A 110,000-nucleotide genomic window follows, 5' to 3' on the forward strand; every position below is an offset into this window, starting at 1 on the left:
TCTGCTTCGTTCAGTTGCATGTTGCTCCGTGCACTCAGGCAATCCCAGGTACTCCTGTGACACTCCCAAGTACACCTCCAGCTTGCTCCCAGGTACACCTCTGGCACTCCCAGGTACCTCCGATATTCCAGGTACCTCCAATATCCCCAGGTACACTACTGATACTCCCAGGTACGCCTTTGAGACTCCAGTTACTCACTGCACTCTCCTGGTACACCTCTGACATTCCAGTTACACCTCCGGAACTCCCAGTTACACCTGATGCCCAAGTCACCTCTGCACTCCCAGGTACACCTCTGATGCTCCCAGGTACACCTCTGACACTCCCAGGTACACCTCCGTGCTCCCAGGTGCACCTCCGATACTCCCAGGAACACCTCCTGACACTCCAAGGTGCTCCTCTGACACTCCTGGTTCACCTCTGAGACTCCCAGGTACACCTCTGACACTCCTGGTACACCTCCGATATTCCCAGGTACACCTCCATACTCTCCAGGTACACCTCAGATACTCCCAGGTACACCTTTGAGACTCCCAGGTACTTCACTGACACTCCTGGTGTCTCTCTGAAACTCCCAGGTACATCTCTGACACTCCCAGGTACCTCTGATACTCTCAGGTACCCTCTGCACTCCCAGTGCCTCAACACTCCCAGGTACAACTCCGACACTCCCCAGGTAAACCTCCGATACTCCTAGGTAAACCTCTGACACTCTCAGGTACACCTCTACCTCCCAGGTGCACCTCTGACCTGCCAGGTACACCTCTGACACTCCTAGGTACACCTCCGATATTCCCAGGTAAACCTCCGATATTCAAGGTACACCTCAGATGCTCCCAGGTACACCCCTTCAGAGACCTCCCAGGTACTCCACTGATACTCCCTGGTACCTCGACCTCCCAGGTACACCTCTGATACTCCCAGGTACACCTCCTGACACTCCCAGGTGTTCACCTGACACTCCTGGTTCACCTCCTGAGACTCCCAGGTACCTCTGACACTCCTGGTGCACCTCCATCTTCCCAGGTACACCTCCGATGCTCAGGTACACCTCTAATACTCCCAGGTACACCTCTGACACTCAGTTCCGCCTCCGACACTCCAGGTACAACTCCGATATTCCCGGTGCACCTCTGACACTCCCAGGTACCTCTGAGCCTCCCAGGTACCTCCGACACTGGGTACACCTCTGGCCTCCCAGGTACACCTTTGGCCTCCCAGGCACCTCTGACACTCCCGTGCACCTCTGACACTCCCAGGTACGCCACTGCCATTCCTGGTGCCTCTGGCCTCCCAGGTACCCGTCCGACACTCCCAGATACACCTCCCGACCTCCATGTGCACATCTCTGACACTCCCAGGTACCTCAGCCTCCCAGGTACACCTCTGACACTCCCAAGTACACCTCTGGCCTCCCAGGTACCTCTGGCCTCCTAGGTACTCCTCTGACCTCCCAGGTACCTCTGACACTACCAGACACCTCTGGCCTCCAGGTACACCTTTGACACTCCTGATACCTCTAACACACAGGTGCTACTTCGACACTCCCAGGTACACCGCTGACACTGCCAAGTACACCTCAGACACTGCCAGGTACACCTCCAGACACTGCCAGGTACACCTCATTCACTCCAGGTACACCTCAGACACTCAAGTTGCACCTCTGACACTCCAAGTGCACCTCTGACACTCCTAGGCACACCTCTGACCCTCCCGTGCACCTCAGACACTCCCAGGTACACCGCCTGACCTCCCAGGTACACCTCAACCTCCCAGGTACACTTCTTACCTCCCAATTACACCTCCGACACTCCCACGTACACCTCCTGACGCCTCCCAGGTACGCCCTGCCATTCCTGGTACACCTCTGACTCCCAGGTACGTCCGACACTCCCAGATACCCTCTGACCTCCCATTTACATCTCCTGACACTCCCAGGTACACCTCTGACCTCCCAGGTACCTCTGACACTCCCAGGTACACCTCTGACCTCCCAGGTACACCTCTGACACTCTAGGTACTCCTCTGTCTCCCTGTACACCTCTAACACAGGTGCACCGTGACACTCCCAGGTACACCCCGGCCTGCCAATTACACCTCAGACACTGCCAGGTACACCTCTCAGACACTGCCAGGTACACCTCAGTCACTCCCAGGTACCTCAGACACTCAAGTTGCCTCCTGACACTCCCAAGTGCACCTCTGACACTCCTAGGACACCTCGGCTCCAGTGCCTCAGACACTCCCAGGTACCCGTGACCTCCCAGGTACCTCCGACCTCCCAGGTGCACTTCCCTCCCAGTGCACCTCCGACACTCACAGACCACCTCTGACCTCCCAGGTACACCCCCAACACTCCCAGAACACCTCTGACCTCCCAGGTACCCCAGACCTCCCAGGCTGCTTTTCACTCCCAGGCCTCCCAGTACACCTCAGCCTCCCAAGTACCTCTGACACTCCGTGGTACACCTGAGCACTCCCAGATTGCCTTCCTCCCAGGTACACCCGCTGACACTGCCAGGTGCACCTCAGACACTGCAGGTACACCTCAGACACTGCTTCAATTACCTCAGACCTCCCAAGTGCACCTCTGACACTCCCAGGCACACCTCTGACACTCCCCAGGTACACCGCTGACACTCCCAGGTGCACCACTGACACTCCCAGGTGCCTCTGACACTCCCAGGTACACTCTCACTCCCAGGTACACCTCCGACACTCCCAGGCATCTCTGACCTCAAGTGCCTCTGACCTCCAGGCACACCTCTGACACTAGGTACACCGCTGACAGTCCCAGGTACACCACTGACACTCCCAGGTACACCTTTGACACTCCAGGTACTACACTGACATTCCTGGTACACATCTGACCTCCCAAGTTACCGTGACACTGCCAGGTACACCTGACGACCTCTAGGTACACCTCCGACCTCCCAAAATTTCCTTACACTCCCAGGTACCTCCGACACTCCCAGGTACATCTCTGACCTCCCAGGTTCTCCTCTGACACTCCAAGGTACCTCCACAACCTCCCAGGTACCTCAGCCTCCCAAATCCACCCAGCAATCCCTAACTTTGACCTCCCAGGTACTCCACAAGCCTCCCTGGTGCACCCAACCCTCCCAGGTACCTCCTGACACTCCCAGGTACACCCCAGACACTCCCAGGTACACTGACACTGCCAGTTACATCTCCAGACACTCCAGGTACACCTCGAACACTGCCAGGTACACCTCAGACACTCAGGTGCCTCTGACACTCCCAAGTGCACCTCTCTGACACTCCCTAGGCACACCTCTGGCACTCCCAGGTACCTCAGACACTCCCAGGTACACCACTGACACTCCCAGGTACACCTCTCGGCCACTCCCAAGTACACCTCTGACACTCCCGGTTACCTCCGACACTCCAGTGCCTCCGACCTCCCAGGTACCTCAGACACTCCAGATATGCCTCTGACACTCCCAGGTACACCTCCTGACACTCCCAGGTACACCTCTGACACTCCCAGGTACACCTGTGACATTCCCAGGTACACCACTGACCTCCTAGGTACTCCTCTGTCACTCCCGATTACCTCTACACACCCAGGTGCACTGACACTCCCAGGTACACCGCCCTTGCCTGCCAGTTACACCTCAGACACTGCCAGGTACACCTAGACACTGCCAGGTACACCTCAGTCCTCCCAGGTACCTCAAACACTCCAAGGTGCCTCTGACACTCCCAAGTGCACCTCTGACACTCCCTGGGCACCTCTGACACTCCCAGGTACCTCAGACACTCCAAGTGCACCTCCGGCACTCCCAGGTACACGTCTCCTCCCAGGTGCCCCCCAGCCTCCAGGTACACCGCTGCCACTCCAGGTACATCTCTGACCTCCCAGGTACGCCTCCCAGGCACTCCCAGGTGCTCCTCTTCAATCAGGTACTGCTGACACTCCAGGTACCTCTGACACTCCCGATGTCCTCTGACCTCCCAGGTACATGACACTCCCAGGTGCTCACTGACCCTGGTACACCTACTGACTACTCCCAGGTACACGCTGACACTGCCAGGTACACCTGAGCCTCCCAAGTGCACCTCTGACACTCCCAGGTGCACCTCCGACACTCCAGGTACACCTCTGACCTCCCAGGTACACTTCTTACACTCCCAGGTACACCTCCGACACTCTGGGTATGCCTCTGACCTCCCAGGTACACCTCCGACACTCCCAGATACACCTCTGACACTCCCAGGTACACCCAGACACTCCAGGTACACTTCTCCTCCCAGGTACACCTCAGCCTCCCAGGTGCCTCTGACTCTCCCAGGTACACCTCCTAACACTCCCAGGTACACCTCTGACCTCCCAGGTACACCTTTGACACTCCAGGTACTACTGACATTACCTGGTACATCTGCACTCCCAGGTACACCGCTGACACTGCCGGTGCCACCTACGACACTCCCAGGTACACCTCCGACCTCCCAGGTGCACTTCTCATACTCCCAGGTACTCCTCTGACCACTCCAAGGTACCTCCTGACACTCCCAGGTACACCTCAGACACTCCCAAATACTCCGCTGACATTCCTGTTACACCTCTGACACTCAGGTGCTCACTGACCTCTGGTACCTCTGGCCTCCCAGGAACACCTCTGACACTCCCAGGTACACCCCAGACACTCCAGGTACCTTCACCTCAGGGTACAGCTCTGACACTCTAGGTGCCTTCTCACCACTGCATGTACCTCAACCTCCCAAGTACACCTCGACACTCCATGTACACCTCTGGCACTCCCAGGTACCTCTGACACTCCAGGTACTACCTCCTGACCTCCCAGGTACACCTCTGACCTTCTAGGTAATCCTCTGTCACTCCTGATACCTCCTAACACTCCCAGGTGCACCACTTGACACTCCCAGGTACCACCGCTGACACTGAGTTACACCTCAGACACTGTCAGGTACACCTCAGACACTGCCAGGTACACCTCAGACACTCATAGGTGCCTCTGGCCTCCCAAGTGCACCTCTGACACTCCTAGGCACACCTCCCAACCTCCCAGGTACACCTCAGACACTCCAGGTACACCCTGACACTCCAAGGTACACCTCTGACACTCCCAAGTACACCTCTGACCTCTGGGTACACCTCCGACACTCCCAGGTACCTCGACCTCCCAGGTACCTTCTCCCACTGCCAGGTACACCTCCGCTACTTCCAGGTACACCCCTGACACTCCCAGGTACACCTCTGACCTCCCAGGTACACCCCAGACACTCCCAGGTACACTTCTCACACTCCGGTACAGCTCTGACACTCCTAGTGCCTTCTCCACTCCCAGGTACACCTCCTGACACTCCCAGGTACCTCTGATACTCCCAGGTACACCTCTGACCTCCCAGGTATTCCTCTGACACTCCTGGTTCACCTCTGAGACTCAGGTACCTCTGACACTCCCAAGTACCTCCTGACACTCTAGGTTACACCTCCAACACTCCCAGGTACACCTCCGACACTCCCAGGTACCTCCTCACTCCTGGGTACCTCCGACACTTCCAGGTACACCCTGACACTCCCAGGTACCTCTGGCCTCCCAGGTACACCCCAGACCTCCCAGGTACCTTCTCACCTCCAGGTACAGCTCTGACCTCCTAGGTACCTTCTCACACTCCCAGGCTGCACCTCTGGCCTCCCAGGTACACCTCTGATACTCCCAGGTACCTCTGACACTCCCAGGTATTCCTCTGACACTCTCTGGTTCACCTCTGGGGACTCCCAGGTACACCTCTGACACTCCCTGGTACACCTCCGATGTTCCCAGGTACACCTTTGATACTCCCAGGTACACATCGCCTCCCAGTTCACTACTCCGACACTCCCAGGTACCATCCCGTACTCCCAGGTACACCTCCGACCTCCCAGGTACACCTCTGACCTCCCGTACACCTCTGACACTACCAGGTACACCTCTGACCTCCCAGGTACACCTTTGACACTCCCAGGTACACCTCTGACACTCCCGTACACCTCTGTTGCTCCCAGGTACATGGTGACATTCCCTGTACACCTCTGACACTCCCAGGTACACCCCAGACACTCCCAGGTTACCTTCTCACCTCCGGTACACGCTCCCAACACTCCTGGGTGCACTTCTCACTCTAGGTACACCTCCGACACTCCCAAGTACATCTCTGACACTCCCATGTGCCTCTGACACTCCCAGGTACACCTCTGACACTCCCAGGTCCCTCAAGCCTCCCAGGTACACCTCTGACCTCTAGGTAATCCTCTGTCACTCCTGATACCTCCTCCCAGGTGCCTTACCTCCCAGGTACACCGCTGACACTGCCAGTTACACCCCAGACACTGCCAGGTACACCTCAGACACTGCCAGGTACACCTCAGACACTCATAGGTGCACCTCTGACACTCAGGTACACTTCAGACACTCCCAGGTACACCTCTGACACTCCCAGGTACACCTTAGACACTCCCACGTACACCTCTGACACTCCCAGGCCTCCTGACACTCCCAGGTACACCTTTGACACTCCCAGGTACTCCATTGACATTCTCCGGTACACCTCTGACCTCCCAGGTACACCTCTGACACTGCCAGGTACACCTCCGACACTCCCAGGTACACCTCGACACTAGAATACCTTCTCACACTCCCAGGTACACCTCCGACACTCCCAGGACACCTCTGACACTCCCAGGTACACCTCTGACACTCCAAGGTACACCTCTGGCCTCCCAGGTACACCTCTGACCTCCCAAGTACTCCACACTGACATTCCTGTTACACCTCTGACACTGCCAGGTACACCTCTGACAATCCCAGGTACTCCTGTGACACTCCCAGGTACCTCCAAGCACTCCCAGGTACACCTCTGGCACTCCCAGGTACACCTCCGATATTCCCAGGTACACCTCCAGTATCTGAGTACACTACTGATACTCCCAGGTACCTTTGAGACTCCCAGGTACTCCACTGACACTCCCTGGTACACCTCTGACATTTCAGTTACCTCCGAGACTCCCAGTTACACCCTGATACTCCCAAGTACACCTCTGACCTCCAGGTACACCTCTGATGCTCCCAGGTCACCTCTGACACTCCCAGGTACACCTCCGTACTCCCAGTACACCTCCGGTACTCCCAGGAACACCTCCTGACACTCAAGGTGCTCCTCCTGACACTCCTGGTTCACCTCTGAGACTCCCAGGTACACCTCTGACACTCCTGGTACACCTCCGATATTCCCAGGTACACCTCCGATATTCCCAGGTACACCTCAGATACTCCCAGGTACACCTTTGAGACTCCCAGGTGCTTCACTGACACTCCTGGTATATCCTCTGAAACTCCAGGTACATCTCTGACACTCAGGTACACCTCTGATACTCTCCAGGTACACCTCCTGACCTCCCAGGTCCGCCTCCAACACTCCCAGGTACAACTCCGACACTCCCAGGTAGCCTCCCGATGCTCCTAGGGTAAACCTCTGTGCCTCTCATTACACCTCTAACACCTCCCAGGTGCACCTCTGCTGCCAGGTACACCTCTGACACTCCTGGGGTACCCCTCCGATATTCCAGTAAACCTCCGATATTCCAAGGTACCTCAGATGCCAGGTACACCTTTGAGACTCCAGGTACTCCACTGATACTCCCACACCTCTGACATTCCCAGTTACCTCCTACACTCCCAGTTACACCCCTGACACTCCCAGGTACACCTCTGACCTCCCAGGTACACCTCTGATGCTCCAGGTACACCTCTGACACTCCCAGGTATTCCTCTGACACTCCCTGGTTCACCTCTGAGACTCCAGGTACACCTCTGACACTCCTGGTACACCTCCGATATTCCAGGTACACCTCCGATGTCCCAGGTACACCTCTAATGCTCCCAGGTACACCTCTGACACTCCCAGTTCACGCCTCCGACACTCCCAGGTACAACTCCGATGCTCCCAGGTGCACCTCTGACACTCCCAGGTACACCTCTGACACTCCCAGGTACACCTCTGACACTCCAGGTGCCACCTCTGACACTCCCAGGTACCTTTGACCTCAGGTACCTCCAGCACTCCAGGTACACCGCTGACACTCCCAGGTACACCTCCGACACTCCCAGGTACACTTCTTACACTCCCAAGTACATCGACACTCACAGATACACCTCTGACCTCCCAGGTGCACCTCCAACGCTCCCAGATACACCTCCTGACACTCCCAGGTACCCCAGGCCTCCCAGGTGCACACCACACTCCAGGTACCTTCCGACACTCCAGGTACCTCTGACCTCCCAAGTACACCTCTGACACTCCGTGGTACACCAACCTCCCAGGTACCGCCCCAGACTCCCAGGTACACCATGACCTGCAGGTACACCTCCAAGCACCCCAGGTACACCTCAGACACTGCCAGGTACACCTCCAGACCTCCCAGGTACACCTCAGACACTCAAGGTACACCTCTGACACTCCCGGGTGCACCTCCGACACCAGGGCACCTCCTGACCTCCCAGGTACACCATCAACCTCCCAGGTACACCTCTGACACTCCCAGGCTGTCTCCACACTCCCAGGTACCTCCGACACTCCCAGGTACATCTCTGACACTCCCAAGTGCCTCGACACTCCCAGGCACCTCTGACACTCCCCAGGTACACAGCAACAGGTCCCAGGTACACCTTAACTCCCAGGTACACCTTTGCACTCCCAGGTACTACACTGACATTCTCAGGTACACATCTGACCTCCCAGGTACCGCCTGACACTGCCAGGGCACACCTACGACACTCCCAGGTACACCTCCAGACACTCCCAGGTACCTTCTTACACTGAGTACGCCTCAAACACTCTCCCAGGTACATCTCTGACACTCCCAGGTGTCCTCTGTACTCAAGGTACACTCCTGATGTCAGCCATAATTGAAACCAAGGGAGGTCAGACCGAGCAAAATTGATAAAAGTGAGGGAGAGGATAAGCCGGGGAGGGGTGAGGCAGGCGAGGTGAGGAGCAAGGCGAGGCGAGAGGTGAGAGGCAAGGCGAGGGAAGAGGTGTTGCAAAGCTCCTAACTACCGGTTATATTTATACAACTACAGCAAGTATAAGATAACCCATTAGTAGGATAAATAGCGGTGAAGTGAAAATGTTTTGAGTCTAGTTCATGAGAAAGAGAGAGAGAACCAAGGGGTCAGACTTGCGTGGTTAAAGACTGAAAAAATAAGAAATAGTTTGGAGGTGTGAGGTCAGGGTGGTGGTGGTGTGGTGGTGGTGGTGGTTTCGGGTGAGGTCTTGATAAAGAAGGTTAACAGGATGTGAGTCAGAGGAAGGGCCAATGTGAATGTGATAACCTACACACACACACACAGACACACACAGACTTACACACACACACACGTAAAGTTCAATGCTTGTCCAGGTAATCGATATTATTAAAGTAAATATTCTAAAATTCTAGAGAGAGGATATTTAATAATCTGACACCACGAGTAAGGAGGAAGTATACACAGGTGAATATTTTAACCAAGACACAAGGAGAGGCGAGAATTCTAAGACATACTTTATACTCAAGGAAGACGGGGACATGTTCGAGGTACCTGAAGGAGGGGCTGAAGGAGATACTGTAATTCTTATAAGGAGTCTGTCTCTTTAACTCTTTACTGTATACCTGTCTGTCTGTCACTGGTGGAGGAATTTGTAGTTGTTGATAATTAATTAGTGGATTGTGTGGCAGGTGTAAGGTGATGATTCATGTGAGGTGATGAGGTGATGAGACGATTTATGTGATGTGTGAGGTGATTTATGTGGTGTGTGAGGTGATTTATGTGGTGTGTGAGGTGATTTATGTGGTGTGTGAGGTGATTTATGTGGTATGGGGTGATGATTTATGTGGTATGGGGTGGTGATTTATGTGGTATGGGGTGATGATTTATGTGGTATGGGGTGGTGATTTATGTGGTATGGGGTGGTGATTTATGTGGTATGGGGTGATGATTCGTGAATTGGTTTCCATGAATAACAAAGTAACCCAAGTGTGTCACAGGCTGGATGATCAAGAACTCACCATGGAGACTCGGAGACAGTCGGAGAAGCAGCTGCAGAAGGCCAGGGAGAAGGAGCGGGCGCAGGCAACTCGTATTAGTGACGAAGAGAAGCGTAACTCTGCCATCACCAACGCCATGAAGCACTGGCAGGTGGTGAAGAAAGACCACCGGAAGTTGATTAGGAAACCCAGTGAGAGCTCCGTCAGTAAGTGTGTGTATCTCCTGAAGGTGTTGTGTTGATGGAAGGATTGAACCACAGCACACAGCCAGGAACTTTTATAATTCTTACTGTTCTTTGTATCATTATTTAGCTGTTTCTTGTTATTCTCTCTTTTTAAATCTTTCTTCATTAATCCTATTATGTTCAGCCGAGGATAATATACCAGTTATATAATGGAGTGTTAAATAGTTGCATGTATATATATATATATATATACATATATATATATATATATATATATATATATATATATATATATATATATATATATATATATACATATAATTTTAATCAAACTTGAGTGTTTGTCTTTTATTTATATCTTGTAGTTAAGTGTTTTGCTGTACGTCAGTTTATGGAAGGTATCGCATGACGGGTGTCCCTAAATCTGACCTCGGTAAGGACATCTGTCTATGGTTGGAGCCTTATATCTAAAAAAACATAAAATCTAATCGCAGACTCTCCCACAGGCACCAGCGACCACCCCCCTTCCAAGGGCAGTGACGCCACGGAGATGTCGAGCGGATTCTGTGGTGACACCGTGTCCGATGTTGGAGAGGAGGAGGAGGAGGAGGAGGTGGTGGACAAGGAAGAGTTAGGAGTGACAGTGACTAGTGAAGATGGTAAGGAGGGGAAGGTTGAAGGAGAGGAGACAGAAGGGCATCAGGAGGACGACCGAGCCTCGCTGGTGTCCTCTGTCACGTCCAGTGGTATTTCCGACGTCAGTTTAATTCACAAAGCCACTGAGCGGAGACTGAGTTCTTCTGATATACAGTCAATGAGGGAAAATGTTACAGTGAGTGCAGTGACTAATACCATACAGGCAATAAAACAGTTCAAAATGAATAGTCCGAGGAATGCAGATAATAAAAATAATTTACCAAGAAGTAAATCATACACAGATATGAGAGTATTGAGAAGAAAAAATTCATGTGAGGGTGATCGCCCTTTAAGACCTAAGTCAGTTCGTAACCCAAACGGTGAGGTGTGGGGAGGGGCAGGGAAGGTGAGCGAGAAGATCAGTCTGGACATGGCGTCGAGGGCCACACTACCCGTCAAGAGCGTTCCTGTAGTCCGTCGAGGAGGAGTCAGACTCGGGAGTGCTCACGGCAGCGCTACTGACAAGGCGAGGCCACGAATTATAGCTAACGAAAATGCTAAACGCTCAACTCCAAAGAACTCCGAATTGTTGAAGAAAACGGAGCAGTTAAAGGGCACGGGTCATCTCCCTGACAAAGTGGTGACCGCCGCCATCACGCGGGTTAGGTCCAACCTTAGTCTTCCTATTCAGGGTCCAGAGCCGCCTGTTTCGCCTAGGAACGCCGTCTCCGAACCTTCTGAAATTGACTCCAGCTCGGACGCGGAGTCTGCTACCACTGCCACCACGACCAACACGGCCGCCACCCCTACCAGTTCCGTCGAGGTCAACTATCAGCCCACACATACTCGCCCCCATCACAACCTGGCTGACCTGAGGGTACCACTAGCTAGACCCAAAGACCCGGAACGACCTGCCTGTGAGAGGGGAGAGAAGCCAGTGTCGACAGTTAACCAGAATACCTCAGGAATCCTTCGCGAACAGGGACCAAACTTCCTAGCCGAGCTGGAGGGAGACCGGCTGAGTCTGTACGGGCAGGGCGCTCTACGCTGTACCGAGATCTCTTGGGACAAATCTATGGCCACAGGGGCCACCACGGCGCGCTTCCAATACATGAATTTCGAGGATATTGTCGACATCTTCCCCAAACTACGGGTAAAGTTCCCACGGCTGGAGAACTTTGTCTTTGTGGAAACTCACCTGGCCAAGTGTAGCCAACTTAATGCTCTGGCGGAGCTCCACCAAGTAAGCAAATATTTATCGTCCGTATAAGAGAGATTTAGTTTGCAAAGTGTGTACTGTTACCAATAAACTGGAACTTGCATAACACTGTACATGTTACCCAAATTTTACAATGCCTATTTAAATGTTCATAGTTTTTCCCGCCATCACTCAACATCTCTAAAGGTGACCACTTTATGTGACGTTAACAGGTAACGTCCCTGGAGGTGGGGCGGGAGGGAAACCCTCTCACACAGACCACCTACTGGAGGTTGTACGCCATCTTCAGGTTATCTCACTGGGGACTCCGGGTTATCAACGGCACCGAGGTCAGTCTTACTTTGAGTTACGTAGAACTATAACTGTACCAGACTGATACCTTTTCACAATCAGGTAGCGAAGTGTCATGACAAAGTTGTTCTGATATACATTTTCCATCTATGTATCTGTGGTAAGCCAGTATGGTGTCGGGTCATGGCGTGCAGTGTCAAAATATTGTTTGTTTCTTCCCAAGCTGTGTACAGTATTGTGCTTTTTCTGACCCTAGTCTTGTTTAATTCTTCTACCTATTGGAGTCAAGAGCATTAGCCACCCTAGTGAGTTATGGTGGCCGTGTGTGTGGCCGCATGGACCGTACACATGGGCCACACAATATACATAGACCACGGGCCACACAGTACACATGCACCAAGAGCCACAGTATACATGGACCACGAGCCACACAGTATACATGGACCACGGGCCACACAGTATACATGGACCACGGGCCACATAGTATACACATAGACCACGGGCCACACAGTATACATGGACCACAGGTCACACAGTTTACATGGACCACACACAGTATACATGGACCACGGGCCACACAGTATACATGGACCACGGGCCACATAGTATACATAGACCACGGGCCACACAGTATACATGGACCACGAGTCACAGAGTACACATGGACCACACAGTATACATAGACCACGGGCCACACAGTATACATGGACCACGGCCCACACAGTATACATGGACCACGGCCCACACGGACCACGGCCCACACAGTACACACGGACCACGGCCCACATATTACACCCGTGACACAGCCTGCGACTGGGGGAGCCTTCTAGAGCGTGTCAATTTTCCACCCAAGAGTTAATTGTCGCGTGACGTGGCAGTAACCCGGAGGCCAATTGTCTTAAATGGTTTTAAATCTGTACATTCATCAAAAGGAGGAGTGAGCCTGTCGCCCACACTTCCTATCTGCGGCAGTCTGTCCTTGTGTATAACCGTAGCTCCGTGTCTTAAGCAGTGAACGTGTTTCTGTGGCACTGGGGAATCCTTACGTGGCAGGAAGCTACAAAATTACTGTTGACGCCTCTGTGAATTGTGCAAGTGTGTATCAGTTAGAGGACAGCTCTCCCTGTGTCTTATCTTCATCATGGTACCGGACACGTCGCTTCTTCTCCGTCCCTCACACACACTGCGTACATTTGTCCTACAGACTTGAACTACGCCGTACGCTAAGACAGGCAGGTTGCTGGGGAGTAAGCAGACGGGTTAAGATCTAAGCTACATATTGATAATTGTGTAGACCAAATATTGTTGATATAAGTTACTCTCGACACAACACTCGACTCACTCCTTCTAAACTACTCTCCACCTCATCCACACAAAAGACTCACCAAAGCACAACACTTCTGCCACACACTTAACACTGGCCTGGTGGCACGTTCTCCTCCCTTCATAATCATCCACAAACTCATTCACAACAACTAAGGAATTTTCTCCGTTCATATACTCCAGCCAAACATGAAACTGAACACACCTCCAGACTGCCAAGAATGATGTTATACTAACCTTTCTTAAACGATAATGGGTTTTGGTTTAAGACGAGCGTAGTTGTACAGGTGAGAGTTGAGATACCTGTATAACTGTCTCGGGTGTTTACTGACAGGTGAGTGAAGAGGAGCGAACGGAGGCAGCAGTCATGTTCTCTCCCTTGAGCCAATTGGCCTTCACTTGCCTGCCACGGGACCAGCTTGCCGCTTTCCTATCCTCTCACCACCATCACGCCAACGACCACGATACTTCCTCTCCACCACCTGGTAAGTCAGGATATTCACTAACATATTATATACACTACCTGGCGTCTTCCTAAGTTCCTGCATTAAATAGTTAAATGATATAATTACAGGTAGCGAAGGTGTAGGCCAGATCAAAGAGTCTTATTTACCTGATATAACCAACCATATAAATACTCTCTCTCTCTCTCTCTCTCTCTCTCTCTCTCTCTCTCTCTCTCTCTCTCTCTCCACCATGTCCAGGAGGATATACTGTACATATTACTTTATCTCGGTGTTTCCTGACAAAATGTTTCCGGTCAGTTAGTTTCGAAAAGCTGAGAGGATAAGTTTGAAGTTTGTTATTTACTGCCAGTTGTTGCCGCTGTTAGCCCCCATCCGTCCATACATGTAAAGATGCGCCGTAAAACTAACATACAACTTTTATTTGCCCAACTAATGTTTTCGTTTCCCTGTACCAAAACACAACTAATACGTCACTCAAGATATTTGTTTTCTTGGTTCTCGTTAATTATTTTATTATTGATGTCGTTTATCTATTTGTTTTGATGTATTTGCAAGTTGTATCATACGTAGTTAACATGGAGAGCATATCTAGATGAAGGCAAACGGAAAAGACGAGTGTTTCAGTAGTGTTTGGCGCGGCCGACAGGTGGCAGTGGGCAGTTGGACTCAGGAAGTGGTACAGCCAGGGAGGAGAGTGACGCCCCTCGCCTCAACGTGCCGCACCTTCAGGATCTTATCGGCAAGGAGGCCCTCCAGTACCGCCCCACCGTCAGGCTCTCACAGGTATTATAAACTCGTGTTATGTACTGCGGCAGACGCGGGGAGGCCTAACACAAGACGCAAGTAGTGGAGTACAGTGGAGTGACACACACAAGTAGTGGAGTACAGCAGAGTGACACACAGAGGTAGTGGAGTACAGCAGAGTGACACACAGAGGTAGTGGAGTACAGCGGAGTAGCACACACACAGGTAGTGGAGTACAGTGGAGTAACACACACAGGTAGTGGAGTACAGTGGAGTAACACACACAGGTAGTGGAGTACAGCGGAGTAACACACACAGGTAGTGGAGTACAGTGGAGTAACACACACAGGTAGTGGAGTACAGTGGAGTAACACACACAGGTAGTGGAGTACAGTGGAGTAACACACACAGGTAGTGGAGTGCAGTGGAGTAACACACACAGTAGTGGAGTACAGTGGAGTAACACACACAGGTAGTGGAGTACAGTGGAGTAACACACACACAGTGGAGTAGTGGAGTACAGTGAGTGGCACACACACAGGTAGTGGAGTACAGTGGAGTAACACACACAGGTAGTGGAGTACAGTGGAGTAACACACACAGGTAGTGGAGTACAGTGGAGTAACACACACAGGTAGTGGAGTACAGTGGAGTAACACACACAGGTAGTGGAGTACAACAGAGTGACACAGGTGGAGGCTACAGTAGCTTGGAGACGGTACAGTAAGTAAAGAAAGCACAAGTTTCCTTCACGATTCATCACTGTCTTCAGAATGCAAATTTTTGACTTGTAAATATTATTGATCAAACGGATTTTATAGATTACAAAATATTTTTGTTCTATGTTCGTGGTATCATGACAACAACAATCTCAGCTTGTTGATATTAATCCTGTTATTTTTATTTTATGTAGTGTCGTAGTCCCCTGATGTTTTACTCTTTGACTGTAAAATATTATGCAGCATGATATGAGAACAATTAATACAACTGGAATACTTCTCTGACCTCATTTCAGAAGCGTCGAAAGGTAAATATTGGGGGTAGTATCTCTGGCCTGCCCCATGCCCAGTTGGTACGAAACTTCCATTCCCTCCTCAGTGTTTTAAATGCTTTCTTAAATATTCCTCTCAAGCATCTTATAAACACAGGAACTCTTAAAAAAATTTCATTCATCTATAAATTGAATAATTTTGTGGCATTTATGAATAGGTTTTAATATTTTCACTAGTCAGCAGAAGGTTGAGGTGGGCATGGCGACCATCAGCCTTTGGACTGGCGGTGATCGAATATGAAGTATTCTGGGAATTTGGGCGCACTGGAACATCCTTCTCCACCTTATTGATGGAGGCCTGTTTATAATTTAATATCGTATCTATTGAGCATCAACCAGTTAAGCATAAGACTAGCATATACAATTATGCGTAAGTTCTTGTATTTATGTCATTCTAGTGAGGGTTATTTTCGTACTAGGTGAAAATAACTCACAGTTGGCCATTCATTATACTTTTCTATGATCTATTATATTTCATTACTTTGCTTAGTGTCAGTTGTGATGGACTAGGTCTTATTCCACAGTTGTCTTAAGAAAATGAAAATAAAAATAATATATATATATATATATATATATATATATATATATATATATATATATATATATATATATATATATATATATATATATATATATATACTGTATATATATATATATATATATATATATATATATATACTTTCACTCCCTCAAAGACTTTATATAATTATAGAGATACTGATTGTTAGGATGGGCCAAGTATTTGTGTGAAAGTATGTCATTGGCGCCTGATATCTTAAGGCTTACGTCTCATAATTTTTAAAAAGTATTGAAACCTATTTTAAAATAATTGATTTAATTATACATTTGGGATTTTGTATTATCTCGGTATTTTATATAGGAAATAATTATGTCCAATGATGTGCCAGTAGGTGTTACGTCAGTGGTGGAGAGTTGAGGTGCTATTTCTTCCCTTTGTTGTCAGATTATTAATGGGAACTACTGCAGTGTATTCCGGTGGCTTTTGCCATCATGACACCTCAGTTAATTTTTCAAGCTTATGGCTCGCTTTGGTTCACTCTTAGCCAATCAAGCTCAACCCATCATCTTGTTGACTCTTCTGATATGGTTGGTGCTGCCACTAACTCCCAGAATGCTTCACGACATTTCCTACACGTAAAGTTTTCTATAAATTTATCGCCTTTTTTACGTCCTCTAGTGAAGATTCGAAATTTTGCATTTTCTAATACACTCTTCTTTACCGATGGGAGTAAATGACCGTTCGACATTACATTCTTTATTTAATTTCTGATCTTTTGCTGCGAGAATTATCAGTCGTTCAATATTCTCGTGATTTCTCGCTTAAACTTGCCATCTGTCCAAGGAAAACAGGAGTATTGGACGGCCAGCTTCACACCTATAGCCTAACCCTTTTACCTCCGACCATCACAGAGGCAGTCAGCAAACCTTTCCTCAGGATTTATTTTATTCTCCTTCATCCTTGGGAATAAGACTTTATATTTTTGTATCCCTTCTCTCCATCTTCTTCTATACTGTATATTCCTATATAATGAGGTACCAGACAATATTTACCTCATTTTCCAAAGGTTGTTGTGACGAACTTGTTTCTCTTTTATCATCATGGTATGGTTGACTTACAGTAGGACTTGCTGAAACATATTACTTCCTTATAGCCAATATAGATCCATTATAACGACATAGTGACGATCTTGGATTGTAGTCTTTGGTACATAATGTTAAAATCGTTAGTTTAAACCATGTTGACAATCTTAACGTTATACATTGGTTAGTGAATAGGGAGTAATAGTAGCGTAGTTGGAAGTATTGTCGCGTAACTGTTTATTTTCCCCCGCCATCAATGTATAAATATTCACTGGAATGTCACATTTTCAGAGTCGGAGGAACGAATATACAGTTACCTTTCTGAGATCCAGCTTCCTCTATCCTACCTCCCTTTATCTACACGTTCCCGCCCTCTTATCAGTGATCTTGATACTTTATTTGGATAACTTATACTGATGTGGTGGAAACAGAATACGACCTTGTGTGTGTAAACCAAGTGCAGTAGAATGGTAGTGTTCCTTGACTTAGTGTTACAATGACCAAGTGTATAGTAGTGCTGGGTGGTCCGTGGTAGTGCTGGGTGGTCCGTGGTAGTGCTGGGTGGTCCGTGGTAGTGCTGGGTGGTCACCTGGTAGTGCTGGGTGGTCCATGGTAGTGCTGAATGGTCCGTGGTAGTGCTGGGTGGTCCGTGGTAGTGCTGAATGGTCCATGATAGTTCTGAGTTGTACGTGGTAGTGCTGAGAGGCCAACGGGTGTACAATAGGTGTTGGATAGGGCCACCAGTGCTGGACCTCAGCAGCCGCTAATTTCTTAAAAAAAAAAAATCCGAGTAGGTTCTTAACAACACAACCACTAACGACCCACGAAGGATGGGTGCCACTCTGGTAAGGCAGTGTGGCACGGAAATATACTCGTGCACACTTGTTATCACTGGTGATGTCAGCACACCGTTGAGGAAAGTGCACCATACGTGCACCTGTAAACAAGACCTAGATGTGCACTAAAAGATTGCCAGTAATTTACGTGTTATGTCACTCATTCTAAAAGACACACCAGCACCTCATTTCTTTGATCTGCCTTCACTTCCCTCTCGCTCCTGCCTGTTATATTACAATGATGTAATTTGTCCTCACATTAAAGTTATCATGATCTTTATTGTTAACTGCACCTAAGTTTGTGATACAGTATCTCACTTGCATGACGTTTCGTGTAATCTGTGGTCGTGGCATTTTCGTGTGAATGTTTCTAAAACAAACACTAAACCACAAAGACACTGTATAATAATCCTGATAATTAATACTTAATAAAATGTGATCTTCTCGAGTTATACAATATTCAAATTCACTTGTATGGTTAACACATATTTTCTACAGTAAAAAATAATTCAAGATTTTTTCCTTAGATATATTTCCATTAGGTAGTATTTTTATCTAAGATCAATTAAGAGAGCGCAAAATTTACTCTATAATTAAATAACTGTTTTGATTGGTTGAATATCCCAAACATTTAATCAATTGTGAGTCTGCTGATGTGTGCGAGAGGTTAATGTCTTGAGTGATAGGTCATGAGTCAATAAATGTCTTATTAACTCTAGGAATAATGAACTGGTTAACTGTATTTTGTAATCTTTGTTATTGGTTAACCGTATGTCTAAATATGCTCGAATCTCAAATTGTGTAATTGGTTATTTGTGTTAGTTTAACTGCCTTTTGTTCTATAAGTGTGTATGTGATGATATACATTATATAATTAATTGTGTGTTTGGTTAACTGTGTTTGTTATGGGATCAAGTTTTCTGAAATATATGTATAAATTAGGTGGTTATTTGACTGTCTTCTCGTTGTACTTCACAGTTTAATAAATTCAGCAGGTGAAGTGTTTTCTGTGTGTGTTGGCAGGACGAGAGCTCGGCCCTGATCTGTGCTGGACGTCAGGCACGGCAGCTAGCGGTGTGGACCTTCGACTCCATCCACCGCCTCCATATCCACCACTCCACCTGGCCCTCTGTCCTCCATGACCTAGTACGCGACGCTGTCACCGACCTGGCCAAACCAACCTACGGCAAGCAGTGCCTCGAGGACGTCAAGCGAAGTCTCGGCTGGAAAAAGTGAACAGGAGAGAAGATCGTGAGCTGAATGCTGGACCAACACATTAACTTCACCTCCTCCAGTAACGATTTCCGGTTAAATGACATGAAATGGAAATGTACTGTGTGGGAAAAGATCTGCAGATAGAACTATTGGTAAAGCGAACTAACGGCGGTATCTGACATAGTTTATAATAGTTACTCTGGATTTGACAGGTATAAATATCAGCGATAAAGGAAGGCCTTATTTGGGTAAGAGGGAACGTGTCCTGGGATATAAATAATCAGTACAGCAGAGGCTTCAAAGTCCTGTATTAAGAAATGAACTGTCGATCAGGTCCTTGCTAGAATGAAGTTCGTAACAAAACATCTGAGTACAAGTGCTAGGAGTCGTGGTCGTAGTAGGAAGACTAAAAACAGAACTCAAGGTGTTTTAAGATTAATCGAATTTCGGAATAACAAATGTCGATTAAATTAATGTTTACCGTCAAAACCAATAGCAAAGGCTGGTCTGTTATATTACAATACAAAATACAGTATTAATAACAACAATTTCTAGACAATTTTTCACTATACATGCATAGTATTTCGAGTTAACCCATCCAGTATAAATGACAACACGAAAAATCAGCAGATCAGCAGTGGTAAGCAGGTAATGAATGTGGTGCATTAAATATGAAATTTTACAAAATGTATGAATGAAAACCACCTAAGAACAAGATGAGAGCCTCCTCTTGGGAAGGCAGCTCAGATGATCTTGACGTTAACGAGCTTTCTTTTCCGATGAGATAAATCACTTGCAACATTAATATTTCTTGCACTGTTTTGCTTTTCCATTTTCATTTATGGAATTACTATTCAATTATGGTCGCGAACTATTTTTGCTATGTTTGTCATATGTAATAGATTATTGTCTCAAAATAACTAGAATTTGTCTGTTACTAACAAATAACCAATGAGGAGAAAAATTTATGTGTATACCGAGATGCTACTGGTAGGCTATTGATGCCGGCCTAGTGATTTGAGGTGATACGTCAGCAATCACTGAAAGAGTTTCTTTTAATGCGTAGAATCCACTGATATTGAAATGTCCATTTGTGCTTTCCATTCAAGAAGTTATTGATAGAACACGGAAATTTACTGTGTACAATTTTGCACATCCATAAAAAGAAACGATGGAAATTAATCAAATAAAAATGTGATTTAAGAATATGCAAAATGTATATTTACATGAGGTTTGCTGTGGTGATCTCTTGTATATAGTAGTTAAAAGGTATTTGTATATTTATGGTACGACAATCAAGTATATCCGATTGCTGGTACAATCTGATTTTATAAATAGTCTTAAACGTAGGCCGTCAGTTAATAACAAAATGGTTATATGATAAATCTATAACTTAGGGAAGAAATTTGTACCATAGTATTTTGTTTAGGCAGGAGAGTCGTGTACTGTAGTGACCCTTTCCAAGTTATTCTCGGGTGTTGCTCTATTACAAAACTCACTAAAAAGTACAGCTGGATTATATTTAGCTAGGCTATGGAGGACTGGTGAAATGTATAGTTATATTTTCCCCCTCAACGCGATTTGATTAATTATCCAAATTGTTCTGCATTTGACTTTGGCATTGTGTAACAACGGGAAATGTGCGTGTTGGTTAGTGTAAGGTAAGTAAGTCAAGTTACATAGAGGTTAAGCCCGTTTCTGAGATGTCGACAGTCAGGAATTAACTCAGCGCCCCAATCCCTTCTTTTGCTCGTAAGTATACATGAACTCTTTTTAACCAAACTTACACAAACCAAGAACATTTAACGGTCCACCCAGTTAGCTCATGAAAACAAGAGTAAATAAAATACCGACAATCAGTTAATTTTTTAATATATCAATTACTAAAGTATGTAGTGTAATATCTCGGAAACAGGGGAAAATGTAATATTCACTGGTGACAGTTTAAGCTAGATGAGAAGATCAGATCTCAGGAAAGTATTTAAACATTTAAATCTTGTCAAAATTTTCGGATGTATTCAGTGCAGTGGGCGCTCACTGCTTTGGCCGATGGCCATCAAGAAACTCGCTCTATCCTAGTCCACTCAATAAATAATTATAAACTAAACACGAAGAAAAAGGTTGTAACAAGTGACCTTCTGTAGAAGAAAATATGGAGAATGCGTAGTATAATCCACTTATTTAGTTGCGCTGAGAAATTATGAAAGGCAAAACAAACACGACACCTGTAAAAACATGTTTCTACGATATAACATACAAGATTTTTACATGATCAAGGTGGGCATTAATGTAGCCGCATAAAATTGTATAAGATCCGAGTATCGGAATGAAATATTAATGAGAAGCTTAAAGGTATCTGGTCGCAGGAAAACCTAGTCACTTGCTAATAATGGTAGATAAACCACCGGTCCATAAGACAACTACTGTACATAACCGCTTGAACCAATCATAGAATTTAAATAGGGTTTACACAGAAGGAAACGCAACTCATCATCTCAACACAAGAATTTGTATGGTGAGAAAGGATAAAACAAAAACGGTATTGGATAGGTCGAGGGCAGCTTGAAACTATTGAGGTTGTAACTTAATTCTCAAAAAAAAAAACATAACGAAGAATTGATAACCCAGGTGGCGAGATAATTGATGTCTCGATAAGAGAATCCAAGGTGGGAAGCTTTCACCGCCCATTAAGTAAGTTTAGCGTGGGATGTGGCGGCCTAGTTGAATACAGACAGCTCAGTGCTCTCCACTTGTCCTAAGGGTCGCTGGTTCGCACCCGGGACATCAGTCCGCACAACTGAGAATGGGTATTATACTTTTATAACTGGAAAAGTGAAAATGGTTATGTCTACCGGAGATTTAGTCTTCAATGTGCTGCCCTGTTATTAACAGGTCATCAGGCCGATGAGGTACACTTTCAAGCATAATATATTAACAAATAAGTTTACTCAACAACGCATTTATATTTTACCGAAGAACTTGAGTACGTAATGTTCTTGCTGTACAAACATCACAGTGAAGAGTTGACCTCCATAGTATACTCTATGACCTTGATGACGACCTAATTACTATGTCCTTGTTTGTAACCATTTGTAATATTGTAATGTATATATATTATGTAATATTTTGTTTTACTTAGCGTTATCTTTATTGTATACACGCATATCTTTTATAAATCAAAGAAATTAGTGTGAAACTAGGCTTTTAGGGAAAATAAAGCCTTAAAGCCATTTTTGTATAGCGCCGAGATGAAAAAAAAATACTGTACTGTACTATACTATCAGTGAGATTTTTACTGCCCTTCTAGTCAGGTGATTCTTTAGAGAAATATAACAGTGATTATGATCAAGAAAAAGAGATAGATATGAATGAGGGCAGCAGTAGTGGCAGTACCCTTGCTCAGCTATTGGCCGCAGTGGTATGCCACCAACCTCCCTGGCCCTTCCACCTCCACTCCTCGTTTCTCGCTTCATATCAGATCCATTTGCAGATGGATGAAAGACCAGATTTAAATTTTATTTTTGCAAGGACTCGACGACATCACTCATCAGGTAAGGCAACATCTGAGAACAGCACATCACCAGTTGTTTGATTTCGTTCATTTTTTCTACAGATGTTCTTATTATTATAATAAGTATTTTAAGAGGCAACATTTACTAGAATCTAATAAAACCTGACCTAACCAACAAAAAAGAAAACTACCTAACGTGACCTAACTTCCTAGCTGGGAGCTTGCCCCCCCACCCCCCCCCCACCCGGACCATATTAATCAGAAAGCACTTATTTTAATGTCTGGTACAAATGAAAGCAACTTTCTTGTGTAATTTTACGTTTTTTTGTGGACGTGAGAGTACTGTAAACGCGGACAGCGCGGGTCGACTGTAAGCAAATAAGTTCTGAACACGCCCGACTTGACAGATTTTTCGATCTTTCATGTTCAGCTCACTACAGGTGATTGAGTAACTTTTACTTTACTTTTATCTTCTTCGCCACTTATTGGCTCGTTAGCCGCTTGGGCGATCGGTCACGTCGCTGTCACGCACTATTGGCAAGTACTGGGCATGCACTGGCTCCTGAATGTATCCGAACCTGTTCTAGTTGCTGTCAAATCTGGTCTTGAAAGAGCTCACACTCGGTGTCGTCACAACACTCTCTGGCAGATATGGTCCAAAGTTCACAACTCTCACTCCGAAAAAGTTTGCCCTCACAGTTTCTGGGCTTGCGGCTTTTTCAACCTTGAACTGTGACCCCTTGTGGGGAGACCGTCCGCCAGTTACAGGTAAGGGCACGCGACTGAGTAGTGCCATTTGAGATGCTTATACACCTCAATTAGGTCTCCCCTTGCCCAGCTGTAGTATAAGCTAGGCTATTTCAGGCGCTCTAATCTCTCAGGGTAGCTGAGGTGCCGACGCTTGGAAAATTTGATGAACATTTTCAGTGGTAATTTATCGCCAATTGTGGGTTTCTTAAGTGCTATTTTGGTGTTAATGTGTTATTCTGTAAGTACTTAATTAGTTCAACCCCCTTAATTTTAATTCTGAGAGAAAAGTATAATTGGGGCGAAAAATTACTAAGGTGTAAGACTTTAGGTAGTAGGCAGCTACCAAACAGGGAGGTACTACCGCCTGGGAAGATATTGGAAGCATAATGTGTTGTCTAATGGTAGACCCTGCTGCCATATGGCATCACAAAAATTGTGGCCAAGTCCCAGGTTGCTGATCTAACTTTCTGCCTCATTTACACACAATTGCAGGGCCTCAATTGTTTCTCTTACTATTGAGAACACAACATGCATATATTGTTTCTCACTTTTGATCTGTTTTCATTTGTGTATTTCTTTATGGTTCTTTATTATTATTACTATTACATTTTCGCCCCCAGGCCCTGATGTGGGTCAGTGACCTGTGCCCATGTGGGCTAATCCCCGTAAAAAAAACAAAAATTATTCGACAGTTTGGGCCCAAAATTAGATTCTGTTGAAAATAACATTATAGGTACTCCTGAGCATGGTGATTTTCAATATATGGTCCACGATTCGATTGGGGGGTATATTAGGGGCGGCAGCAGTATTAGGGGCCCTCCCGCGGCTCTACCAAAGGCGTCGCGCCTCATTACCTTGAGCAATTGTGTTAAGCAGGAGCGCCCCGACATAAAACCGTGTTGGCAATCCTTTACAAGGATGTTTCGTAGTAGATGTTCCATCGTGGCATCTCTGATAATACTCTCAAGTACTTTATATATTATGTTGGTCAGGCTCACCGGTTTTCAGTTGCTCTTGAAGATAGGACTCACATAAGCCACTTTCCATTCACTGGGGACCTTTTGTTCATCCAGGCGTTTACAAAACAGGATCTTCAGGGGCTCGGCAAGCTCGTTGCACAACTCTCTTGGTACTCTAGGATGCACCATGTCAGGGCCGGGACTATTATGGACCTTTAGCTTTGACAATTTATTTCTAATACCCTCTTCTGTGAGTGCAGATTAAGAATCTGTGGTCAACAAGTAGAAATTCTGAATATTAAGTGTCCTCATATTCATTAGCATAATTAATTATCAAAACTTCATATTCTAGGATACTATGAAGACAATTAATTCTAAAAATTTCAACATTTCGATCACAGATCCTTAACCAGTGCTTCGAGGACGACCTATTCTGAGATTCTGAGCAAAATTAATTTTCGACACCAAGAATATTCAATGGGTATGTATATATTGTGATTTTTTGGGGGGTCCCAAAAAACTAATTTTGTTAAAACAAATCCATATAGGTAGTTTTCAAAGTGCAGATTAAGGACATGTGGTTATCATATACAAAGTCTGATTATTAATTGTTTGGTACAGCGGTAAAGGGCGTCTCTCATTAGCCACCTCCATATATGCTGTACTGTAGTATCTTTAGTCACGTGTTTGATATAGTAATAAATCGGTTAATTGCATCATTTCTTGAGGTTAATGAGAAATCCAGTTTAGTAGATTAGCGTCGGTTTTTTGCGTAAATTCTGAGTTGTATTAATCTAATTCCTTAGTAGAAATAGGTTAACCTTTTGGTATCTAGCAGAAAATTTACAATCGTTTATTTGAAATATGTTGCAGTAGAGCAGTGCAGTATTGCAGACTAGGAGACTAAGCGAGGTGTAAACATGGCGCTGTGTAGTATCGTCTGAAGCTCCTCTCAAGGAATTATTACATTCAAAGGAAATAAGTGGTTATTGATACGGTTGTGTAGGTGTAAACGTTTGGTAAGTGTCAAAATAAGTGGCTATTATAATTTTTGTGTAATTCATGTACAGAAAATGTTGGAAATGACGAAGTAAATCAATATATCCAAAAATCATGTTGAGGTTTGTTGTTATTGTTTGTTTTTTTTACTATTGCATTACACTTAATTTGGAAGTAGATATACCCAGCACTGTTGTCCTATGTGTACAGTTGTGTGCATAACGTGTAGTATCTAATTTACAATGAAGTTAGGATACGTTGAATCCCTGAATATGTTAAATTTTATGGTGATTAGTCAAGGAAATTTGCCTTAATTTAGCAGAAATATTTTTCACAATTTGATTTTTTACTTTGGAATTATTAGCCATTTAGTATGGCTGATAAATGTGTCAGTGTCAAAAAAATTAAGATAGTGTTTTATTTTATGCAGTCTTTGTCTGACATTTATTCTGATTGACCGAGATTGATGACATCATGACTGGACAAATAGCCACTGTATATGGCTGATCCAAGAATATTATTTTATTTGGTGTGGATATTTGTCTGGTTGTCTGGTGGTAGATTTTTTAGACTATAGCAGGAGGTGATAGATTGTATGAAATTTTGTGGAAACATTAATTACGATCTATTAAATAGATAAATTGAAACGAGACTCCATTTTGTGTCGTGAGTTATGTTTTAAAAGGTTTTCTGTTAAGCTTGGTAGGGTTAGGTAGATTTTTTAGGTTTGGTTGGTTAGGTAAAGTTCTAATAGGTTTTGTGCTTTATCGCTTCCATTTATCTATTAAATGGATTGTAATTAATATTTCCACGAAGTTTTGTCTAATTCTATCATCTCCTTCTGGTGTTAGTCTAAAAATACCTAACTGACAACCAAACATATCTATATCGTGTTTTATTTTATTTATTTATTATCATTTCACTACTTATCTACTTACTATCCATTAAAGCAGTCTGTTCTTCATTACAAACTTTATTATCTAGTGTTACTAACTTGCAAACCTAACTTAACCATGTTTGTAAGTGACTGAATTTGGTAATCTAGATAATCTCTTAATTTTATCCCCTTCACCACTGATTGGCTTGTTAGTCACTTGGGCAGTTGGTTACATCTCTGTTACGCACTGTTGGAAAATACTGGGCATTCACCGGCTCCTGAATGTATCGAAACCTGCTCCAGTGTTGATCAAGTCTTGTCTTGAAATACTCTCTGGCAGGTTGTTCCAAGAGTTCACAACTCTCACTCCCAAAAAAGTTTGCCCTCACAGTTTTCTGGGCTTGTGGTTTCAGCTTTGTTAAATTTTACACATATATCATGGAGTAATAGTTTAGTCAAACAACAGTCAAACAACTCTATATATATATGTATATATATATATATATATATATATATATATATATATATATATATATATATATATATATAAGACCTATTGTAATTTTTCAACATTTGTTTTCCTCTAGTGTTTGTAAAGAGTAAATACAGTTGGTCCACATGCAAATGCCATGTTTATGGTTAATCTTTTGTCAAGTTCCTAGTGAAAGACCCAACGCTAAGCAACTGAATGCTTCCCTGTGAATTTGCCATGTAGGTAGGTAGGTATAGTTAGGTTATGTTAAGTAGATTAAAGATGGTGTATTGTAATGGGCAATTTTTTGGAACTTCCGAGAACATTTTTCCATTCCCGGAAAATTTTGGGGATGAGGGATTTTTTCCGGCTTTGAGAGAGTCGTCTCATTACCCAGAAATATCTCATTCCTGGAAGTGCTCTGCACCAATTGTTACGGCTAACGGAGATATATCACTGCATATATATTGGCAGTTTCAACTCAAAATTATATTTCGTTTAAAATTGCAGTGTAGGTACTCCTGAGTATACCGATTCCGATCTATGGTCCACGATTCGATTGTGGGATAATTAGTGGTATTCGTAACCCTGTTTATTCGCAATCATTTTATTGTTACCCATTTCTACTAATCTCAATGGTTGACCCGTTTATTTGCAAATTCTTACGAGCAAGAATTTTGAACAGCGCGTCTCAACTGTAGCGTAGGACAGCATGTGTACGTATTCCTCCACCATTCGCTCCTGCTCACCTCAGTCTCACGCGTGCTGGCGTGTGCTTTGTGTGATCTTGCAATGCCTAAGCGACCAGCTACTAAAACACCCAGCAATGTTGCTAAGGGATCACGTGTGGCAGTTACGTTGGATGTGAAATTGGATATCATAAAAAGACATGAACACAAAGAAGGAACGTCGGTGATTGGGAGCGTGCATGGCTTGGCTCTCTCTACGGTGCATTCTATAGGAAAAAGCGCCGACAAGATCTAGGAGATGGCCGGGTCTGCAACACCACTGAAGGCTACGAAGGTGACGAGGTTCCGAGATGTCTACGTTTAAAACTTACCTCACACACCTACGCACATAAGCATTCAAACACTCATACACTCAAACATGTAAAGTACGCCAGAATACTGTACTGTACTTGTAAACATATACGCCTAATAAACTCAAATTGTTTGTCATTGATGTTTATTTGATATGCCCTTGTTTCTTTTTTTATTTTATGTTCTATATGTATTGAGTAAAACAAGTGTTAAAATCTGACGGCCGTGACCACCATGATGCCCGTATCCCCCATATTTACATTATTTCTTATGGGAGAAATGGCTCCGCTATTCGCAACGAGTTTCATGCAACTTTTGCGATAAGTGAGGCAGCCCTGTACTCGCCAACTATGGGTTTCAGAGGTGTGATTTTGGTGTTTTTGTGTTTTTCTGGAAGTACTTAATCAGTTAGACTCATTAAATTCCAATTCCAAGAGAAAAGTTTGTTTTGTTCAAAAAATTACTAAGCCATATGCTAATTCCGAAATTGGGGTCCACGATTTAATTGCAGGGTAATTAGTGGCTGTAATGATGCTTGGAATATTTTATTTGCGTATTTTCAATCCTAATCACTCGCCAACTATGGGTTTGTGAGTGCTATTTAGGGTTTTTGTGTTATTCTGAAAGTATTTAATTAGTTAAACCCTGTGTGACCACTGCCCGTGACCACACTTAGACTTACCCAACCTTTGTTAATTCCCAAGTGACCCACTGCCATATAGCAGCTAGTCCATCAAACAAACCACGCAGAACTTGCCCCGTAAACTCACACAAGTTGAAATGTTTATATTGTCGATTATCTATAATTATTTCACTGTTACATTTTGGTAGTTACTTACTCTTAGGTGATGAAACAGTAACGAATTGTGTGTGAAGATTATTCTTTAAATAAATATTGCTTTACTCACCTTAAACTGGCTGCATCTAAGTGAACTGCTGGCTACATTAAATAGAACTTCTCAGTCACTCCACAGGCCGCACAAACACAAGGTCCGGGCTGCTGGTTGCCCATGCCTGGTTTACCATATAGTGAATGTCATGAAAATAATTTTTGAAGAAATATATTTTTTCTGCTCTTACATGATGTTATTCTGATTTTCAGATGAAAGAGGCAAGATGTCGTCACGTTGTCAACATTGTGGCTGTGGTGATATTGACATTGATCCTGCTCGTGGAGATGCCGTCTGTACCTCTTGTGGTACAGTTCTGTCAGAACATAATATAGTCAGTGAAGTTCAGTTTCTTGAAAATTCTCATGGAGGGAGTTCAGCTGTTGGTCAGTTTGTTGCCTCAGATTCTGTTAGCAAACGGCCAATGTTCAAAGGTTTTCATGGAACCTTTGCCAGAGAAAGTAAAGAAATTACACTTAATAATGCAAAAAAGAAGATTAATGCTCTTGCACAGCAGTTACGTCTCAATCAACATAGTATTGAGACTTCGTTTAATTTTTTTAAGTTGGGATTAAACAAGGGTCTTACACGTGGCAGAAAAACGAATCATGTTATTGGTGCTTGTGTATATATTACTTGCAGAACAGAACGAACAGCTCATATGCTAATTGATGTTAGTGATGCCCTGCAAATTGATGTTTACGAGCTTGGTCGGACATACCTTAGATTGTCAACAGCCTTGTGTATCAATATTCCTGCAATGGATCCATGTCTTTATATTTGTAGATTTGCATATAAACTCTCGTTTGGTGATAAAACACATGATGTATCAGAAACGGCATTACGGCTTGTAAAACGGATGAAGCGTGACTGGATGCATACTGGTAGAAGACCATCTGGGGTTTGTGGTGCAGCACTTGTGATTGCTGCACGGCTCCATAACTTCAATCGCACCATAACTGATGTCATAAAAGTTGTGAAGGTTCATGAGTCAACATTAAGAAAACGTTTGACAGAATTTGGTGAGACCCCATCAAGTGCCCTGACCTTAGAAGAGTTTATGACTGTGGACTTATCAGAGGAACAAGATCCTCCAGCTTTTAGGGCAGCTAGAAAACGGGAAAGAGAAAGAGTTCAAATGCTCTTGGAAGAGCAAGTAGATTTGGATGATGAATTAAGTGAACTTCAACAAGAAATCGAGAAACATTTGGAGGAAAGAAAAAGAAAACTGCGTGGTTTATGGGCTAAATATGACAAAGAAGAGGAACATGTTGAAGAAGAATATGTAGAACAGGAAAATGCTGACACTCAAAAATTTATCACTGAAGCAACTTTAGAGTCAATTAACAATTGCCTTGATGAAATATGTGAAGAAGAAGTAAAAAAGGAAATTAAACCACAGGGAATTGGGCCTTCTGCAGCAAGTCTTGGCTTAAAAGAGACTATAGAGGAGTGCATGGAGATACGTCCTGCTGATCCTGAACCTGAAGATAATGGAGTCTTAGATTTGGCTGGAATTGATGATAATGAAATAGATTCATATATTATGTCTCATAGAGAGATAAAGCTAAAAACCGAATTGTGGATGAAAAAAAACAAAGAGTATATAGAAGAGATGAAGATTAAGCAGGAGAAGGAACAAAAAGAAGCTGAAGAGAGAGAAAAGGAAGGAAAACCACCAAAAAAGAAGAAAAACTACACCAAAAAGCCCAAAAGTAACACTCCTGCTAATACAGCTGGAGAGGCAATTGAGAAAATGCTGATGGATAAAAAGATATCAAATAAGATTAATTACGATGTTCTCCGCAGTTTGAATGGTGATGGTGAAGAAGAAGAAGTTGATATTAAAGAAGAGAAACCAAACTCCAAAATTTTAAAAGCATCTCCTGTAGAAACTCCAAAAGGTATTTCATCCGTACTTGAATCATTAACAGGAAAGCGTCCTAGAAATCCTAGCAGAGAGGAACAAGATAAAACTCCAAAGAAGACAATGCGTGATGGGAATAGTGATTCTATAAAGGTTAAACAAGATGAAGATGATGAAGAAGAGGAGGAGGAGGAGGAGCATGAGGAAGATGACCCAGAAGAAGAGGATGAGAGCAGCTTGTCCACATTACAACTCCTACAGAGAAGGAGAGGAGAATTCAATGAAAATGATGAATACTATGATGATTATTATGATTAATTGTAAATAGCTGTTTGATACAATTTGTATGAGGAGCTTTATGGTAAATCCAGATACCACGTGGAATTTTAAGTACAAATACTTTTAGGAAAATAGTGTTTCTTTTCTTTGAAATAGTTTGTTATTTATAGTATTTCAGATCTTAATATACTGTACATTAATATTTCTTACAATAATTCCATTAATGGTTTTTATTATTAGGGCAGGAATTAAGTTCCTTTTACACCATCACAGTATTGTACAAACTGCCACTGAATTTTAGACACGGTATACTGTATCTGTATATAAAAAAGTTAAATATGTTCTAAGTTATTTTCATGTATTTTAGGTAGACAATTATCATTGTAAATAAATGTACCTTTTTTATGTATCTTAATGTATTTACTGTATTTTGATTATTAAAAGTTCCGGTAAACAGATTTATCTTAAGATTTAGATATAAGAGGTGGTTCTCAGTGGATTAAAAGAATCAAATTAATTCAGTGCTTTAGAAGTCCTAATTGTTTGGGTTAATATACATTGTCACCTTCTGTAATTTCATTTTGTTGTATAAAAGTAATAGCTAGACCCCAAGCATTTATTTGTGGAGTACAGTACTGTACAGTATGGAGATACTTAAAATATTCTGTTGTTAGAGAAAACCTCATGGTAAAGTTGTGGCACAACTTTTTAAATATTCTGTTAGGAGATTACCATGTAGTGGTTTATAGTTTAATAGATTTTTTATCAGTGAACACCATGTTGTTGCCTAATAAACAGAATTAAAAGCGATCCAGGTCTGTTTCAAATTTCTAACAAATTCCTAGTGTCCCACTCTGCTTTCCAAGTGAGTGCCTCTGCATTGAATATCTATTGGTATGTAACATTATGTGCGTGTGTGTGTCTGTATTACGTGTATTTTCTACTACAGGATGGCCCTCTCTTATCTGGCAGCCTTTGGGACATAGGCCGTGCAAGACAATAAGAATTCCTGTTAAATAGAAGGTCAATAATTAGTAGTACATTACTATTAGCAACACATAGCCTGATGCTCTATGAAGTTATAGATTTCTTTGCATACAAATTTGACATACATCATGATGGGTAAATGTAATTAATAAACAGGTAATAATGTGACAATTATTCAGTTTAAAGAAATGTTAAATTTCTGAATTAATAAAATGATAAATTGAAATGCAATACCATACAGTACTTTATATAAAACTCACACATCTCAGGCCATGCTCAGCCATAGTTGGGTGCTTGTCATCCTAACACTAATGATCAGATGTCCTGTCACAACTTCATGTTATTCTTGCAGCATGCATTCTAAAAGATTTTTTCTGTAAAGAAACACTTAATGAGAAAAATTACCCAGTAAATGTAATGCAAAGGAACGGTGTGTGCATAAACTCCATCTTGCAGTTAGTCAACCGAACAGTGACCATCAACCACTACGACTACTCCACATGAGCTAGCCAGTACTGTGCATCCATCTACACTCATATTTATCACTTGTATGTTATTAAAACAATAACCTTTTAATAACTATAAGAAGGCATAAAATAATTTTATAAGTTGTGGTAATTAATTATTTTTGAGAATCTTGTGCTTCGTATTCTCTCTCTCCTGGCTGATCGTCACCTCTTATTCCTTCACCATGCTCATGTATCTAATTTCACCTCTTTCACTGCTTGGTGAAGCACTGGGAGTTCTTTAATTTTGTATTCATTATACAAATTTAGGGAGATTTCTAAAAAAAATAATAATTATGCATGTATGTAAAGAACATCATTGATTTCACATACTGTAGTTTGTGATAGAAACACCCAGATTAAATTTTTTCAGCAGCCCCTTTTTCTTTTAGAAGAACTAGAACCAGGAATATATGCTATAAAAGTCACTTATAAGACATTATGTACTGCAATTTAGGGGTAAAATGATTATTGAATATCTATAAACAACACCAGCAGCAAGACCACACTTGCTTCATTGTATCATGGTTCAATTTTCAGGTCAGTTGTGAGAATGGTGTGACTATCAAACATCACAGGCAGGTTTTCTACGGTTACTCCGGTTTCCTCCTGTACTAACACTGGTAAATGAGTCATAACAAAATTAGAGACTAACTGTCCAAATGGCTAGTTAGCTGACAAGTGGTGGAAATGATTAATTGAAAAATAAATTTCTAACTGTTATTTGCTGCATGATACCGTTGCAGTGTCTGGCAACAGTGTGCTGCAGCTGCATGGTGTCACCTACAGATATAAGGGTGTCTTTATGTAAAGTTTGAAGTTCATTTTCATATTGTTTTATAATTTGTATAATAAACAAATTCTACAGTACAGGTATATCTATGAGTTGCTACAAGATCATACAGCTTCAGAATCATAAACGTCACAATATATGCCAGTACTGTACTGTACTGTATGAGCTTCATCCACAGCCATGATAACTGAACTTGAGTTTTTTATTTTTTATTATTTTATGAGTATTATTCTGTCTTAAGGGGTGATTATTGTTTGAATGTCATGAAATAATGGTAAAATTTGGTCTGGAACTAACTGGACCTACATAGTCATTGAATGTACTGCCAATTGGGAGGTTTGCTAGATACTGGTAATGCTTTTTCCATAACTGCCATTAATTGAGAGTTGTCAGTCATTAGATACTGTACAATGTTGGTTTATTTCACCTTACCTCCCAGTGCAGCTACAGTAGGGTCTGGTCTTACAATCATTCATCCTCCCTCAGCCTCAGAAGAATGAGATTAAGTTGACAGATTGTCCTATAAAAGTAGGTCTAATAGAGCTTGTGCCCACCTTAACAGTACCGTACACACCTATTGACAGCTACAGGCTACCATCTTGTCAAATCCCAGGACCATTCTATTATCTACCATCTGCTTCCAGTCACTAACTGATTACTAGAGAGACGAGATCTCTCAAAACTCTTCCTTATTACTGTTGAGCTAAGCGTCTTCCCCGAACTGACACTTTTAGGACAGTTAGCAGTGATTAGGACTCTACTGAAAACAGGCCTCTCATGGCCTTGTCAGCTGTCTTTGGTCAAATTGAATGAATATAAATTAACTACAGTCATCCCTTGGTTATCACACCTAATTGGGACCTCGCCGAGTGCGTGATAACGAAAAAAGCGATAAAGAAAGTACAGAACCTATGGAATTTATTCTAATTGGTTCCAGGCACCCAAGACCCAACCCCAATTTTCCCATTTTACGACCATTTAGACCAGGGGTGTCAAACTCATGGCCCGCGGGCCAAATGTGGCCCTTAGGATGGTCAGGTGTGGCCCACGGGATGATGGTAAAATTTATCATCCCGTGAAATTATGAAAGAAATAGATATAATCATGTTTATTTAGTAAAATGAATTTAACATATATTTAAAATCAGAACAAACCCAAATGAGGTATTCCTGGTAAGCCAGGTAAGGCAATGTATGAAGCTGTAAACTTCAATCCTGCAAATATGTGATATAGCACTTGTGTTGGCCCTGAAGAGGGTAACTAAAATAAGAATTGGCCCTCGAAAGGTTTTGAATTTGACACCACTGGTGTAAGACTTACATTTTTGGTGGTTTTGGGCCAAAAGTTAGATTTTGCTGAAAATCACAATATGGGTACTCCTGAGCTTGCTGATTATTCTTATGTGGTCCACGATTCCATTGCAGAGCAATTAGTGGCCAAAATGACCCTTGAAAGATTTTACTGACATTTTTCAATTCTAATTACTCATCAACTATGGGTTTCCAGGGTGTGATTTATGGTTTGTGTGTTATTCTGAAAGTGCTTAATTAGCTAAACCCATTAAATTTCAATTCTGAGAAAAGAGTATATTTTGGTCAAAAATTTTGTAAGGTGTAAGATTTACATTTTTGGTGATTTTTGGCCAAAAATTAGATTTTGCTGAAAATCACAGTATGGGTACTCCTGAGCTTGCTGATTATGAGTATATCGTCCACGGTTCGATTGCAGAGTAATTTGTGGCAAAAATGAACCTTGAAAGATTTGCTGACATTTTTCAATGCTTAATATTCATCAACTATGGGTTTCCAAGGTGTGATTTATGGTTTGTGTGTTATTCTGAAAATACTTAATTAGTTAAACCCCTTAAACTTCAATTCTGAGAAAAAAGTATATTTTGGTCAAAAATTTTGTAAGGTGTAAGACTTACATTTTTGGTGATTTTTGGCCAAAAATTTAATTTTGCTGAAAATCACAGGATGGGTACTCCTGAGCTTGCTGATTATTCATATGTGGTTCACGATTCAATTGCGAAGTAATTTGCGGCCAAAGTGACCCTTGAAAGATTTTACTGACATTTTTCAATGCTAATTACTTGTAGTGGAATTCTCCCCTACAAACGCTGTTTGTCGCTGCCTAGCCGACCCCACCAATTCCCCAGTGTATGCCTCGTGGTCTAGGTCAACCAGCGCCGCCATACACCACGGAACGGGGGTCAACTGCTAAGCCACGCCTACCCCCGCTATTTAAGACCTGACCTCGTGGTGATCTGCCGCTCTTTCTACCTACACCAACCAGCCAGCAACACCTCCTCCGCCGCTGCCTGGCGGCCTTCCCTCGCTCCTCCGCCTGCCTGGCGGTCCTCTCTCCCGCTGGCGAGCATGGCGACCCACAAGCTGTCCTTCTCTGAGCGTCCTCACCAACCAGTTCTCTCTACATCACGCTTATAACCATGCTGCCTTCCCAGCACCAAGCTGCATTGTACATCCAATACAACATGTATATAGAGAGCACATTGTGAGTTTCCTTTCTCCAACCCATCCTGAGTGTGAACCAAACATCTGGAACCCATACCCCACAAATGGTGACCCCTGGAGATTCGCACTCACACAGGATGGAGGAGAAACTGATCACGCTCCCAGTCTTCAAGCAACATGGAAGACTGGCTTATCCACCCAGAAGCAGCTCTCATCGGCTCTACAGCTACTGTCTCTACACCGCAGGTCAGACACCCTAGAGCAACTCTGCTACTCTAAGCAGACAGTCGCTCCTCTTCCAACCCCAGCACACCCGTCCTGCCTCAGACGCCGACCCCGGCCCAGCAGTAACCCCTGCCGCCCCTGATGCGGCCTCTGTTCCTGAGTGCGGACCCACACACCCCTCTTTTCTCCCTCAGGTACTCCCTGCTAATGTCCTGCACCCTGCTGCTGTTGTGGACCCAGCTGCTGTCACGAGCCCTCATCCGCTGCTGCTGACACAGCCCCTGCTCCTGACCCAGGCCCACACACCCCAGCAGGCGCATCTGACGACTCTGTACCTGCCGTGAGGGAAGCACAAAATTCATCGCCTCCACACACCCTTATTCTCCCTCTCTACTCCCACAGATATTGTGTATCTAGACAGTTGTCCCCAGCGACCGGCTCATCCACGCCATCGCCGTTGTCTCACATGAGGCACGCACCGCCCGTTCTGCCTCACATGTGCTATGCAACCCTGCAGACAACAAGTCTCCTACACAGCCTGGAGGGAAGGGGGAGTATTGTAGTGGAATTCTCCCCTACAAACGCTGTTTGTCGCTGCCTAGCCGACCCCACCAATTCCCCAGTGTATGCCTCGTGGTCTAGGTCAACCAGCGCCGCCATACACCACGGAGCGGGGGTCAACTGCTAAGCCACGCCTACCCCCGCTATTTAAGACCTGACCTCGTGGTGATCTGCCGCTCTTTCTACCTACACCAACCAGCCAGCAACACCTCCTCCGCCGCTGCCTGGCGGCCTTCCCTCGGTCCTCTCTCCCGCTGGCGAGCATGGCGACCCACAAGCTGTCCTTCTCTGAGCGTCCTCACCAACCAGCTCTCTCTACATCACGCTTATAACCATGCTGCCTTCCCAGCACCAAGCTGCATTGTACATCCAATACAACATGTATATAGAGAGCACATTGTGAGTTTCCTTTCTCCAACCCATCCTGAGTGTGAACCAAACATCTGGAACCCATACCCCACATACTCATCGACTATGGGTTTCCAGGGTGTGATTTAGGGTTTGTGTGTTATTCTGAAAGTACTTAAATAGTTAAACCCGTTAAATTTCAATTCTGAGAGAAAAGTATATTTTGGTCAAAAATTTTTTAAGGTGTAAGACTTACATTTTTGGTGATTTTTGGCCAAAACTTTGATTTTGTTGAAAATCACAGGATGGATACTCCTGAGCTTGCTGATTATGAATATTTGGTCCACGATTCGATTGCAGAGTAATTAGTTTACTGAGTGCAGTTTCTTCATCCCGTTCGGACATATGATACGCCTCCTTACCGTTGGTACGCCCCAGGTGCAACCTCTTTCATTTCGTGACATTGAATCTCAGCAGCCATTTCTTCGACCATTCTTGGAGCCCACAGAGGTCCTTCTGCAGCTCTTCACAGTCCGCTTGGTTCTTGATTTCTCAAAATAACTTGGCGTCATCGGCTTATGAGGTCACATGAAAGTATGCCTGTGAGGATAAGATAAAAATAAATATATTTATTATTATAACCCTTTTGCTTCTAAGTAAGCCAGAGACAAGGGATTCCTTTACTCAACCTCAGACAATCTGCGCCCTGGGGGTGCCACTTATGCTGAGATCGGCTCGAAAATATTGTCTTCGTCATAGCATCGCTTACAGGGTATAATGCTCTCTAGTGCTTTCCACACTATGCTGGTCAGGCCCACTTGTCTATACAGTAATTATTTGTAGAGTGGCGATCACATTGCTTGAATATAGGACTTGCATAAGCCATTTTCCATTCACTGGGGACCTTTTGCTCATCTAGGCATGGATCTTAAGAGTTGCCAGGCATCCGTATACAATATAATATATTGTAGTGTCTTTTAACAGCACTTGCTTTGACTGAGAAAATCCGACTTAGACCAAGAAACATTCTAAGAATTCTCTCAACAGCAGGCATTAGTGCTAACCATCTTGTTTAACTGCACCCCAGTAGCTGTTTATATTCAATTTCCACGACAAAAGTCTTATTGCGGTTTTGTCCGAAGATTAAATATAACTCGTGAGCGCACCTAACGTTTAGTCCTTCTGGCCTTCGGCATAATTATGTTTTCACCAAATTTTATGACACGACTTTTGTCTATCATTGTAATACAAAACCCACTGTGACATTGCAATGCAATTTTTATATTGGCAAAGGCCTTTGTAAACGGCAATAAACAGAATTTTACACTCGTGTGAATAAAAAAAAAAAAAAAAAATATATATATATATATATATATATATATATATATATATATATATATATATATATATATATATATATATATATATATATATATATATATATATATATATATATATATATATATATGCAAGTAAATCACTGTAGGTGCGCGTGATCTAGGTATATGCTGATAACCACAAGGAAAGAAGAAAACACAAAGTTCCTAAGCGCTTTCGTGTACTTCACATCTTGAGGGGTGAGTACTGTATCAATAACACTTTCATAATAGCCCACAGTGACCCTCGAGTCCGCCAGTGTAGGCGCCAGATTCGTATTGAAATTATCCGATGTACGATAATTATCAAGTTGTTTGCGAAAGAATTATTATCGCTAGTGCTTTCTTTGCTGCATAACATGGCTCACTTTCCCTTGTAAAAATTAATAAAAAGTAGTTTATATGCCAATCTAATAGTATTTATGATTTAATTTTTTTCCTTTTCCATTTCTTTTAATTTTATGCTTATTATTAATATTCTGAATGAAAGCGTCAGGCTTGTGCAATAGTTTTTATGCACTCACTGACCAAAAGTCGGTACGATATAACACTACAGTACTTTGACTTTGCTAAGCATCTGTTCTGGTACATTCTATAACCCGTGCATGCCTAGTAATTGTCACTGATATTGAAACAGTAACTGTCACCAGGGCGTAATAGAGAAATAACGAATGCCCAAATAGCCAACCAGCCAAAAGCCCATCATTGGCGGACAAGATAAAGTAGCTACTTATTCAGTAATATCATAATACAAATTTACATTGGTTCAATGCAGTAATAAAAGATAAGTAAATTCAACAAAAGAAAGTCAATAAGACATTATTTTGAGTGGAGTACTTGTGTGGAAATGAGGTAACTAATTAAATAACAATACTGTAGATCTAAAGAAATATGTGCATTTCTTATATAATTTTCGCCATTTTTCAGCTTACTAGCCGTTCGGGTGGTGACGGTGTCTACCCAGTGTTAGTACAGGAGGAATTTAGGGACCGGGAAACCTGTGGTGTATGGTAGTGAGGGTCACACTGGATAAACACCCTTATTGCGTGTGTTCGGGCCGAGGCTCCAACTACCTTGTTCTGAGGCCATTTGAGAGTTAATGGGCATTTTCTCTAGTAAAATACCCATAGCTCGGGAATACAAAATTATAATTATCGAAATGACTGGTGTAGATACTTGTGAAATACTGTATAATTTGTTCTTGTGGGAAACGATAGCTTTTTATTATAGGGTTAGATAGTTTGGTGGCGCCTCACAGGACCTTTGTGGAGGAGCGACACTTAAAACTGGAAAGAAAAATCGTCATCAACCTTGAGTAAGTATTCTGCAAACACTCACTTACAATGTAGACATGAAAAACAATTATAATGCAGATTTTTCATGCCAAATAAAGTAGAAATATCGAGAGCTTTGGGAGATACATAGTTATTGTCTATTATTGAATTATGACTATTCCTATCACTTGAATTAAAAATATAACGAAAAGAGTCTAACCTAACCTAACCTAATTTGGTCTTTGTATATCCCTGGCATATAACTTATTCTTTTAAGCTGGTGTTTGTGGAATAGTAGTACAGCGCCGTAGTAGCGTTCAGAGGAAAATTCAAACTTTATGTGAGCAAACTAGCTTGTACAGTACAGTTCATGAGCACAAACTGAGTTACTGTTGCAAATACAGTAACTCATTAAGGTTTTCACTTCATTTCTAGTACAGTACTATTAGAGGACGATATTGTACCTGAACCAGCACTTGGAGTCATTTTGTTAGAGGTAAATGCTTTCTTAACACAAAAGGTTTGGGAAGAACTAGTTTAGTTATTTGTTATATTATTTTTCACTGCTTTTTCTATCGTAAACATAAAGCACAGCCGGGCTCCACTGTTTATATCTCTTAGAAATTTTGTTTTACCGGTAACCTACCCTACCCAATAACATAACCTAACCATTAACAACAGCCCATCAAAACGGTTGCCGGACCTATATCCAAACGTGATTTTTGGTGCACCGCTGCCATACCTGTATCCATTCCGTAAAATTAAATGAAAAGATGTAAGCAATGGAGTAATGGAAATGTGGCATTGGAGAGTGCAGGTGAAGATTACTTGGTGCTTAGGGTGGAAAAAATCATGGTAATAGTTCAGAACAAGGGTCTGGGTGAACCAACTATGTACCTGATGGAAATCCTCTAGAGAAAAACTTGTTTCATGCCTCAAGGATAAGGTAGTTCTGTTTGGAAGTGCACTCTTATGTGTTATTTTTCTTCAATGTCTGCACAATCTCCAAGTGCTTCCAATCCTAACTGACCCCAAATGTTAGGCGACGGAACATTTCCCAGTCAGTGATCAACCGTCCTTCCTTTCTATACAAACCAAACCTAATACTGTACTGTATAATCTTACCTAAAATAATAGTAATATACTTCTATCATAGGATATTAGGTTAGGTAGTTTTTGTTGGTTGATCTTATTTATGGTAAATTTTTATTACTGTACAAAGGAACATAACATTCTCTGGAATTATTTGTGTACAGGTATCTGGAAAGGAGGACAACACTTCTGCTAGGAAGCTGCAAATCTGTATATTATTTGTCCTTTTTTGGGATACAAGCATTAATATATTTTTAACACAAATGACTTATGATGTTTATACAAAAGTTTTCTGAAGTTGTTCCTGCCGTTTTTTCTCAGCGAGTGTGAAAATGGATTATGAAATGTTCATATTCCTTATTACATAAACAACTAACTGAAGTGTAACAAACAAGATGGTATAGTATCCTCATTGGGTGAATGACACAGAAACTCTATTTATGAGAAAACTGCGAGGGGGGGACCAAAATTTTAAATGGGCTATTGCTTGACATGATTTGCTTTATTCCTGAGGTTGGGGGAAATAATTTATATACAGGTTAATTCGGACCATTGTCTTTTACTGTTACACAATTCATAAAAATTTTTACAATACAGTAGCTATCTGTCAACTGAAAATGTTCTTTATGAAATAACCTATCGGATTTTACAAAAGATTTGAGTATTCTACTGTACTACAGTTATGAAATTTAATAATATAGAATATCTGTACAGTAATTCTTCTTTTATTTATTTTTTCATGTTACAGAATAAAAGGAGAAATTGGACATTCAGTACCGTACCTTCTAGTTAGATAACTTTTTTGATGTTTTCTAAATAAGTGTTAATATTTCATCTAATTGTAGTCTCTTTTTTTGTTCAGACTAATTCCCGGGCATTATGATGGCTGAACCAATCACACAGCAGCAGGTAATTTAATTGTCTTATTGTAATACCTAATTTTTAACTATGTGGGTTAGTTCAGGGATTGCATTGAAGTTATATATTGGCATTAAATATATATTTTTTATTTTTTCATTCCATAATTACTAAGTTTGGGCTGACTACAAGTGCTTTGTAGATTTAATTTTTTTTGTTGACCTACAGACACGAGTCAACAAAATTAATTATGTTTTGAATGGATATGTTCTAAGAATACTCTGTAAATAATTTTCTGTAGAAAAATTATTTGCACATTAATAACCATGGTAGTATGATACCTATATAACTCATTATCACCAGTCCCTGGTCCCTATATGGGTATTGTACAGTCACCTCAAAAAGTCTTGTGTCATCGGCAGTCAGAACAAACCACTGGAATGAACCCTGTGAGTCTTCTGGTTCAGTTTTGATTTATAGCACAAAAATGGTGCTTTTTTGCAGCACGAGTTAACACTGGTTACTATACTCCCTTGTCGCAAGTGTATAAAGAAAGGGTTTTCACGTTATATGGGGTGATATTTCTAATTAAAATGTTGCACTGTAAAAATTTATATTATTTATTTATTTATTTTCATTTCATAACTGTCATTATTGTTTTTTATTTTGTTTTTATTTTTTATCATATTCACCACTTATCAGCTTGCTAGCTGTTTGGACGGTCTACCCAGTGTTAGTACAGGAGGAAAATGGGGACTGGGAAACCTGTGGTGTTTGGTATTGAGGGTTGTAATGGATGTAATCCTAGACAAGGTTCTTGAAACTCCAGAGCACGAGCAGTAGGTATATTCAATAAGTGTACAAGACTTGGCGTGATAGCCGACCGATACAGGGACGGACACAAGGGGCCCCGGACCGTAGGGAGGCCGAGGCTGATCTGAGGGATGTTGTCTAGCCGGGCAAGGAGAGTTGCTAGACATCACTAGGACAATGACTGAGGTCCTCTAGTTACTCGACTAGCGCGGTACAGACATAGTATATCGGGGCCTAGTGAGTGAACATAGGCATTAGACATAAGCATAGATATCAGACATGGTATAATAATATGTAGTAATACAGACATGTGAATAAATGGTACAATGAATGGTAACAGAGTCTTGGCGTCAGGCGTGTTCACATATCTATACACCTCCCTCCCCCTTTACGCTCGTAGTGCAATCTCGAGCGGTCTACGGACTCTTTTTCCATGAGTCGGGGGGAGCGGCGAGGGACAATGGGAGGATCAACTGACGACCTTCGTTCCTGGTCTGGGCAAGGGGACACAGGGGACGGGGAGGAAGGTTCGTCACTAGAGGATGGCACTGGGCGGAGATGGCGTCTGTTTCGCCACCACACACGACCACTGGGGAGGCGGACTTGGTACGAACGAGACTCGCCACGGCCCATGACGACCCCGACCTTGTCCCAGCGGTGTGACGTCGGGTCCTGGATTCGTACTTGCTGGCCGACGGTCAACCTGGGAAGGGGGCGGGCGTGGGCGTCATAGTGGCTTGTCACTTGGGCCATCCGGGCAGCCTCACTGCGGTCGCACTCGTCCGCCTTGATCTGCCATTCATCTAAGAAGGACTGGGGGTGGGCAGGCACACGAGTACGAAGGGGGCGGCCATACAACACCTGGGCAGGAGAGCGTCCGGCAGGGGTAGGGGTGTTACGGAGTTCTAGTAGGCCCCTGTCGAACTCCTCGCAGTCCAGGTTCCCCGTTGGTGCTGTCTTGAGGATGAGGTATTTTACGGACTTTACCGCTGCCTCGGCGTGGCCATTCGCCTGCGGGTAATGAGGGGAGGTGACGATGTGGTGGACGCCCCAGCGTTCGGCGAAGCTCTTGAACTCGTGGCTATTGAACGGGGGCCCACCGTCGGTTCGGAGGCGGAGAGGCACTCCGACTTCCCGGAAGAAGCGACAGAACATCCGGATGACCCTGGAAGAGGTGGTGTCCCGACCGCAGGGAACTACCACGGGCCATCCAGAGAGCCTGTCGGCGACCACCAGGAAAGACTTTCCGGCCACATTAAAGAAGTCGGCGGACACGGACTCAAAGGGCCGCTTTGGGAGGTCATTGCACGGGTACGGCTCTTGTTGCTGGCTGGGCTGGAGTTGCTGGCAAGGCTCACAGGCCTCAACCGTGCTCTTAATATCGGCCTCAATACCAGGCCAGAAGACGGTCTGACGGGCTCTGGGCCTGGTGGCTTCAACGCCGCGGTGGCTGTCATGGAGGCGGGATAAGGTGCGCCGGCGGAGGGCAGCGGGAACGACGATCCTGGGGCCGTACAACACCAGCTCTCCGTCCGCATAGAGGCTATCCCTTAGCTTCCAGAAGGGGAGGGCGGAGGCGTGAATGTCGTAGCGGTTGGTGGGGAATCCAGCGGAGACGTAGTCGAGGAGTTGGGCGTATGCCGGGTCTTGAGCGGCGGCGATGCGAAGCTCCTGGAGGGTAACGAGGACGTCGCTGAACTGACGAAAAAAGAACTCCCGGGCGGCAGCAGGTGTGGTCATGGCTGAAACAGGTATCTCTGCGCACCTGTTGAGGTGTGTCACGGCGAGGATGGGCTTTGGGAACTCGGATGAGACGATGGCCAATCCTGACAATGGCCACATGACAAGAGGGGGGTTTGGATGCCCTCGTGGACGTGGACTGTGGCAAGGCAAGACTTGGGACCGAGCTGTAATGTTGCCTTGAAGCACCCCAAAGCTGGAGACATCGGGGACCCGTCCGCTGTGAGCACGTCGTTCCTGGCTGTGGGTGACAGGCTACTCCTGGGGATGTTGAGGGCGTCCAGGTGTGTTGGTCCAATCACCGTGATGTCCGCGCCCGTGTCAGGTATCATCAGGAGGTTGGAAGAGTTGGTGCCGTAGGACAGACGAACATTGACGGGCTTGGGGGACCTGTCACTCGAGGCATCGTCCACGCGTAGGCATCCTTTGTTGTTCTCGGGAGACGGTGAGGAGACATTTTGACCTGGGGATGGAGGCTTCTTGGTGGACCCGCAACACTTGGCGAAGTGTCCTTGCTTGTTGCAAGCGTTGCATGAGACCTTGTTGGCGGGACATCGAGGTGTGCGGGGCCAGTGGCCTTGAAATCCGCAGTTTCGACATGTACTATCAGCCGCAGGGCACTTTCCTGGACCGTGCTGGCGCTGACAGCTTCTGCAGGATTCGGGAGAAAAAACTGGTGACCGTGACGGGGGCTGTGGAGAGGACGCCGTCTGCATCTGGCGTTGATTCCTCTTGTAGGTGGAGACGGCGTGAACTTGAGATGGCGATGAGTGTATAGCTGAGGCAGCCTCTCTTGTGGCCTCATACGACCTGCAACGGGTGACGAAGTCGGTGAGGGGGGAGGCGGCGTCGAGGGTGAGGAGTTTCTGAAGCAGGTCCTCGTCACGTACACCCATCAGCAAGATCATCTTGAGCTGGATCTCGGCACAGGTTACAGGATCGCCTGTACATAGGTCCACCTCGGCTGCTAGGTCCTTAAGTCGTGCATAGAAGTCTGAGAATGATTCCCCAGAGGCTTGTTTGCAGGATAGCAGTTCCCTACGACGCAAGGCTTCATTGCGGAGGCCACGGAAATGACTCTGCAAGGCGTCTAAGACCTCTGTCACTGACATGGAGGAGTCAGGGGGAATGGCTAGCGTGTGCTCTAGGAGGCGTTGAACATCGAGGGAGATGCACGATCTTAATTGGATGAGTTGTTTCTGAGGGGGCATTCGGTTGAGGTCAGACATGACAGCAAAGTCTTCGAAACGACGTCGCCATTGACGGTATACTTGATATGTTGCATCAGATTGAAGAGGTGGGGGGCTGGTAACTGAAGACTTGCTGTGCAGGGGTGTGCTCGAGACGGCAAGCGGTGGGGGAGGCACGGAGAGGTCGACGAAAGTTGAGACTGGAACAGGTGGTTGAGAAGGCACTGAGGCATACCCAAGGGGGATAGGTGACGTGTGAGGAGGCGTTGTCTGAAGGATAGATGAAGAGGCTGAAGCTGGCGAATTGGTTGTGGCAGCTGGTGAAGTCGTCCTCATTGCCAGCAATTCCAATAGTGTCAGGAGTTTGTGGTTATCAGCTTGGTGTTGTTGTTGAAGTTGGAGACGGTAAGCTGATTCCTCTTGACGTCTTTGGGCTTCCTTCTCTTGGGAAACTTGTAGGAAGTAGATTAACTGACGTATATCCTGGCTCCCATCCTTTGAATTTGGCGCGCCCGGCGTGTGAGGCGTGAGGGGGGGTGGGGGGGTCTGTGAGGCTTCGTCTACCTCATAATCCTCATCTAGATTTCCCGGCAAATCGTCGTGGTCAGACATCTCGTGCTTGGTGTGGTTGCGATGGGAAAGACACGGAGAATAAGGTGAAGTGCTATGTTTTCGTCAATGTACTTGCCTAAGTGCAGGAACTAGCGGGCAAGTAAAAGAGTACTGACTGTAATATTTGTGAAGTGAGGGGAGACGGCTGGCAGCGGTGTATCCCTCCGGGCGCCCGGGCGGCTGGTGGTGGCTCAGTGTGGGGAAGGCAGTCAGTGGCTTGCGGGCCTGTGCGGACGGGGGGTGTATGCCGGAGGTGCTGTCTTGGAGACTGGGCTGGGGGCGTTTCTGCTACCTGTAGGGCCGCAGAGACATAGCAAACAGACATGAAAGGCACTGCACTTCACAAGGTCACAAAGCACTGTAAATCCAGGGGCACTGTGGAGTATATCTTCTGGGCGGGAAACAGAGAGGGCCGGGAGACGGACTAGGCCGGGAGACGGACTAGGCCGGCTTTTGCAACTTGTGAACTGTCGTGTTGGAGCTACTCAACTGCGCCATGTAATGGATGTAATCCTAGACAAGGTTCTTGAAACTCCAGAGCACGAGCAGTAGGTATATTCAATAAGTGTACAAGACTTGGCGTGATAGCCGACCGATACAGGGACGGACACAAGGGGCCCCGGACCGTAGGGAGGCCGAGGCTGATCTGAGGGATGTTGTCTAGCTGGGCAAGGAGAGTTGCTAGACATCACTAGGACAATGACTGAGGTCCTCTAGTTACTCGACTAGCGCGGTACAGACATAGTATATCGGGGCCTAGTGAGTGAACATAGGCATTAGACATAAGCATAGATATCAGACATGGTATAATAATATGTAGTAATACAGACATGTGAATAAATGGTACAATGAATGGTAACAGAGTCTTGGCGTCAGGCGTGTTCACATATCTATACAAGGGTCACACTGGATAACACCCTTCTCACCTGTGTCCAGGGCGAGGCTTGAACCCTTGACATATTGGTGAGAGTTATGCACGTTATTGCTGTACCACCAACACCCACTTTTTATCACATTTTACATCATTATTATTAAGTAAGCAAAACCTGATAACTGTACGGTATATGTTTGTAACTTGGGAACCTGCTACAGTAATATGAATGGTTAACCTAACAATAATGAGGTTAATATTGTGTACAGTACCTTAAGCCTTTCACATCTTCAGGTGTTATGATGGTGATGTTAAGCTACAACAGAACAGCAAGGTGTGGCGAGTTTATGGGGCCTCATTCCCTTCCACTGCTCACCCCCCCACTGCTCACTTCCCCTACTGCTCACTTCCCCTACTGCTCACTTCCCCACCTCTCACTGCTCACTTCCCCACCTCTCACTGCTCACTCCACCACCGCTCACTCCACCACCGCTCACTCCACCACCGCTCACTCCACCACCGCTCACTCCACCACCGCTCACTCCACCACCGCTCACTCCACCACCGCTCACTCGCCCCCCACTCCTGCTCCCTCCTAGCTCCTTACAGAACAATGGGTGAAAAGAGAGATGTAAGCATGAGGGAAGTTAGACCTCATCTCAGGGGACACTTCACATTGTAATTTATAGTCGTTGAATTGTTGGATTATTGTGTTAAATGTAAATTAGTTAGAGGGCATTGTAGAATGTATCACACATGTGTGAACAGATTTTTGCAATATTTTTCATATTCATTAATAAAATATAAAATTTGAGACAAGTAGATATAAGATAAACGTAGTATATGATTTTAAAATTTAAAGGTTTCAATTTTATTACACCCGGGCAGTTCAAGATGAAGAGTAAGGTCATCAACATTGACCCTGATGAAGAGAACATATCTCAGGAGGATGTTGCGGTAAGTCACTACTGTAGTTATAGACTTAATGCCTGCCCTTAGACTTTTTAGATGAGAACAGTTATGTGGCCAGACTCACTGTAATTAATACTATACGTGTGTGTCTATTTCCTCTGTTATTACATTGTCTGGTGAACGGTAGCCAGTGTAAACAATGCCAGATATTCTGTAGCATGCACTGTCAGTCTGTCAAGTACCCAGATAGTCCTAATTTTCCTTCATGATAGTAAAGTTGTAATGTACAATATAGATTGAGAGCAAAGTGTTGAAAGGCAACTGGTAAGATAAATAAGTTGAGGGTAAAGTCAGCTGGCTTGTTGTATGCAGCTATAGAGCATCTTGGAACAAAAACAATCTCAAATGCACCTGCTGTTTGAATAACCAAACTAGTAAAACAGGATTTCCACACCGTAAAGGCCGATTCACACGACCCGTTTCTGTTCCGACCATCAGGCCGTCGGCTTGGCGCCGTCAGAATATTGTGTATTCACACGACACGTTCCCGGTCCGTCTGATACCGTCATTCAGTGCTTACGTAACTCTTGTTGCGTGAGGATCATGGCCGGTCGGTCTCTTAAGAATTTGGCGGCAATTGCTCTTCTACTAGAAGAAGAGGAGGAAGAAAAAGTTCGTGGAAAGAGGAAAAGGTTATGGGTACATCAGTCACTGAAAAAGAGAAAGTGCGAGGGAGAATTCTGGACCCTCTATAAAGAACTGGCAGATGATGAAGCAAAATTCTACCAATACTTCAGAATGTCCAAGGCTAAGTTGGGGACGAAGCTTTCCCTCTGAAACCCTACTTAATGAGACCATACCCAGGTACACAGATTGATGATGATCAGAAAAGAGTTTATAATTATAGACTTTCATGTGCTAGGAGGGTAGTTGAAAATGCCTTTGACATTCTGAGCCAGAAGTTTTTGATTTACCAAAAAACACTGAATTTAAATCCTGAAAATGCAATGTCATTGTTTATGCTACTTGCCTTTTACATAATTTTATTAGGGATGAAAACATTTCTGATCTTAAAGGCAATATGTCAACACACTCAAAATAACCTGCTGGAGTGATATACAGTATATATGCTGTAGTAAGGCAAGACAAAACATTTCAAGTGTGATAAACTTATTTCACACTCACCTGGTTTGTTTATTACGGCAATCACTTTCCATATCTTATCTTTATGCAGATTATCACTGTACTTCTTGTTCGTCATGTCAAATAACTCTTCACACCCACGCACAACTTCTGTCAGCCTTTCGTCCATGATGCCAAACACTGAACTAAATATGTCATAAGGAGGCGGCAACTACAGATGATCGGGTACCGTACGGGTCCTCTTTCACACGAGCCGTCTCCAACCCGTCAGGCTGGTGCCAAGGCGCCGTCAAACCGGCCAGGATTTCTCGAGAAGAAATCTGAGACGTGTCGGTCGGCTGTCAGTCGCCTGTCGCCGTCAGCATGACGGGTCATGTGAACAGATACATTAACATGCATTTAAGAAATGTTGACGGCGTCTAGCCGACGGCCTGACGGTCGGAACAGAAACGGGTTGTGTGAATCGGCCTTAATTTGTTGCTCCTACCCTATTCTGGTCACAAAATTTCCTTTATCAAAGTTTTTCGAAAATTTCCTTTTCTTTGATATCACAGTACCACTCCTCACCACCTCACTATGCATTTGTTTTAAGACATTTTAAGGGCAGAACACCTATTTGGAATCAACAATGTTGTCTGAGTGATGAAAGAGTTAGCAGGCAACACAAATGATTTTTTATTTTGGCACAATAGGTGCAGGTCTTGCTTTGTTGTGTCTCTGTAACGAAGCGTGTTGACATTTGGATTTTCATTGTTCAGAAATTGGATAGTGAATTCAAAAGATTATCAGGATCGTCTTGGTGATGTGATTGTGTAATTCGATATAACATTTTTGTTGTTACATTTTTCATGATTAAAGATTGAAATATTCTCTCTACTTGACCAGAACTGAGCTGTGTGGGTACAACTGTAAAATCAATGCTGAATGCCAATATTTATACCAAAAACTTAAATTAGATGTAGCCATGGCTGTGATTGACCATCCAAAGGTCGATCAGAGAGTGTAGTATAGTACAGTATGTTGACAACAAACTGAAGTTCTCAGGCCATTGTGAGAAAAAGGTGACTCAAGCAACTAAGCTAGTAGGTCTTATAATAAGGTTGTTCAGATACCTAGATGGGCCATCCCACGTAACGTTCTTCAAGAGTGGGTTGCTCCCCCCAAGATATGCTTGAGATTGTTAGTTGATCGTAAAGGTCCAAAAGAGGGCCACCAGACTGGTGCCTGCACTATGGCACATCAGTTACCCAGAGAGATTAGAATGCCTGCACCTGCCTAGCTTATACCGTAGATGGGCAAGGGACAACCTCGGAAGACATCACTCTGTCGAGTATCCATGCCTAGAGCTGGTGGTCGCCTGCCCCACAAGGGGTCACAACCCAAGGCTGAAGAAAATTGTGAGGGCAAACTTTTTGGGGGGTGAGAATTGTCAACTTTAGAAACAATCTGCCAGAGAATATTGTGATGGCACCGAGTGTGAGCTCTTTCAAGACCAGACTTGACCATACTGGCGCAGGTTCAGATACATTCTGGAACCAGTATACATGCCCAGTACTTGCCAACTTTGTGTACGGTAACAGAGACGTGAGCAACCATCCAAGCAGCTAATAAGCCAATCGATGGCGAGAGGATAAAAGTAAACTAGTAAAGTAAAAGTAAAGTGTACCATTAGCCAACTAACCAAAGCTAGGCCAGCTGATGAGATTTGAAGGGAATTTTGAATCTGAAAATCCTTTGGAAAATTCATAACAGTATTTCCAAAACTTATTTTTGGATATCTGATATTCAAATGTATTATCATTAGGTTTTCGGTAAACCTGTGTACACTATGCATTTAACTTAACTTTGTACAGTACTCACAAGATTTTACAGGTACTCCTCGACTTACGACCTACTCGACATACGACCGCCTCAGTCGTACCAAAAATTTTTCAAATTACGTACGTATTTTCCAGTACCGAAACGTTTCTGTCCCGTACGAGAGCGTGGTGTAGGCTGAGCCGCCTCGTGGTGTACAGCGTCCACGCCATAGCACGCTCAGTTGGTGTTTGGCCATTGTTGTTGTCGGTAGTGATCGTGCTGTGTACAGTACTGACAAACTTTTCAATATTTTCGGTTCTAATTCCCTTTAAAATGAATGACAAGCATAAAAGTGAGAGTGCCGGTGGTGCTCAGAAGAATCAAATGGCAGAGGCATTTGCTACTATTAATAAGGGGATGCAAATGTTTGACGAAATGGATCAAAATGTTGAGCGTTTTGCAAAAGCTGACAGAATGATCCAAGATGCACTTGCTTGCTACAGGGCGATTTACAAAGAAAAGAAAAGGCAAACTGTGCCGTCTAAATTGGACATATATTTTAAGAAGTCCCTCACTGCTGTCTCCACACACCCCACCAGTGCTGCCTCTTCACTCCCTAAAGATGATCCAATACCTTCAACAAGCAAGTATATTAGCCTTTCTGAAGAAAGCAACATTGATGACCCACCCAGCCCTGTCTCCTCCTCTGCTTCATCCAATTAATGTAGTCTCCATGTTTAATTAAAAAATTATTGGGGCCCCATGTGCATTCAGTTGACTACATTAAAGGAAAGTGCACAGTAACACTTTATTCATTTTTCATTATTGATTACTTTTACTGTACTGTATTTCATTTTAGATTTTCTATGCATTATTTTTTGCATTTTCGACTTACGACCTGGATTTTGGGTCCCTAACCTCGTCGTAAGTCGGGGACTGCCTGTATGTCCAACACGTAGCGAGGTATACCTCTACAATGCCATTAAGAGAGCTCAGGCTCTCAATTGGCTCAGCCGTGTCAATACAATATTGTTATTATTATCGACTGTATCTGTATTTTTTCTGGTCAAATAAACTGTTTCAATATCAATATCAATACTGTACAGTGCATACAAAGAACAGCTTCAGTATAAACATCACCCACCTTTTAAATTTTGTACTGTACTGCATTTTATCCTATGAAATTATAATATTAAAAAACAAATAGTATGATTTTCACTTCATTGAGTGACACAAGTGTGTTGGGATGGTAGAAGTGAGATAGGAAAGGAGTCGACAGTGATGTGCAGCCATGTATCACCTGTACACAGTGTGTCTACTGGTCTGAAAAACCTGGAAAAGCCAGGGAATTTTACAAATAAACTTGAAATTTTATGTGAATTCAGTTCAGCTTCAAAATACACTGTATTGTTATTTTGACAGAAATCTTACCTTAAATTAATGATGTACAGTACTATATATAAGGTAAATAATTAAACTTTTAGGAACAAATTCCAGTAAATACATAGTCCACTCTAATAACTTAATTGTTTGTGTTCTATCATATTTCATGTTAGTGATCAAATAACCAAATATTACAGGCAGCTACCAAACAGGGAGGTACTACTGCCTGGGAAGATATTGGAAGCATAATGTATTGTCTAATGGTAGACCCTGCTGCCATATGGCATCACGAAAATTGTGACCAAGTCCCAGGTTGCTGATCTGACTTTCTGCCTCATTTACACACAATTGCAGGGCCTCAATTGTTTCTCTTACCATTGACAACATAACATACATACTGTATATTGTTTCTCAATCTTGATCTTTTTTTTCGTTTTTGCATTTCTTTATTATTATTATTATTATTATTATTATTATTATTATTATGCAAGTAAATCACTGTAGGTGCGCGTGATCCAGGTATATGCTGATAACCACAAGGAAAGAAGAAAACACGAAGTTCCCAAGCGCTTTCGTGTAATTCACATCTTCAGGGGTGGGTACAGACTAAGGAGAAGTACAAAACAAGGTGTTTATTATTATTATTATTATTATTATTATTATTATTATTATTATTATTATTATTATTATTATCATTATTATTATTATTATTATTATTATTATTATCATCATTATTATTATTATTATTTTATTATTATAAATTTTACTTATCTGAATTATTATTATTATTATTATTATTATTATTATTATTATTATTATTATTATTACATTTTTGCCCCCCATGCCCCGATGTGGGTCAGTGACCTGTGCCCGGGTGAGCTAATCCCCATTAAAAAATAAATAAATAAAAAATATCTACTAATTCTGCAATTATTATTGTCAGAGATGAATCGTTCTTATAATTAAGTGACTTTATTTAAGTGGATTATTCCACATATTAATCATGAGTCGTATAGGTGGATCAGGAGTGTAATTTTTAGTTTTTGCCGGATTTGTGGCTTTTTTTGGAATGCCCAGTTGACCCAAGTGAATTGCACAAATCCGAGGAGAAAAATATGGATGGGGGGCATGTCAAAGTCCTTGCCAATGTTTATCACTAGGTTTGGGGTGTGGGTCACGAAAGGGTCTTCAATTTCTTGATTAACCCTTTTGCCCCGGACTAGGGTGCTGCTGGTTGTATCCCCACATGGGGTATATCGAGAAAAATCAACTTTAAAAAAAAAAAAAAAAAAAAATATATATATATATATATATATATATATATATATATATATATATATATATATATATATATATATATATATATATATATATATATATATATATATATATATATATATATATATATATATATATATATATATATATTTAACCCTTTTAAATGATAAAATAATAAAAAATAAGTAAGAAAAACTATATATTGACTCTCTAGAAACTTTCCTGTAGCCGAGCGTGTGGTGTGACAGGCAAATAGTCACACTGGAACCTGATAATCCATGCTGGGCATTTAAACAGTGGCGGGAAAAGGTGCGCGTTCTGGAACGTCAGTCGGGCGTTCCAGTACGTCACCTGGGGCGTAAGGGTTAATATCATTTATATCACCTTTAAGTTTCCCAATAATATATACAGTATTCATATTAATGGAAACCTCTAATTTTGTTATTCTGTCATAATAAATATCAAATTAATGTACTGTACCTGGAATTTTTCAAGTTTACCCCTAGGAAACCTGGAAAAGCCAGGGAATTTTGTTTTTGTCTGGCCAGTAGACGCCTTGAAGTCTATCTTTATTATATAAACACGTTAGTTTTCACTTTCCGCCAAAATATCGATTTACGTAAAAAATACACCTGACCTAATACAGTACAGTACCTTAGTTTTTGGCACTTGTGGTTCAAAAAATAAATTGTTTAAATTTCATAGAAAGGTGCTACTTTACTTGCTGATTAACAATCTGGGTTCACAATTTAAAATTTTGAGTAATTAGTGTTAATTAATTACCTTTGAAATAATTAAAGATATTTAAAAAGTCAATGACGCTGTGTGTGTGATAGTCTTACTCCTTTCAGCCTTTAGTAGTTCAATTCTTTATCCATCAGTTCCCATAGTTCTAGTCACATGGCTGGGTTTTATATATTTTTTGACTCCACATAAATTATTTGGTTATAAAATGGGATTTCTGGATGTCCCTAATATTTTTGTCAATTTAGTATTGTGGGTCACACACTTCAGTCCTAAACCATAAAATAGGATTTCTGGGCTTAGTCCATCAATTTTGGCCATGAGGGGTTTGAATTACGTGAGTCAACTATGGGTTTTAATCCTAACTTGAAGCCTCACTGAACCTTGAGTTAACCATTGGATTAAATAAGATTGGTTTGGTTAGATTAGAAGTGCTCTTTGTTGCTAAGAGTTTATCCAACCTTATCCATCAGTATAGTGTATCCTGCTGTTAACATGTCAAGGCTTTAAAGCAGTAATCATTGGTTTATATGTTTTTCTTACACAGGCTGTGAATATGTCAGAAGAAGCCAATAGGCAAGTAAAGGAAAAGTACCGAGATCTCATTCAGACATTTCAGGAGCAAACAGAGGGAGCAGGAAGTGATGGACTTGATATTTCTTGTCTTAGCCTCATGGTACTTAAGGCAGATGAAGCTTTCACAGGAGGTAAGTTCTATCTCTGACCATGTACATGGACTCCTACTGTTCCTCCCAGCTAGTTGTTGCTGTGTTCATCATTAGTTTATTTGTTAAATTGCATCAGTAAAGCTCTCCTCTACTGTTTGATTTGTCATCTTCACAAAGTTCAAAACTTTGTGATATATCATGTGAAATAGCATCGCTTTCATTATTGAAACTGATGCAGTACTGCAGTATCATAAGAATTTTCCAGGCAGTAGTCTCTACCATCAACTTCTTACTAAGGTTTAAGGTGTCTATTGACCCTGGGTTAAGATGTATGATGTACTGTATAAAAATTCTTGCAGTCAGTTCCCAACTGATTACAGGTATAATGTTGCAGCTTATAGAGTACAGGGTACTGTACTGTATTTAGCTTCAAATCATTTGTATTGTTAATGCTCTTAATAGGTGAAGCTAGCTTCTTATACATTTGTAGACTACTTTTTATAAACATTTCTTTCCTTAGCTCTTTCATATATCATCTCACTTGGAATCAGTGTACATTAACTTATTCTACAACATATTATAGACTACCTTTCATGAATGTTTTTTTCAATTGTCAGTGAAACGACCCAGAGAAGCAGCAATGGATGCTCAGCTTTTGAAGACCTGTGGCACATTAGCCAAGATAAATATAGAGTCCTGTCAGATGAACTTAACTGTCTTCAGGCCAGCGGAGTTTGCTCAGAAATTGGTAAGCTAAGGCTTGTTACAATATTTACCCTTGATAAAAGACAGGGAAATATATTTTCCCTTTAAAAAATTTACCATTATATTTTCAGTATTGTAATTATTATTTTCATGCATTTTCTTTTCAGCAATGCCTCCCTTCCCAAGGGAACTTCCCTATTTGGGAGTGACCACTAATGAAGAGCCTGCAGGCTGCCTCTTTACTTTGTACTGTATATGTTTTGCTCTGTCAGTTAGCCTTTTCCCTTCCCATGATCTTTCCTCAGTATTTTTGGCTCAACTTTTCCCACCCATAATGTAGTCTTTCTCTCCTACCCAGTGCACCTGTTACATTACCTCTGTACATGCTCTTTAGCATCCCTCTTACAGGTCATACCATTTCAAAGACCTTTTTATCCATTCCACTCCCCTATCTTTCTTGGACTATTCGGGTGAGGAGAGCTCAGGCTGATCTAATTAAAGTGATTATGTTTGGGGTAAATAGAGTACCACATCTAGAGATTATCAGGTTCAGCTGACCGGCTCTTCCCCCAAGCTCACTTCCTTCCCATAACATTCGTCTTAAACAAAACCTTTACACGAATATGTGGTGTTTACATTTGAATCTGTTCTTTATAAAATAGTCACTAATGTCCGTTGCTTTATATGTGTGGTGTCATTTGTCTTAATATCCATAATAATTAGTGAAAATGGAAGGATTTACTCTAAATGTGTTCTCCAAAAGCGTGAATTTGTTTGTGGCTTTGACGGTGAATATTCCTGAAAGTTAATGTTTTCAAGCAGTTATATCTTGAATACATTAAATTTTGCATTAAAGTGATCCAGAACTGGGCATTTTTAACAGTTATATATGAAATTATTTGCATTACTGTATATCAATACAGTATTAATTAAACATTATGTATGAGCCAATGAGCTGCAAGGCAGGAGGGGGGGGGGTGCAGTTCTTCTTACCCTAGTACCTGTCCTGTACTTTCAGCTAAAAAAAAAAAAGCGATTATGGACGATGTGATGTTATATGTTCATTGAGCCTCCTATCTTTGGTGTACTATAGGGAAAATCTTTGCTCTTGTTTACCCCCTTCAAGTCAACATTAGCTTTAGGGGAGTGGGGTCTGGTGGTTTGATTTGTACCAGCCATTATGTCAGGAATAGTCATGGAATGGGATTTCAGGATCAGTCCTTCATTTAACCTATGTAAATCTTCATATTCATTCTAAATATTGTTGCAGATTCAGTTTATGACACCAGGTGATGAAGCAGACAATCCTGATGTCTTCGGTAAGCAGCTGGATTGGCAAAGGTAGGTCTTTCATTTTTCCTTTCTATGTTCCAGATTCAAAGAATGATGAAATTTACAAATATATCTGATTTTGTGTTTACAAGTATCTTCTGTACAGATCTAACTTGAAACTAATAATAGTACCATGAAGGTGTTCTGTACCCCCACACAGCCTTCAATTATGTCAACCATGGTTAATTTTTCAACCTATTTGGGTTGCCATCTTGTGACAGGAGGTCCTTTGTAAGCCATGTCTGCCTGGTCACCATACTCCACAGCCAAACTATGGCCGTGTTATCTTTTGTTCCCAGTCAATGCAAAATACCATCTTGAATATCATTCTTAGCCATTTTCCTTTGAGAGCAGAAGTTCCAGACCAGTTCTACCCTGGAATATTTCGTCCTTTCACAGTACAGTAGTCCCATGTCAACTGCAGGTGTTAGGTTCCTGAAAAGTCCACTGATGGTAAGACAAAGGCTTATGGGAAATATTAGAGGGTTAGGTTCCATGGCTTCTGATAACACTCATCAAGGTCTAACTAAATTGTCTGTTCCTTCGCAAAACAATCCTGCATTGTTCATTTCGTTAAATTTTAGTCAAATACACATTAAATAGAGATGGCACAGGAAGGCTGACACTGCACCACCAACTTCAGTGCTGCTCTACATAGTTTCTAATAAGAAAAAAATTATTACAATTCAATATTTTTTTACTTCAACTGATACATGGCCATGAGAGCAAGAACATGAACACACCCCTTGATTGCATTTTATATTGTGCATGACAGAGTACCTAGGTTCACACATTATGGACTAAACCAGAATACAAATTTTCAGATTTGGTAAAGCTGTATCTGGACTATATAAAAGAGTTGTAGGCGTGGAGCCCTTGTATGGAGCAATTGAATGGCATCGACCTAAAGCAGCACCAAGAGTTAGAAAACGAGAAAGAGATGAAGAAAGTGCTCCAACAACAAGACCAACGGCGGTAAAGCATGTTTCTTACTGTGTAGTAGTATAGATGTGTTCAGCAAGGCCCATGTTTACCCTCATACTAATAGGTCAGTCATATTTTTGGCTGAATATTTAAAACGTCAGTTATGTTGTGCCTGTTAGTTTTAAATCACCTATTTATAAATTTTCTCGGTGATATAGACGAACTTTACTATTTAGACATGCTAGTTTTTACTTTCTCGACAAAAGGTGTGAAAAATAAAATAAATTTAGCTATAATTTTATAAAAAGGTACTCCTTTAAGTGCTGGTTAATGATATGGGTTCAAATTAATTAAAATTAATAGATTAGCCTTGAAATAATTAGATTTACAGTACTGTAAACAGTATTCTCATTTTAAAACATCATCTGAATCATGTGTTGGCATCCTGTAATGCACTGACAGTCTATTTCTCCCATTTACAGCATATTGAGTTTTTACTTTTAATCCTTTGGCTTTGATCAATGTGTCCTTTATGCTGTAGTTTCATGGGGCCCCAAGTGATCCGTGGATGCTTTTCATGTTTTCATCAAGATTGGTTTATCATCATGCTTGGTTAACCTGAACTACAGTACTTGTAAAGTTGTCCTGTGCTTACCTGGGGGAATAGCACTGCTTAAATTTTAATGTTTTCTGGTCTGTGTGACTTCGTTTTGAAGTTCTCTTGTTAACCCCTTCAGTACAGAGACAATTTTTAATATTTTATTTGGCTGATGCCAGATGATTTTATTCAGCAAAGAGGGGATCCCTTACACCAGTGGTTAATTAGTCTGGATTTATGAGGTTTATTACATATAGAATTAATTTATATAATTGGATCCTCACTTATTAGGATTAATTTAACCTTATTTTACATAGGTGTTGAGTGGAGCAACTGGAGAGGAAAAGCAAACGGAAGAAGTAACAAGGATAATGAGGATACTCAAAGCACGATACAAAGAGAATGGGAATCATCCTGTTTGTTTTTTCTCATTTATTGTAAATCCAGAGAGTTTCTCATTAACAACAGAAAATTTATTTCATACAAGTTTTCTGTTACGAGAACAATATGCTGAAATATCAGAAGGTATGTACTGTACTATTATGTCATGTGTTTGAGGAACTTTTTTGGGTTTTTATGGATGAAAGTTTAACCAGTTTCTAGTTAAAGAAATTTCTTGGGGTAGATTTCCTAGTACTGTATAGTAAAGGCACTATCATGCTTTTGCATTTTCCTCCAACCCTCATTTTCTGAGTATTGGAGAACTCTGTACATATGGATTTCTTCCAACTAAGATGGACTAGGGTCTTATGAAATGCTTTACTAACTCTTTTAGGTAAAATATTTGATAACTTTGTCTTTAACCTGGTATAATTGGTAAGCAATAAGAACTATGGTGAATATTTACGCTTTGGTTACTATTTACCTAAAGGTAAATAAATTGTCATTTGATTCCTGTTCTTATGTACCAAAACAAACCATAATGGAAACCAGTGTGCTGCAGAAACATATCTTATGGAATAAATAAGCAGAAGTTTATCATATTGACAAAATAACAGAATATCCCGCATTTTAATGTAATTTTTAGCAATGGGTACTTGATCATTGCCAGTACATACAGTAATACATGGAATTGGTGTCTGTCAAGTCACATCCACTGCTTTTAAGCTCTTGTGATTTAGAACTGTTCCTGCACTAGCTTCTTAAATACACTTTAGCCTGTTGTTCTTTTCTTTACAGCCAACTCTGCCTCCATAAATGTTTCCTCTTTGTTCTTTTTCCTGGACCAAAAAAAGAAAAAATTACTATACTGTACTTCAACTTTCTCTCTTGAGTGGCCCGTCTTTAATAAAAGTTCTGCCATGTTTATTGTTATGGTTTGAGGTTGGAGATTGACATATGCAAGGTGCATGTGTGACAATCCAGTTTCAGAGACGAAGGAAATCTGACTGAAGGTTGGAGGTAAAGTGCACAAGTGTGATAGCCCCTTTACATTTACAAAGACAGCAGCACTTATAGCATGGGTTCACCTAAATATAAATATGTCCAGTTTGGTTATGTTTTGGTTATAAAATATGTTTTTACTTAAACAGAGTAACTTTTACCATGCATACCAGACTTATATGAGATGGTACCTATGGGAACCTCAGCTTGATTTCCATCATTATTAAGTCGATAACTTATCTTGGCTTAACACCCGAACATCTTAAATTCAGGTCAGGAGTTGAGACATGAGGGAGTCTGTTAGAGCATTCCCAAATATGCAGTTTTTCATGTTTTGAGAATTGGAAGTAAAGTACAGGTATTACATATACAAGGGGTGCAGGTATTAATAATAGGAGAAGTCTTGACAGTTTCTTTTTTGCAGATGACAACGGCTTCCCAGTTATCACCCCAAGAAGTCTAACTGCAGGGTGCCGTGCTGGAGGTGTCTCTCACCAGGGTATAATCAGTTTCACAATAAGTGACTGGAAAAATATAATTGAAACTTTTGAAATTAAAACTTGGATGATACCCCCTCCTGCAAAGAGAGTATTTAAACGAAAGACTTAGTGAAGATGTATTATTGATTGAAGTCAATATACAGTATATACCTCTGTGTTAGTTTAATTTTGAACTGAAATGTTGTACAAATGTTTTATATAAAAGGAATATAATTCACATTCATCGGTAGGATATTCAGTGTTATGCCTTTTTATAGATTTGGTTAGTGTCATACATGCACCCTTCATTTATTAATAACTTTTTGGTTTGATAGAAGCTTCTCTGATACACCAGGAAACTGTGTACAGAAGAATTCACTCTGAAGCTATTTTCCTTATCATATACTCTTGAATGGGTTTAGCAGTTGAACATTTTTAACATATTTACTTCACGGCACATACTTCTCATACTTTGAAATATACTTCCTATTAGAGTAATGTCTTTTCCAAGAAATTATGTTCTCATAGGATGCTTTACAACAACAGGGGGTGGATGGTGTTAAGATGTCTTATTTGTTGAAGACAAGCAAAAAATACTCTAAAACATCCTTGTTTAACATATATGTATGAAATATTACATTTCTTTTTTACCATTCCATACTAGTGTGGGAAACATTGTGATGATAAAGCAGTCCCTTTTGAAATTGATCAATTCTGTTATTCTCATGTATTCTTATTAATTTTAGTCTGCATCATTTCGTCTAATTTTAATTTTACTGTTGCAAGTTAAACACACGTGTGTGTAAAGGATTTTATCCCCTGCCAGACATATCTTCACAACCAATGTGGTACAAAGGGTTAAACCATACCAGGAGAGTTTTAATGGTCTTTCATTTGGAAAAGGCATTTAAGAATAGTGGAAATGTCATACATTAGTCATTAAATTTTTTTTTTGTTTTTTTTTTTCATTTGGTAATTTTTTGGTGCATGGTTTGGAGTCTCCACCAAAGTTATTATCCTCCTGGCTCTTGTTCTAGGAGGAGAGTCTCTGAGCCACATAAACTGAAGAGGGGTGATTGTTTTGGTTCATCTCCTTCATGGGCCAGTCTCCAACTAAGTTTGAAATTGTTATTGAAGAATCAGACTCCAATTTTTGGCTTAGAACTTCATTTTAAAGGGCATTCTTTACTGTTACACCTGAACAGTAAGATGGGAGAAAACAATCTTATACAGTATTTCTAATACTTTGAAGAAAGCTGCTAAAATTCCTCAAATTGGTGGTATATGTACTGTATCATCTCTGGCCTTCATGTACAGTTTCTATCAAGTCTTCTCAGAGCATAGGAGGAGTATTAGCCACACTACTGATACTGGTTGTGTGGCTTTTCAGAGTCAGGATAGTGCTTAGTCTATTGTCTGTTTTCATGTAGATGTGCTCCCAAATTGGATATACTAAATAACCCTAAACTGGCACTGATGCTAGACCATCTCTCTTGGTTTTATAACTGAGCCAAACAATAGAAAAATGAGTGTGATATGTTTACATGATGGTGAGGTTATCAATCCTTATACTGTACATTTCTTTTTAGTATATCCTTACCCTTCACTATGGGAGGCCACTTTTGATATTTGGCTAACACCAGAAGATTTTATTCAGTGTGAAGGCAAAGTATGTTCTAATTTTAAAATTATCTTAATTTTAGAAGATAAAGTACATGTAACATGTTTAAGACCCTGAGACTGTGGTTTTCAGTTAATAGAATTGCTGGTCATACAGATTTATTCCATCCAGCCTGAGTGAGACAACAGTATTTCATGATTAATCCTTCATTTTTCAACCATCATTATCCAGCAAAACTATTATGTTTTGGTTCCATTAAACCTTCACCTTTATTTAAACTTGTATATATTGTCAATGCTATTTGTTTATCATTGTAGAAACTTGTACATACTATCACTGCTTTTTGTATACAATACTTATATTTCTGAATAAACTTTAATTTTATAAATACTAATTTCATCTTATTAATACAGCCACTCCTCAACTTACGACCACCCGGACATACGACTGCCCCAGTCATACCAAAAATGTTTAAAATTCCGTATTTTTTGAGTCCCGACATTAGTGATTGTGCTATGTACTGACAAAATTGCATTATAATATGCCCCTCTACCCTTGATCTACCCTGCTCCGCCACCACTAGCGGGGGAAGGGCTAAACATTTTTTCAATAAAACTATATTTCTATAATCATTTTGTGCTTGCTGATGATCACAATTTATCCTATAACCCATGCCATATTTCATAGTTATATAGGCAACTCAGTAGGGCGTGTTTGTTCCCCCCAGGAGGTCAGGACTGTAGGGCATGTGTGTGTATTCCCCAGGAGGTCAGGGCTGTAGGGCATGTGTGTATATTCCCCAGGAGGTCAGGGCTGTAGGGCATGTGTGTATATTTCCCAGGAGGTCAGGGCTGTAAGGCATGTGTGTGTATTCCCCAGGAGGTCAAGGCTGTAACTCATGTGTGTGTATTCCCCAGGAGGTCAGGGCTGTAAGGCATGTGTGTGTCCCCCAGGAGGTTAGGGCTGTAGGGCACGTGTGTGTCCCCCAGGAGGTCGCAGTGGATAGTGCAGGACCTTTGCCACTCACTGCAGATGGGAATAAGTACAGTGGGGTATGCTATAACTAACGGATCCTACTACGAATATTCCTATAACGAACGGTTTTACCTATAAAATTGAGAATGCTATAACGAACGCAACACCTACAACCAACGTGGATGAATACGGGACTATTTCGCCTAGCTCATGAACATTCTTGTACCGCGACCCACAACAAGAGCGTCAGGTGCCATCTTTGTCTCATTGTGTAGCCAGTGCACCACTGTTATTGTTGAAATTTCGTCTTTTGATGTGGAAATAGAGTTATTTGTATAAATATTTTGTTATACAAGTGTACAATTGTGACAATGAATCGTCCAAAGCGAGTGAGAAAGCTCATAACTCTTGAAACTAAGAAAGAAATCATAAAGAAACGTGAGGATGGAACAAGCATTGCGAAACTTAGTGATGAGTATGGGATGGCTAAATCGACTATACTGTATGTACGATTTTAAAGAATAAAGAGGAGTTGAAAACTGCAAGTGGCTAAGGGAATCTCTAGACTTGGCAAAGCAAGGTGTAATGTGATTGAGGAGACGGAAAATTTACTCTTTGTGCGGATAAAGGAGAAAGAAATGGTAGGTGATAGCATTAGTGAAGCTATAATTTGTGAGAAGGCCAGACAATTGTTTGAGGACCTTAAAGCCAAGGCTCCCAGTGCAAGTGATAGTGATGTGCCAGTGTTTAGGGGTACCAAGGGGTGGTTTACTGGTTTCAGAAGGAGAAATAAATTACATAGTGTTGTGAGACATGGTGATGCTGCTTGTGCAGATAAGGAAGCAGCTAAGGAACACCATGATATTTTTTTTAATGTTATTAAAGAGGGAGGCTTTGTTTCTCAGCAGGTATTCAACTGTGATGAAACTGGACTTTTTTGGAAAAAAATGCCTCGTCATACATACATTACCAAGGAGGAAACTTCTGTCCCTGGCCATAAGCCAATGAAAGACAGGTTTACCCTCCTTCTTTGTGCTAATGCTTCTGGTGACTGCAAAATAAAGCCACTCCTTGTGTACCATGCAGAAAACCCCAGAGCTTTCAAAAACATTAGGAAGACCCGCCTTGGTGTTATGTGGCGGTCAAACCCAAAGGCTTCGGTGACCAGGAATTTATTCTCTGAGTGGGTGATTGAGGTGTTTGGACCCAGTGTTCGGGAATACCTCGGGGAGAATAATCTTCCACTGAAAGCTTTGTTGGTGATGGACAATGCACCAGCCCACCCTCCTAATTTGATGGTTGAATTGCCAGAGGAGTTCAACTTCATCACTGTGCACTTCTTGCCACCCAACACAACACCTCTCATCCAGCCCATGGATCAACAGGTAATTTCTAACTTTAAGAAGCTGTACACAAAGGCACTGTTTAGAAAATGTTTTGCATCCACTTCTTCCAGTGATGTTAGCTTGAAGGAATTTTGGAAGTCACTTCAATATAGCAGACGCTGTTTTTTTAATTACCTCAGCCTGGAAAGAGGTTACTGTGAGGTGTCTTTGTGCTGCTTGGAGGCCATTGTGGCCTGAATGTGTCCTTCAAAGAGACTTTGAAGGCTTCGAAGAGTTAGAAGAAGAGGCTGTTGTTCATGAAATTGTGTGTCTGGGCAATTCCATGGGCCTGGAAGTGGATGATGATGATGTTGAGGAGTTGGTGGAAGAGCACAGTAAGGAACTGTCCACTGAGGAGCTGCTTGAGCTTCACAAAGAACAAAACGAGACACTGAAGCGGAGCTTAACTTCTGAGGAGTCAGGGGAGGATGAGGACAAGGAGGAAAGCCGCATCATTCCAGCCAAAGATCTCAAGGATGCGTTCTTTGGCTGGAGCAAACTGTCCAAACTTGCTGAGGATTATCATCCTGATGTTGGTTCTGTGCAAAAGGCCATCAGTGTGTTTAACAATAATGTTTTGAACTACTTTTGGAAGGTCCAGAAATCAAGGTTGAAGCAGCCAACCCTGGATTCCTTCTTTACAAAGGTAACAAAAGACCCTACAGACAAAGTGCCTGTGAGACAGTCACCAAAGAGGGCTAGGAAGGATGACTCCTCTCCTTCCACCTCTTCTCCATAATTCTCTCCTCCCCCCTCCCCCTCTACCTCCTGTCCTGCATGCTGAACAACACTAAGGTAAGATAAAATACCGTATTTTTTACATTTTCCACAGAAATTTTTCAGTGTTAAGTGGTTGTATTTGGGGGCCTGGAACGGATTAATCCTATAACGAACGAATGCAATAACGAACGAGGTTCTAGAACCAATTAGATTCGTTATAGTATACCCCACTGTACAGTGCTTGTCAAGTCTGGTCTTGAAAGAGCTCACACTCGGTGCCGTCACAACACTTTCTGGCAGATTGTTCCATGAGTTCACAACTCTCACTCCGAAAAAGTTTCCCCTCACAGTTTTCTGGACCTGCAGCTTCTTCAATCTTGAGCTGTGACCCCTTGTGAGGCGACCGTCCGTCAGCTCCAAGTAAGAACACTCGACTGAGTAGTGCCCTTGAGATGCTTATGCACCTCAATTAGGTCACCCCTTGCCCGTCTGTTGTATAAGCTAGGCAAGTTCAGGCGCTCCAATCTCTCAGGGTAGTTGAGGTGCGAAAGTGCAGGCACCAGTCTGGTGGCCCTCCTTTGAACATTTTCAACCAACTGACAGTCCCTTTGAACTGTACAGCAGTTTACATTAATAATCTCTGCTTACATCTTGTTTCTCTTGGAACTCTTCACTGTGTGATACAAAATAATAGTAACTTTATATTCAGTTGTTTTGAATCACATTAAAATAAATCTGAGTCTGTTAACATTTGAGTTTATTGTAATTGAATATAGTTAATTAAAATATGTTGCACACATTAATTAGTAGAATAACTATGTGCTCAGAAATGGAGTCTGTTCAGATTATTGTGATTAATGTAAATAATTAAAGTATTTCTACAACTTCAGCTGTGACAACGGTAAGAGTGGCAGGTAGCACATGTTAAATATCACACACTACATGTGGTAGCACATGTCAAATACCACACACTACATGTGGCAGCACATGTTAAATATCACACACTACATGTGGTAGCACATGTCAAATACCACACACTACATGTGGTAGCACATGTTAAATATCACACACTACATGTGGCAGCACATGTTAAATATCACACACTACATGTGGTAGCACATGTTAAATATCACACACTACATGTGGTAGCACATGTTAAATATCACACTACTGTACATGTGGCAGCACATGCTAAATACCACACACTACATGTGATAGCACATGTTAAATACCACACACTACATGTGGTAGCACATGTTAAATATCACACTACTGTACATGTGGCAGCACATGTTAAATACCACACACTACCTGTGGTAGCACATGTTAAATACCGCACATTACATGTGGCAGCATGTAGTGTGTGGTCAGGAGCGTATAAATGCGCATAGGTCTGGCAGACTATTTTCCAATTTCCTCGCTTTTCTTCTTGCACTGTCCACCAACCCCAAGTTCCTCCAAATTCCACCATTATTCTTCAATTCCAGTTCCCGCACCAGCATCAAGATCTCTTCATACTTTACTTCACCCATCGATCGATCGATCGGAGGTCATTCTACTCTACTCTCCTGAACCAGCAAGACCTCTCAACAAGCGCCTCACCAACCAGCTCCCTCAGCAAGCTCCTCACCCAACGATCTTAGGAGTGAAGTGCTTCCCCACCTGGAGTACTGTCACTCCGTCTGGTCCCCAAGATATGCTAGGGACTGTCAGTTGGTTGAAAATGTTCAAAGAAGGGCCACTAAACTGGTGCCTGCACTTCGGCACTTTAACTACCCTGAGAGATTGGAGCGCCTGAACTTGCCTAGCTTATACTACAGACGGGCAAGGGCGACCTAACTGAGGTGTATAAGCATCTCAAGGGGCACTACTCAGTCGAGTGTCCTTACCTGGAGCTGGCGGACGCTCGCCCCACAAGGGGTCACAGATCAAGATTGAAGAAGCCGCTAGTCCAGAAAACTGTGAGGGCAAACTTTTTCGGAGTGAGAGTTGTGAACTCTTGAAATAATCTGCCAGAAAGTGTTGTGACGGCACCGAGTGTGAGCTCTTTCAAGACCAGACTTGACCAACCCTGGAGCAGGTTCAGGTACATTTAGGAGTCGGTGCATGCCCAGTAGTGACCAACAGTGCGTAACAGAGACGTGACCGATCGCCCAAGTGGCTAAAGAGCAGATCAGTGGTGAAGAGGATAAAAAAGAGAAAAATAAAATAGGATTCACATACAAGCCATTTTCCAATCAATAGGGACCTTTTTCTTTTCCAGGCATTTACAGAACAGGATCTTCAGGGGCTCAGCAGCTCGTTTCACAACTCTCTTAGCACTTTGGGATGCAACATGTCAGGGCCGGGACTCTATGAACCTTTAGCTGTGACAATTTATTTCTTATAACCTCGTCTGAGAACACAATGTGGGTTAGTGCTGTGTCGAACCGTCTGTTCCCAGACGCAGGAAGATTGCTCGCATCCTCTCTTGTGAACAACGGGGAAAAGAAACTGTTCAACAACTCCCCCTTGTCCTGGTCAGAGTCTGCGTAACTATCATCTTCAAGCCTCAGGTCCCATACTCATACTCGCGTTTTTTATTTCGATTTTGCATAGCGGTAAAACTTCTTTGGGTTTGACTTGACCTTGCTTGCAACCCACCTCTGAAACTCCTTTACAGCCCTTCTACTCTCACTTTGCTTGGTTCCTGGATTTGGCATACTGTACAAGTGTACATCCTCCTGCCCTGCTCATCGTTTGTCTTAACCCACGTCTTGAGTTTCTGGGTTTTCTTTTTTTTTACTTTTACTTTTATCCTCTTCACCACTGATCGGCTCGTTAGCCGCCCGGGCGTTCGGTCACGTCTCTGTTACGCACTGTTGGCAAGTACTGGGCATGCACCGGCTCCTGAATGTACCTGAACCTGCTCCAGTGTTGGTCAAGTCTGGTGTTGAAAGAGCTCACACTCGGTGCCGTCACAACACTTTCTGGTAGATTGTTCCAAGAGTTTACAACTCACTCCGAAAAAGTCTTAATCTTGTCAACCGCCGCATGGTTCACGTGTAGCGGTCTCCTTGTATTCCTGGAGGCACTGAGTTTGGTCCTGGGTATATGTTTATCGATTAAATGGTTCACTTTACTGGCTATGATATTCAGCGTAATGTCCTCGTTCTTATACCTTAGTTACTTCAGTAAGTCAGGCCAGTGGATACCCCCTCATCTCATCCCGTCATGAATCCCAATGTAATATTTGAACCTGAGGGGAACCCCTTCCCTCTAAAGGGTTAATGACATTTCATTGTCGTAAGTTAATATATAATCGCTCATAGCTAAATTCTACCTTTTTACTTTTATCCTCTTCGTCACTGATCGACTCGTTCGCCTGAATATATCGGAACTTGCTCCAGTGTTGGTAGTCTGGCTCACACCCGGTGCCTCACAACACTCTCTGGCAGGTTGTTCCAAGAGTTCACAATTCTCACTCCGAAAAAAATTTGCCCTCAATTTTCTGGACTTGTAGCTTCTTCAACCTTGAGCCATTAACGAATAATTAACTCTAATATCAAGGTCTTGCATATATTTTATTTATACAGATGTGCGATTGTGAATTACTCTAAATATATATTAAAATGAATTTGGAGACTAAGAAAACATCTTTAATTCAAGGGAAAAATTTAGTTTTTAACAGATTATTATCCCGTCTCTCCATTAGCTTTGATAATTAAGTTTTAGTTACAAATATTTTATATCAGATACTATATAATAATATGTAATGTGTAATGATATGTGAAAGATATATGCATCTACCGTACTGCACTTATTCGACATGGTTGACTTCCTGTGTTCTCTGTTAAAATCATATAAAGTTAAAATTATAGACAATTACCAATAAAAAAAAGACCTCAAGAGACTTCGAGTAAGAATAATACATCAAAATTATTCATAACATACATTTTACAATTTAAACATGAGTAAATAATAATAAAAGTTGACTGGCTGAAGGAATCGGACGAGTGGAGTGTTGTTTACGTCTACAAGTGTCGGCCGGATGACCCACTAGTAACTTGACTTTTTAATGACTCAACTATTCCATAACTGACAAGGTATCTATGTGGCACAGTTACAAAGGTATTGGTCTGCTTCTAGTATAGTCTAGTAGTTTAATGAATACTGGTCTACGTATTTTTACTTTTTTTTTACGAGTGAAGTACCGTAACAGTACTCCTTATGTCACTAAGGTAGACTAACTGCTCTTACCTGTAGTCCTTCAGAGGTATGTGTGTATGTCGAGTGTCTAATCTGCTGTCAGTCTCAGAGGCTTAGTTTGTCATCTATTGTAGCAGCTGATCCATAAGTAATCTGCGAGGATAGTACAGGACAGTACATAGTCTGACCTACAGCCCAATATCTCAAGCTATAGGCTATCAATTGGGTAATACTATTTGGTACAGCTGCAGCTTAGAGTAAGAGTGTGTGACATGTTAAGTTTAATAAAAGCTTCACAATACCATGAAAAAAATATATACAAAATACATTTCACTGGGGCATACCTAACTACAACATGGTAATCTTATCACTAGTGTCTTTGGTAATAGGTAAGGAGAGATTCCAGGGTTATACAGCCACTTAAGGAAAAATTTTAGATAGGAAAGCTTATTTCTTACCTCACGACTTTGCTTTATTCTTGAGATAAATAAATTTTCTTCACATACAGTATTTCCTCAGATGGCTGGATAACCTGGGCGACTGTCCTTTAATTTTACAGTTTACTTTTGATTTGCACCATAACTACTATAATTGGAGACTTATATAATAGAATAAATGCTTGGTAATACTTAATGATAGGTGCCTGCCTTCACCTGCAACTAAAGGAAATTTTTCTGTAAAAGATAAATACTTGTAAGTGGACCAATTATACACAAAAATTAGGTAAATAACATTACAGTCCTGTATTTTGTTTTTTCAACATCAGGTGACATACTGGGTCTAAACTATGTGACACAGCTGTTGAGTGATGTGTTAATGTTATGTGGGTTAATATTGTAATATGAGAATTTAGTAAGAAATGTTACAGGTAGGGTAGCTTAATAGATGGTAGCATTGTAAGTGTTAGGCAACAATTGCAGCCTTTGTATTGAGTGGGACGGAGAGTAAAGATGATTATTTGCCTACTTAACCCCTAAGCTTCGAATCACTTCACATGATGTGCATCTTCTGGGCTTTGGGTCACGTCATATGACATTTTTATCTTTTGCGGGCATATTTGAATAAAAACAGCGGGCCTGGCCAAAAACGACGGGCCTGGCTAGACTACATTGCCAATATGTAGGCATTTCTCTTTCACTCACTCACACACGAGTTTTTGTGATGTAGTAATCTTGTTCTTGAACGTGACTCACTTCACTATGTGTTTGTACCTCCCAAGCACATGTCTAGTATTGTGATCAGTTACTGGAGCAGTAATAATTATTGTTAATACAGTAAAAAAAAAACATAATTCCAACACCTCAAATTCGAAATCACTCATAATTCGTAATATTTTGTATACTGTATTACAATTTTAGTACTACAGTACAGAACTGTATTTGGTAAAAATCGAAATAGGAGACATTTACGAATATGTATCACATCTAAGGTACTCAAGAATGTATTCAAACCGTGACTTAATGCTTCTATTTAATCAGTATGTTCTCTTAAATTCAGTTGAATATTGTCCAACAGAAATATTGATGATGTGTGTCTATTTATAATAACTGCAACACATCTGTTTAAGCTCACCAGTGGTCTGGAACTCTTGGTCTTTAGTTTCTGGCTCTGCAGTTGGCACAGCAACCTCGATACCTGATGTTATGGAAAAATTGAAGATTAAATATATGTGACATGTTTAAAATATCTGTGAAAATATTCTGTTTATGTTGTATATATGTTGAGTATAGTTTAGGTTAGGTTAAGTTATTCAGGAGAGAACTGCAAAAAAATTAATTAAACTTCATGCTGAACTGAATCTGACCTAACGAAACTTGATCTAATCCAACCTAACCTATAAAGAGCATTGACAGCATGAACTGGAACATTTTCAGATATTTTAGAAAGTGGAAGGTTTGACACAATAACTGTAACATATACAATATAACAAATGTTACATGGAAAAATGGTTAGAATATAGACACCTGTAGAGGAATAGACTGAAAAGAAATTGAAGTCTGGTCATGGAAATGCATATAAAATAACCCTGAATAATAATACAACAGTCATTAAACAACCTTTGCTGTGAACCATGTAAGTAACATTGGAACAATACATTATTAGGACAGTGAAATTAATTATCTCTGGAAATAATGTACTGTATACAATATTACAGCGAGTGGAAGCATCTTTACATCTGTTAGTGTAATTTATATTTAAATTAATCTAATCTATGGTACATTTTTTACATAATACAAACAGTCACAGGATTTAACTTCAATTTAATTTGGAATTGTATATCTAATTAGCATAAGAAGGATGAACCTGCTGAAAATTTTAAAAACACCTTCTACAATACAGTATATGTAGGTAACTTTGGTAGAAAAATCAAACATACCCTAAGTGGAAATGAATTGGTTTGATATTGTACTATCAACTGGTATACATACTGTGTACTGTAACATTATTTTTTCTTGTACACAAAATATACTTAAATATAATATAAATGAACTATTCTGGTGTAATACTGTGAATAGTACCCGGTAAAGATGACAGGTAAAAAGAGCATAATAATAATGGCACAGGTAAAAAGTAAGAAAAAATTACACATAATTTTCTTTTAGTATTAACACATTTCCAAAAAGAAAATATCCAAAATTGTCCTGCTGTTGCCCTCACTTATTGCACCACCTTCAGTGAATGACCAATCACAAATTCACAACGTCAAGGTCTTTCTCCTTATCAACAGTATCCAGGAAAGTATTAATAGAATACAGTTACACTAGTTGTGTTTAGGATTCTTGTATCCTATGTGTAGGGCCTTGCATTTCGTAATGTTAAATAGGATTTGAACAGCTCATCCAGGTCTTCCTGCATTGTTGTGACATCATCCTGACTTACGACTTTCTCAAATATTTTCAAGTCGTCCGGAAACTTGACAATGTGGCTTTATATATTTTCATGTGTCGTTTATGGAGATCACAAACAAGGTGGGTCTAAGGATAGAGTCTTGTGGTATTCCACTTAGAACCTTTTTCCATTCAGAATGTACTCCATATTATATTACCTGGTACCAGTCTTTGTTGCCTGTCTTTGAGTCATTTGTTAATCCTTGTCTAAATCTTGCTCATGTTGACATGTGCCTGGATCTTAGAGGCTAGTCATGCATGTGAGACTTTGTCAAACACCTTGGAGAAATCCATGTACGAGTACAGTCAGCCAAAGATGCATTGACCCCACCCTGATTCTTGTACTCACAATTTTACCTGGCAATACTTGGTGAAGTAAGCACGTATGTAATGGGGATTGTGATTGGTGGATCTATTTTTGGCTGTATTTCTATCAAGATAAATATTAAATAATTTAAAGGTAGCAATTTTATAATAAATAACAATGAATAGATCATTAAGATCATGATAAGTTTCCAAATATTCGTATATTTGCTTAAATAATGAAGAAAATTATAATAATGAATTAGCAATGTAACTACTGTACAACCAGAGCTGCCACAAGTTTCTCACATGAAATTATAGTACAGTATTACCCCGCTTTACCCGTTTTTTTTAACGCGTTTCCACGTTTACGCGGTACCCTGCCAGACCCGGAATGCTCACTTTATGCGGTGCATGTACTCTTTTACGTGGAGAGCGGCGCGGGCAGGGAACGCACAAGGTCGCCCAGTCATCAAAACATTACCGAGTTCTTCACCCGCCACCCACCACAGCCGGCCCAAGTCAGTGATAGTGATGATATGGACTTATATGGACTTTGAGGGGTTTGACAAAGAGGCCCTGCAAGCCTCTGTGGTGGATAGTGATACAAGTGATACAGGTGACGGCCAATAATTTAATCTGCCCTCTGCCTCAGAACCAACCCACCATCCCCGTGTGCCCAGCCATCATTTCTACTAATGTAAGTGTTAAAAAACCTAATATTATTGATATTTCTCTTAATTATTAATTGTGTGTGCATACCATCATAAAATTAAGAAGTTACTTTTACTACAACGTAGGTATTGTGTCTGAAAAAGTGGAGTTTGGGGGTCGGCCCAGTCTCTGTTTCAATTAATCCCATATGTTCTGTTGTTCACTTCATGCGTTTCCCGCTTTATGTGGGCCTCCGTGGGTTCAATTGACCGCGTAAAGCGAGGTTTCACTGTACTGTACACATTCTAAATGGCCTTAGTGGTATTGTAAAGTATCTTGGTATATTTTCAGGATGATTGTGATGATTGCTGTGAGAAAGGTGAAGTCATTGCTGCTTCTACTCTTGAGCCTTGTTAGACGATGTTTTTGCTGCATCAAAAGGAGACGACATTCAGATTCTCATCTTCCCATTGCTGTCTCAGTGGATGGCAGTACATGTGATGCCCTTCCCAAACAGGTGTGTTGTCATGTACAGTCACGGTCAAAAGTAATCATCCACTCCACCGCCTAACCCCTGCGCCTGGCTGGGTCCTTTTTGCACGGTAAGTCACGTGGAGTTGAGAGAAGGAATGATCGACTTGGGGAGGGGATTGAAGAAAGCTGGGAAATAAAAAAAAGAATGAAGGGGGTAAATTGGATCACATTTTCCAATAAAAATCCCATTATATAAGGCATTCCTATGAAGAAAAATACCTTGCCTAATACATCTTGGTATACTACAAAACATGTTTAATGACAGTTGTTGGTGTACACAATAATTATACAGTATAATACAATAATTTACTAATAAGTTAATACATACAGTGGAGGACAGAATACTGCCCTTGACAAAATTTCCTTTAACATTAAAATTGGAAAGTTATTCCTCAACAGAATGATGACGGTCTTGGTGGATGGGACTCCTGGGATATCCCATCATCTGTGGTGAGTGATGGTGGTGGGAGAGCATCGTTATCACCCCATATGTCGTTACTGCAACAACAGATCAACCAATACCGACTTAATCAACAAAGAAAGATGCAGGAACCAGACCCAGAACCTGAACCAGAACCAAACTACTTTGAGGTTAGTATCCCAAGGGAAAATATTGTGTGGTGCTTTGGTGAGGAGAAGTAAAATCTCAATGGTGTCTTCTTGTTGACATAACTGAGGTACAAGGGCTCCTGTTATCATAGAGCAGGGGTCACCAAACTTTTTTCACAGTGGGCCGGATAACTGAAAGAATGACGAGCGCGGGCTGCATAATCATTCTGTTCAATACTTGCAAGCCAGAACGAAAGCTCTGGTAACGTCAGAGCGTAGTTGGAGCTACCACGAGCCGGGGAAGGACTTGGGATCCGGCCCGCAGTTTGGTGACCCCTGTCATAGAGGATACACTAAACAATAGGGACAATTACTGAAAGAATTTATAATGGGGAATTTTTCCCTGTAAGAATTAATGGAATAAGGGGATTTACAGGATGAAAATTGTGGAATTAACTTGCATAATAAATAATGTAATAAGGTTGAGTTATGTTCTAACTATTACTGTACAGTTAAAACCCCGAGTACCGGACTAATTAAGCCACATCGATGTCGATAATTGAACGGAATCCGATATTCGAATGTCTATAACAGTAGGTAGGCACAACCGTTCAAAACAACAGCCAGCATATTATATTGACACAGATTGGCTTATTTAAGCTCATAATAAATGAGTTCAAGCAAAATAATCATACTTATGATAGATATACTTTCATCCATGTATTAGACATGGATGGCCTTGTAAAATGGTATTTCTTATTTAATTTCATCATTTACCCCGGTATGTCCTATGAGCTTTCACAAATAACCCTCAAGATTTTATAGTGTGTTGAGGAAGGGACGGAGGTTTAATATTTTTTACTTTAATTTATTTCAGGACTTGGCACCAAGCATAGAAAAGAAACCACAGGTTGTAATACTTGAGCGACCTGAGGAAGAACAGCAAGTGTCCAACAGGTTGTCTTTCTCACTAGCTGACCCACTTCTTCAGGTAGGGATCAATAATTCTGTCACATTGTAAACCCTTAAAAGTGGGTCCCATATGCTTGGACAGGTTGATTTGGATGGTCTGATTTTCTTGGTGATATATGAAGGTATGACAAGGAGGGTACTCAGAGCAGGCCTAAGAGGTGTAGAAATGTACCGTGAGGGGTGGCAGTAAAGGAGCATCTTGTCAAGGTAGGTTGGAGATAACCTCAATATTTTAGGGTGGAAATTGCCATCTTTACCATACTGTACTAGCTAGGGTACCCAGGTGTGTCTAAGGGCAGATTGTAGCCAGCGCTTGTTATTACACTACGTCTATTACACTAAACTACATCCTCTACACAAATATGTTTGTGATTGGATTGATTATTATATAAAACTCTGACTCTCATAACAATACAGAATAAATAATAGCTGTAATTTATATCCTCAACAGTCATCTGAGCTGGAAGAGTGGATGGAGAATGATGGTGGCTGGGAGGATGAGGCTGAGGAGGCAGACCTAGATGCTGTATTGCGTGAGAAGCGGCAGTTTGATAGAGAACGACGAAGACAAGAGCAGCAGAGACGCAAAAATGAGAAAGAAGCTGCTCGGTCCAGTAAACTAGCTGTTTCTAAGATTGCCACAAAGCTGTCGTAGGGAACACTGCATGTACTGTATGTTTATGTGAGTGAAGTTTCACTTCTTCAGTTACTTATTTCATGTTGAACTAAGATTTAAGGAACTTTGTGCAGATTTCAAATTCATGTATGTATGCTACATTTTTCTGAGTGCCTGTGACTCTCAATGGTTTTAATATTTTCATAAAAATTGTAGTTTAGAATAGCACTTTTAACTGGAGGCTTATTTAAATAATTATACAAGGTGAAGTGTACTGAAATACAGTATATTATTATACAAAGTTTATATACAGTTATAGTATGTTGTCAGAAATGATTTTGTATATGAAGATTCACATGAAAGTATATTATGGGTTATATTCTGAATTAATCCTAAAAAATATAATTATAAATTTGTCCTTGATCTCGAGGAAGAAAATAACATGCAGGACGAACTTAACATCCTAGCTCATAGGTTCAAATATCTGTTTGGAAGTTTGTAATGTTGAAGAGCTTATCCATTTTAAGCACAGTCTCACACTGTGAGAGCCCACCCTTTCCCAGCAGAGGCAGGTGATTAGCGGTCATAGGATACAGTATTTGTTACTGGTACCATTTATTGGTTGTTTGGGAACTTTCAATCCATTGCATCATATCAACAAAGTGACCATTTGACTAGATACTGAATAATTGCAAAACAATTTATACTGTATTTTGTTTTCTCACAATATTATCCTTATTTTAAGTGGAAATGTGACTGACCCCCAACTTTTTGAGCTGAACTTGTGGGATGCCTGAGAATTTAATAAGATGCACCAAAATTTTAGGCAACCAGATACCTTTTGTGTGTGTGTTTAAAAAAATATGCAAAAAAATATTTACAGTTGAGAAAAAAAGTTCTGTCATACAATATGACATATAAAAAAAAAAAAAAAATCTGAACTTGCTCTCTGATGAAGTTTTATTGCAAATTAAATTACCTGTACTGTACTTCTTTTCACATAACATACTAACCTCCACCAGGTGGGACTGAACCTGACCCCTGGCATGGGAGACAGGATCACTACCCCACAGTGCTAACCAAAAGAACTGGCCTACAATGCCTGATAGAATTAACAGGAACTCGATTCATAATTGAATAGGTAAGTTCTTTATAGCACGAGGTAGCTCAGTGGTAGTGCTCGTCTCCCAGGCCCAGGCCTTAGGTTCAATCCCACCTGGTGGATGTCTGCATTTTATATATGTAATATAATCTGCCTGCTAGTATGAAATGATTATACAGTACAGTACTGTACTCTATTGCCTTACCTTAACCTCTTTGCCCTATGTTGGCTTTAAACACACAAAAACAGGTTTGTCATTAAAAGCTAAGGTTCATGTAGTAAGAAATAAAAACATACGAGTAAAGTAAAGTACTGTACAACCATTGCATATGCCTGTTATCAAAGTTGGGATAGTGTACAAATAATTACTTTTAAAGTTAGCTGATCTCAATGCCCCCGTAAAGTGAATTATTAAGAATTTGATTATATTTATTGTTTAGTAAAGAGAGGGTAGTGTTTTTGTTTCATATGTAATATTCTCTGCTAATTGCTCATTGTGAGATAAGAGTAACAGATCCAGGTTACAGCACATCTGGGGGCCATAGTATTATAGCTTTCAGGCCAGTCCCAATTTTTCTTTTAAGAGGATAGAAACTTGTAAAAAAAATATGAGGCATATTTTTTGTCATAAAAAACCTTAAAAAAATTTCCACATGGCAACACCTAACCTCATGTTGCTCAGTGCGAAGTAGCAGCTTCATTGTACTGTAGTTACGATACAGGCCAAAGTTATGTTTTAGATATTATATGAGAATTAAATAGTACTGTACAACATGAAAATATAAACTAAATAGTTTAATATGGTATTTACTTTGGACTTGCTCCAAAGGCAAACTGAGAATCTGTAAGGATTATTATTGTCACTGCAGAAGGAGTTTAGTCTACTACATGCCAGCTTCTCGAGTATCTTACTTAAGGTTGGGAGGACCAATATGCGGTGGTTCTTGAAAAGATCTTTGTCACCAGATTTTTATATGTTGGGTGAACTTCAGCAATATTCAGTTTATCAAAAAGACACTGTAAGAGAAGGAGGAGTTGCATATGTGTAAGAGAAGAGGTAATAAAAGGGGGACATTTTTATTAATGATCCTCAGTGGTATATTGTCGTCGCCTGCTGCTGCATCTTTGGACATTTTAATGGTGTTCAATAATTCATTTGCCATGACTGGGAACAAGAACAACTCATTTTGCTGTTTTTGCAGGTAGGGTCTAAATTCCTCATGATCATCAGAAATATTCTCAACAAGATTCCTGCCAACAATGATAAAATAATCATTGAATTGGTTGATGAGGGAGGGTTCCATTACAGTTGTATCATTTATCATAAAAGCTGAGAGGGGAGCCAGAAGTTAAGTATTCCTATTCTGGATAGGATTGATGATACTCCAGGTTTTCCTACTGCTGCTTGATGCTGACTAGTTTATTTGTATAATAGCTATGTCTGACATTCCGTACTGCTTGTGTTATTCTATTTCGGGCGGCACTGAAAGTTATGTTTTTTCAAGTTTTATTATTATTATTATTATTATTATTATTATTATTATTATTATTATTATTATTATTGCCCTAATTTCAGTTGTAACATTGTATAGGACTTGGAGATAGATATACTTTTTACAAACTTAGTCTTCAAGGGGAAGCATTTATCAAAGCAATCATTGAGGATGCAGGAGAAGTTGCAGCTGATCACATTAGGGTTGTTGGAGATGTTGACAAGATCCCACTTAGTATTCATTAAGTTGTTTTTTAACAAGAGATTATTGTCATCATGGTCTTTGTATTTTATTGTGACTTTACTAGTCCCTTCAAATTTTGCTGCTGTTTTATACATGGTAAAAACTGGGAAGTGATCGGAAATGTTGCTATAAATAATTCTACTCGCAAGATTGACAGTTACTCTGGTGGGTTTAGTTATTGTGTTGAAGAAGAGTTTAGAATGACAGGTAGCAAGAAGGTCTATCACTGAGGTAATTCCATCTTTAATTTTAGTAGATCCAGGTTGAAATCTCCTGTAGTGTAGGAAAGTTTCCTCTCGGAACTTATGATAGAGATTAGTTCCGATAATTTATCAAGAAAGTTCTTTACAGTGGTATGGGGCCTTATGTAAATTACTCCTACCAGATTATTTCGTTTGTCAATACAGATTTCAGTGAAAAAACTCCCCATGAACTCCTGAACTTTTAAATTAGCTCTTCCAAAAGTTTTATACTGTACTTAGTATTAATATAGAGCGCAACACCATCACTATGTTGTGACGTATTGACAGTGTCTAGTATAATTAGGTATGTTATACATGTGTTCAATATCGTTAGAGAGTTTGGTCTCAGAACCCAAATACAGGGTACATCAAATTTGTGGACAATAGAAGTTATATACATCTATAAAGGTTTCTAGGTGAAGGGGAATACTGCTGATACTGAATTATGGCTCATTATAGAGAAGAAATGAGGTAGCAAGAGACTAGAGCTAAACTCAATTGAGTCAGGAAGTAATAGTTACAGTTGGGGTTGGTGTAACCCAGTGAGTTTTGTAGAAAGGCATCAGGGTCAATATGTGTGTACTGGGAATGAATTTGTCACCAACACGTGCATGAGGGGTTTGTTGAAATTTGATAGTTTTTGCCCTCACCATATTGATGCCTCATGCCCATAAACCTGTTTTTTATGATTATTGGAAAAAATATAACCATCTGAGGAAACCTGTGTTTGGGATGTACAGACAATCAAAAAACTATCTGTACTTAGGGTCGATGAATTTTAAAATGAACACTGTGACTCCTGTTGTCTTGGTTAGGTTGCCAAAATCCTTTGTCCATTGTGTCATAGTGTCCAATACAATTTTGTAAGGATAGTTTTTTGATCAACCGTACATGGACAGGGGCAAGTATCGACATCGTTGTTACAACTCAAATCCTCATTCCTCATAAAACAAGCCCTATCAAGTCTCAGTCTCTATTACTGTACAGTATTTTAAAATGAAAAGGGTAAAAAAAATATACAGTACAGGAAATAATTTGATCCCAATAACTTTAGTTTTATTTCTCATAATAAATGTCTTCTGTCTTAAAGGAAATTTCCTAGCTTACTATATTATGGGAGGAAGGAGTGAGGCATCATCTTTGATACAACTTATCCTTTTAGTCAAGTCAAATTACAACACTAACCAAATCATTAAGAACAAGCCTGGTCATCATCACATGTCCCCTTCCAGGCTAAGGGGACTCTTAAAGGTGGAGTGGAGATCTCACTCTGATTCCCACACAGCTTAACTTCCAGAGACATAATTTTCCTGGCCTTCCCAGACATTTTCAAAGTTATAGGGTACACTGCTCTCTTCACAGTCACAAAAACAGAGCGAACAATGATAACATAAAAACAATGATAGCGGCCGACACTGCTCACATCATTTCCACAACAACAGAGGCAAAGCACTTTACAGTCACAAAAAACATAGCAGAAATGACTTCACAGTCACCAAAACAGAGTACAATGTATAATGTGAACGTTAGTGATGTCCATTCATTATAAAGTATAAAAACAAAAATTGATGAAAAGTAACACCGACACTGACCGATAATTATCGTTGAGCTACACGATCACAGGGGTGTGTGCAATCACCATGGAACAAAGCTTGGGACTGTAGTGGCTGTGTGGCGGTGCACAGGTAGGCCGCAGCTGACAGGTGCAGCAAGAAATGTGTTTGATATTCCGAGTTGGCCGGAAGATGAACATTGTTCATGTGAATATTTTGATCGTAAATAGGGGGGGTGGTCTTAATACATCACCATTGTTCAAGTGAAATATCATAGTTAGGGAGATCGTAAATTGGGGGATACCTCTACAGTATTGTATGTTTTTATGTTATTGAAGATGTTGTAACATTTATGGAGAGTCATACACCACAAGAGGCTGATCATACGAAAATATATTTATGAATCAATAAAAAAAAACCTGGTGAATGTGACAACACCTGGTCCATTCCCAGCCTGTTTACATATGCAGTGTCTATCTCTGTATTTGGTAGCTCGTTAGGCCTACAGAAAATCTGATTAGACCACCTTACAGATTTAGTGAGTAAGTGTTGTCCTTCTCATAAGATTTTTTTTTTAATTATACCAATTTCTTAAAACCCTCAAATCTCTCTGTTAAAGATAGTATGTACTGTACTTATATTTTTTACTTTATCTTTTTTGCCACTGATCGGTTTATTAGCCACTTGGGCGGTTGGTCACATATCTGTTACTCACTGTTGGTAAGTACAGTACAGTATTGGACATGTAATGGCTCCAAAATGTATCTCTACAATCTCAACACTGACAGATTGTTCCAAGAATTTACAACCCTCACTCCAAAAAAAAGTTTGCCCTGACAGTTTTCTGAACTTGTGGCTTCTTCAACTTGAGGCTGTGGCCACTAGTGGGGTAAGAATTTGTTTCCAGGAATGGTATACTGTATATGAAGTCAGGACTTAGAATGAGGCACGTACCATGCACAACATCCCTGCACAAGCGTTCAACCACACATACGTACACAAACTGTCTGGACTGATGCTGGATTTTTCAGATTTTTTAAAATATTTATGGTGAATAGAGTCAGATGTGTTGGGGGTCCTACTATTGATAGACACTGAAACATTATTTTATATACAAAATAATAAACTGCTCAGTGATATATAGTATAGTACTATAATATGAAACTGATGTAAGAGTTTTACTGAATACAAATCTGACCATAATTAGAAAAAGATGTACAGTATGTATTTTTGTTGATGTTTCCCTTGCCCACTTTTATTTTAAAAATATCAATATTTTATTTAATAACTTGCACACATGCCTATATGATTTTAACATTATTATTAAGTCTGTGTAAGCCTTTCCTGTATATAGAATAAGTTTGTTCAAGAGGAAAAAGAGTAATGGTAGAACTGGAAGTAATGCTTAAAGATCTCTTATTATTTTTTGTGGGGAGAGGTTTATTAATACAAGTATTTAAATAACTCTGTGGTGTATAGAGGAGAGTCAATGTGGGCTATTTCTGTATATTAAAGGAAATGTCATGTATATATATAGCAAAGTAAAAGCATAATTACAGTGATTTGTTGTACTGTATAGTCTGTACAAATTGCCTTCTCCCCCCCACATTATGTAAGGACTCTCACTTGTGTTGAATATTAGTCCTGATTATAAGAGACTGCAGTTGGATAATGTGGCTCATGTGAAATATCCCAGATGTTGGATAATGTGGCTCATGTGAAATATCCCAGATGGTGTTGACTGCAGTGGTGTCAAAAGTCATTCCACATTAAAAACTATTGATGCAATTTTACTTGTTTTCTTGTGATGAGATCTACAGTGTTTCTTAGTTGTGACTTTCTCATAGGGGAGTCATTGGTTATGAGTGATAGTTTTGGTTGTTGCATAACTTACTGGGTAATATTTGGTGTTTGTGAAGTAAATGATTTTCATATTCATCCAACTAGAAGTTTTGCGCTTCTTCATCCCATTAAGTGCATATGATTGTACAGTCACCCACAAAAGCTCTGCCGACTCTCCTCCTGAACCATGAACCCTGAGATTCTGAAACATTTATGGATAGAAAAATGCATTGCTGTCTAACGCTTCGGGTTCACGAGTCTGAATCCCGGGGTTTGTTGTTCAGGAGAGGCAACAGGTCTTTTGTGGGTGAGTGTACTGTAATTATTTCATCTCCATGCTGATAATGAAGACACACTTAAGATGCCCATGATAGGTAAAAAACAAAAAACAAAACAATATGTTTGTTGATAACTTTACTTTTCTCTTTATTTTTGATAATTTTTTATTCAGATGAGTTCATTGTTAATTTGTAAGTTAGAAACCAGTCTCCATTCTATGCAGAAATGATACATGGTTGTATATGTTTACTCTATGTCTACTGTATGTTATTTAGTACATCTTTTTGTCTGTATAATTTAGTACAGTAATTGTTTTTGCTTCAAGAGTAATTTCTCATTATCCAAGACTGATTCATACTGTTCATAGAGCAGACATTGTTAAAACAGGGGTGTCCACATAAAATCCTTTAAACTAAAATTAATGGCATGGTAGCTGAAGGCCTCACTCCAACAGTCAATAGAAATATTCATCATAAGTAAAGTTTAGTCAGCTGTTAAGTAATCCTTCAGTGAGAGACAAGAATTACTGGACACTAGCAAATTTGGACACTGCTGTTATATATATAAAAAAAAGTTTAAATATTTCTCACATTGGTGTTGTAATGATCTTTGAAGAAGTAAATTTATGTGTAGCACCCCTAACAGTACGGTTAGAGACTTGGTTATCCGTGCTTGAGGGGCGGGCCACATGCATGGTTATCCCATAAACACGGCTAAATGAAGTCCCACCCCAGTCAATGACAAATAAAGTGTTCTAAAACAAGTGTCTGTTATTTTACTGCTTCTGGTATGTAACCTTTCAATAAAAAATATGATTGATGTGTTTGTGGTTCTGCACATTCTTGAAAGATTGTTAATCTTGGTCTGCTTGGTGCCATGATAAAGTTTGAATATAATGTAAACAGAAGAAAATCGCCAAGCAAAAGGATATAAGCCGATTTAATCATGAATAAGAGAAAGGGAGATTGATGGGAAAAGAGAGAGAGAGAGACAGAAATGAGAAAGCAAGAGAGAGAATGGAGATAGAATGATAAATGGGGGAGAAGAAAGGCTGGTATAAAGAGGAGATGGCGAATGAGATGAATAGGGAGAAACAATAAGTGTGTGGAGACAGAAAAAGAATGTTAGAGGAAGCAACACAGAGAAATAGAAAAAGAAAGGAGGAGAAAAGAGGTTATATAATAACTTAGGGAAGGACAGCAAGATATAAAAGAATGAGGTGGAGATAAGGAGAAACAGAGGGAGAAAAATAGACAAAAAGAAAACTGAATTAGGGAGATTAAAAAAGTAGAGAGAGAGAGTAACAGATGTAGGGATAATCATTGAAGTAGGGAGATTAACAGAGGTAGAAAGTAACAAAGGGAGGGAGAATAATTAAAGTAGAGAGAGAGTAACAAGTAGGAAGGGAGATTAATTGAAGTAGGTAGGGAGGAAGGGCAGACGAACAGCAGTAAGTCTTGACCAACTATCTGTTAGTGGTTCGACTATTGAGATATAAACACCAACTCACCCACCCCTCTGCCTCCACTTTCCCCCTCACCTTCTCTCTCAGTTATTTCTCCTCTTCCAAATTCCTATCCTCTCAGCTTCCCTCACCTCTCCCTCTCATTCGTTCTCTCTCCAATCTCTCACTTATGTCTCTAGGTACCTATAATCAGATTAATAAAATTCCTTCCCTCACACTCGTATTTTCCTGACTCTCAACCTGAATAGCACTTTAATATGAAAGCCTCCAGGAAGTACCGCAGATCATACAAAATGTGATAAGAAAAATTGATAGCTGTCCTGAAAGAAGAATGTTAGAGGTTCTTTATACAGATGGCAAGACTGCTGGAATCACTGTGCACATTAAAGGGGGTGGGGGGGGGGGGTACTGTGAAGGTAAAAAGTTTGATTACTCGTATGACATTTAGTTATGAAGAGAAAAATCAAGGTTACACTGGATAACACCCCTCTCACGTGTGTCTGAGCTGAGGCTCGAACCCTTGACATATTGGTGAGAGTTATGCGCGTTACCGCTGTGCCACCAACAACCTTTTGACCAATTTTAGAGAATATTTTGTGTTGTCATTTACATAAACTAAAACTCTGGAAATGATTGATATTATAAAAGATACTAGTTGTCAACCACACCACCACGACACAGTTAACCCAACCACACACATCTTTTTACATAACGTTTCATATCTTATTATCTCTCAAAATCTCATGTACATTTATTATTGGGATTATTCGTTATTATTTCATATACAAATCTAATGAGGATAAATACCTTTGCCATATTTATCTTTGTTCTCATCCTACACATTTTGCAAATTTCTCATCATCTTTGTTTTACGGTGATTTTCTACATTAATCTACTTATTTCTCATCCCTGTCATTTATGCAGATAATCCTTACTTGTATAATTATCTCACATTTGTGTTTCATCTCTGCTTTGTCACAAACATATTTCTTCTCTTCTCACTTCATGTTGCGTTTTGTAGTGTAATTTACATTTACCCTCACTACCGTTCCTTCAGATATATCGTCTCAATCATCACTCTCCCATATGCACTCTTCTCTCTCTCTCTCTCTCTCTCTCTCTCTCTCTCTCACACACACACACATTAAAAAAATGAAAAATGTGACAGGATGGACAAGGGAAAGGTAAAAATTATACGCCAGAAAAGAGAAGAAAATAAAGCGATATGATGGAAAAAGAGGAAATAAAAAATTAATAGGACGTGAAAAAACATTGGATAAAAATGAACGAAAAAATGCCAGTGGGAAAAAAAAGGTAGTTTGACGAAATTGCGAAAATAGGGAAACTAGGGATGATAATACTGCGGCAGTGAGAGGTGGTGGTAATAGAGCAGAGAAAAACGTCAAAATCAAACATGCAGTGTGTGTGTTTAGTTTATGGTAAGTTAACAAGAATGACCAAGAAGTGAGGTGAGGTTCCACTTGACGAAAGTTTCTCACGCGCGATGAACATTTTATGAAAAGCAGGGACTGTTGCTAACAAAACCAAAGATATAAGACACGAATTCCATGAAATTTCGATATTAACAATAACAACAATCCCTAAACGCCACCAATTAGGGAAGAGATGAGGATATATTTGCCAGATAGACATGAAACTGATATGCAACCACAAGTTCTCTCAGTAGATTGGTTGGAAAGAAATGGTGGAGAGGGAAGCGAAAACAAAATTTGCTAAAAGACACACCTACGAAGTGATGAGTGATTTAACAATACCCAAAATAGAGAAACTTCTTCGACAATGAAATTAGAAAATATATTCATCAAACTACGCTATTAAACACAGATCACAAGATGAAGTGAACACATTCAGGAAACACTAAAAATAAAAGCACTATCAAACACAGAAGAAATAATTAAAAATACAAGACACTACAGCAGACAAAACAGAATATAAAACAGAAGAATGCAGTATATGTAAAGGCAAATTTAACAACGCTTTCGTGACGCCTGCTGGACCACCCACTCCACGACCCCCTGACGGAGACACGATGATCCTCCCCATACTGGCCAGATATTATGTAAATAATATTGATTATGTGTTAAAGGAATATCCTTCCTTCCTTAGGCTTTAGTAAGCCCCTTTATAATATTCATACTGTATATACTTGTGACACTTGCCAGATGCTTCTGGTGTTATTGTACAGGGGTACCTAGCGACAGCACGAGGACCCCGGTTCCTCTATCAAGGAATAAACTATTGAAATTGAAATTGAATTGAATAAACGAACGAAAGCAGAGAGAGAGAGAGAGAGAGAGAGAGAGAGAGAGAGAGAGAGAGAGATATCTCGCACGACAATACCGAATAATTTCACCCGGTCAACAGTGGGCGGCTGTGACAGGTGTTGACACGAGCTACTTCAGAGCTATTATATAACACCCCGGGACAGATCCACACCCCAGACAGACACTTTACCGTACATACGAGTATACTGTAGGTATTTCGTAGTCAATGTTTGTTCTGATGCGCACACAGACATTCAGATGTATACTTTGGCACGGACACACAAACATACACCATTTTAGATACACCATATACATACAACACCTACAGCAAGTATATAACAACAAACCTAATACCAAGCTATGGGTTATACATATACTCCCACACCTCTGGATATTAACGGATGCGAGGAACTGGGGAGAGCTTTAGGAAATGTCGATCTAAATTTCTGACTGACTTGACAACGACCATCGCTGGGCTCTGAACGGTGGGTGAATGGGTAAGGTAGTTGAGTCTTTCCTTCCCCTCGTGATCTCTATCTTATTATCCTTATTCTTCTTCATCTCTTATTTATCTTTTCTCTATTCCCCTTTTCTTCTTCGTCTATTCTTTCTTTTTATAACTATTCTCTCGCACGCCTCTCGCTCGCCTCTCACTCGCCTCTCGCTCGCCTCTCCCTCGCCTCTCGCTCGCCTCTCCCAGCATCCTCCCAAGATAAAACCTCTTCCTTCCTCCTCCTCCTTTTCTTATCTTTATTTCGTTACTTTATTACTCTTTTACTTTACTCATTTTTTTTATTTATTCAACTGCATCTGTTTGGTTGTCATTTAATTGTCTGTGTCTGCCGTTCTGTCTGTCTGTCTGTCTGTAAGTCCATTTGTTTGTCTCATTTTTACTGTCTGTGTCCATCTGTTTGTCTGTCTGAATGTCCCTGTCTGGAGTCCATGTGTGTTTCTGTCTGTCTATATATATCTATCTATCTATCTATCTATCTATCTATCTACACTCACTCACTCCTCGGGCGCAGTTCTTCATCCATATTTAAATGGTGTTATTAAATTAGTGTCAGCTTTGGTCTCTATCAACCTGCCCACACCATGGCGAGAGAGAGAGAGAGAGAGAGAGAGAGAGAGAGAGAGAGAGAGAGAGAGCTTCAGACCACGGCTACTCAAACCTCATAAACGGATGAGGTCACAACTTGCGTATCTGACAAATGTGAACATGATAGGTCGTGTACATGACAGGTCGTGTGCATGACAAAAGGAGTTGTAAAGTGTACATGAATACGAGTAAAACAACACTGTCAACCCACATTAAAAATCTTCCCCTTTCTCCCTAAAATGTAAACTTTTCTCCCTGACCAGCCACCTTGACGTCATATCTTGGGACGGGTATGATTGGTTGCTCTGGTGTTGTATCTGTTAGGATGGCTGTGATTGGTTGTTCCAGTGTTGTATTTGTTAGAATGGCTGTGATTGGTTGGTATAGTGTTCTTTTTAATTATTGAAAAAAGTGCGTTCGGGATACAATATATCAGCTGTAATATATGAAAAAATGAAGATAGATCAATATGTGTGGTCATCTGGGCACTCTCAATACCCAGGCAGTGAAGGGCATCGATCTCGGGTATTTATGAAGTGAGAAGCAGTGTGTGTTGCATTTTATTACCAGATTATTTCGTACCTTGAATTATGTGATAAACACAATATCGTACAAACACACAAAACACAAAACAAACACTACAATCCAGTCATCTTATGGAATAGTTGAAGACCTTCCCACACAGACGGGCGGCTTTGCTTGAAGTCATTCATTTGTAATTTACGTTGGCGGAGAATTTGGAGTATTTCTTCCTCTCTCAGGGGATAAAACATTCTTTACGAGTTTGTGAAAGACGTGAATATATACGGTGTATTTATGGGCTATTTTCTATATTAATTTTTTTTATTTTTTATACATATTACACATGTACACTCCAAAAATTATCTATATAAAATTATGTTGAGAAAATATGACAACGGACGAAGGAGTTTTTACAACCCTACCGAGACAACAGGAGTCAGTGTTCATTCTGAAATTCATTGATCATCCCGAGTAGAGGCTGTTTTTTGAGTTATGTAGAAAATACACCAGTGACAAGAACACACTATGTCATAAGTAAGCCAGCCAGCAGATAAGACAGCAAGGTGATGTTCCCGGATTCAGCTAGTAGTGCCCTGGTTAAGTTAGATTAGGTTAGGTCCAGAAACACCGAGGCTTTATCAAGCAGCCCTTTTCAGCTTGTCGTCGTACTCAAAGGGTTAATGTAATCGTACTTAAGAGGTTAATGAACTTGTGTAGTGGATTCCTCCCCTACAAGCACCGAACCTTCTCGAATTCCCCAGCCTACGCCTTATAAGGCCTGACACCGCTGTGACCAGTCTCTTTCTACACAGTGCCACCAGCAAGCAACACCATCTCCTCCGCGCCAGCCTGGCGGCTGCCACTCCCGCCAGGAACCTTGGCGTCCCTCAAGCCGTGTGTCCCTCCTATGGGCACCCTCACCACCCAGCTCTCTCTACTCAACGCTTAGTACCATGCTACCTACCCAGCAACAAGCTGCATTGTACATCCAATACAATATGTATACAGTGAGCACATTGTGAGTTTCCTTTCTCCATCCCATCCTGAGTGTGAACCAATATCTCATACCTCCACAAATGGTGACCCCGGAGTGACCCGAACACCCAGCCTTCTGAATCTCATACCCCCACACTTGTTAATATTACCAGCAGTGTTAACTTTATATAAATGAGTTAATAACAGTTCATCTTATCTAATTATCAGTTAACTTACTCATTATCTGTAAATGACGCAGGAAGTTAAGAAAATAATGAATAGAAACGCCTCCTCCATTTCTGTTTACATTTGAACGTCAGCACTCAGCACTCCCTGACCTCTCCCGCCTAAATGGAATCTCTTTGAACTGACCGACTGGCTCCTTTCTCAGTGCTAATGATACGAGGGAAACAACACACAGGATTTAAATTCAAGATTACTCGGCGGGGAAATATTTTACGTGACGAATGAATGTTGCGGCATACATTCAGTTCTGTGTGTGTGTGTGTGTGTGTGTGTTGAATTTTACTCACAGGGACCACCATGATAATATCCTCTGTCTCGTTATTGGTGGGTTAGGTTAGGTTGAGTTCAGATATTTTAACACACAGATGCTCTCCTGACTATAGGCACCGACAACCAGCCACACCATAGACCACCAGTCACACCATAGACAACCAGCCACACCATAGACCACCAGTCACACCATAGAGAACCAGCCACACCATCGACAAGGAACCCCACCATCGACCACCAGCCACACCATCGACCACCAGCCACACCATCGACCACCAGCCACACCATACACCGCCCTTCCTGCTGGTGACGTGACAGAGCCTATTAGACGACCAGGGAACACAATGAACCTATTTTCCCTTCTTTTAAACACACTTTGTGGTGGTGTGTACAGGAAGGTGAGGGGGGGGGGGGTGGCAGATCGACTGATACCGTGTAGGTGAATGAATACAGAATGATTGAAAAGCTTCCGGGGGTGTTTAATGATGAAGGACTTGTGGGGAGGAGGTAGCAATAGGTCGACAGGGAATGGCAGATAGTATGGAGGAGGAATTTTTTTTAATGTGATATTGAATTTACCTTTTCTATGGGTAATAAGTCACGTTAGGTTAGGTTAGGTTAGGTTGGGCTAGGTTAGGTTAGGATATGACATTGATATAAATAATGAAAGTGAAGAAATTATCGTGTTTGATTGCCTGGGTATACTGGTCTGGGAATATTCAATAACTACATAATGACAATACAATTAACACTAAGTATCCTAAGGTTCATATTTGTTCCTGATGAAAATATTAATATACAGTCAAGATTGGAAAATTTTATTGGTGATAATCGTAAAAGGAAGGGAGGAGGAGGGAGGGAGGGAGGGAGGGAGGAGGAGGTGTTGGGTGATTGGAGTGGGAGGAGTTACTGTGAGGAAACTTGGGGAGGGGAAGGAAGTCTGGCCTCACGTGCATGATTGCATTAGCAAGTCAAGAGGCCACGAGTGTTGCAGCGGAAAACTAGTTTTATGACATAAGCGTCACCACCTTGTGATGAAATCGACCAAAATGTGAATTATGGGCGAGAGCGGGTGGGCGAGGGAGGAGGGGGCGAGGGAGGAGGGGGAGGGAGGAGGGGCGGGAGGAGGGCGAGGGAGGAGGGGCGAGGGAGGAGGGGCGAGGGGAGGAGGGGCGAGGAGGAGGGGGAGGGAGGAGGGGCGAGGGCGAGGGAGCGAGGGAGGAGGGCGAGGAGCGAGGGAGGAGGGGCGAGGGGCGAGGGAGGAGGGGCGAGGGAGGAGGGGCGAGGGAGGAAGGGTGAGGAGCGAGGGAGGAGGGGTGATAGTGATGGGAAGATGGTGGAGAGGGAAGTGAGAGAAAGGCAGTGTGAAAGTTAAGTAAAATTCTTCCTATGGGCCAGACGGATACAACACACTAACCTAACCTAACCCACGCTAACTAAAGGGTCGTGTCATCCATTCTTCCCGTGTACAGCCAAACAAGAGGTCCAGATCAGCTATATTTCCTGTCTTGTTACGTGCTGTGTTCCCAGAGGACTGTCAACACACCTCCTGCTGTCACCTCTTGCATACATACCATCTGCATTACCTTCATGTGAACGGACGATACTCCAACTACGGGAAGCTTTATACAATATGAAGTTTAACCCTTGTAATTTACTTTCATCTGATGTATAGCACACCCTAACGCTATTTGGAAGAGTTAGGTTAGGTTATCTCGAACATTCACTCGAAATGAAAATTATTCCGACTGCTGGCTTGTGTGGTGTCGCCCGTTATCCAGCTCGACATATTCTCGTGACCCAGACAAACCCTGCTTAAGGATCATTATTTTCCGCTAAACTCACTATTGTTCTTTTTATAATTTCAAGTGGCGTAACAAAAATAAAAAGTTAAAACGATCCAGGACAAGCGTGTGTGTGTGTGTGTCAGTACACGGCTATAAAGGTTTAGAATCGCATTTAAAATAAGTTATCGTCGCTTAGGTTCAGTTCATGAGTCACCTTTTATAGTATTTCTAATGGTGACTCAATATATTGTATATAATCCACCCAAAGATGGAATTATTATTACTACGGAATTATTCAACAATTTTATCCAGTGTTGACAATACATTAACTCAGTCAAGATTCCTAAGACCAAATTTATAAATGTTTTGAAAAGTGAAAAAGTTCCATAATAGCTCAATTGGTCTTCATTGTTTATATGTTGGAGCCCGGGCAGACACAGGTGATAAGGGTGTTATCCAGTGTGACCCTCTACCAAACACCACAGGTTCCCAGCCTCCGGTGACCCGCTGTATTAAGTTACGGACACTAGATAGACCAACCGCCCGAACTGCTGATTTGGTTGTGAACAATTGATTTTGGTTTAGTTTCTCCTTTAATGAACTACAGAAAACGAATAAGGGAAACTTAAGAATTATCGTCTCTTATGCTTCAAGAATGTAATTATACACAGTGGTACAACAAATGCAGTTATATTCTACAAGTTATAAATCACTGGAGTTAACCATTGAAGTATAATACAAGAACCAATACGAACGAGTTTGCAGATAAGTATTTAATGACCTCAAAGTACACACTGTTTTGTGTGGGCGCGTATAGTGAGTTTACGAATGTTACTGATATACTAAAGTCAGAAACATCAAGACTTATCGCTCGCTCGCTCAATAGCTAACACCACCATAAAGAAAACGGAGGTGGGGTGATATTCTGTGACTCAAAATTTCATTGCAATCGATGAAGGGACCGCCAGGCTCTATGTCTAAAGTTGTCTGTGATATTTAAAGAAGTGTGATAACTACTAAGGACGACAACCTCTGTATTGAATTTGTGTGTCTGATGTTGGAATTAAGACTAATGGCCGTGTTGATAGACAAGCCAATGAAGACTGAAACAGATGTAGACCGGGACCTTGGTCTGTCCAATACTGTATATACTTAAAAACATACAAGCCAAAATCATTAACTCTGATCTAAAAGAACTGAGACATGCAGAGAGACCTGGTAGTTGTAGCATTAGTGAATATGACAAATTTTGTGACAAGAGGAACCGGTATAAGGACAGAACCAGACAATGTGATGTAGTCGTGGCCAGAATTAGGCTAGGATACAGACACATCTGGCAAGTTAGTAACGCTGTACCCATACCGGAACACTCAGCATGTAAACTTTGTGATAGACCTTTAAAGCATACACTTGAACACTATATTATTGAATGTGACACTGTCAAAGACTTCAGGCCACCTGGCATATTGTATCATGAACTATGTAATTATTACATGGAGTCAATGAGGATATTCTTGTTGTCTATCCTAAAGTTTCTGCCCCACACTGATTAGTCCTCAGGTAAAATATAACACAAATGAATATGACCGATACTATTATCTCTTGTGTATGAACCTCTGTCTTGTGTGGCAGTGAACAGTGATAGCACCCTCAGTGTCAAGACCTGACTGTATAATTATACACACACACATCATAAAGGAGTCTCTTAACAACCAGAGTAAGTGTGTTAAACTAGTTTATGACGCCATCGACACTGTCAGTCCCTCCTCCCCCTCCTCCCTTACCTCCCTCTTTTTCCTCCCCCCTTTCCCTACCATCTTCTCTACCCTCCTCCTTCCACTTTCCTACCCCCTCCTCTCCCCTTCTTCCCTCAACTTCAGCCACGCAAAAAATCTTAAAACGAATAGAAAATAAAGCAAAATGTAGAGAGCGGTTAAATATAAACCCCATAGCGTTGGAACGACAAAAAACGTAATAACATTCAACACAATCAGTCAGGTCAGTATGGCGGGTCTGAGTGTCAGGGGAATATATCGCAAACATCACAAAAACAGAAAAACATTGTAACTCTACTAACTCATAAAAATTAATACACTTTTATATCACAGCTAAAAGACTAACGCATCGCTATAACAAAAAATAATTTCCCCATTTCTCTTTTTTTTAATATACTGTACCATTAAAGAGAGGAGTCAGTGATTTTTTTTTTGATACCTTTTTTTTTAAATTAGTTTATAGTTAAGTGTATTATTACGAGAATATTTACGGGATAGAATATATACAGTGTTCTTGTCTCCGAAAGATTACTGGTTTGTGTTCAATTCTCCGCCGAAGTCAAACCAACTGTATGGAGTACTTGGAGTAGGCTATCGACTATTCTATTCTGTTTAGGAAGTAGACGGCTGTGTGCAGTGATGCCTTAGTATACAGTGTGATATATCTACAGTGATTTTAATGGACTACTTTCACTGTTTTTTAACCTTTAATTTGACACAAAACCGTAAAAATATAAGTTTAATTCCGTGCATTCAGGGAAGTACCGCTCAAGCGTATAGCGGACACAAACTCTCACACAGACAAACTAGAAGCATATAGTGTTCCGTGGTAATGTGTGGAGGTATAAAATTTATCTTTACTGGAAAATATTTTACTCCAGCACCACTTAAACACCGCCCATACAAGATATTCATTCAATCACCCGAAAAAAAAAAAAATCAACACCACACGACTGAACCAAACACCATTCAGTATATTTTTTTTTTAATTTATGAAAAAAAAAAGTTTAATTTGTTAAATATTTAGAAAGGAAATGATTTTGTAAATATTCAAAAAAGTCTTCTGAATTTATGACCATAGTCTTTTGAAATACACTCATCCACCCTCCGTCACCCTCCACCACACTCATCCACCCTCCGTCACCCTCCACCACACTCATCCACCCTCCGTCACCCTCCACCACACTCATCCACCCTCCACCACACTCATCCACCCTCCTTTATCCTCCACCAGACTCATCCACCCTCGAGAACAATAACAAGCAAAAACCATCTCAATTAACGTTTAGGATCGTAACTGATGGCGAACAACAGGTATAAATACACCTCCTCCCAACACACCGGCCTGGAACACTGTACTAGGTTACAAATACATGTGTTACAGTGTTCTCCCTCAGCCACTACTGCTGAAACCTATGTAACGAGGGATTACAGTTGTGTTATCAAACTATTGGTTGTAATGGTAGTGAAATTAAATCGTCATAAATAGAGGATTAACGTAGGGTAATTCACCTGTTTTGTTTGATTAGGTTAGGTTGTTAATTCTCATAGGGGGCCCGTTGTAAACTATGAACCACCCTAACGTAACGTAACGTAACCTAACCTAACCTAACCTAACCTAACCTAACCTGACCTGACCTAACCTAATCTAATCTAATATAAAACAGAATCAGGTGTTCCAATGTTGTATGTTAGAAAATTGTCAGTTTCCTAAATTCACATGATATGAACACCTGATTCACGCCACCAGCACGGAAAATATTTTACTTTGAATTTTATTAAGAAAACTACAAGTAGGTCGTGGCCTCAATGCCTTCAGTGTGTTGACCAAAAATAATCACGAACCTAAAATATTTTTGCCCAGGTATAAATCGGTAATTAACGCTCAACTTCAGCAGTAATCGGCGCAGTGTTTGTTATCGGTAAAATCAATACTTCAGCGATTATTTCTACCCGCTGGAGTCATGGAAGCCAAGTCAATCTCCTATTTTCAAAGTATATTTTAACTTTCATCGTTCCCTTCACTGATTTAGATTGTTTTAAAAGTTTATAAAAAAATCCTTATGCAAAACAAGTGATCAAATTTACTGTTGTAGTAGGTAAGTAAACTACAAGGATTTCATTTAAAGTTCAAGAAATGCACCTTAATTAACCCTGCCCTGGATACCTGTGTTTACCTTTACCTGTATTTGTGATGACACGACAGGAAGGTGAACTAAGTGTAACAGTAATATGGGAATACTTTTATACTGATGAATTTTGAGTGGAACTTTACCTGTCAGCCGAGAGTATACGTCAGCAGCGAGTATTCAGTAGCACCAGTAGTCGTCAGCCAGGAATTCCTATTAGCGTCAGCACCTATCAGCCAGCAGTACCCAGCAGCGTCAACAGCGGTACCCACCATCAGTTCTCAGTCAGCAAACGTCAGCCAGCAGCCAACAAACGTCAGCCATCAGCCAAACAAACGTCAGCCAGCAACCGTCAGCCAGCAGTTCTCACCAACAACAGTGAAGAGTGACTGAGTGAGGAGGGTTGGTGGCGGTGTGAGTGAGGACCAACATCACCTGTCACAAAGTTCACTGTGAGGCTTCGATACGTGTGAATAAAACCTCAATTCGTCCCTACTGAACCATCAACCATCCGAATCCTAGTTTATTAACGAAGATACAAACACTATTACGGATCTACCAACCATAAAATAACCTTAAGTAATGATAATTAACTATTTGACATAATAAAACTTAATAATAACTTAAAACTTTACTTACAATCATTGAAGAAATTGATTGAAGGTTCGAGGCATAATTCGAGGTTTCATTCATTGTGTGTTTCGAATCATTAGTGTTTGGTGGTCACGTTGCACTACCATCACCCACCATAAGCTACCTGATGATTTCACCTGATGATTAAACACCCTAACGCTAACCTAACCTAACAATGTTGTCTCGTCTCTCCTGATTGACGTCATGAATGTTTGTCTTCCCGCAGCAAACATTGTCCTCTCAACCACAACAAGAACGTCCACACCTTTCTCTTTATCACTTCTTCAGACTCTTCCCGCTCTCGGTCATCCTCTGCTCCTCTCTCTCACTCTGAGGCTCAGCTGAAAGAAGACCTCAGGTAACTATAGACTTACTAGTTAGGTGTGGTTAGGTTAGGTCCGTCACCACAACACCTCAGCAAGGAGCATTCACAAACCTCGTCATCAAGTATCAATTTATATTATCTGAAAAAAAAAGATTCCGTATTGAGAATAAAAGTCATTAACAAAAGACATCGTGAAGAAAAAAAAAGCAAGAAATAAAATCTCTTACATCGGCGTCATCCACCCAGTCTGCACATCTGCTGAGGTTTACCGCACTAAGACCTATTCAGCGAAATAAATTAATCTTCTTTCGAGGTAAGGAGGGAGAGGAGGGGACAGGAAGGAGTAGGAGGAGGAGGAGAAAAGGGAAAGAGTGAAGGAGGGGAGGGGGAGTGGGGGAGGGGGGAACCTTCGCAGACAAAAAATCTCAAATCAGTAAATTTTTTCTTTCTGGCCGCAGGTTCAAAGGTATGCCATCTGAAGGCGGCCGACGTATTGCTTCCTCTCTCTCTCTCTCACGATGGATTTTTTCTCCTCCAGCTCCCCATACTCTAATCCCTTCCCAGGTATTCTTGCAAGGAGTCCTTCACCCCAAAGCCCCCTTCCTTCACCCCAAAAAGTCCCCTCCCTCCCCAAAAGTCCCCCCTTTCTCCCAAAAGTCCCCCTTCCTTCACCCCAAAAGTCCCTCGAGTATAGGAGAAAAATGTACCTAAACTCATATTTTCTACCTCTGGGTACCACAAGATGATGGTATTTGATCTTACCTCCGATTCTAACCCGCTGCTCAGTCCCTAATCCCGAATCCTTCTTCGATCCCCCGCGGTGCCTCTCACGTCTCCAGGGATATTGGAAGAGAGAAGAAGAAGCACTTACGTTAGCAAAACTACTATGGTTGAGAGAGAGAGAGAGAGAGAGAGAGAGAGAGAGAGAGAGAGAGAGAGAGAGCAAAAATATTCCCTCTAAATCATTACAGGCTTCATCGCTCTCTTGTAGGTCGTGTTCAACCTTTGTTTACGTCACTAACTCCCAACACAACCCAGGAAGAGAGTTGGTTTTCATTGCGTTCAAGTTTAGAAGAAAAAAATTAAGAAAAAAAAATTAAAAAAGGACTTTAATCATACCTGTTTAAAGTAATGGATAGTTTATGTTTTTTTGAGATTAATTATCGTATGTTTTATGTGAGACGATGGTTTAAATTTATATATATTTTTTGAGGGTTTGTGAATGCTATACAATGTTTATATTTGCGTTTTATAATTTAATTCTTGTTTTGTTTATATGTCTAATCGTAATAAACTAATAATTTATCTATTCGTAATTTTCAATGTAATGATTGAAAAGTTGCATGATATTTTTACGTTTATTTGGATAGAATGAGTTTGTGTTTATTTCAGGGTGAAGGAAAGTACAGTATGAGTTAATTTCGTTAATTTGTGCATTTTTTGTTATTATTATTATTATTATTATTATTATTGCATGTTTTAATTTCGGCCTAACACGCCTCACTCCTTTCAGCAACAAGGTGATAAAAATAATAATTAACACAAGTTTACGTTAAGACAACTAAAATCTGTTCGCCTCTCTCCTTGAACCACGAACCCCGAGAGTCGTGAATCCGAAGCCTTTATGGTCTACTGCTTCGGGTTCACGAATCTGAATCTCTCGGAGGGTTCATGGGGAAGAGGCGAACGGTCTTTAGTAGTTGTCTGTACTGTACGTTAAGTCTAGTAGGTCTGGAGCCAACGAGGTTAAACTTTGTAGGGTGATAAAGGTGGATGATATTTACGGTGGATTGTCTCCTCATTTGCATATCAGCGAGGAACATTTACATTTTTGGCATCGATTTTCTCTATCTGGGTAAACGTAACAGTAATGTGCTATTAAAAGGGATGAAAGAATAGCAAGAGATACAAATAATTTTTATTTATTTTTTCTGAATGAAAGGACGATGGAAATCAAATGGTAAATGCGATTGAGTCTCATGGAACCATTGATACGAGACAGTGACCCAGTAACAATGTCTAATGATCTTCACTCTTAATTAAAGTAAAAAATAATGATTGTTTTTATCTATAAGTATGGATAGGAAGACAGATATTGGCTTACGGTATTAAATTCAACGCTATTTTGGGTTGTCATCTTCCCGTCGCGTCGTAGCTTAAAGGAGTCGAGGGAAGCGGGGTTAGTTTGACGTCGCTGCCACATGAAGGGATGACGCTTGATGAACACTAGCTCATTACCATTCCTAATTCGTGACAAACCCACTGCCTTCATCTGCTTAATTAACAAATTTAAACTGTGTGGCTAATGTTATGGTTCGTTAATCATTCGCCTCTAATTATTTACGCCAAGTGTAATATGCAGATGTGTATAGAAAGATAAATGTATTCTACCTGAAAGTGTCGTCGCTGGGTTAAAAAGTATTGTTGGTGTACCTGAAGCAAGTGGTTGGTGTACCTGAAGCAAGTGGTTGGTGTACCTGAAGCAAGTGGTTGGTGTACCTGAAGCAAGTGGTTGGTGTACCTGAAGCAAGTGGTTGGTGTACCTGAAGCAAGTGGTTGGCGTACCTGAAGCAAGTGGTTGGCGTACCTGTGTTTACTCTATATTAATGACCAACGGAGATATGTGAATAATAAATCTGTATTCTAAAGGAAAAATATAGATATACCAAATATATACAAACATTTTAGAACTTAAGGAGAAATTTATACAAGAACTCAAGACATTGTTCATAGATTTGGGTGACGTCAAGACGATTCGGAAATAAACGCTTGACTTTGACGACATTCAAGCGTGTCATTGAAGGCTTCTACCAGACACCGAGGAAGTGAACGTGTATTTGTGTATGTTAAGATTTTAGAAGTTTTAATAGTAAAATTATTAAAATTTTTCTGAAAAATTGAAGGAGTTAGGAAAAAAAACCAAGAACAGAAGCCAGGGAATTAAGAACGAGAGCCAGAATTTTGAAAACACGAATCTTAAAAAAAAAAAAACTACATTTTTTTAATAATAGTTAAGAAAGTTCAAGCCATTGTACAGAACAACCTTCCACTAAAATGGGCTTTTGTGGATTCAGTAACTTGCATAAAAATAAAGACAACATCAGTAAGTATTTGAACAATTATGCAAATCGGTTCACTAGACAAGAATGACCTTTATCGTGCATCTTACATCCCGTTCACACACTTCTCCCCAGGCCTCTCTCTCTCTCTCTCTGCATTCATTAGAGGTCATAACTATACCTCTTATCATTTGGTTTACGACGAATGGGCGAGATACTTTAGTTGTTTAACCACTCGGGGGAAGAAGATGCTACAGAACTAAGTGAAAACGTGGATAGCGGTGGTGTTAGGCTTACCCTACTACCCACGCCCCTACTACCCACGTCCCTACTACCCACGCCCCTACTACCCACGCCCCATTCCCCCACGCCCCCATTTCACCCACGCCCTCATCACCTATCGCCCCTACCACCCACGCCCTACTACCCACGCCCCTCATTTCACCCACGCCCTTCCACCAACGCCTCGATTACCCACGCCCCTACTACCCACGCCTTACTACCTACGACCCTACTACTTCCACGCCCCTACTTACCCACGCCCATTTACCACGCCCCCATTACCCACGCCTTACTACATTACGCCCCTTTACTACCCACGCCCCTACTACCCATGACCCTATCCACGCTCCTATGGCCTATCAGGACGATACACCTACACCTACCTACACACCCACATTTACACATTCCTTCACGCACGCCCAGACATACACATTGAAACATTTCCTTACACACACACACACACAATCAAGTAGTTGTGTATAACCAGGAATCGAACCCTGGACCTCCACGTGGGAGAGGGACGGCTACCAATACTCCACAAGCACTCCAAAAACTAACCTAAGGCTTTGTTTTCTTTTCCGCGCCGCTAAACAGTTCCTTCGTGTTACTGAAGGTGGTGAGAGGGGTGAGAGGAGAGGGGTGAGAGGGGTGAGAGGAGAGGGATGAGAGGGATGAGAGGGGTGAGGTGAGACGGTCAATGGTGTGGAACTGTGACCAATGGTGACACGGAGCTGAACTGACCTAGATAAGAGCCAATAACTAACCCTTGTTTATGTGAGAGGGAAGGAGGGAGGGAGAGGGTGAGGGAGGGAGGGAGGGAGAGGGAAGGAAGGAGGGAGGATGAAGGAAAGAGGGAGAGTCAGGGAGGAAAAGGTGATGAGGGCGAAAAATAAAAATAACATTATTCAAAATTCCATATAATTTATCTTACTAAAAACACATGAAAAAAATAAATAAATAAACACCAAGAACTGAAGTAAAAAAAAACATTATTTATTTATTTATTAATTTATTTTAGAGCTTTAAACAACCAGTGAACTCTACCAACAGAAAACGGGAGTCTTTAAAACATCAACAGAGTCATTTCACTGTTTAGATGTAATTGTTCGTTCATTTTACACCAAAGGAGCTGGATTTGTTTGTGAATTTGTAAAGAATAATTGTTGACGCTTGTTTGTAAGTGACTAGGATAGGAAGAAGTTTGTTAATGAGGTAAGTTTGTATGAGGTGAGGAGCCCAAATGACAACAGGAAGACACTAAGAAAATGGTTCGTGTTTATTGTATATTAAAAAGAAAAAAAAAACACATTTATATTAGCATGGTACAGTTGGTGATGGTGTGTGTAGGTGTGTGTGTGTGTGTGTGTGTTGAAGTTAATGAGAATTGGTTCACCTAAGTTGACATCCTTAATATCGCAAAAATGGTTTGTAGACTCTTAAACTAGGACCGATGAAAGTTGTTTGCAAAATAGTTCTAAAACACACACACACACACACACACACACACACACACACACACACACACTAAGAGGCAAGGGCAAGGCGCGCACACACACTCTCGAAATTCCATGGAAAAAGACATATCACCCAGAGTTATACACGAGCACATTTGATAGCTATATTTCAGGTTCAACTGCAACAGAGACGAAGATAAGGAGAAAGTGAGAGAGAGAGAGCGGGGAGAGGAGAGAGAGAGGGGAGGGAGGAGAGAGGAGGAGGAAGGGGAGGGGAGGGAGGGGAGGGAGGGGGAGGGGAGGTAGAGAGAGAGGGGAGAGGAGAGAGAGAGAGGGGAGAGGAGAGAGAGAGAGGGGGGGAGGGGAGGGGAGAGAGAGGGCGGGAGGGGAGGGGAGGGAGGGAGGGGAGGGAGGGGAGGAGGGGAGGGAGGGAGAGGGGAGAGGGGAGGGAGGGGAGGGGGGAGGGAGGGGAGGGGGAGGGAGGGGGAGGAGGGAGGGGAGGGGAGGGAGGGAGGGAGGGAGGAGGGGAGGAGGAGAGGGGAGAGGAGAGAGAGAGAGAGGGGGGGAGAGGAGAGAGAGAGAGAGAGGGGGAGGGAGGAGAGAGAGGCGGGAGGGAGGAGGGAGGAGGAGGAGGGAGGAGGAGGGAGGGGAGGGGAGGAGGGAGGAGGGAGGGGTGGAGGGAGGAGGGAGGGAGGGAGGGGTCAGAGGAGAGAGGGAGAGAGGGGAGGAGAGAGAGAGGCGGGAGGAGGGAAAAGGAGAGAGAGAGGGAGGGAGGGGGAGGGAGGGGGAGGGTGGGGGAGGGAGGGAGGAGGGAGGAGGGAGGGGTGGAGGGAGGGAGGGAGGGCAGACACCCGAATATTTATTAAAAATAGTTGAAATATTCATGATGATTTTTTATACATATAACTTTATGAGAATATACGGGAGAGTGAAATAACTCTCTCTATCTCTCTTTCTCTCTCTTTTGTCTATTCTCTCTCTTTATTGTCTGTTCTCTCTCGTATCGTCCATTCTCTCTATCTCTCTATTTATCATCTGTCTGTCAGTCTTTCTGTCTCTTCTCGATTTCTGCCTTTCTCTTACTCTTTCTCTGTCTCTTTCTATCTCTCTTGTTTTGTGTCTCTCTCTCTCCTCTTTATTGTACTCTCTCTTTCTCTCTTCGTTTTTCTCTATATAGCTCACGTTTTTTTCTGTCTGTCTGTGTGTCTGTCTACCTGTCTGTGTCTACTGTATATGCGTAACTGTATACATGTGTATCTGTGTGTACTTACATGTGTGTGTGTGTGTGTGTGTGTGTGTGTGTGTGTGTGTGTGTGTGTGCATCATCGTCCTACATGTCCCCTATTAATAAATGTCTGTATGAATGTATGTATGTATGTATGTATGTATGTATGTATGTATGTATGTATGTATGTATGAATGTATGTATGTATGTATGTATGTATGTATGTATGTATGTAGAGCCAGAATAACACAAGATACATAACTATACTTGACAATGTATAAGAATACATTAACTAAGCTATACATGGGACAAATTATTACCTCCCAATATACTAAAAATAAAATAATATACCTATAATAATAATATGTTTTTCAATCAACCATTATCGTCACTAAACAGGTAAAGAGAATAGACCAATTATGCTTGAAGGCAGATTACCTGGAGAATTTAAATAGGTCGCCTTGGCAAGCTAACCAGAAAACTAGTTATTTGAGGACCGTGCCTTTGCTTACACTTCACCACAGGTATAAAAAAAAAAAAAAAAAATCCTAAACAGGGAACTGGTTTTAATAAGTGGTTATATTATTTTGTGTGTGTTAGTAAATTGGGTAAATATGTTAAATTAAGTTTATTTGGTAAAGAATCTCGTCTTATCATTGGGAAGGAGAACACACACACACAGACACACACACACACACACACACACACACACACACACACACACACAGGTTTGTTTCATCTAGTCACACACATACTTGGTGAGTTTAAGCGTTAATAAGATGAGGTTGCAAGCGTTGTGTGGCGAAGTGTGTGGGTTAAGTGTGTGTGGGTTAAGTGTGTGTGGGTTAAGTGTGTGTGGGTTAAGTGTGTGTGCGTTAAGTGTGTGTGGGTTAAGTGTGTGTGGGTTAAATGTGTGTGGGTTTAGTGTGTGTGTGTGTAACTATCTGCTTAACGTATCTGTGCCATCTTTATATCAAATTACTGTCATTTATTTATTAACTATTATAACACACACACACCCACCCACCCACACACACACACACACACACACACACACACACACACACACACACACACACACACACACACACACACATTCTACCCCCCCACTGGCACTTCTCCTCCTGCTGGCTATAAATTCCATCTGATACTGAGATAAGAAATTAACTCCGATACCAGACTGAGTGGGGGTGAGTGGGGGTGAGTGGGGGTGAGTGGGGGTGAGTGGGGCTGAGTGAGGCTGAGTGAGGGTGAGTGAGGGTGAGTGGGGCTGAGTGGGGCTTTTTACAATTTAGCAGCTCCTTCTAGCTCTCACAAAGACACTATACCAACGTTGACAGCCCGTAAGTAGCAACGCCAAGTATAATTATTCTTCCTCACAACATCATCACTACACTAGCTAACTACCGAAATCTTTCTTATCACTCCTTAAATTATTGAAAAAAAAAATAATATACTAATTCCATCACGTTTTGAATTATTGAGATAGATATATAATTATTACGGAGGTTTCAAATAATTATTATTAAAATATTCTGATCATGTTTGGATATTTGTTACGAAACTGTGATGGCTTCTTGTAACAGCTAATGGTAGTTTAGTGTTACGTGACGAGAGAGAGAGAGAGAGAGAGAGTATATTGATTTAATTACCTGATTGAAAGGCATTAATTACACTAATGAGTTAATGAGTCTTGTTGACGTTCGGGCCACCAGTTCATAATACAGGTGAGAAATGAACTTAGTCTATTATAATGAAACTAGGTAAATGATTTGGTACCTCTCTCTCTCTCTCTCTTTTTTTTCTCTTTCTTTAATTATCTCTATTCTGTCTGTCTGTTTCTTCACTTTCTTTAACTATCTGTCTGTCTGTCTGTCTGTCTGTCTGTCTGTCTGTCTGTCTGTCTGTCTGTCTGTCTGTCTGTCTGTCTGTCTGTCTGTCTGTCTGTTTGTTTGTCTGTCTGTCTGTCTGTCTGTCTCCCTTCCTTAACTGGACTTCTCCTTTTTTGTCTCTTTTCTCTCCTTTCTCAATCTTTTCCTCTTCTTCTGTCTGTTTGTCTCTCTCTTTAACTTTCTATTTTACTCTCTCTCTCTCTCTCTCTCTCTCTCTCTCTCATCATCATCATCATCATCAATTCTTCTTCCCATCAACTCTCCTCACTCACTGCCATTAAAAAAAAAATAAACTTAATTTTTGTTACCTCTTAGCAGCGTCCTTCAAACACACACACACACACACACACACACACACACACACACATACATGATAGTTAACGAAGCCCAATTACCGGTTCACTATTGCATCTCGTTTTAAAATCCCTGCTCTAGTTCTCTATAGGATGTCTGAATGAATGTTTGTGTATCTCGAATTTTTGTTTCAATTATTTTTCTATTCATCCATTTGAGGTTATGTGTGTGTGTGTGTGTGTGTGTGTGTGTGTGTGTGTGTGTGTGTGTGTGTGTGTGTGTGTGTGTGTGTGTGTGTTTTTTTTTTCTTTGTGGCTTATCTATGTATTAAAATAACTATATAAAAGAGAAGAAATGAAATAACGTGATAAAAATGTAATAAAGAAAAACTAAAGATAAAAGATAGCATTGATCGAATAATGAAGATAAACTCTTATGATAATTAAAGGGTGTGATTATACAGTATATATAATCAAATTAACTACAGGATAACAGATTATATGAATTATGTATTGAACTGTAATCATTATAAAAAGTACACACACACACACACACACACACACACACACACACACACACACACACACATACACACACACACACACACACACACACACATACACACACACACACACACACACACACACACACACACACACACACACACACACACAGGAATATTTGGATAAAAAAAATTGACATTGGTAACACTGCCGACGTACAACAACAACGACAACAACAACAACAACAACGACAACAACGACAACAACCACCACCACCACAACAACAACAACAATACAATATCAAGTTAAAGGGCAACAACAACAAAACAATATCAAGTTAAAATACATCAACAACAACAACAACAACAATAATACAATCAACCCTCAAAATTAATTCCACTAATTCAAACCTCATGAAAATTAATAAAGAACATTGACTCACCATCAATACACCACATGGAGGGGAAAACGATGAAATCTATCTAGCTATCCGGTAAACTCTGGCTATTTTCCCACCGGTTGTAAACGTATATGCGGACGAGTGGCCGAGCCGGATGAAATAAAGAGCCCATGGTGGTATTATCCTGCACCACAACCGACCCCCTCCCCCTCATCCCCTCCTCCCCCATCCCCTCTCCTCTCTCCCCCCCTGGAAAGTTATTGGCAGGTCGACGTTCTGTTGTCTCCGATGAGTTTCTGCAATGCGCCAAAACTAAACATGTGAATTAGTTGTTCGTCGGATACACAAACTGGGATGATCCATTTCTAAAAAAAACATTCAGTAATTATTATTAATATTATTATTTTTTTATTATTGTATTTCTCGTAAGCAATGTAATATAAGAGTTTTAATGCTTTTTTAGAGGTAAGTTTTGCTAGGTGTGTGTGTGTGTGTGTGTGTGTGTGTGTGTGTGTGTGTGTGTGTGTGTGTGTGTGTGTGTGTGTGTGTGTGTGTTTTGAGTTAAGAGTTTTTTCCCCTAAATTTTCCCCACCATAGAGATAAAAAAAAATAATTCCCTATCATTCATGTTGGTTGTCAGGTGAGAAAATTCCCTGCCGTCAATCACCATTTTTTCCCCTTTTCCTCGTTTATCATAGGTTATCTCTACGCACGTCGTCGGGGTGATGGTGGAGAGGTGGGGGAGGGGCAGTAATAATCTTGTGTTCGTCTTATCTCTATGAGTTGGGTTTGTTTTGTCTTGTGTTCAGTAGTGACGTCCTTACCTTTGTTTAACCGAGCCAGGTGTGTGTGTGTGTGTGTGTGTGTGTGTGTGTGTGTGTGTGTGTGTGTGTCCGAACCTGAAACACACTAACACCTATTAAAAAAAATAAAATAAATCCATGGTGTTAATTTTCAGATTATTGTTAGTTTGTTGTTATTATTTTTCTTCCTGTTCCTCTTTCTCTCCTTTAGTTTGTTTGAAGTAATTCCCCACATTACGTGAGTGCTAAGTCTTGATGTTTAAATCAGAGGCTAAGCTTCATATACTAACATATATGTATAGTATTATGTAGACTCTGTAACAAACCACTTAATGATTATGACTGTAATATGAAGGATTTTTTTTTATTCACAACTACTTGAGTATGATGACTTAAGCTGGTGAGTACGATGACTTAACCCCTTGAGTGTGATGTCTTAACCCTTTGAGCATGATGACTTAACCCTTTGAATACGATACCCTTCAAGGTTAGAATCACATCACTCACGGGGTTAAGACTGGGCCAAGATCTTCAGTGTATCGTATGGTATTTTTTCCTTACATAAAAGAACTCGTCCAGTTGCTGTAGTCTTGGGGCAATTTCACAGCCATTTTTTTTTACTATATTCGCTAGTAAGATGAGTTGTGACGTCATCAGTTACGGGGAGGTAAACATATGACTCTGGTGATGTAAACATGAGCCTGGTGAAGGACTGGTGACTATGACAACATTAGAGCGACCTGTGTCTCTTGTAACATCGCCTCTCACGGCACATATCTCTCTGTCTCTCTATTTGGTGTTTTCTTGTCTCTGTTTACGTCTGTCTGTCTCTCTCTATAAACACGAAAAGTCTTGGAATAAATGTTTGACTGACAAATAATAACAATATTCCCAACACGTGTTCGACAAACAACCAGAACGATAAAACACAATTGTCGAGACAACATAAACTGTATTCGAAGATCTGGATTAGCAATGCAAACCGAGCGGAGGGTCCCCGTGCCAAAAGATGCAAATTAAATTGTCGAAAACGGCAGCGACGTGCATCCCATGACAAAAGAGCCACTTGGGAAATCATTCAATCAGGGAGAAATCAGCGAAAAATCAGGAAAAAGGAGAAGAGAGAGAGTGGTTGGTGTTCCTCCTGGGCGGGTGGCGCAGCGGGCTTCTGGAGGTGTTAGCGGTTGTCGGAGTCTGTGTTTGTTCAAGGGATTTACAGCGTTTTCTGCTTGGCTCGAGGCCTCCAGGCGATGCGATTTTGTTTTCTCACGGAGTCTTTTACCCCCGGATGACGGAGTTTATTGTCTGGAGATATTTTTTGTCCAGAGTTGGGATTTACCTTCCAAAACGTCGATAATCACGAGTACTGAAAGAAATCCGTAGTAATTGTTACTTAGAATCGTTGTAAAGAAGTGAAACCAGACCAGAGTTATGTTTACTTTTTGTCGGGGTGAGAATCTTGGGATCCCAGAGTTAAGACAGCCAGCAAATCTTGGCTTGAATGAGGCTGGGTGAAGACACGTCCCTGAGCGGCTCTCTCACACCCGGCCCTCATGAATGAATCTATGAGCTCACTAACACAACCCGACGTCCAGGGCAGTTAAACACACGAGGAGGTAATCGTGGAAGACTCGACCCATAATATATGTTGTTTCTGCTTCTGTTTATTATTAGTTATACTCTCATGGCTGGTAGTGGCTGAGGGGGGGAGTAGAGAGGCTGGTGGTGGCTGAGAGGGGGAGTAGAGGCTGGTGGTGGCTGAGAGGGGGAGTAGAGGCTGGTGTCTGAGTTACTCCACTGATAAACACACGCCTGACTACCACTGTGTCTACCCGGATTGCGTATGATGAGCGCGTAATGTATATATGACGTCACCTTACGCCCGCCACACTCACTTAACTGCAGGTTAAAGATAAACTACAGGAGTGGTTTTGGTGATTCCTCATTTGTGATTGGCTGTACCACTAGTAAGAGTTGTGGTAAGGGTTATAATGGCCAACAAAAACAATCAATATAACAACAAAAATCACTTAATAACAAAAACAAACAACTACTGGTATTATTGAGAAGTAAAATCAGTAAAAGTTTGTCAGTAAAAAAAATAAAATAAAATGTGGAAAAAACGTAACGAGGGTAAATAAAAAATAAAAATAGTAAATAAACACGAAAGAAAAAAATATATGACGTTGATAAGATAATTATTACATTCATAAATAAAACATATTTACTATCAATCATTCTTATCTCCTCCTTCCCTTCTAACCCTCACCCCTCCTCCCCTCACCCCCAGATCAACCCCCCTCCCCCCTCACCCCCAGATCAACCCTCCTCCCCCACCCCCAGACTAACCTCTCCCTCCCCCTGCCCTCACCCCAGACCAACCCTCCCCCTGCTCCCCCACTCCCCAGACCAACCCCTCCCCCCTGCTCCCGACCCCCAGACCAACCCCCTCCCCTGTCTCCCCCACCCCCAGACCAACCCCTCCCCCTGCCCCCACCCCCCAGACCAACCTCCCCCTTGCTCCCCACCCCCAGACCAACCCTCCCCTTGCTCCCCCACCCCCAGACCAACCCCCTCCCCCTTGCTTCCCCATCCCAGACCAACCCCCTCCCTCTGTTCCCCACCCCCTCCCCAACAATATTCAGGAAATCAACCATTCCATTTGTGGGTGAGAATATTAAGTGAATATTAATGGTCGGCGTTAACTGTGTAGAAATGGTAGATTTATGTATTTCTCTCCGGCCCTGACTCACGCTGACTCCAGGGTCTGACTCACGCTGACTCCAGGGTTTGAGTCGCGCTGATTCCAGGGTCTGACTCACGATGACTCTTGGACCTGACTTACCCTGACTCACAACTGACTCTCAGACCAGACTCACGCTGACTCTCTTAACTTGACTCACCCTCACAGAATTGACTCACGCAGACTCTCGAACCTGACTCATTATCTACCTGTGGTCTCGACTTGTTTGGAGGAGAGAAACAGAAATTATACACAATACATAATTGATACGAGTGATTCACCTGTGTAATCACCTGGTCGTCCTCCACACTCACCTGGTCGTCCTCCACACTCACCTGGACGACTTGTTAAGGTTGCGAGTAGGTACAATAGGTCACCTGGCTGCCTGGTGATGACCGTACCGTATCCTGGCAACATAGGTTCTGACACACACACACATACACACACACACACACACACACACACATACACACACACACACACACACACACACACACACACACACACACACACACACACACACACACACACACACACACACACACACACACACACACACACACACACACACACACACACAGTATAATGTTTGTTGTTGTTAGGTGACCGACTCATAACATCACCTTCTCCATACACGTGAGATTATGACCACAACCACAACTACAACCACAACCACGATCTACCACAACCAAGATCTACCACAACCACGATCTACCACAACTACAACCACAACTACAACCACAACCACGATCTACCACAACCACAACCACGATCTACCACAACCCAAGAATTACATTTCACACACAAAAAAAATAATAATAATCATATAACGAATTTAATATAGTTTTGTGGATTCAATTAAAAGTTTTGTAATGAGTTTTGCATCAAGAGTTTAGAAGGAAATAATATTCTACAGCCATAAGCGGAAGTGACCAATAAGAAAGCAGGTAATGGTATGCAGGTGATTATGGTGGTTTCCTATTGGCTGAGGTTATGTTGTTATTTTTATTTTTTTTTGTATATCTTTTAAGAATAATGTTTTTAAATGAGAGAGAGAGAGAGAGAGAGAGAGAGAGACTTGGTGTACATAGTGTTAAAGTGTGGCCAGACATAAACCCTGTGTGTGGCCAGACATAAACCCTGTGTGTGGCCAGACATAAACCCTGTGTGTACAGACATAAACCCTGTGTGTGGCCAGACATAAACCCTGTGTGTGGCCAGACATAAACCCTGTGTGTGGCCAGACATAAACCCTGTGTGTGGCCAGACATAAACCCTGTGTGTGGCCAGACATAAACCCTGTGTGTGGCCAGACGTCAACCCTGGCCGTGTATCCCAACT

The 110,000-nt window shown here is 41.5% G+C and overlaps 4 protein-coding genes across 8 annotated transcripts; all 4 read left to right on the forward strand.

Annotated features, from left to right (window-relative positions):
- Nucleotides 1–10,056: 10,056 nt before the first annotated feature.
- LOC121855012 lies at nt 10,057–22,904 on the forward strand. 2 transcript variants are annotated; one of them, XM_042349847.1, is made up of 6 exons: nt 10,057–10,258; nt 10,744–12,116; nt 12,305–12,421; nt 14,041–14,191; nt 14,820–14,956; nt 19,430–22,904. In XM_042349847.1, exons 1-6 carry the CDS (start codon nt 10,075–10,077, stop codon nt 19,640–19,642), a joined length of 2,175 nt encoding a protein of 724 aa, XP_042205781.1. In that variant the 5' UTR covers nt 10,057–10,074; the 3' UTR covers nt 19,643–22,904. The 2 variants fall into 2 exon arrangements, with proteins under 2 accessions (XP_042205781.1, XP_042205782.1); XM_042349848.1 differs by lacking the exon at nt 19,430–22,904 and adding an exon at nt 15,933–16,404.
- Nucleotides 22,905–25,725: 2,821 nt separating this feature from the next.
- On the forward strand, nt 25,726–32,075 carry LOC121855011 (transcription factor IIIB 90 kDa subunit-like). The gene is made up of 2 exons (XM_042349845.1): nt 25,726–25,860; nt 29,332–32,075. Exon 2 carries the CDS (start codon nt 29,346–29,348, stop codon nt 31,302–31,304), a length of 1,959 nt encoding a protein of 652 aa, XP_042205779.1. The 5' UTR covers nt 25,726–25,860; nt 29,332–29,345; the 3' UTR covers nt 31,305–32,075.
- Nucleotides 32,076–39,486: 7,411 nt separating this feature from the next.
- On the forward strand, nt 39,487–62,334 carry LOC121855007 (EP300-interacting inhibitor of differentiation 3-like). 2 transcript variants are annotated; one of them, XM_042349838.1, is made up of 9 exons: nt 39,487–39,850; nt 41,764–41,810; nt 47,874–47,942; nt 54,793–54,952; nt 55,531–55,661; nt 56,889–56,959; nt 57,775–57,925; nt 58,790–58,997; nt 60,280–62,334. In XM_042349838.1, the coding sequence occupies exons 2-9, from the start codon at nt 41,781–41,783 to the stop codon at nt 60,462–60,464; spliced, it is 1,005 nt and encodes a 334-aa protein (XP_042205772.1). In that variant the 5' UTR covers nt 39,487–39,850; nt 41,764–41,780; the 3' UTR covers nt 60,465–62,334. The 2 variants fall into 2 exon arrangements, with proteins under 2 accessions (XP_042205772.1, XP_042205773.1); XM_042349839.1 differs by lacking the exon at nt 47,874–47,942 and having other exon boundaries at nt 39,488–39,850.
- Nucleotides 62,335–69,006: 6,672 nt separating this feature from the next.
- Nucleotides 69,007–83,257, forward strand: LOC121855001 (receptor-binding cancer antigen expressed on SiSo cells-like). 3 transcript variants are annotated; one of them, XM_042349826.1, is made up of 6 exons: nt 69,007–69,120; nt 73,420–73,585; nt 74,002–74,193; nt 75,029–75,142; nt 75,575–75,805; nt 76,762–83,257. In XM_042349826.1, exons 2-5 carry the CDS (start codon nt 73,421–73,423, stop codon nt 75,776–75,778), a joined length of 675 nt encoding a protein of 224 aa, XP_042205760.1. In that variant the 5' UTR covers nt 69,007–69,120; nt 73,420; the 3' UTR covers nt 75,779–75,805; nt 76,762–83,257. The 3 variants fall into 3 exon arrangements, with proteins under 3 accessions (XP_042205760.1, XP_042205758.1, XP_042205759.1); XM_042349824.1 differs by having other exon boundaries at nt 75,575–83,257; XM_042349825.1 differs by having other exon boundaries at nt 69,014–69,145; nt 75,575–83,257.
- Nucleotides 83,258–110,000: the final 26,743 nt, after the last annotated feature.

The sequence above is a fragment of the Homarus americanus genome, unplaced genomic scaffold, assembly GCF_018991925.1.
Source record: "Homarus americanus isolate GMGI-L3 unplaced genomic scaffold, GMGI_Hamer_2.0 scaffold16022, whole genome shotgun sequence".
NCBI classification, from domain to species: Eukaryota; Metazoa; Arthropoda; class Malacostraca; order Decapoda; family Nephropidae; genus Homarus; species Homarus americanus.

Bases quoted from the DNA above. Each gene is read 5' to 3' on its own strand.
- LOC121855011 (XM_042349845.1), top strand. From the start codon at position 29,346: ATGTCGTCACGTTGTCAACATTGTGGCTGTGGTGATATTGACATTGAT.
- LOC121855007 (XM_042349838.1), top strand. From the start codon at position 41,781: ATGATGGCTGAACCAATCACACAGCAGCAG. The intron at 54,953-55,530 runs GTAAGTTCTATC...TTCAATTGTCAG, and splicing joins AGATGAAGCTTTCACAGGAG to TGAAACGACCCAGAGAAGCA. The intron at 56,960-57,774 runs GTAGGTCTTTCA...ACAAATTTTCAG, and splicing joins AAGCAGCTGGATTGGCAAAG to ATTTGGTAAAGCTGTATCTG.
- LOC121855001 (XM_042349824.1), top strand. From the start codon at position 73,421: ATGATTGTGATGATTGCTGTGAGAAAGGTGAAGTCATTGCTGCTTCTA. The intron at 73,586-74,001 runs GTGTGTTGTCAT...ATTCCTCAACAG, and splicing joins GTGATGCCCTTCCCAAACAG to AATGATGACGGTCTTGGTGG. The intron at 74,194-75,028 runs GTTAGTATCCCA...AATTTATTTCAG, and splicing joins CAGAACCAAACTACTTTGAG to GACTTGGCACCAAGCATAGA.
- LOC121855012 (XM_042349847.1), top strand. From the start codon at position 10,075: ATGGAGACTCGGAGACAGTCGGAGAAGCAGCTGCAGAAGGCCAGGGAG. The intron at 10,259-10,743 runs GTAAGTGTGTGT...ACTCTCCCACAG, and splicing joins ACCCAGTGAGAGCTCCGTCA to GCACCAGCGACCACCCCCCT. The intron at 14,957-19,429 runs GTATTATAAACT...GTGTGTTGGCAG, and splicing joins CCACCGTCAGGCTCTCACAG to GACGAGAGCTCGGCCCTGAT.